At 39.7% G+C, this 121,896-nt stretch overlaps 1 protein-coding gene and 1 long non-coding RNA gene across 2 annotated transcripts; one reads left to right on the plus strand and one right to left on the minus strand.

The window, feature by feature from the left end:
- Nucleotides 1-21,039: 21,039 nt before the first annotated feature.
- On the minus strand, nucleotides 21,040-61,469 carry RAP2A (RAP2A, member of RAS oncogene family). Its single transcript, XM_051850525.3, has 2 exons — nucleotides 61,014-61,469; nucleotides 21,040-24,798 (listed from the first exon to the last, which is right to left on the minus strand). The coding sequence occupies exons 1-2, from the start codon at nucleotides 61,325-61,327 to the stop codon at nucleotides 24,561-24,563; spliced, it is 552 nt and encodes a 183-aa protein (XP_051706485.1). The 5' UTR covers nucleotides 61,328-61,469; the 3' UTR covers nucleotides 21,040-24,560.
- Nucleotides 61,470-61,760: 291 nt separating this feature from the next.
- On the plus strand, nucleotides 61,761-118,197 carry LOC149124516 (uncharacterized). The gene is made up of 2 exons (XR_016212745.1): nucleotides 61,761-62,435; nucleotides 117,064-118,197. It is a non-coding gene; the product is annotated as an uncharacterized LOC149124516 (long non-coding RNA).
- Nucleotides 118,198-121,896: the final 3,699 nt, after the last annotated feature.

Genomic DNA, 121,896 nt, shown 5'->3' on the forward strand with positions numbered 1-121,896 from the left:
CTAAGAATAACACTTCAGGGGGCTGGCGCTGTGGCACAGAGATAAAGCCACTGCCTTCAGTGCCGGCATCCCACGTGAGCACTGGTTCAAGTCCTGGCTGCTCCACTTCTGATCCAGCTCTCTGTTTATGGCCTGGGAAAGCCGTGGCACATGGCCCAAGTGCTTGGGCCCCTGCATCCACGTGGGAGACCCCAAAGAAGCTCCTGGCTCCTGGCTTCAGATGGGCCCAGCTCTGGCTATGGTGGTCATTTGAAGAGTGAACCAGTGGATGAAATCTCTCTCTCTCACTCTGCCTTTACCTCACTGTAACTTTGCCTTTGAAATAAATAAATAAATCTTTCTTAAAAAAAAAACCACTTCAGAATAAAGAAGAGTAGAATTTATCAAGAGTTAACATTGGCTTCAGGATGTGAGAATGCTCTGAAGTCAGAAAAAAGGCAAATGGGTGTTCAGTTTTTAAAATATTTGGTTTTCTGATATCTTCTTCTACTCTTTAAAGTCCTCTATACTGTTATGTTTAAATGAGAGTACCTTTGAACTGATTTCTCTCTGGCAGATAATTCTGGGGATATTTGACCAGCATGCTGCCAAACCCAGGCTTCGAGGTACTCTTTTGATCCTTGGGTCTGGATTCTAAGAGAGTTTAGGAATGGCTTCTGACAAGTCCTATCACTCAGACAGGCCACCCGGGTGGGTTGAGTGAGTGGAATCTGCCTACCAACAAGGATAACTAAGATGGTCTCCCAAATCTCCATCCTTGCATTCTCTGGCTTTAGTATCCACCTTCTCCCATGAGCCAATATTTTTATTTTCCAGATCCCCTATTTTGCAAACTCTGTAACTCTCTCTGCCAAATCTGAATACTTTGTCTCCTCCTGCCCCACCCTGCTTTGAGGATTAACTCACAGCCTGGGACCAAAATACACATCCACATGCCAGCAGTCAATGTTTTATCTACCCATCTATGAAGATTGTCCCACTGCCCAGGGTTAAAAAGTCACAAAGATCAGTGCCAAACTGTGCTATGCTTTTCGTATTGATTCTCCTTCTTAAAATTAATCTCTTTATAAACTTCTGAATATTTTATTTGTATCAAGCATTTATATTTCTTTCTCCTAAGTTTTCACTTAAGCTGCTTTTTAATTTTAATACTATAATAACAATGGGTATAGAAATAAAGTACATTCTTCTATGTGCTACATATTTGCCCAGGCCCTGGAGATTTCTTATTTTCAAAAGATGGATGGGTTTTGGGGAAATGCAAATAAAAACCACAATGAGGTTTCAACTCATCCCGGTTAGAATGGCTATCATCCAAAAATCAAAAAACAACAAATTCTGGCAAGGATGTGTGGAAAAATGTATCCTAATACACTGTTGGTGAGAATGTAAACTAGTATAACTGTTATGGAAGACAGACAGTATGGAAGTTCCTCAGAAATTTGAAAATAGATCTACCCTATGACCCAGCCATCCCACTCCTTGGAATTTACCAAAATGAAATGAAAGCAGCATATGAAAGAGTTATTTGTACCCCCATGTTTATTGCAATGCAACTCACAATAGCTAAGATATGGAATCAACCCAGATGTCCATCAGCTGATGACTGGGTAAAGAAAATGTAGTAAACATACAGAATGGAGCACTACTCAGCTCTAAAAAAGAATGAAATCCTGTCTTTTGCAATAAGATGGATCAACTGGAAACCATTATACTTAGTGAAATAAGCTGGTTCCAAAAATACAAATATCATATGTTTTCTCTGATGTGTAGTAAATATATAATACAAAAAATGTATAAGAATGATAGACATTTTGTGATTTGATTATTTTTAGCCCTTGTTTATACTCCTGTGGAACTGTGGTCTTTCTGCTTTTTACTAGTTAAATATTATGATTAGTGGTACATTAAGCCTGTGATTAGAGAGTGGACTGAAATTATGTTTTTATTAAGATTAAAGAGAGGCCGGCGCCGTGGCTCACTAGGCTAATCCTCCGCCTAGCGGCGCCGGCACACCGGGTTCTAGTCCCGGTTGGGGCGCCGGATTCTGTCCCGGTTGCCCCTCTTCCAGGCCAGCCCTCTGCTGTGGCCAGGGAGTGCAGTGGAGGATGGCCCAGGTGCTTGGGCCCTGCACCCCATGGGAGACCAGGAAAAGCACCTGGCTCCTGGCTCCTGCCATCGGATCAACGCGGTGCGCCGGCCGCAGCGCGCCGGCCGCGGCGGCCATTGGAGGGTGAACCAACGGCAAAGGAAGACCTTTCTCTCTGTTTCTCTCTCTCACTGTCCACTCTGCCTGTCAAAAAAAAAAAAAAAAAAAAAAGATTAAAGAGAAAAAGAGGGAAGGAGGGAAATTGAAGGAGGGATGCCAAGAAGGCATTATGGTTATCTTCTTAGAATTGTACCCATGAAATACATTAAATCTGTTCTCTTTTATATAAATAAAAATTTTTTTAAAAAATAGATGGGTAAATTTACAAGAAAGACGTCCACAAATAAAAAATATCATACTATTAATTTTTATTTACTTTTCAAGGCAACTATTAAAACTGAGTATTTTAATATTTAAGGCCTCTATGTATATCCATGCAACACTAGGCTTGGCAAAAGCTGACCCAGTTTGCTTCTGATCCAATACAAGAGATTTATAGTGTATTTGTAATTCAGCTATTTTTCAAAAGCTACAATTTTTTCTACAAACTTTTATTTTAAAAAAGCACAAAAAAGCCATAAGTTAAAAAAGGCTTTTATTTACTATGTTATACAAGTGAAAAAATAGGCTTTTATTTACTATGTTATACAAGTGACATTTAAATGGACAACCCTGTAAAATCTTGAATTAATGTTACGATTTACAGAAATTCAGATGCAATCTATGATTTGCAATGTCTGTGTTCAGAGTAATTTCATGTGAAATGTGGCTTATTAAGCTTTAGTTAATTGGGAATATGTAAGCTGTTGGTGCTTATGGTAATATCAATGAATTGATATATGCAATTTATCAGAAAAGTCAATTTCCAATTCTCCTGGATCTATAGGAAGACAGTGGCAGAGCAGGGAGGTGTGGAGTGGGGAATCAGTTAGGCCAGCAGAGGCTAAGCTGATAAATCTAACTCTAAACACACTCTCTGGCCTGTTGTTCTAGTTTTAATAATTCGTTTTTGGTAATTATGTTCTAACACAGTTCTCTTCTGTGTCACTAAAGGGTATGCTGAATTGCTCTCATCTTCTAAATATGACACACTTTATAGTACATATTGTTTTATATTTTCTGCTTAAATTTTATCTCCCAAATTCATCTCTCTAGGGTAAATCCTGCTTTTCCAATTCTGTCCACAACTATGTCAGGAAATAACCTCAAACAATTCTTAGGATTGTCTCTGTTATTCATTTGAGGTACTGAGATTGGTAAAGGTGCAATAATTTTGACAAAGTCATGTGGTTAGTGAGAAAATTAGAATTCTCATCATATATAAGGCCTCTGTCATTTTCATTTAGTAGAAAAATCTCCATCAACAAGAATCTAAATAACTGTGATCTTCGATTAGTTTTTAACTTGAAAAAAATTTCCTTTTCAGGATAAAGTTATAAGTACAGCAGTGTTGTTTGTTAAACAGGAATTAAACATAAAAATTTACATATACAATTCCAGAGATCATTTTATTACTCCCATAGGAATACAATGGGTCTAATAGTCTATCCTTCATACTGCAAATACTCTAGAATGATGGCTATTTTGAGAGAAAATCCTCTTAATAATCCAAATCAATGGCAAAATAAGAATTATGCTAATTAAAGCATGCCAGGAAGCATATATTTTATTTCATTTAAAATGCATCTTATTGACGTGATCCCAAATATAGGGGACCTAAAGACTCCACTAACAGACTACTGGAACTCCTAAAAGCAGGTTATAAAATTGACACACAAAAATCAATAGCATGTGTACACACAAGCAGTGCCATGGCTGAGAAAGAATTCATAAGATCGGTACCATTCACAGTAGCCACAAAATAATTTAAATAACTGGATAAATTTAACTGAGGATGTTAAAGATCTCTACAATGCAAATTACAAAGCATTAAGAAAAAAACAGAAGAAGGCACACACAAAAAAATGGAAAAAACTTCCAAGTTCATAGATTGGAAGAATTGTCTTTAAAGATTTATTTATTTATTTGAAAGAGTTACACAGAGAGAGGAGAGGCAGAGAGAAAGAGAGAGAGAGAGAGAGAAAGAGAGGTCTTCCATCTGCTGGTTCACTCCCCAATTGGCCGCGATGACCAGTGCTGCGCTGATCTGAAGCCAGGAGCCAGGAACTTCTTCCGGGTCTCCCATGTTGGTGTAGGGGCCCAAGGCCTTCGGCCATTTTCTACTGCTATCCCAGGCCACAAGAGAGAGCTGGATCAGAAGAGGAGCAGCTGGGACTAGAACCGGCACCCATATGGGGTGCCGGCACTTCAGGCCAGGGTGTTAACCTGCTGCGCCACAGCGCCAGCCCCATGGAAGAATTTAACATCATCAAAATGCCCATGATACTCAAAGCAATTTACAGATTCAATGTGACCTCAATCAAAACACCAAGAACATTCTTTTTAGATCTAGAAAAACCAGTGCTTAAGTTCATATGGAAACACAACAGACACTGAAGAGCTAAAGCATTCTTAACAAAAACAGAGCTGGAGGCATCACAATACCAGAAGTCAAGACATACTACAGGGAAGTTACAATCAAAACAACCTAGTACTGGCACAAAAATACACATGTAGACCAAAATAACAATATAGAAACCCCAGAAATTTATCCATACATCAGCAACCAACTAATATTTGGCAAACAAGCTAAAATTAATCCTTGGAGAAAGGACAGTGTCTTCAAGAAATGGTATTGGGAAAATTGGATCTACACATGCAGAAGTATAATGCAAGACCCCCTACCTCACACATTATACAAAAATCAATGAAATGTGGATCAGGGATCCAAATCTATCTATGATCTGATACCATCAAAATTCAAGGGTAAACCATAAGGGAAAGCATGCAAGACATTGGCATAAATGAAAACTTCTTGGCTAAGACTCCAGAAGCACAGACATCAAGCTAAGAAACTTATGCACAGCAAAAGAAACACTTTTCCAAGTGAAGAGGCAACCAACAGAATGGGAGAAAATAATTTCAAACTATATATTTGATAAAGGCTTCATATCCAGGATATATAAGGAACTCAAGAAACTCAACAACAATAAAACAAACAATCAAGTTAAGAAATGGGCAGAGGACATGAACAGGCATATATCAAAGAAGAAATATAAATGGCCAACAGACACATGAAATAATGTTGAAGATCATTTGTCATCAGGGAAATGCAAATAAAAACCACAATGAGGTTTCACTTATCTCAGTTACAATGGCTATCATCAAAAAAAATCAAGAAATAATAAATGCTAGAAAGGATGTGGAGAAAAGGTACCCTGATAGACTTCTGGTGGGGAAGTTAACTAGCACAGCCATTACAGATGAGACAATGGTGATTCCTCAGAAATCTGAAAATAGATCCACCATATGACCCAGCCATGCTACTCCTGGGAATTTACCCTAACAGAATGAGTTATTTGTATCCCTGTGTTTATTGTAGCTCAATTCACAATAGCTAATATATGGAATCAACCTAGATGTCCATCAACTGATGATACACACACACACACACACACACACACACAATGGAATACTACTCAGCCAAAAAAAAAAAAAAAAAAAAAGAATGAACTCCTGTCTTTCACAACAAAATGAATGCAATTGGAAAATATTATGCTTAGTGAAATAAGCCAGTCCCCAAAGGACAAACATCATTTGTTTTTTCTGATCTGTTGTAGCTAGTATAGAATACAAAAATACCCCACAATGAATAAGAATGACACTGACATTTTATTATTTGATTATTGTTTTTAGCCCTTGTATATATTCCTATCGAATAGTGATCTTTCTACCTTTTACTTGCTGAACAGTATGGTTGATGGTGCATTAAGCCTGTGATTATAAAGAAAACTCAAATTTTTTATTTTTTATTGTTTTATTTTTTGACAGGCAGAGTGGACAGTGAGAGAGAGAGACAGAGAGAAAGGTTTTCCTTTTCTGTTGATTCACCCCACAATGGCGGCTGCGCATTCTGCGGCCGGTGAACCGTGCCAATCTGAAGCCAGGAGCCAGGTGCCTCCTCCTGGTCTCCCATGCGAGTGTAGGGCCCACGGACCTGGGCAGAAAACTCAAATTATTTTATTGCAAAAAATAAAGAGGGGATTGAGGAGGAAGGGAAGTACAGCTATCTTAGAGTTGTATCCATGGAATATATGAAATATGTTCTTTTTATTCATAAAAAATTTTGAAAAGGAAAGAAAAATAGATTGCTTTCTTGATTTAGAGCAGTGTGTTCTATTATTTTTACATGATGCATTTTCAATTATAAAACAAGTAATTGCTTAAATAATATTCATAAAATATAGAAAAGCATGAAGTTATCCGATGGTCAGAGACAAGATACATTGTATTTTCTTTAGCCTAACAGTTGAGTTGCTGATTGAGGTGCCCAAGTTCATTATCAGGCTGTGTGGATTTAATCTCTGACTCCGGCTCCTGACTCTAGCGTTTTGCTGATGTATGTCCTGAGAGGCAGTGGTGTTGGCTCAAGTGACTGAGTTCCGTTCACTTCCATGGAGACCCACATTCAGTTCCTGACTCCTGGCGTTGGCCTGGCCTAGTCCCAACCATTGTAGGCATTTGAGGAGTGAACCAGCAGATAGGAGTGCTCTTCTGTTTCTTTCTCTCTCTCACTTTTTCTTACTCTTAAGTATTTCTCAACATTTGGATTATTTAATACATACATTCTTTTTTCTGCTCTGAGCAGTTACTATGTCATTTATAATTCTTTATTTACATAAATATGTATAGTTTAAAATATTCTCATGTGGATATATGAGAGCATATCATATCATGTTTTACTTAATGGTTTCCCTGCTGAATTTTTAAGTTGTTATATATAATGCAACAGTTAATATATTCATTCTTATCCAGTTTCTTAGGTGAGAGTCCTAGAAAGAGAATTACTTCATGAAAGGATAGAAACATGCTTGAAGCTCTGGGTAGTTATTGGTAAATTCTTCTCTAGTTGTTTTGCAGGGCCACCTCATGATATCATGACCCAGCAATGGGTACTATTGCAGAATGCATAGATTCATAATTTGACTTTGTTGCAAACTGCTTGCTTTATCAGGTTTAAAAAATAAACCTGAAACACATTTATCTAAAGTTCTATTGTCAAATAAAACAGCAGATGAATGTGTGGTATCCATCGTGCTAAGGGATGAAATGATCTTTTCTATTTTTTTTTTAAGATTTTTTTTGTGTTTGAAAGGCAGAGTTACAGAGTTTGAGAGGCAGAGGCAGAGAGAGAGAGAGGTCTTCCATTCACTGGTTCACTCCCCAGATGGCTTCAACAACTGGAGCTGTGCTGATCCTAGCCAAGAACCAGGAGCTGCTTCCGGGTCTACCATGCAGGTGCAGGGGTCCAAGGACTCGGGCCATCTTCTACTGTTTTCCCAGGCCATAGCAGAGAGCTGGATCCGAAGTGGAGCAGCTGGGTCTCAAACTGGCATCTATATGGGATGCTGGCACTGCAGGTGGAGGCTTTACCCACTACTACACAGCGCCAGCCCTTTGTCCTAGTTTCAACTGCAACCTCATGATATATGTGTGACTATACTTATCTTCTAGATGAAGAAATATATAACATTCTATTATTTATTTTTCATTTGGGTTATCATTATTTTTATCAAACCTTTTAATATCAGGCACCCAAGACATTTACCACATAGCTCTAACATTATGAAAATGATCTGATCTCTTCCTTTGAATTTATTTTCCATATGAATTTTATAACCATTTTATCAATTCTCGCAAAATTGGCATTTCATCAAATTCAAGAAAAGTTAAATCTTCCCTGCCACATGATGTCAGGGAGTCTCTTAGGAACCATACTTCATTTTGTGGTTTCCTTCAACATAGTGTTTTTGCCTCACTGTTAAGGTGTTTTTAAAAGCATTTTACTTCAGAATAGTTTTAAATTCACAATACAAAAAGTGTGCGGTAGTAATGCAAAGAGTTCCCATATACCCCTCACCCCATTTCTGCTACTGATATATTAATTTCTTTGTCACAACTGATGAACCATACCCAGCTTCCCCTATTTTGTTTTTTAATCCAGAATGCTTTTATCCCTCTTTCCCCTTCCATTCTCCAGTAATCAACATGCTGTGTTCAGATTGAGTTTTTGTATTTTTATTTTAGTTCCACATGTAAAATAAAACATGTGGTATTTTTGTCTGGTTTATTTCACTCAGTTCCATTCATTTTTCTGCAAATGGATTTCATTGTTTTTTATAGATAAATAATATTCCATTGCATATGTTTACCACATTTTCTTTATTTATCTGATGATGGACACCTTGATTAATTCCAGATTCTGATTATTGTGAACAGTGCTGTTATAAATATGTTGGAGCAAGTATCTCTTTTAGACAGTGAAGTCATGCCCTTTGTCTATATATCCAGTAGTTGGACTGACAGATCATAAGGCAATTCCATTTCTAGATTTTAAAGAAATCTCACTACTGTTTTCATCAGTGGTTGCACTCATTTGCATTCCCACAAATAGTATGTAAGAGTTCCCCTTTATCCACAGTCTCATCAGCATTTCTTACTCTGTCTTGTTGATCATAGTCATTCTGACAAGGGTGAGGTGATACTTCATGGTGGTTTTGATTTACATTTTTGCTTGATTCCCTGTTTTTCAATAATGAATGGCATTTTGTTTCTGATCTTATGAATGACTATTATTAGCACTGATTGTGTGTTTTCTTTTTTTACTTATGATAGTTTTCTCAGCGATCTTTTGTTTTCCAGGTAGACAGCAGAATCTGCAATCTTTTTTCCTTAAATTTCTACTATTTGTTATCTCTGAGACTAATTTACTGTCTCATTGAATCAAATAAAACTTTAAGAACAGTATTACATATGGTTATAGTCATAGGACATCCCATTTTGTCCCTTACCATAATGGTATTATTCCTTGTATTTGGCATTGAAATTAGTGTCTCTCTCTCTCTCTTTCTGTGTGTGTGTGTGTGTGTGTATTCTATAGTAACATACGATGAGAATGCCATCAGTGGAAATTTCACCTTCACTTGGCACTTTGTCGTTTTTAATTTTCAGTATTGTCATGGACAGTTCAATGGGAGAATTACAACAGGTATGCGGTTCCCCAAACTTGCTGCTGTTGTAACAAATCAAATACAGAAATTTTAGAAAGATTTTCTACAAATGGTGCAATATATTCTTGCCTAATTAACTTTAAGATCAACCCATTTCCCTAAGCATCTCAGTCTTCTGAGGTAAGGTTATAATTGACTTTTCCTAATTAGATTTATCTGATATGCCATTATTTTCCATTATACATGCTATTTCCACCTCCCACTAGAATTCAGCTTTCTATCCCAAGACTACCGAAAGTCAAACTTGGAGTTAATAACGAACAAACTCCTTAGCTGAAAATCTACCACCTCTTCTACTAGAACCCATTGATAGCTACTGTGGAGCAAGGCCTTGGTTCTGGCTGGTTTGATATCCTGAACTCTTGTTCCTCAGGCTTAAATAATATAATGTTTAATTCTACCCACTGGACTTTGAAGAACTGTAGTTTTCTAAGGTTAAAAGTGTGGATTTGTCATTATACAGTTGTCAAAATCTATAGAGTGTACAACACTAAGAACAAATTGCTGGTTCATTTCCCATAATACCCAGGAGCTTAGAATTCAATCCAGGTTTTCCTTATGGGTGGCAGGAACTCAAACATGTGAGCCATCACTGCTGCCTCCCAGGGTCTGCATTAGCAAGAAAGTGGAATCTGTAGTTGGATCTGGGGGCCAAACCAAGGTGCTGTGCATTCTTAACCAGCAGGCTAAAAGCCCACCTCGATGCAGGTTTATTAATGATAACAAATGCACTGGTTTTGGTGCAGGATGTCGATGGTGGGGGAGACTGTGGGTTTGCAGGCCGAGGAGTGTGGGAACTCTCTGGCTTTTTTCTGTGAACCACAAACTTCTCTGAAAAGTAAAGTCTGTTTAATAATGTACATGGCTAAGTAGCCCCCAAACACTGTCCTCATGTCAGATGTCTGGCATCTTCCCAGAGGAAATCCTTGTCTTATTTGTCAGAATAAGGGCAAGGGGGCTAATTTTTCTTTTATTTTTTCTTTTTTTAAGATTTATTAATTTACTTGTGAGGCAGAGTCATAGACAGAAAGAGGGAGAGACAACGAGAGTCTTCCATCCACTGGTTCACTCCCCAAACAGCCCAAATTGGGCTGATCCAAAGCTAGGAGCCTCTTCTGGGCCTCCCACATGGGTGCAGAGGCCCAAGCACTTTGGCCATCTTCCAGTGCTTTCCCAGGCCCTAAATGGGAGCTGGATCAGAGGAGGAGCCGCCGCGACACAAACTGGCACCCATATGGGATGCCGGTGCTACAGGTGGAGGGTTAACCTACTGTGCTATAGTGCTGGCCCCAAGAGGGCTAATTTTTCAGGACTGCTCTCTTCTCCCTAGTCTTTCGCCCCCCCCCCCCCACTTTATTTCCTCTTTTATTCTCATAGTTTCATTCTATGCCATCCTCTGTACATGAGAGATGTGATAAGCATGTGCTGTCAAATAATGGTGACATTAAATTTGGTACACCTCCTGCAAGTCCCTTCTTCATTCTCCACATTTTCTTAAAATTTATTTTTATTTATTTGAAAGGCAGAATTACAGAGAGAGAGGGAAAGAGAGAGAGAATCTTCCATCTGCTTGTTTACTCCCCAAATGGCTGCAAAAGCCGGGATTAGGCCGGCAACTGAAGCCAGGAGCCAGGAGCTTCATCTGGATCTCATCGTGGGTGTAGGGTCCCAAGCACTTGGGCCATCTTCCGTGCTTTCCCAGGCACATTACAGGGAGCTGGATTGAAAGTGGAAAAGTCAGGACTGGAACCGGTGCCCATATGGGATGCCAGTGTTGCTGGTGGTGGCTTGACCTGTTATGTCGCAATGCTGGTCCCCATTCTCCACATTTCAAAAAGGTCTCTGAACAACAGTTCACGTTGTCACTGTGCCTGGGGTATGAAACAAAAACCGTCGTCTTTCTGGAACACTCTAAATTGAATAGTTCAAAACCTTCCCTTTGTGGGAAAGGCAGAGAATTTTTCTGTGAAAACTAAGATTGGCAAGAATGAGCATTAATGTATAAATGAGCAACAGGGACCACAAGACTAACAGCAGAACGGTCCCCACTTGGTAGTGTGGGGAGCAACTGAGACTAGACTAAGTTACTGGAATTAAGACTTATTCTGTGCATCTGCTCTCCCACAATATGGCGCTGAGAGGGAGCAAACAACCTCTACGCAGCTGCCTCATCAGTTTGACTGATAAGCTGCAGGAGCTGATCCTGCTTCTGATTGGAGGAGAGCAGCGTGCTCGGCGTGTGGGCAGCAGAGCATGGATTGGTGGAAGAGGACTATAAAGGAGGAGAGAGACAACATGCACCGGGAACACCTGTGGAACATCTGAACAGCCCCCCAAGAGAGCCGGCCCACTCCTCCGCTGAAGTGGGGAAAGCGGCGGGGGGTGCCGTCCCTCCACGGAGGTGGAGGGGTTGGCAGCTAACCCAGGATGGCGTCGTTCCTCCGCGAGTGAGGGAGTGGCAGCTAACCCGGGAAGAGCCGGGCAGAAAGAACAGCGCAGGGTCTGGTGTCGTTCCTCCGCGAATGGGGGAGAGACAGGTAGTTGATGGCATCATTTGCTACATCACAGTGTGTCCTGTGGAGATCCATGGGACATCTGGAGAAATCTCCAAAGTTGTCTGTTTGGTCTCAAGGACACTAAATAGTTTTGTTTTCCTCTTGGCTTTGGCTGCCAGGGAACTCAGAATCAAGTATGACCAGGTCAGCTTTCAAACATAAAGGATCGTTAGCTTGCATTGCGAGTAGCTTTTGCCTCCCTGGGGGTTTATGTCCTACTGTGTTCTCCTACAGTGTGCCCTTTGCCCTTATTTCCTAGTCTATTTATGTGGTATGCATTTTTTGTAAGTATTCCCCGCCACAGATATTGAAGAGAGAGAATATCTTGATATGACATTTCAGTTAGCCTGAGTGTCTCTGGCATTGTTGATGTTTGTTGGCCAGTTAAACCACATGCTCTCTTCCCTCTACCATTTGGCACACGCCTGGATCATACAAGCTCAGGAATCGCAGCACCAACGCAAATTTCAGTTTAACTGAGACATAATTGGGAATCAAATTAGTCAGAAAAGCACATGAATACCCAAGATAATGGAAAATGTCTTTTGTATTAAAAGTATTATTTTGGGGGCTGGCACTGTGGCATCGCAGGTAAAGCCGCCGCCTGCAGTGCCAGTATCCCATATGGGCACTGGTTTGAGTCCCAACTGCTCCACTTCCAATCTGGTTCTCTGTTGTGGCCTGGGAAAGCAGTAGAAGATGGCCTGAGTCCTCGGGCCCCTGCACCTGCGTGGGGATCCAGAGGAAGCTCCTGGCTCCTGGCTTCGGATCGGCACAGCTCCGGCCGTTGCAGCCAATTGGGGAGTGAACCAGCAGATGGAAGACCTCTCTCTCTTTGCCTCTCCTTCCCTCTCTGTGTAACTCTTTCAAATAAACAAATAAATCTTTAAAAAAAAGTATTTTTACTAATACTCTTATTATTTATGCTATTTTTACTTTTTCTGGTTAGTATACATTTTTTAAGAAAGATTAACTTATTTGGGGCCAGCTCTGTGGTGCAGTGGCTTAACGCCCTGGCCTGAAGCGCCAGCACCCCATATGGGCGCTGGTTTGAGACCCAGCTGCTCCACTTCAGATCCAGCTCTCTGGTATGGCCTGGGGAAGCAGTAGAAGATGGCCCAAGTCTGCACCCTCGTGGGGGGACCTGGAAGAAGCTCCTGGCTCCTGGCTTTGGATCTGCGCAGCTCCGGCCGTTGCGGCCAATTGGGGGGTGAATCGTGGGATGGAAGACCTCTCTCTCTCTCTTTCTCTCTCTCTCTCTCTCTCTCTCTCTGCCTCTCTTCTCTCTGTGGAACGCTGACTTTCAAATAATAAATAAATAAATCTTAAAAAAAGAGAAAGATTAATTTATTTATTTGAAAGTCAGCGTTACACAGAGAGAGAGATCTTCCATCCAGTGGTTCAATCCCCAGATGGCTGCAATAGCCAGGGCTGGGCCAGGCTGAAGCCAGGAGCCAGGAGTTTCAATCTGGTCTCCCACGTGGGTGGCAGGGATCCAGTTGGGCCATCTCTTTTTGCTGCTTTTCCCAGGCCTTCAGCAGGGAGCTGGATCAGAAGTGCAACAGCCAGGACACGAACTGGCACCATATGGGATGCTAGCATTGCAGGCAGCTGCTTTAGCCACTGTACAACTCTGGCCCCTGGCACACATTTTTGAAGGAAAAATAACCAAAATTTGGTTTGGAAGAAAACTTTCTCTTTTGTGAAGGAGTGTGTGAGTCAGTCGGAATTGTACACTTATCCTGTTTTTGTTTTCATGTGACCATGGAAACATGGAGAGCAGCTAATAAATCTTTGATGATGCTCAGGCTGCCTTTGATTTTACTGTCCTCCTGAATCTGTTGTTAGTGTCGGGTTAATTGCAGCCCATAATTTGCCAGATGGCAACAGTAGGTGTGTGCCACATGATTTTTTATTCAGATCTACAACAGTATCTAGATGCTTCGTATTTGTTGAGTTTATGATTGCAAGAATAGAAGAATGAACAGATAAAGAATAAAAGGAATCAGTTAAATCTTAAAAATGAACTCTAAAAGGGCTATTTAAGGGAAAGGAATTCCATTGTGGGAAACTCAGAACCCATGTTGGAAAACATCAGTTAATAAGAGAATCTGAATTTTTCTTTAATATTGGTATTTCCAGGACACTATTTTAGGATTTTATAATTTCTGAGAACAGATGTTCTCTAAAGTGAATTACTGGTGAAGTTCTCATGTCTAAGGATTCCAGGTACCTGATTTTTAGCCCATGTTCCAACTATGTTCCCCTTCTCTCTAAAGACAGGGGGCTGAAAATGAAGCAGTTGCAAGGGAATAGAAACAAAGAATTCAATAGAAAAGCTGCCTCTCGTATGTATAGTACTGTCTACCTAATTTTAGGAGCCCAGGGGAAAAAATCAAGGTCCCTAATTCAAAATTACTAAGAATTTCAAGATCGTGATAACAAGGAAGTAAGTTGAGCATTAGTTTCCCCTAAGAGTGGGGTCATTCATGATTGCCCAAGTTGCACTCTGCTGTAGCTGTGCTTTCAGTTCCTGATTGTCTCTGAATAAACAAAATCGAGTGGGTCTGATATGAGCCAATTTCTATTCAGATATAGTGCTGCTTAATAGGATTTTCATGATGCTGGATATGGTTGATACTTGGTAGCCCCTGACTACCTATGGCTCTTGAGCACTCAAAGTGTAGCTAGTGTGATTTGAAATTTGGCTAGTGCTACTGAATAGCTATATTTAATTTTTTTTTGAACCTGAGTACTTTTTTTTTTAAATTTTGTTTATTTGGAAGACAGAGTTAGAGAGAGAGGCAAAGACAGAGAGAGAGGTCTTCCATCTGCTGGTTCACCCCCCAGATAGCCACAATGGCTGGAGCTGCACCTGTCTGAAGCCAGAAGCCAGGAGCTTCTTCCCAGTCTCCCATGTGGGTGCAAGGGCCCAAGGACTTGGGCCATCTTTTACTGCTTTCCCAGGCCATAGCAGAGAGCTGGATGGGAAGAGGAGCAGCCGGGACTAGAACCGGCGCCCATATGGGATGCCGGCACTTCAGTATATGTACTGCTGAAGTGAGCATTGGCACTTCAGGCCAGGGATTTAACCCGCTGCACCACAGTGCCGGCCCCAATTTTATTTTGATTAATATAAATTTAAATAGCTACATGGCGGTACAGTCCATGGCTGCCATATTGGACAAAGCTGCTTACCGAATCAACCAAACTACAATGAATGGTTCCATATAGATGTAATCTGTAACCACGTCTGTGATATTAACCGCTTTGAACAACTTATAATAGTTAAATTTGCATGTTGCTCCACTGGGAAGTTGCAGCATGGCTTTTGAACTTATAAACAGAACAAGAAAGTTTTTAAGACAAAGAACTGTGAAACTTGGAGATTCCCAACTCCCAAATGTCCTAAGAGTCTCCATGGTAACAGGGGAATTCATCTAAATGTAATTAAAAGGAAATGACTGAGAAATAGCTGTTTTCTCAGTTCTCGTACATTCTACCTTTTAATTATGTTTTTCTAAGCTTACTGATGTGCTGATATGTCAGATGGTATTTGCTCAGGACTGAGGCTGACAAGTCATTGTAAGAAAGCAAAATGAATAGTCATCTTAACCACATGTTAGGAACTCTACAGAGAGAATGCCTTTAAGTACTAAGCCGACAAGCCATTGTTTATTTCATGGTTTTCCACTTCGAATCACATTTCTCTAATGAGGACTCCTGCCAAGACTTACCCTTGAAGGACTCTCCATTGGTCCCTCCCAAGAAGTGTCTGCCCTGGTACACCAGATGGGTTCTACTATTGTAGCCATTCCCCCCCCCCCCCCCGCCTTCATTGCTCCAGCCCCTAAGTCCAAGGCCCATGGCCATGTGCAGCTTTGAGAGTATCCAAAAAAGGACTGCTGGCAGACACGGCTGCAAACAGTAACAATCATCATCCTGGTTTAAAGTTAGTGATGAACAATTAGTCTTGTGTATGTTCATGAAGAAGTTGATCATTAAAAAATTTATGCAATGAATACTACTGGTATGTGAAACTGAAAAGTTTTTTGAATTTTTATTTTGCCTTGTTTTAGTTACAAATCACATGTTGAGGATGTTGAGGGAAAACCCATGGGGATTTGCTGATGCCAGCTGTTCTACTGAACTAATTTGCTTCCCAAAAAGATTTTTATTGCCAGAAAAACAAACAGAGCAACCACCAGACTAAAACTACTTCCCAAAGGATATAATGCTCCTGACTTGAATAGCAGTTGTCTATATTTAGGATGTGGAGAAAATCTAGCAACACTGGGCGACGAAGATTCCAGTAATCAATGAGCAACTGGAAGGAAAGATAAAAGGAGAAGAAACAAAGAAGAGTGAAATGGAATTGATTTAAGGGGACCTCCGTTGTCTATCCTATCTTCCATTTAAGTGTCATGAGGTAAACCGTACAATAACTTAACTGCTCTTGCTTTCACTCAGGACAGTACTGGCCAGTCAGAAAGGCAGCAAAACATCCGGTCTGGCTCTTTCAACAGTATCACTTCCATTCCAGGAAAGCCCTAACTGATTAACTCAGGGGTTTTCAGTGGGTAGGAAAGAATGGTAGCAGTGGAAGCTTTCAGGCAGGGGAGAGTAGCTTTTCCTATCGAGCTCCACACAGACTCTGATGTATTACCTAGTTAGGGGCAGGGCTCCAGTTTCCTTCTCTCAAAAGTCTACGTGCAGTAAAAGTTTGCTAGTGGAAGCCACACTGCACATGTGGGAGAAGAGGCGGCAGTGCACTCAACGACCATTAATTATGATTACTGGCTGTAGAGGAACACAAAGCAAAGTCTACAGGTCACCAGAATGACAAGATGAACAGGACTGAGAGTCCTAAGTGTGTGTGGGGGGGTGTGGTGTCAGTAAGCACCGTGTGGCATTACCTGGATCTCTGTTCAGTCAAGTGACTGTTGTGCCAGCTGCTCAGAGTGCTGAGGGCCTACACTCTTCTGTTCTTTGAAGACTGCCTTGGCTGCATCATGGTGACTGATGGATGGAGAGTACAGAGGTCTAGCCGTCTTGGTCTAGTGCACAATTGTGAGGGCAATTCTAATTCTCCCCACCCTCACCACCAGGTTGTCATTGGTTCTGCATTTGTCAACTTTGCCTACCATCCAATTTTACTTCCTACTGCTCCCCTTCTCAGAGTCGATCCTACCGACACTGCACACAAAGTTCTGTATCACAGCCTGCTTCCTTAGTAATCCATCTAGTGTCATGGTGGGACTGGAGTTCTCACACATTGCTTGTTGCTGTAAATTGCTAACTACTACTCGAGAAGACTGTTTATCATCCTGTAGCAAAGACCAATAAGCATGCCTTGTGATCCAGCAATTCTGCTCCTAGATGTTGACCTAGAGGTGAGCATTGTGCCTGTCCACTGAGTCATGTACATTAGCGTTCATAGACCCAAACTGAAATCCACCCAAATGTCTGTCAGCTACAGTTTAACAGTAGCTGATCCTTCACTTCTCTGTTTCTCTCCTCCCCTACCTTCTCTTTTGAGACTGCAAAGGCAGGAGTTCTCAGGTTCACAACTGATCCAGGTACCTCATCTGGACAGAGCTGCCACAGCAGGGTTTAGAAGCCTCATGTCTAACTGCACCATTTCCTCAATTTTGCTTCACAGTGTGCTACTATGTATTATTTAGGAAAATATCCTGGGGTCCTGTTTGTTTTGGATCATCATTGTAATTTTCTAGGTATTTTCCAATATATGATGTATGTTATGTAGGGCTTCCCAAAGTTACCAATTCTAGAATAATCTGCCAAATGTCTCATGGCATAAGACTTCTTCAGAACATACCTGGGGTAACACTCAACCAAAGAAATAAGCAATGGCCAGTTGCTAAAACATCTTGTTGGCACATTTCCCCTTGGAAGCTAGATTCAGATGAAAAGTCATGGCCATCTCATGTTCTTATAATATAGCCACAATCAAAGAACTAAATAAATCAAGACCACCGCCTCCCTCAGTTCACAGTTCTATATTTCATGTCTAACCCTTACTCAGATTTTCTGACTCTTGACCAAATTATACTGTCTTGCATTACTACTATTTAATTTCATGTTATTCTCCACTAAACAATGATGTAATTTCTCCAAATACTCATCTCTCATTCTGTAGGCAGGTCTTACAAAACACTTTCTGATACTGACATTTTAAACTAAAAATCTCACTGAAACCTTGAAATATCAAGTATTTAACCATAGTCATGGGTCAACCATTTATTCTTCAGGGACTGGTGTCTGACAAATAAATCCTTTGCCACTGTTTTTCTGCTCTCCCCAAACTGGCTCCAAGGTCCTTGTGAAATCCGGTTGGCCTGAATTCTTCCTTAGGAAGTACACGCCAGTGGCAGGGCTCCGGTGTTCTGCTGTACTGCCCTCTATCCCCACCCCATCACACGTGTGTGTGTGTGTGTGTGTGTGTGTGTGTGTGTGGTGGGGTGAGAATAGAGGGCAGTGCAGCAGGACACACCCCTCAAGGTCCCAGATTGAAGTAGGTTGGGCTGATGCTGGGGAACTGAGCACCAGGCTTGGGGGTTGTGCTGTAAGGACTCTGGTTCAACCTGGTTATGGGGGGTCCTACCATAACAAAGTAGGAGCAGTACAAATTAGTTCTCGTGAGTATGTTAATTTGTGTCTTCCTTGAGAGAAAAGGGAAAGATGGGGAGTTAAGACCAGGATGTGTCTCACATCAGGGATTATGTGTGTGTGACTAGTTTGGTACTGCTGCACTGTGCCAGACGCAGGAGTAACCCTCAACAAATATAGCTGAATGAACCTGGAAAATCAATAGATAAGATTTAACAAAGTTTAACAGCAAGAAAAAGGAGATTTAGTTAGAAGGTTGGTGCTGCGCTACAACTATGCCACTGTATGAGTTGTGAGCTTTGGTAAATTCATTTTTAGTATTTAGCCCCACAGTTTCTATACGTAACATCAAGTTATTACCATTTTACCCATGTGTGTATATACCTGTATATGTACAAATGTGCAGGAAGATGTTTGCAATGATTTACATCAAAGGTTAATTAACAGGGTCATTTGAAGGATCTAGAAGTTAGGCTAACTTCTTCCTTCTTGTGTTTTTCACAAATATGATTTTTTAAGGTAAAAAAGTGAATCAGGGGTGGGTGCTGGGGTGCAACAGGTTAAGCTGCCTTTTGGGTTGCCCGCATACCATATCAGAGTGCTGGTTTGAGTCCCAGGGACTCTGCTTCTGATCTAACTTCCTACTAATGCAGTCATGGAAGGCAGCAGATGGCACAAGTGCTTGGGACCCTGCCACCCATGTGGGAGACCCAGAAGGAGTTCCAGGCTCCTTGCTTCATCCTGGTCCAGCCCTGGCCTTTATGACCATTTGAGTAGTGAACCAGTGGATGGAAGATCTCTCTTTCTCTGTTGCTCTGCCTTTTATGTAGATGAAAATAACAATAAAAAAGAAGAACTGTACCCCAAATACTAACGTAAAATTGTAAATGTATAACACAATAAAACATTGATACTTCTGAGTCTTTGAAATAGGACTGTGTAAAAACTTCCCCTAAACTAAAGCAAGTATCATTGCTTTAGTATACGCCTTCCTAATTCAAGCATTTTAAATGTTCTATTTCATCTTTCAAGCATATATTCCTCTACCTTTTCCTCTACCAATAAGTCTTGGAGGAATCCCTGGAAGGCAACACAAAGAATATTTTTTCTTAGAAAACACAGGAAAAGAATACATTACCTTGCTTTGAAGAACAGCAAATCATTTAAAATGCAATACTTCAAAGAGGGGGAGGGATAAAAAATAAATACTGCAAGTGTAAAACCAGTGTTCTTGATCCATTTCACAAATGAAAAGCCACTACATTTTCCTAGTATTTACGTGGCAACCCAGACAGAGGTCAACAGTTTTTAAGGGAGTTTGTGACAATATTCTTTTCTTCACAAGTCCTAATGTTCCCCTGGGCTCTACACCAGGTAGAACCGTATTCCTTCGGATACGTATATTTTCACTCATGGACCACTAACACAAGACAAACAGTACAACTTGAGAGAATTTGAAAATACTGCTTTTCAGCCTCCAGGAAATTCTCCCAACTGAAATTAGAATTGGACAGGTTTTATATACTTTACAAACACTTCACATGAGATGATCAAGCTAACTGGTAGATATTTATTACTGAAATATAGGTGCATTTTCCTTTAAGTATTTTGAGAGTCTGTCTACAGTGCCTCTGTTATATTCATTCAACTTATTCTTATATTCTCAAACAATGAAGCTTCTCAACTGGTGAGATGTTGCCAGGGATTTCAACAGAATTTGAAGGCAACATAACCAAAAGGCATAGTTTAAATTGGCTTAGGGAATGAATGGGCTCCTATGTGAGCAGCTGAAGGCTGTATACAATGACCAGCATCTGTCCACATTCACAGGGTCCCCTGTAGAACACGCAGGCCCTACAGCCCCACAGAGCTGCACCCTTCAGCTTCCGGCACCTTCCAATCCACATGACCTGAAGACAGAAAGACGGCCTCGAGCCGCATCACTAAAGGGACAATGAAACATTTCAGTGATATTGGCAAGACCATAAAGCAACTGATAATTAATGTTAATTATCTAGAACAATTCTATTAACCTTGGGATTGGGGCTTCAAATTAACTGGCTATCATAAAAAATAAAAATGTTACCTATAAATTTATAGTGACAGATTTAAAATCTCTCTCATGTTTTTATTTTTAAAGGGTATGAAAATTATCTACTACTAACTTTCCTGTTTTAAAAAACCAAAGTATTTATTTAATTTAAAGACAGACACACATACACACAGACACACACACGGAGATCTCGCATCAGCGGGTTCATTCTCCAAATGCTCACAATAGAAAGGACTACGCCAGGCCCAAGTAGGAGACATGAACTCAATTCAAGTCTCCCACGTGAGTGTCAGGAGCCCAAGTGCTTGAGCCATCAGCTGCTGTCCGCAGGGTGCACGTTAGCAGGAAGCTAGACTCAGAAGTGAAGCTGGAGCTTGAACTCAGGCACTCTGAGTTGGGATGTGGGCATCTCAGGTGGTAATAATGTGATAAATAGACATAGCTCATGAGTATATATAAAACAAAACAAGCCAAACAAAAATCCAGAGTTTCATTAAATAAATTTATTTGTTAAAATAATTTAACTCCAAATACAACTGTTGAATTTGCATTGAGTTATAACTACAATTCATGTTTTAATTGAAATGTCAAGATTTAACAACTGACACTGTTACAAAACAATAAGCTGCTGTTCAATTTTAAATGGTCAGTTGTATTAGAGCTCAACAATTAACTGTGAACTATATCTCTGGGAAACCCCAAATCAATAATGTTAAGTTTGTTTCCAAAACCCACTGCAGTCATTCTTGAAACCCTGATCAAGATTTAACAGATGCACAATGACATGTTAAAAAAAAAAAAAAAAAAAAGACCCCCATAGTCTTTAACATTTCATTGGCTAAGGAGACAATTAAGCTTAACCAGTGCTAACACAAAACTACTGAGAACAAAAAACTGAAAAACAAGACAAACAAAAACTCAACAGCAACACACAAAACAATTATCTTCATACAGACACGGAGAACACTCAAACTGGAAAACCCTGAAAGCAAATGCCAGACATCCTTAGGTAACATTTCCTCATATAGGAAAGCAAATATCAGTAGTTTTAAACACAGAAAAGTGATGGCATCTATAGTGATCAGAGGTGAAACTTCAGTCCTAACTACAAACTAAAGGAGAAAAATCACCGAAGCAACCTCCAATAGTTTAAGAAAAGATTTTACGTAACACTTTTGATCAGATGCTGGCTGGTTTTCTTTTAAAAGTTCAACAAAATGAAAGGCAGAGTTACCATCAGTATCACAGCTGAAAAAACCAAAAGTTGCAACATTGAAAGAAAACAACTTAAAAAAATGCTGCTTTTGTATAAAAATAAAAAACAAAAGAAAACCTTATCATGGTAGCTAAAGAAAAAGTGGGTCTTTGGATCAAACCATCATATTTTTAAGGCATGTTAGAAATTCAAACTCACCTATCTAGCTGCTAGTCTGATCAGGGCATAGAAGAGTGACCCAAGGTCACCAGCTTTATTCTATAGCCACTAGTATTTCTTGTAACAACAAATGCAATCTTCCCATTGTTAAGCTTTTTATTACCATCTCAACAGACACATTCATTCAAACTGAGTTATGTTCATACCAAATGAATACCAATACTAAGAGCACAGGTGGACCGATGTCCAGGTTTCGGAAATCTTTGATGTCTTGTCACAAAATGTGTAGGGCTATATGGGAACACTGATCAGGCAGCCAAATCAGTTATTACTAACATCTGTACAGTAAAAGCCCACCTTAGTATCTGATAGAAACATTTTTAACTAAACTCCAAAATTTATAATCTTTTCCAGCTTACATTTTGCTGAGTCTTTCACATTTTTAACCTATTTTTAACTTCTGCATAGCAATCCAAAATGTAAAACTGCAGAATTTTCATAGGTGCTTCTAATATGCAATCTTAGTTGGCATAAATTGCTATTAATTATAGAATTCTCAAAAACCAGAATCAGTCTGGGAAGTTAGAAGCTTCAAAACCCCACCAATTCACTAATGAATATTTCCTATTTCAGTAAACTATATTTCTTGAATCTTTGATTTCCCTGCATTTCAGTCAAATCAACTTTAAATAGTCAAATATATTTTCAATAAAGTTGGTTAAAACTTTCTTTTACACAAGGAGCTCCATAAATGAGGATTATAAAAAATTATACCAAAGCATGGAAATATTCACAGTGGAAACATTCTTGATAGCCATGGCCTGGCTTTAATTTCTTTAGTTTCCTTATCTACGAAAAATACTATCCAGCTTTTTTCCTATCCTCTAACCTTAATGCCAGCTATTAAGCACTTTGGGGGGTGGGCTACCAATGATTTCAATAATGTATAAAAGACACTCAAATAATTTAAAAGAAAAGTCTTTGATACACTATATTCTGCAGTATAGATTCTCAGTATAGGCAATTATTTCCAACTTGTGCCAAATTCTTAGGAACTGTAAACACACATGCACACACAACATACACTCTTCTCTCAGTTACACACGTAAGACATAAGGTTACTTGCACAAGACTGTGAAACCAAGAAAATCTGGGGTGGTACGTAGATCTCAGGCTCAGTGATATAGCAGTTCTGAAGGCCAAATTTATCTCCAGCGGCCCAGCTCAAGATAATCTCGTCAGCATTTAAAAACTCCAAAGTTAGTTGAAAACCCTTCTACACTTGATTGTGAAACTTATGAATAGGTTTTCCCTGTGCTATCAGTCATGCAAATGATAAATACTTCACAGCTATGAAAACCAAAAATATCAGAGCTTGAGCACCTTTTCAGAACAAAATATTCACTCTAGTTTTACTTGCCACTTCAGTAATCAGGGCAAAAGTGTTATATGAAAACCTTTATGTAATTCTTCAGGAAAATTAAAGATAAAAGGCTTTTTTGTCCCTTACCTTCTACTCTGTAATTTATGTTCTATTTTTAAGCCGGAATTATTTCACATGGTTATTCCATTTTTTTTTTTAATGCCTGTTAGAAAGCTCTGCTACAGCAAACTGGATTTTCACAGCCTGTTAGCCAAGGGTCACGCCATAACCATAGCCCTTAAAGGCAAGGAGGAATTTGCTGCTTTAATGGACGTAAAAGTGCCAGGAATTTGTACTGTCCTGTGAAGTTTCTGCAGACGGGAACACGTGGATGCAACATGGCTTCATTTTCCTTACATGATGGTACTAGCTAATTGACTAGAATGCTTGTTAGTAAGGCGAGGCAATCTCTTCCCATTACAGTTGCTTCCTTCTTGTTGAGTAAAGTAATGCAGACCATCCCTGCTTGGTTAACAGAGGGTGGGTTTGGGGTTTTAATTCTGATCCAACCCTTGTAAGAGCCTCCATTTCCTGTGGCAAAGCAGGTGATTTAACAAATTCAAAAGCCAGATTGTGTTTTTATAGAACCTGTACTTTTGTTTGATCGAAGACTGATGTGTGAGTTAGTTCCGTGTCACAAATTAGGATATCATCTACAATTAAGCATCAATTTTGCAAAACAGAACCTTGTCAGCTGAGCAGACTCCCTCCCTGCAATGCTACTGACAGGTCAGCTGTTGTTATCTTACTTGACAGAATACATTGGTTAGAAGCTCTATACCAAGTCCTGAAACTCAGTACTCTCTTAGCAAAATATTCTCCTTTACTTAATTTTTTTTTAAGAAGACAAAATATTTTAATTGTAAGTGATCATGGGAATTCTTCCGGTTTCTCCCTCATGATTATTTTAAGTTATGTATTTGCTGCTTCTGTCAACTCAGCGACAGCATCATCATCGCTTTCAAGTGAGGTCACCCTGTAGACTGTTGGGCTAGGCCTTCAAGTTGCAGATGCATAAGGAGACTGAGGACAGTGGTGAAAACTACAGCTTTTGGACCCAAATGGTACTCAGAGGTATCAACTGACAACCACTGTCACTTCTGAATACGGGCTGCTGTGCGCTGTAGATTCACACCACCCATACTGCAAATTCTGCAGTAGAGTCGACGAGGTTTCTATCGCCTAGGATACAGCTGGACTTGGATGCTATTGTATGTTACAGGCAGAACAGCATGGATCATCTTTGTCAGGCTGAGCAGCATAGTTCATCTGTCTCACAATTTCTGCAAAGAGTTCATCCACCATTGTTTTACTCTTAGCGGAAGTCTCCATAAAGGGGCAGCCCCACTCTTCGGCAAGGGCTCTGCCTTCATTGGACGATACTTCTCGCTCACTCTCCAGGTCTACTTTGTTCCCAACCAAGATGACTGGCACTTTCTCATATCTGTGAGAAAAGAAACAGAAACACAAATATTGTAGTAGTTAGCACATAACAAAACAGAAAAAATGTTGTTCAGTTTTCACTATATTCTGCTGTAAATGGGCTCTTTAGTTGCATGAACAACTATTTGCACCCTTGATCTGACACCCACCTGAGAGCATTTTTAGGCTATTCATTTATACATTTTTTAAAAAGATTTATTTGAAAGTGAGAGTTAACACAGAGAGAAGGAGAGTCAGAGAGAGAGAGAGAGAGAGAGCTTCCATCTGCTGGTTCACTCCCCAATTGGCCACAACGGCCAGAGCTGTGCTGATCTGAAGCCAAGAGCCAGGAGCTTCATCTGGGGCTCCCACATGGGTGCAGGGGCCCAAGGACTTGGGCCATCTTCTGCTTTCCCAGGCCATAGCAGAGAGCTGGATCAGAACTGGAGCAGACACGACAGAAACTGGAAACTGGTGCCCATATGGGATGCCACACTGCAGGCAGCGGCTTTACCCGCTACGCCACAGTGCCATCCCTATATATCCTTAAAAAGCAATTTGCCTTTTCAGATACCTTTGGAAAAATATTCTCAGAATTTCAGGCTAAATCTGTAGGATCATTTAAAGTTTTTTTCATTCTAAGAGCTGTTTACTTGAAGTTCCCAGTTGATCATGTAATAAATAGTTCTAAGTAAACAAACACAATTGTCAGAATATTAGTACCTTCTTTAAGTATCTAAAACTAATCATGTTCTAGTAAGTTCCTGAACAAGTAGTAGAAATCATAAAGGATGGAAACCACGAAATATAACTACACTTGATTCCTTTATAAAACTATTAGAAATTAGCTAGATGAGAGACACTGATGTTTCTTTTAAGACTGACAAGGATGACACACACTTTAATCATTAGCTTTATTTGATGTTATTTCTTTTTCTTCCTAACCAAAATTGATCTCTGAGTTAACATATTTAGAAGAAACTCCACTGATAAAGCTAATATGTAAGAAGAAAACAAAACAAGTTCCTAAATCACTGAGGTACATTAAGATGGGGGCTCCACAATGGTTACTCCACATGGGCACAACAGACATCATGGAGTAAAAACAACTAGTTTGTTTATTCACTATTCTTGTTTGCACTTGTTCTAACAAATGTAATTAACATATTTGCCCAAGATTATCATTTTTACATTAAAGATAGTTTTAGGAGTTTGGTCGGGTGAGACAGGATTTGGATGGCATTGTTAGCATTTAGGATGCTGATCAGATAGGTAGTTAACAATCCCCTCATCCTGTCAAGATGGTTTCACTTACCTAACTTGCACAACAAATCCTATTCCCCTTAGAACCTCACTTTTCCCTTTGACACTACATCAAACCAAGAATGGTGGTCCCAGTGAGTGAGGGCATGCTCTAGGCAGTGTGTCATTTAGATGTAAACCATAATGCCAACTTAAAGACGAGTGGGAGTGACATCACCCAGGGTAAATCTAGACTTTGGGTATTATCACTTTGCAAAAACAAATGAACCTGGACAGATCTAATTTCTATCAAACAGCTTCAACATGAATTTATTGAATACCAACTGTACCTTTTGATTTCAGCCTTAGATCATGCTGGTAGCTCTGAACATTGGACCCAAATGTTCTTCACATCTTCTAGGACTCTTACCTACCAATATGTGTACCCCTGGCCTCAGGCAGGGCGAATGGCAGTGAAAATGAAGCTGTGTCATAAAACACCATGTAGCAGCTACTTCGCATGCAGGCTCCCTTGACGTGCTGTACAGAGGAGCTTGGCAGCCAGCTTACACTGCCGGCTGTGTCAGAACAATGTCAGTTTTTAACTTGTTTTACTTGCAAAGATATAACTGCACTGCAGTTTTCTTATGAGTATATACATAAGAGTATGCTTTGCTTGGCAGTGAAGTAACTTTTTTATATAATTTTTTATTTATATAAAGTGAACAAATTTCATGTATTTCATATATACAGATATTGGAGGATAGTAGTACTTCCTACCCTACCCTCTCTCCTGCTCCTCTCCTCCTTTTCTTATTCTTTTAATTTTTATAATGACATACTTTCAGCTTATTTTATAATCATAAGCTTAACCCGCCACTAAGAATTCAAAAATAGTAAGAAGAAAAAAACACTGTTCCTCAATGGTGAAGACAAGGGCTGTAAACAACGATCAAATCTGAAAACGTAAATATTACTCATATAAACATGAATACAAAGGGGAAATTGTACTAGTTGAATTTAATTTCAATCTCTGTTTACCATACAAAGACCAAAAGAGGTAAGAGGTAGGAAATCAATTAAAAGGAAAGTGATATGCTATCACTTGCTATTATTAAGGAGTAATATTTCAAGGAAAAATTTTTTAGTTTAAATATAGTATTAAGCAAGGGGTCTTCAAAAAGTTCATGCAAGATATATTATGAAAAAAGGGTGGATTTCAAGATTTTTTTGCACAAAGATAAACTTTTTAATGTTTGGTACCATAGTTTTCAAATATATATATTTAAAGATTTTTATTTATTTCAAAAGCAGAGATACAGAAAGAGAAGGAGAGACAGAGATCTTCTGCTCACTGGTTCACTCCTGAAATGGCTACAATGCTGGGACTGGGCCATGCCAAAGCCAAGAGCCAGGAGCCAGGGTCTTACATGTGGGTGGCAAGGGCCCAAGTACTTGGGCCACCTTCCACTGCTTTCCCAGGCACATTAGCAGGGAACCAGAGCATGCGGGACTTCCATGGGTACCCCTGTGGGATGCCAGCACTGCAGGCAGAGACTTAACCTTCTATGCCACAGGACCAGTTCCTTTATGAATTTTTTTTTTAAAAAAGAATTATTCATTTTGAAAGAGTTGGAGAGAGAGAGAGAAGTATCTTCCATCCACTGGTTCACTCCCCAGATGGCTGCAACAGCCAGCACTGGGCCAGGTCAAAGCCAAGAGCCAGGAGCTCCATCTGGGTCTGCTATGTGTGAGGTGGAAGGCCATCTGCTGCTTTCCCAGGCCATTAGCAGGGGGCTGGATTGGAAGTGAAGCAGCCAGGACCCAAACCGGCGCCTCTATGGGACACCGCCATCACAGGTGGTAGCTTAATCTGCTATGCTACAACCTTGGCCTTCTATGAACTTTCAAAGTATCTTAGTAAGGAGGAAATATTTCTTACACTTCTATTTTCAAAGGATCTATCACATATGTGGATGCTCAAACCTTACAAATTTATTAACAGCTCTAAATACACTGTTTAAATCAAGAACTTGAATCTTGGCAGCAATGTGAGTCTCAAAAGGGCAATTAGACCAGTATAAGCACAGGGCTGTATGTTCTGGAATTCAATAACTGATAAATACAGGAGGAAATCTAGTCAGTATCAGAAACCTGTAGGTTGTATCACAACTGGATTGTCAGTGGTCTTTCCTAAAATCAGGATGCTAGAAAATCAAGATCAACATCCTCACAAGATTTAATGAGAACTGAGCGGAGTTCTTCAGGAAGGAAATGTTAGGTACATTTAAAAACACCAGGCAGGTGGATCAACATTAACATTTGAAGACAAGATTGCACTCTAGGGGAGGCTCTGCTTCCGGCCCTGCCCATGGGAGGCTGCAACACCTAGCGGATGTGTCTAAAAAGAGTAAGAATACCTGTTCCCATGTAACACACAAGGTTGCCATCTTCATCTCTCGATATTTCACAGAATGAGCTGCAGTAAATCATTTCTAAACTGCTCTTAAAATCTGAAGTTAAACCATCAGAGAGGCCACGCGCACAATCACCACCACATTAAAGAGGTTGAGCTTTACCAGAGATAGCGCAAGCAGGAGTAAAGCCAGAACAGAGGGGAGCTGGGAGGCTGCAGGGCTGAGCAGCAGAGATGGAATTCGCTTCTCTGAAAGCACTCGGGACATGGGCAGCTCCATGTCAATGACAGCGTAGTTCAAACACAAACTTTTTTTAAGACATATTTTACTTTATTTATTTGAAAGACAAGTTAGAGAGAGAGACAGAGACAGAAAGAGGGTCTTCCATCTGCTGGTTCACTCCCCAGTTGGCTGCAAGGGCCTAGAGCTGAGGTGATCCCAAGCCAGAAAGCAGGAGCCTCTTCCGGGTCTCTCTCCCATGTGGATGCAGGAGCCCCAGCACTTGGGCCATTTTATGTTGCTTTCCCAGACTGGAAGTGGAGCAGCTGGACTGGAACCAGTGCCCATATGGGATGCCGGCGCCGCAGGCCTGGAATTTAACCTGCTATGGGATGGTTTTAACTAAGGCTATGCTCAAAGATGCCTGACATGGCACAAAAACTAGTAATATATCAAATATTTTTCCATCTGTTCAGCACATAGGAGGGTATTTCAAAAAGTGAAACATGCAAATAAAAGTTTATTTTGGCACAAAAACTGAAATCTGTGCACTTTCCCATTATATTTTCCATGAATTTTGTGAAGATCCCTTGTAGGCATGAATTCTACTTTTTTTTGCATCATACAAACTTACCTTCTAATTCCATTTTCCACAAATATTTGTGTCCTTATATTTATTTGCTAAGACCCTCCCATGCGCTAGACACTGTTCGAGGTTCTAACGATAACTCCAGGGAATGAACGGAGATCTCTGCCCTCACAGTAACTTGTCTAGCAGAGGACACTGTCATCAACAACCATGAAGTAAATTACAGGTGTGCTACAAGGTGTTAAGGGAGTGCAAAAGAGAAAATGAGATCAGGGCGTGGGCTGGGGTCTCACTGGGGAGGCAGCCTGTGAGCAAAAGGCATGAATCGGCACGAGCAGGTATCTGGGGAAGAGCACTCCAGGCAGGACACGGCCTCAAAGGTGCTGGAGCCTGTGGCTCTGGAGTAGAACGTGGGCCTGTGGGCGGCATCTGCAGAACTTCCAGCAGCATTCCTGCAGTGTAGGGCATGTGTTCATTTCGGGCCAAGCAGAACTGAAGGGCTGGGCACTGAAGGTGGCCTCGGAAGACAGTGTGACGTTCAGGAGCCTTAGTCTGTGGTAAGAACACCCTGGCAGTAGCTGCTCCACATGGGGGCAGGGGCGAGGAGGGTAGGGGCAGTTTTTGCTCCTCAGTCCCATGTGACCTCAGCAAGTTCTCCCCTATATTTGGGCTTCACTCCTGGCTTGCACTTTCCTATCTCTGTTAACAGATCAGCCCCTTGGATGCTGTTCTTAGAACAGAGCTGAGGCTCTCTTATCTAGGAGACTAAGCACTTTGTTAGTGACTGATGGCAGTTGCTCTATTTTCATTAACGGTTTTGTGGGCTGTCTTCATTTCCTCCCTTTTCTAAACACATCATTTGGGGGAGGTGGCTGAGAAGGCAAAATTCCAAAGCCATTCAACTTATGTATTACTGTTAGTTTGTAGGAGAATCTCTTGGACATCTCCCCAACTTCAGCACACTGTCCTTCCTACTTCCTGGAAGAGCACAGCCAGAGGCACACGGCCACTGATGCAGCTAAGTAATTTCATTTTTATAGCTGGTAGACATTTGTTTTACTCACATAAATTTCCTATTGTCTAGTGTATTCATTAGCATGATTACATATGTTAAAAATAAGTAAAACTGGTTCTTTCAAGCAGCTCTGCTTAATGCATTTAACAACATCAGTATTTCCGGCTCTGGCATTGCTTGGCTGTAGAATGTTGATGGGCTTCTCAGTGAGGTAGCTTTGTAAACATCAATGGCTCCAAAGCATCTGACGTGTTTACCAATGGATTGTGTTGCTTTCTCTTGCCTTGTAACTGTCTCAATAAACATATACATGTATGCACATGTGCCTGTATATTTTATTCTGGTGTTATCTAAACTTGGCTGATCATCTTAATCTGAAAATTAAAACAAAACAAAACAAAACAAAAACAAAAACAAAAAAACACAAAAAAACAAAACTGATTCCTGGGCTCTATTCCAGAGCTATAAATCTGAATCTGTGGTAGCAGAATGCCAGAGTCTATGAAAATCATATAATAGATCTGTATCTGTAAGCCCCGAGAACTGATTCTAAGGCACACCAGGGTTTAGGGATCGGGGCTTCATCTACTCCTTTGTGGCCCCAAACAACATCAAAAATGCATAGCTTATGGTTTTATGGTATGGAGGATCCAGAGTCAATTCCTTCTTCCCTTCCACTAGTGACCAGTGAGACTGTAGACAGACACCACTCCTGTCAGTTTAACTGACCTTCAAGGGACTGCTCTGGAACATGTTAAAAGTTTTTTAAAAAAAAAGGCAACACTTCATGTGAATTTTATCATGCTCTTACTTCCTTAGTCATGAGCATCCTGAAATAATTCTCTTTGAATTCAGAAACAACAACCAGAATGGCTTTTCCACCTGGTGTTAAAATCGCATCTACTTAAAGAGTCTCAAGGCAAAATGTCCAAACACTCGTGACTTCAATCACTTCCATGACACCCTTACCACATGGCTTTGGAGCATAACTCTGAATATCTTCAGTGACATGGAACTCATACCTAAAGTCAACCTCTTGTTTTTTGTCAGTTCTGTTACCTGCTGTGTTATAAAGTCAAAGTTTAAAGGTTTATTCCAATTCAAGGAGCTGTGATCTGTCCCATCTTCTCATAGGTTCTAATTCTTTTACACTTGCAACACAGAACTCTTTTCTCAAAAATGAAAGTGGACTTTCCTTCTTCTTGCTTTGTTCAAATTAAACATGGAAAACATTTTCATGAAAAAAAAATCCCTAGGGTTAGTTATTGTGGCACAGCAGATTAAGCCACCACCTGTAATGCCAATATCCCACATGAGCACCGGTTCAAGTCCTGGTTGCTGCATCCCAGCTCCCTGCTAATGCTCTGGGAAAGCAGCATAGGATGGCCTGGTGCTTGGGTCCCTGCCACACAAATGGAAGACCTGCATGGAGTTCCTGGCTCCTTTTTTGGCAGCTATTTTGGGAGTCAAATGAGGGATGGAAGCTCTCTCTCTCCGCCTCTCCCTTTCTGTAACTCTGCCTTTCAATTAAATAAATATCATTTTAAAAAAATCCTTAATAATTCTTCAATAGGAAAATGGAAGATATCCTTAATGTCACATTCATGAGAATGCACACTATAATGCTCTGATGTACAAATATCCTTCCAGATGACTTTTTATATAAATTATTTTTATAAACATAGGTTTATATTTTTATAAAAGGAGATTGTATCAATTAAATGAGGGGGTTTCAAAAAGTTTATGGAAATGGAATTAAAAGTTTATGTGGGTATAGAAAATTTTCAAATCCATGCACAGTTTTTTTATAACATGCATTTTTCATGAAGTTTTTTGTTTTTGGTTTTGTTTTGTTTTTTGTTTTTGTTTTTTTTTTGTTTTTTTTTTTTTTTGACAGGCAGAGTGGACAGTGAATGAGAGAGACAGAGAGAAAGGTCTTCCTTTGCATTGGTTCACCCTCCAATGGCTGCCGCGGCCGGCGCACCGCGCTGATCCGATGGCAGGAGCCAGTACTTCTCCTGGTCTCCCATGGGGTGCAGGGCCCAAGCACTTGGGCCATCCTCCACTGCACTCCCTGGCCACAGCAGAGGGCTGGCCTGGAAGAGGGGCAACCGGGACAGAATCTGGAGCCCTGACTGGGACTAGAACCCGGTGTGCCGGCGCCACAAGGCGGAGGATTAGCCTAGTGAGCCGCGGCGCCGGCCCTCATGAAGTTTTTACTCTTGCATTTAGTCATTTCACTTAATATTATGGAGACTTCCATTTCAATAAATGATATGCACTATCCTAATGGCTAAGTAGTATTCCAGCTTACAATCTGTACTGTTGGGTGTACTGTCAGTTAATTATTCCTTCCCTGTTGTGCCTGAGTGACCCTCACACTAATTGTGGGCTAAAATAGCAAACTGATGAACCACACCTAGAAGTGAGATTTCCGTTTCAAAGGAGTATATAAAATAAGGGTCTTTCTCTCTCTCTCTCTCTTGCATATCCTTTAAGCCAGAAAAAAATCACATTTCTGCTTTACTTCATCCAACTGTATACATGCACATGCGCGCACACACACACACACACATACAGTTTCAGTGGATATCTGGAAATTTAGATTAAAACCAACAGTGTTGAATTTAACAGAGTTTGTTTCCCCACTCTTGGGATTGGTATTTTCTAATTTTCTAATAAAATATTATGGAAGTTCTGAAGAAAAACTACTATTCGTAGCTAGGACTTGAAGGCTCCTACCATAGCCTGCTAGCACGAAACATCAGTACTTCTTGTCAAGATGGAAAACATAAGCTACATAAGCTTGCCCTCTCCCTTTGCACTGACATGTTTTGAAATGACTCAATATTTCATATTAAAAGGGCATTTGGTTATTTACCTTGAATAATCAAAGGGACCCACATACCTCTGCTCTGACTTGCTCTCAGTTTCAGAACGCACAGTGGAGATGAACAGAGAAAGTTGTGAACAGAATGTAAAAATTGAGTTATCTAAGCTTTCAGGGATGCTCATATGAATTTTATCATGTTGTTGTTTTCCTAGTCAAAAGCAGGTTGCAAGACAATTTAATCTGAATTCAGAAGGAATCAGAAAGGCTATTCTAAGTCCTCTCCTACAACTTTCTACCCAATGTTAAAATCTCATCCCCTATGCCAGTATAAATAAAAATAATTTGCTCTCACAGAAATTATTAGTTGATATTTTATAAGAAAAACAGATTCCTAATAGTTTATTTGTGATAGACAAAGTAATGATGGAAATTCAATCCCCCCAGGCATTTTAAATGTTGTATTCAAAACCCACTTTTGGACTGTGGTATGGCCAGGAAGGTGAAAACCTACTAAATCCTGCTGATTACAAAAAAAAAAAAAAAAAAAAAAAAAAAAAAAAAAAGAACTCTGAGAATGAAGACACATAAACAGCCCAGGGCAGCCATCAACACCTGCAGAGCACTCAGTGGTATGCACCTGGGAGAAAGTTGGTGTTTCTAACCTCAAGACCCAGGTAAAGGGCCTGTCACGTGGGGTCGTGGGCAGTGCCAGCTGCTAAACCATCATTATAAATGTATTTTTCTGGCTAACAGCACTGAGAAAAGGATTCCCCATAAGGTCCAAAGAGTGTGAGAGAATGAAAGAAATTCCTTTTTTGTTTTTTCTTTTAACTACCCATTTAAGATGACCCCAACTGTGAAAACTGTGTGGCAATGTATACAGCTAAAATGATGAGGGAACACCATATTTCTGGCCAGAGGACACAAAGGTGAGTTTATGTGTCCTAAGGAGTGTGGGAGGAACCCCAGAGGGAGGAGAGCTGGAGAATGGGATTCCTTCATTATCTGTGCACATCAACATCAATTCTTACGGACTCTGCATGAGTGGGAAAGACCCCAAGCAGAATAACAACAGTTTCAGAACTAAAGCACAATTTAAACCACTGCCTAAGTCTCAGACTAGCTTGTACAAGACAGCAAAAGCTCTGAAAACTGAACTGACACTGGTACCATCTTCTGAACAAGGACAGGTAAAGTTTGCAGTTGGAACCTAAGTGAGTTGGTCATTTGTTGGGAAAAAAAAAATCTCCAGAGAAATAACCTAATACTAAAATGTACAATACAATCCAGAATTACCAAGCATACAAAGAATCAGGAACACATGACTCATTCTAAAGGCAAAGACAATCAACACATGTGGTATGACCCAGATACTGAGACTTTAAAGAAGCTTATAACCATGCCCCATGAGGTAAAAATAAACACTTTTGAGATAAACATAAAAATAAGATGCTCTTAGAGAGAAAATATAAAAAATAGCCAAATGGAAATGTTAGAACTGAAAATTAGAATATTTGAAATAAAATGCTCACTGGATAGGAAGAATAGTGATGACAGAACAAAGAATCAGTGAACTTAAAAATAGATCAACAACATTTATCTGGGGTGGGCATCTGGTACAACGTTAAAGATGTTGCTTGAGACGTCCACATCCCATTTTGGAGTGCCTAGGTTCAAGTCCCAGCATTCGCAGGCATTTGGGGATTGAACCAGTGGATGGGAGCTATTTGTCTGTCTGTTCCTCTCCCTTTCTCTGTCTCTCAGCTTCCTGAATAAGTAAATGAAAAATATATTCTCAGATAAAGGAAAATACTAAGCAAAAATGGACAGAAATGGGAAATACACAGATCCAAATCCCTAAGCATACATGAAAACATCAAACACATCTCTCAGTAATGGAAAGAACAAACAGAAAATTAGAGTATATGGAAGGCCTAACAGCACAATACTAACAAATTTTATCTAATTAACATTTATAACACACTTTACTGCACACCAGCAAACATATTTTTCTCAAGTACCTCTGAAATATGCACTGTAAAGGACCTTAATTTTGGCTATAAATAAAAATTATAACAAACACAGAAGAGATGAAATGACATAAATATGTTATCAGTTCATAATGGAATTAAACTAGAAATCAGTAACAGAAAGATTCCTGGAAAGTCTCCAAATATTTGGAAACTGACTACTCTAAATAATCCTTGGATCAAAGAAGGTATGAGGAAATGAGAAAACAAATAATTGAATGAAAAGGAGAACAGAATATATTAAAATTTGTGAGATGCAACTAAAGCATTATACAGAGGGAAATTTATAATATTAAGTGTTTAGATCTGAAAATTAACAAAGGCCTCAATAAATGACCTGTGCTTCTATTTTAAGAAACTGGAAAAGAACACAATAAATTCAAATTAATTAGGCTGAAATAATAAGGAACAAAATCAAAGAAACCTAAAACAGGAAAACAATGCAGAAAACAAATGAAACTAAAAAGCTAGTTCTCTGGAAAGATTAACAAAATTGATAAGCCTCTAGACAAACTGACCAAAAAAGGATGGAACAGATGAACAAAATCAGAATGAAAAAGGAAATCATTACGGAACCTACAGATATTAAATATGACTCCTGAAATAGAAAATTAGATAACATGCACCAGTTTACTTACATCTGCACTCCCCTCTTCAGGGCTGACAAAAGCTCTTCACGTTTACCACAGCATATCGAAAGTCCTCTGTTCAGCTTCTTTATCTAAATCCTAGGCCCTCATATCTAATCTAAACTTATCTCCCACAGCTTTCAAAGAGAAACTTCTGTTTCAAATTCTGTTGCCTTGCTCACGGGAGTCTTTCAGGCTACAATGGTCCCAGTGAATCAAATTCTTTTTTCCACCAACTTAATATTTTATTATTATTTTTTGAGAAAATACATTTTTAATTTATATTATAGTGAAAGGCTTAGAGGCTCTACTAAAGAAAGAGCTCAACAGATATAGTCTAGTCCAGCAGGGACACAGTCAAGGGCTGTACACAAAATCCTGGTGTTTGGGAGGATGGGGGAAGGGAAGATGGGGTGCTAGCTAAAAGCTATCACTGCTTTGGCTTGATCTAGGGAAAAGGTAACCAGTACCCAGTACTCAGTGGCACAAATGGTACCCAGTAATCTGGAGGCAATCAAAGGGGAGTCAGCCAATTCTTTGGAAACTACAAATCATCAAAACTCATCTGCTATGAAACAGATTGTTTGAATGGTCCCATAATTATTAATGCATTTGGATTTATAAGTTTAAAATTCCCAAAGAGAAAAATCTCCAGGCTCAGATAATTTCACTGGAGAATTCTACCAAATGTTTAAAGAATTAACACCAATTCTAGTTAATTTTCCAGAAAACAGAATTAGACAAATCACTCTAAACAAACAGTATTACTCTGATACCAAAACCAAAGACAGTACCAAAACCATGAAACTTTAAATCAATATTCTTCATAAATATAAATGCAAAAGTCCTTATTATAATTTTAATGCAGTTTATTAACATTAAAAAAGAATGCACAGCTGACTCAATATTAAAAAATCAAGTGCTAGAGCTGTGGCATAGTGGGTTGAACTGCCGCCTGCAACACCAACATCCCATACAAGACCCAGTTTGTGTAATGGCTGCTCCACTGTCTGATCCAGCTCCCTGCTACTGGCCTGGGAAGAGCAGCAGAAGATGGCTCAAGTGCTTGGGCTGCTGCCACCAACAAGGGAGACGAGACAGAGCTCCAAGCTCCTAGCAGCTATCTGGGGAGTGACCCAGCAGGTGGAAGTTCTCTCTGTCTCTACCTCTCTCTCTGTAACTCTGACTTTTCAAACACATAAATACATCTCAAAAAAAAAAAATCAAATGATATAATATACCACTTTAATCAGCTAAAGAAAAAAGCTTATGTGATCTTATCAACTGATACAGAAAAGGCATAACATTCAATACCTGTTCATAATAGTAATAAAACTCCCTCAATTTGAAACAGTGTATCTATACAACTTTACAATTATCATCATACTTAAAGGTGAAAAATATCATTTTTATTCAACATAGTACTAGAAGTTCTTGCCATTGTGATAAGCAGTAACACACACACAAACATACACACAAACATACACAAGAAATAAAAGACATATAGATTTGAAAAGAAGATATAAAACTGTCTATACTGGTGAAAAGATTATTTAGTTACCTAATCTCAAGAAATCTAACAAAACAAAAACCAACCTAGAACTAATAAATGAATTCAGCAAAGTCACAGAATACAAGATAAACATACAAAAATTAGTTACATTTATATTTACTAGTGATGAACATGAGCATGATGAAATGTAAAAGATGATTATTATTAGCAGTTGCTCTAAAACCACATAGGTATAAATCTAACAATATATGTGCAGAATTTATAGCTGAAAATTATTCTATGCATGGATAGTAATCAAGACTGTGTAGTATTAGCTGAAGGACAGAGATCAATAAAGCAAATAAGAAACTCAGACCCATGGGGCCTGGCGCTGTGGCATAGTGGGTAAAGCCGCCACCTGCAGTGCCAGCATCCCATATGGGAACTGGTTCAAGTCCCAATTGCTGCACTTCTGATCCAACTCCCTGCTAATAGCCTGGGAAAGCAGCGGAGGATGGCCCAAGTACTTTTGGAGATTCAGAAGACCCTCCTGGCTTCGGATCTGCCCAGCTCTGGCTTTTGTGGCCATTTGGGGAGTGAACCAATGAATGGGAGATCTCTCTCTGTCTCTCGCCTCTCTGTCTGTAACTGTCTCTCAAATAAATAAATAATTAAATCTTTAAAAAAGAGAAAAGAAATAGAACCATGCAAAGATGCCCAACTGACATTTGACAATGCAATAAAAATAATTCAATGGAGAAAGGATAGCCCTTTCTCTTTTTTTGGACAGGTAGAGTTAGACAGAGAGAGAGAGACAGAGAGAAAGGTCTTCCTTTGCCGTTGGTTCACCCCCCAAATGACTACCATGGTCAGCACGCTGTGCCGATCCAAAGCCAGGAGCCAGGTGCTTCCTCCTGGTCTCCCATGCGGGTGCAGGGCCCAAGCACTTGGGCCATCCTCCATTGCCTTCCTGGGCCACAGCAGAGGGCTGGACTGGAAGAGGAGCAACTGGGACAGAATCTGGCACCCCTACCGGGACTAGAACCTGGTGTGCGGGTGCCACAGGCGGAGGATTAGCCAAGTGAGCCGTGGCGCCGGCTAGGATAGCCCTTTCAATAAAAGGTTTGAGCAATTAGGCATACTTAAACTAAACCTCACATTTTATACAAAAAATTAACTCCAAATGAATTATCTTTTAAATATAAAATGCTAACCTGTAAAACTTTTAGAGAAAAACATATAGGAGAAAATCTTCATGACTTAGTGCTAGGTACTTGAAACTAAAACAAGAATCCATAGAACAAAAAACTGAGAAATCAGATCTCACCAAAATTAAAACTTTTTCTCTGAAAACCTTGCTAAGAGGATGGAAAGACAGCCACACACTGAGAGAAACTATTTTTCAAATCACATAACCTGACAAAGGGCTAATAATACCACAAAGAGCTAATAGGTAGAATATAGAAAGAATTCTCAAAACTGCAGTAAAAACAAACAACCCAATTAAACCATGGCCCAAAGCCATGAGCAGACGTTTGAAGAGTATATAGATGACAAGCACATGAAAAGATGTCCAACACCACTAGTTATTGGGAAAATGTAAATTAAAAACATGATGAATTATCTATCTATTCTCAGAACCTCTAAAATAAAGACCAGTAAGAACATTAAAACGCTGGCAAGGATGTAAAGAAACTGGATCCCTTACACATTGCCAGTGAATGTAAAATGGACACCCACTTTAAAAACCAGTTGGGCAGTATGAAATGAAACCTGCAACTAACAAATGAATGAGAAATGCACCCCTGAGCATTTATCCTTGAAAAACGAAGACTTACTTTCACATAAACACCTGTACACAAACATACATGGCCATTCAGAAACAATCTAGAAGTCCTTCAACAAATGAATGGTTAAACAAACTGTGGTAAATCCACACCAGGAGTACCACTTGGCAATAAAAATGAATGAACTCTGGGTATCCATAAAGCCTTGGATGAATCTCTAGGGAGTTTAGCTGAGGAAAAAAAGCCAACTCCAAGAGGTTACATCCTGCATGATTTTACTTAAATAATCTTGAAATGGTAAAATTATGGAAAAAGACAACATAATTAATGGTTGACCAGGGCTAAGGATGGGGGTATGGAAGGGTGTGTGGCTACACAGGGGCAACGGGAGGGTTCCTGGGTGACAAGCATGTTCTGCAATAATGCCAATATTCTGCTTGCGATACTGTACTACGGCTTTACAAGATGTGATCACTGCAGATAGTAAAGGGCACAGAGAATTCACAGAAATGATAAGAAAAATCTTTTAAGTACAAAAAGGGAAATTTTCAAGTACAACTGAAATCCTAGCCAGTCCAAAAAAGGCAAAAAAAAAGCAATATAAAAATATAAACATTATCTACAAACTTTTAGAAAGCAAAATTGTAGATACCAACTCAATCTATATATAGGATTGAAGCATATTCAAATTAGAAAGCCCATTTAAAATAAATCACTTATAATAGTACCAAGTACCATAAATAAATTATAAAACAATTGCTTAGAGAACTTTGGAAAGACCTAAATAAACAGAAAGATGAAATATATTCACTGACTGGTAGATGAACTATTATTAGTATGACAATTCTCCACAAATTGACTTACAGATTCCAAACGATACTAAATAAAATGCCAGCGAGTCCCCCCACCCCAATAGAAATGGACAGTCTGATCCTTGGAAATGCAGAAGATTCCATAGAAAAGCAAAATACCTAAAAATCCAAAACAAGTCCGAAAAACAATGCAGGAGGATTAGATAGCAGATAATAAGATTTATAATACAGCTATGAGAATTAAGAAGGCAACTTCAACATAAGAAGGCAGACTTGCAAAATGAGAATGGGGTAGAGAACCCAGAAGCAGACTCACACATACAGATTTGCCTCATTTACAAGGGTACACCTATAGTTCATTGGGGAAAATGTGCTTCTATATAAAAGATGCTAGGCCAAACAGATAGTATATTAACAAAGGAAATCCCTGGGTCCCCATCTCACATCACCCATACATGTTAGAGATGGAACATAAAAATGAAGTTAGATTATATATCATCTAGAAGAAAATACAAAGGAGAGATCTTTATAATGTTAGAGTTGAGAAAGATAAATTATATTGTACACAAAGAACTAAACATAAAAGAGTAATAGACTGGACTTCATTAAAATTAGAATTGATACTTATTTATTAAAAGGAACTATTAAGCCAGCAAAAACGTAAGCCAAAGATTGGGAAAAGCTATTTGTAATACACACACACACACACACACATATATATAAAGACTAATATCAAAAAAATAAAGAATTTCTACAAATCATAAGAAGAAAAATCAAGTTTTTAAAATGGACAGAAGACTTGAGTAGATATTTCCAAAAGACTCCAAATGGCCAGAAAGCATATGAAAAGGTACTCACACACTAGGGAAACAAAAATGAAAAATCCGAAATCACACTGAAATATTTAGAATCGTGCTGGATTAGCTAAAATTACAGACTGGTGATATCACATGTTGCTGAGCGTGTGAAGTAACTGGAACTCTTGCTGGTGGGACAGTCAACTAGTTACTACTTTGGAAAATCATTCAGCAGGATTTACTAATCTGAACATATCCACTTATGGAATGATATTTCCACTGCAAGGTACACACCATAGTAAGTCAACAACAGATAATGTAGTAAAATGTATATGTACCACTATGCTCATAAGGGCATTAATAGTAGCACAGCCCCTATCTAGACATTATCCAAATGCCTATCAACAGAACAGGACACCCTGGTATGTTCATTCACACAGGAGTACAGTCAATCTCTAAGAGAATTAACTGTTGCTACACAACAACATGGATAAATTTCACAAACAGGAATGACAAAAGCCAGAAGTTCAAGAGTAGACAAAACTACTCTACAGTGATTTTTGAGTACAGAAGTGACAGGAATAGAGCACAAAGGAGCTTGCTATATTGTCTGACATATTTGACCCACATCTTCATCTGTGAGTTGGTTTTGTGACATACCCATCTAGTTACATGCCTAACATTTGTGCACTTTATTGCATTAAAAATTATATCACAGTTTAAAAAAACTCAGTAAGTAAAAGAAATAAAGAAGTTCTTCATTAAAGCAGGAATAGTAAAATAATCTTTAAGACCAACTGAGTACACTTACATGTTTGTTATCACATTTAAGTCATGTAAAGTGTCTGTTAGGTCAATTTATAATTTGTGTCCATGTTCTATGCTGTTTCGTTTATATTCAAAATTGGCCAAAGATTGAAAACATAAGCAATACTGACACAAAGTACAATGTGCTATTGGAAATAATTCTGAACATCTTGTTCAGTATCAGATCTATAAATTACATCCATCCGACCATAATTATTTTCAGACAAACCAAGGTGCCATGGTTCTTCAAAAATCCATGTTAAAAATAGAAAATATAATGATGACTACATTTAATGTTACTTTTCATTTACTAGAAATGGAGGTGATTTATGCCGGTAATACATTAGTTGTGAGGAAGTGTTCACACCTAGAAAATCAAAGACTTGTCATTTAGAAACTAAAAGCAAACAGCACAATACCCAAGATCTTCAAGATAAGGTAAGGAAAGCAGTTGTCAATCTATATATGACATACATATTAAATACACAGATAAATTCCCATCTACATTTTCATGTACATTCATGCAAATAAAAATACATCATTATTTTGTATGAGGAGATGGATGTGTTTAACGTGATTGTACAATTCATAATGTACACATATATGGAGACATGACTTAGTACCTAGTAGCTATGTACAAGTCTTATGTGTCAGCCAAGAAAACCATTTTAAAAAATTCTATCATTTTAAAATCAGCCCACAAAGATGGCTCTTCCATAATTTAATCAGCAGGAACATTCAAAATTGGCCACAAAGAGGAAGAACACACAGCTTTCCTCTCTAACAGGGACAAAGATGTTCAGAAACTGGTATGTTAAAAAAAAAAATAGGCCTAACTATTATACTTACAAAGATTAAACTGAGTCAAGAGCTCATTAGCATGCAAGTTATTTGAACTGCTACCTAAAGTTGTAGCTTGATTACACAATACATATGAGGGTATCTCAAAAAGTTCATGGGAAAATGGAACTAAAAGATAAGTTTATTTTGGTGAAATCTAGGCATTTTAAAAATAATATGTATTTTCCATGAACTTTTTTTTTTATAAGTTCTCAAACATTTTTAGCACCATTTCAGAAGTCTTGGCTAAAATTTTTTTATGAACAAAAATTTTTATGTATCTAGAACACAAAGTTCAGTTACAACTACTTTCTACAAGCTACATCTGAATGAAGATTTAAAGATCTTCAAATATACAAGGAGCTAAGACTCTTGGAAACTTTTAAATGAGAGAATTTATTCTGAGAGATCTTCTTTATTGTTGAAATAAAATTTAAAAACTGTCTCACTTACAAACCACTAAATACAAATAGTAAGAAACAAAATAAAATTAAGAAACTCCAAAACACTGAAGCTCTATAATCCAGCTTTCTAGAAAACTCATGCTACACGACTAACAATACAAAAGAGGAAGAGGAATACATAGGACATGTTGTAACTGGCTGGTTCAGTTGCCGTGAGATAGTCTGGTGATGCCTATTTACAAATCTTTAGATTTGAACCAGGAGAAGTAACAGGTAATAGATGGAGAAAGCAAAATCAAACAAATGCACAGTGAAGAAAGGAGTTGCATACTCATTATTGTCAGATTGTGGCCCCCAACAGAGGCCAACGCAGAATGATGAGTTCAGATGTTCTGCCAGGGTTCAAGCCCAAACTGAAGTAAACAAAGTGAGAAACAGTTAAAAGAAATCCTTGTGGGGCATGGAAGAGTGGGAGGTAAGCAAAAAGCCTTCAGTGGTCTGTAACTGTAATCAGGTGTAAGAAAGGCTGTAACAATAAGTCTAGCAGAGCAGTGATTACAGATGGGCAGAGCAGGAATATTACTGAATGAGAAAATCAGTTCCTTTATTTTCATTCTCACTTTAAAAATCCTTTTATTTCCAAAATAGCTCACACCTGAGTTACTGCAACAGTTTCCTAACTGGTCTTACCTCCAGTTTCTCACCCTACCACCCTACCCAATGCCATTACCACAACAGTTATCTGCTTTTACAGTCCTCTCCCAACCCCACCACCTTCATAAAATATGTGGTGGCTCTACCATGACTAAAGTCCTATCCCTAGACTAACAGCAAAGCCAACCACAATTGGTCAGTTGGCTAAAATCAGGATGGAGTGCTGTAAGTCAGAGAGTGAGAGATAGAGAGCAAGACTGCTAGATCTGGATTTCGAGGACTCAGAATATCTGCTTCCTTGTACATGTTTTCTTACCTTTCTGAGCCTCAGCTTCCTTATATGTGAAAGACCAATATTAATCCTAGTTAAGTGTAAAGGTAAGGAGAACCTGATGATGAGCCCACCAATAACAGCTAGTAGAAGCCTTAGTGTGTGTCACTGTGCTAAAGTACTTTACATGAATTATCTTTGTATTGTGAATACTGTTAAGATACTACATAAAATGCTAATTATTCTTTTCTAACTTCTCTCAAACCATCTGTTAGTAAGTCAGCTCTAGAATCTTAATTGAGAGTGATAGAGCTATAAAAATGTACAAATCTCCTACGTCTGACTTCCTCTCTCTTACCCGAGGATAGTCACTTCTCACCATCTAGTCTAAAGATCATGAATCCTTGTGGAAAAGATCTGAGAGAGACAGGAGACATCCTACTCTAATGCCAAATGCTGACAATTCACCATCTCCAAACAGAAGTAGATTATCATCCTGCTGCAAATATTGCTAAGTTGCTAGAAAGGAAACATGGCTAGGAAGCTCTAGTAAGACAATGGTGAAGTTAGGTAAACATAAAAAATAGGAAAAATACTCAATAGAATTAGGAGTTCTGTGTTGAAGTCTTGTTTCTGCCTTAACTCCAGCTGTGCTACTTTTGAAGTTACATCTGGGAGCTGAAGAAAGCAAGGGCCATGAATGTTTGAAATGCAGCTGTACCCTAGTGCTGGAATCAGTTCTTTACACTTACAGGCATCAAAGAAGAACCAAGTCAACAACGTGATGGTCTTCAAACTTGACAGTTTTCTCATGTAGCCTACACTGCACTATTGCAGTAACAAAACCCACTGAAACAAGGCAACCATAAAACATGGCCATGAGGCTGAAGTAACATTTTGGAGGGTACACTATTTACAAATCTTTATTTTATTTTATCATGCCTTGCATTTGATGCTGAAATGCTTAAACTGATATGAGGTAAAAGAGGTCTCCAGAGATTTGAGGGAGAAAATGGTCAAAATACAGAATGTAATGCCCTGAAGGGACCTTTATTCATAAATTCAGCAAACATTTACTGGGTGCTTCCTATGTGCCAGATACTAGATCTCAACACTGAAGCAAAGCAGCAGGAAATACATGGAAGAACCTTTTTTGTTTAAATTAGATCGTCCAAGTCAACTACTTTTATAAGCAATATATACTGCAGGGAGAGTGATGGGGGAGGAGGCAGTACAACTTATTTTAAGTAGCTGCAAAGGGTACATAACCTATACTGGTATTTTTCTGATGACTACAGTGAATCAATTTCCTTCCCCCAAACTGCCCCTGGCACCATAAATGTATAGGCATTACTTTCAATAAAACCAGATGACAGGGACTGGTGTTGTGGTATAGATGGTAATCTGCCACTCAGATGCCCTGCTTGCAGTCCAGCTAATGTGCCTAGGAAAGCAGTGAAGATGGCCCAGGTACTTGGGCTCCTGCCACTACCAGATGGAGTTTGGGGCTTCTCCCCAGCTTGGCCCAGCCCTAGCCATTGTGGCCAGAGAGGGAAACAGCAGCAGATGAGATCTCTCTTTCTCTCTGTCACTCTTTCAAATAAATGAAGCTTTAAACACACACACACACACACACACACACACACACACACACACGGGGCGGCGGGGGATGATGTGCTTGAGTGGCTTTAGGAATAAACATTTGCTGTCCTCAAGAGGAGACTTTTAGGAATGCACATTTAGCCAAGCAGTTAAGGTGCCTGCATTCCCGGACTGGAGTGCCTGGGTTCAATTCCTGGCTTCAGCTCCTGACTCCAGCTTCTCACCAAAGCAAATCCTGAGAGGCAAAGGTGATGATCAAGTGTTTGGGTTCCTGCCACCCACATTTGAGCCTTATTCACTATGGTAATTTGAGGAGTGAATCAATGGATGGGAGCTCTGTCCATCTCTCTCTGCCTCCCAAATTAATCTTAAAAAATGTACATAGCTCTGGGAGGCATCCCATCCTTATGAAGGAACTGATTTCTTAGGCAGGGATGGTAAACACATAGCATCCTGGCTTCCTCCTCAGGGCACATGCTGCCAGTGGGTCACAGTCTTCTCCCTGCTGAGTCCACACCCAGCTGGAGGAGCTTCCCCGTACAACATTCCATGCAGCAGCGCATCTACTGACATGACCAGCCACTGACACGACACTCTGTTTCGAACCTCCCTCAACCAAGGTGACAGCACTCCAAAACTGGCTGATGGCCACGTGAGGAGAACATGTATTAGTGCTCCTGAATGCCACACCATGGAAAAGTATTTTGTATCATTAATATTAAGCAGACTCAATTAAACATTAAGAAAGTCTTTTCTTATCTTCTCTAAAAACAAACTAGAAAGAAAAGTCTAGCTAATCTTTTGGTCAGCTTTCAGGGTGTTTTACTACTTGTCTTAACAGTAGGTATCCGGTCCTTCACATTATCAACCAGTATCATTAATGGCCACCTATTGGACTGCTGGTTCACTTCGCAGAAGAACACTGTGAGTGTAAGTTTGCTATTTAAGGGGGGGTGGGGATTATACATTGGATAGGGAGGAATAGGATGCACTGAATATACTGCTGTTTGACCCCGAATTTCAAATGAAATTTAATCCCCAGTGTGACAGTATTTTTAAGACATGGGGTTTCTAGGAAATGATGAGCTTATGAGGGCTCCCCATATTGTGGAAGAGATTAGTGCCCTTTCAGAAGGGGCTGGAGGGAACCACTTGTCCCTTCCACCATAAGGACAGAGCAAGAGGAGCCATTTACGAAACATGCCTTCAACAGACGCTGACTGCTGGTGACTCGATTTTGGACCTCCCCACCTCCAGAACAGTGAGCAACACATTTCCCTGCTTTGGAAATTACCAAGTCTAAGGTCCTCTGTTCTGGCAATCTGAACAGATTAAGACAGACTCAAGTTAATATAAAATTGCCATTAGTCCTACGAATTTTTGACTTCCTGTAATGTTAGAATGAGTGAAAAATTCTTTGGAAAGAGTGGTCTCCTGAAAGCAATACTTTTGGTAGAAAAAATCTTGAAACTAGCAATCAAATTGCTTAAAAAAACAATTTCTGTATAACTCAAAAAAATCAAATACATTTTCATTGATAGTACATTTTGACTATTAGAAGGACAAAGATAGTATATTTATGCTGCATATGCCTAAGGCAGTGCTATGCAAATGAAGTCGTTTAAATCATATTGTCTGATGTTGACAGTGATGATTTTTATAAATAGAGAAACTTTTTCTGGAGTTGATTTACTTAAAAGCTCTGTCAACACAATTAGTATATATAACTAGTGCTAAAGGCTTAAAATCATTTTCACCTCATGCCTGCTTTTTGGTACTCATTAAAAAGTCTACCACCAACTTTTAAAGGAAAAGTAAAATGCTATTAAACAAATACTAATGTTATTATCAATAACTTCTTACACAACATTTTTCTACTTAAGATATATGTGCTGGGGCTGGCACCGTGGCTCACATGGTTAATCCTCTGCCTGCGGTACCGGCATCCCATATGGGTGCTGGGTTCTAGTCCCGGCTGCCCCTCTTCCTGTCCAGCTCTCTGATGTGGCCCAGGAGGGTAATGGAGGATGGCCCGAATGCTTGGGCCCCTGCACCTGCATGGGAGACCAGGAAGAAGCTCCTGGCTCCTGGCTTCAGATCGGCGCAACACTGGCTATAGTGGCCATTTAGGGGGTGAACCAATGGAAGGTCTCTGTCTCTCTGTCTATAACTCTACCTGTCAAATAAAAAAAAATTTATAAAAAAAGATATATGTGCCAAACATTACTATTACTCCTTGTGATTCTTAAAAACCTACTGTCATCACTTATAGTCAACATGTTTAGGTGTATAGGGAAGGCAAAGGCAGAATTTCTGCATTCAAGGCTTATGCTCTAAGTTCTGTAACATACTGTGCAAGTGCTTAAAACACTGAGGAGAAAGCAATGGAAAAAGAATGGAAGTGTGCTACCAGATTAGGTATTTAATTCATCTAGATACAGTCAGGTAACTGAGCCCAAGTCCTAAAATTTCACAGCAGCGTATACTTTACGACAGACAAGCCCTTGGGTTTCATTCCTTTTCTGTGGTTTGTGGTAAAACTTTACTGTTGATATTTTAGATTTGCTATATTAAGAAACACTTTATGTTCACTGGCTCGTTAGTTATTATAGCATGCCTATATTATTGAGGAAATTGAAATACAGCAACTATTAACTTGCTCCTAATTACTAAAATAGTAAGTGCCAGAACTCAGCTTTAACCTGATCAATACTTACAGTCTTCATAGATGAAAAAATAAGGTCAGTATGGACAATAAAATACCATATTGGAGAAATATATATATATATATATATATTGTATTTGCCATGTTCATTGGAAACCTAAAGACAGATATAGTTAGAACAAAATTCTCCATCCAATTATGAAGAAAAGCACACTAACATTTCATTAAGAGAGCTGTAAAGACACATAGCAAGGAGAAAATACTAATATGGATTGAATTATTAACATGATATAGGATTTCTACATTTGAATTATTAATTTGTAAGCAGATGGAGAAAAAGCATGAAAAACAACACATTTAAATGTTTTAAGTAAAGGTTTGTAATGTTTCTCTTGGGTAACTTAACAAAGTGATTTTTAAGGAATCTATAATTAAAAGTGGTCACCATCTATTTCACCGCCACAAAGGGAAAGCCGAGTCAGTAGCATCCTGGACAGACGTGGCAGACCTCAGAGATGAGTTTCCCAGATCTCTTCAGCAACCTGTTGCAGTGAGGGAGAATTCTAACAGGCATTCAAGTCTGAACCCTACCACAAGCCAATACCCCATCTGAAATGCTGGGACCAAAAGTGCTTCACACGTCACACTTCTTAAAAAAAAAAAAAGAATATTTGCATAAACAGGTAAAGGGTTGATAACCAGAATCTAGAAAGAAATCAAGAAATTCCACAACATCAAAACCAACAACCCACTTAAGAGATGGGCCAAGGACCTCATTAGACATTTTTCAAAAGAGGAAATCCAAATGGCCAACAGACACATGAAAAAATGTTCAAGATCACTAGCAATCAGGGAAATGCAAATCAAATCCAAATGAGGTTTCACCTCACCCTGGTTAGAATGGCTCACATTCAGAAATGTACCAACAACAGATGCTGGCGAGGATGTGGGGAAAAAGGGACACTAACCCACTGTTGGTGGGAATGCAAACTGGTGAGGCCACTATGGAAGTCAGTCTGGAGATTCCTCAGAAACCTGAATATAGCCTACTACATAACCCAGCCATCCCACTCCTTGGAATTTACCCAAAGGAAATTAGATTGGCAAATAAAAGAGCTGTCTGAACCTCAATGTCTATTGCAGCTCAATTCACAATAGCTAAGACCTGGAATCAACCTAAATGCCCATCAACAGAAGACTAGATAAAGAAATTATGGGACATGTACTCTATAGAATACTATACAGCAGTCAAAATCAATGAAACACAATCATTTGCAACATGATGGAGGAATCTGGAAAACATCATGCTGAGTGAATTAAGCCAGTCCCAAAGGGACAAATATCATATGTTCTCCCTGATCAGCAACAACTAACTGAGCACCAAAGGGGAAACCTGTTGAAGTAAAATGGACACTATGAGAAACAGTGACTTGATCAGCTCTTGTCCTGACTGTTGATGTACAATGTAATACTTTATCCACTTTAGTATTTTTGTTTTGTTTTGTTCTAGTACTACTGGTTTAAGTCTGTAATTAACACACAATTATTCTTAGGTGTTTAAATTTTAACTGAAAAGTGATCCCTGTTAGGAATTTGGAAAACATTATGCTGAGTGAAATAAGCCAGTCCCAAAGGGACAAATATCATATGTTCTCCATAATTGGCGACAACTAACCGAGCACCAAAAAGGAAACCTGTGAAAGTGAAATGAACACTATGAGAAACGGTGACTTGATCAGCCCTTGCCCTGACTGTTGATAAACAACTTAATACGTTATCCCTCTTAGTATTTTTTTTGTTTGTTCTACTTAATACTTTTGGTTGAATACTGTAATCAATACACAGTTATTCTCAAATGTTGAAACTTAACTGAAAAGTGATCGCTGTTAAATATAAGAGCGGGCATAAGAGAGGGAAGAGATGTGCAATTTGGGACATGCTCAAGCTGACTTGCCCCAAACAGTAGAGTTAGAAACATACCAGGGGATTCCAATTCAATCCCATCAAGGTGGCATGTACCAATGATATCTCACTAGTCCAAGTGATCAATTTCTGTTCACAATTGATCATAATGATAGGACTAAGAGCCAAAGGGATCACATAAACAAGACTAGTGTCTGCAAATACTGATAGAATAAAAAAGGGAGAGAATGATCCAACATGGGAAGCAGGATACACAGCAGACTCACAGAATGGCAGATGTCCTAAACAGCACTCTGGCCTCAGAATCAGCCCTTAAGGCATTCATTTCTGGCTGAAAAGCCCATGAGAGTATTTCAGGCATGGAAAGCCAAGACACTCTGGCAAAAAGAAAAAAAAAAAACCTAAATGAAAGATCTCTGCAAGTGAGATGAGTGAGATCTCAGTGGAAAGAACAGGTCATCAAAGGAGGTACCTTTCTGTGAAGGGAAAACTTCCACTCTGACTACGACCTTGTCTAAATATGATCAGAGTCAGTGAACTCAAAAGGCTTCCATAGCCTTGACAACTCATGACAAGAGCCTAGGGTGATTACTGACGCCATAAACAAGAGTGTCAATTTTTAAGTCAACAACAGGAGTCACTGTGCACTTACTCCTCATGTAGGATCTCTGTCCTTAATGTGCTGTACATTGTGATTTAATGCTATAACTAGTACTCAAACAGTATTTTTCACTTTGTGTTTCTATGTGGGTGCAAACTGTTGAAATCTTTACTTAATATATGCTAAACTGATCTGTATATAAAGAGAATTAAAAATGAATCTTGATGTGAATGGAAGGGGAGAGGGAGCGGGAAAGGGGAGCGTTGCAGATGGGAGGGAAGTTATGGGGGGGAGCCACTATAATCCATATTCTGTACTTTGGAAATTTATATTCATTAAATGAAAGTTAAAAAAAAGAATATTTGCATAAGCATAATGAGATCTTGAGGGGATGCAACCTAAGTCCAAACATGAAATTTGCTTATGTTTCATATATGTCTTAGACAACTAGCTTCAAGATAACATTATACAATATTTTTGGTGTGCTAGTATTTTGCTTGTGACCTGTCACCTGAAGTCAGTGTGAAATTTTCCATTTCTGGCATCACGTCAGTACTCAAAAAGTTTCAGATTTTGAATTTTCTGTTTAGGGATGTTCATTTAAGACAACCTCCCTTGCTCTGTTCTAGATTTTCACAAGGCCAGTGCTATCATAACACTGCTAGAATGAGCAAGATTATGTAAGAAATACACCTTTATATTTCTATCATGTACAACAGTAATAAAAACCTCTTCAAAAGAAGTACCTTAGTTTTTTTTTAAGCACTAAATGCTAACTTTCTCTATAACAGAGGTAGCTTTTACTAACTTGTGTAGTGAAGTATTTCATTTTGTAATCTTATATAGAATTATTAGAAATTGGAAAAGCAGGAGAGAGATGATAAAAAAGTTATCTCAAAATATTAAACACACAATTCCATTTAGTTTTCTTAGTAAAATGTTCTAGGAGAGCAGCTGATATCTATTTGGTGGTCATGAAGAACGTGAAAACAATGAAACAGAAACAAAAAGGACAAACAGAAAATGTAATACAAGCAACATAATGAACTTATTGTTTTATGAAACACTGGTTTCAGCTCTACACATTTACCCCCCTATGTACATTGTGTCATAGTATAAAGTGTATTTCTTACTAAGGGCTCTGCTTAAGAAATTCTGAAAGTCACTGCTGAGTGGACTGGTAAAAAGAAAAGAGATTTGTTATTTGTTTCCCAATATTTTTAATTGGCAGATGGAATGATTAAAAAAACAAAAATCATCAATCCCCCTACTTCTCCCTAAGATATCAATTTTTGTATGTTTTAAAATCTTATCATGAGGGACTATCATTGAGGCACAGTGGGTTAAGCCATCACTTGCAACTCCAGTATCTCACACAGGTGCTGGTTTGAGTCTTGGCTTTGCTGCTCCACTTCTTATCCAGCTTCCTGCTAGTGTGCCTGGGAAAGCAGTGGAAGATGGTCCAAGCGCCTGGGCCTCTGCCACCCATTAGGGAGACCCAGATGGAGTTTCAGGCATCTGGCTTTTACATGGCTCAAACCCGGTATTGTGGCCATTTGGGGAGTGAATCAATGGATGGAAGATCTCTTTCTCTCTGTCCTTTAAGTCAATAAATGAAAAAAATAAAATTTTAAACATGAGAGGAAAACGAAAACACACACACATACCTATTTACCTAAATCTGCCAGTATGTTTCAGCACTATGAATGTCTAATTTATTTATTTTTAAAGATTTTACTTGTTTATTTGAGAGGCAGAGTTACAAGGAGAGGGAGAGCCAGAAAGAAAGGTCTTCTATCTGCTCATTCACTTCCCAAATGGCCTCAATGGCCGGGCTGATCAGAAGCCAGGAGCCTGGGGCTTCTTCCAGGTCTCACATGTGGTTGCAGGGCCCAAGCACTTGGGCCATCTTCCACTGGTTTCCCAGGCCATAGCAGAGAGCTGGATCAGAAGAGGAGCAGCCAGGACTTGAACTGGCACTCACATGGGATGCCAGCTACTGTGCCACAGTGCCAGCTCCTGAATGTCTAATCTAAAAGTGAACTTACTTTATCTGTTTCAATCTATTTTAAATAGTTTATTCAATAGTTTTCAGCAATGTGTGATTAGAAGTACATTTCCAACATTATAATTAAAGGCATCAAATTTCGAAAGACTTCCAAAGTTGATTTGTTCCAAACCATGATTTCATTCTATTGATATCTGACTCATAAATAACCTTAGTCTGACTCATATGTTTAAGAAATCTTACTTCATAGCAATAATCCCCAATTTAAATAGAAATTTATTAAAAATCAACCTGATGTAGAATTTGCTTTTTATTAAGAGTTTTCTTGCAAGGATAAAAGGTGAAAGAGTTGAAATATTAGGTCCATTATTTCCAAAGAGTTTTAAATATTTGATGAGTACAAAACTCAATCTATTTAGTATTCAGAATATACTCTGATAGAATCTTAGCAACTTAAAATATTCTACAAAAGGACTTTGAAGAGTTCTTGGAAAAATGGAATTGAAAGATAAGTTTTGTTATAATATGCATTTTTCATGAACTTTTTGAAGACCCCTTATATCTACATACAATGTTTGCAACCAAAATAAACTTACTCTTAATTGTACTTACCAGGAACTTTTTGAAGTATTCTTGAATTTTCAGATATTTCCATTTCTTTAACTTTATCAATATATTTATACTTTACTTACACACTTTACTGAAACGTCTAAGATTGCAGAATTACCACCACTGATCCCACTCTACTAAAAGGCTCAGTTTGAGCTGATAAAGCATAAAGGCATGTTTAAGAAACTAAAACCTCTGTCAGCTTATGAGTAATTTTTAATGAAAAGAACCACAACTGTCAAAGCAATAAATAAATTATAGGCAAAAGTATATAGTAAATGGCACATTTCTGTACACCATTAAAATTTCATGTTTAATTTCCTACAAAATTCTATGTCTATATATTTACTTTGCAACTATTTACTCTCCCTAAGTTTCACCTGGTTTGAACATCTACTCTTATTCAAACTCAAATATTTTTACCCAAAATTTTTATATACAGCTTTTTACATGGTATGCCTAAAAATGTAACCACGTTAAGAAAACAGTAGGTAAAGACAGATGGAGCAAAACAGGTGACGGCAAAAAGTCAAAACAGAAGCAAAGAAAACCCTAGAGCGAGACACACAGCCTTCCCTAAGGAATTAGGTTCTGAAGACAATGACTAAGAAAAACAGTATAAAAGAAAAAAATTTCCTAAAATGTAGCTGATTTTATGTAAAAATTCTTGCTTAGAAATATGTCTAAGTGTGTAACATACGATTTAATATGCCATAGAAAATTTCCCAGAAGCTTGCCAAGAGAAATTGAATCACAAGTTTATTAATACTGGAAACTTTTACTGAATAAAAAGATTCCAACTTTGTTGGCCCCTCCCATTGGTTGCAGCATCTACATTTTTATCAGTTCCTCTTCCTTCTCTTTAATGTAAGCCTTTTAATTAATTATTTGACTTTTCCTAGAGGGTGGCTGGAAAGTCAACATCTACTTGCCTGTGGTCTGAGATTTCTCATTCCTGTTCAGTCACCTTCAGATCAGCCATTCATTTGTCTTTGCCAGAGGGTTTATCGATATGCAGGGAGACTTGATAGCTTTTGTCTGTGTGTGGTAGAATCCTTGGTTGGCTCCTGATTTTTAGCCCCTCCCACTTTAAAAAAACAAACATTATCATAATGATTCTCCTGATTATAGATTTCATTGGTGCAATTATCATTAAACCTTAACGAGGCAAGACTTGCAGGTCACAAGCTGCTGATTCTTGATGGTTCTTATTAACCTTTACCTTCCCTCTTACCAGCCCAACTAGGCTGAAGTGATTTCACAGAACGATAGAGCCCAAGGGAGCTCATCTCCTTCATCTGCAAAGTGAACTTTAAAATTCCAATCCTGGGATGGAAAAAACAAAACCATTTTTTAATGTTCTAACCTTACAATACAATAAAAAAATTTCCTTTTGGGAAAAAATATTTGGACCACACAAAGGGACTTATTGAACAAAGCTTAATTTATGCAAGATGTGTACGTCCTAGAGATCTACAGTACAGCAATGTCTCTATTTCACAATACTGTACTGTATTCTTTCAAACATGCTAAGAAGATAGATCTTATGTTAAGTGTTCTTATCACAAAAATGGAATGAATTGATGGATAAATAAACAGGGTGGGAGGAAATCTCTGGGCATGAGGCATAGGCTTTTGGCATAGACTGTAGTGATGGTTCCACATGTGTATGCTTGTCTTCAGACTCCATAAGTTGTATGCATTAAACAGGCATAGCCTTTTGTATGCCAATCATACCTCAATAAAGGAGTTTTCAAGAAAGACAAAAAAAGTTATGAAAAACACTGACTCTTGAAGTCAATTTTTAAAACAAATTTCAATTTTTGACCATCTGATTTCCTCTCATGAAAGGACTTGAACATTGATTTACTTCCCACATTCCCTACTCCAAATCTGACTTATTAGTGACACTGTTTTGTCCATTAATATTCCATATTGAAACACTAATAGTTAAACACTAATATTGCATATTGAAGCCATACTTCTCACAGGTTTTTAATCCTGATTTTTTACTTAAACAGATAGCTCTCTCACCATTAGTTCTTTCCTCCATACTTGAATTTTTTGTTTGTCAGGATTGAGTTATTAATTTTCATGGTATATATTTATGAATTTAACTGTTGATAGTTCTTCCTACTGATTCACCATAACCAGAAAAAAAATGATGAGTGACTTGTACTGGGGAAGCCCAGCTTTAGATTTTGGTTCATGGGGTGGAGGTGTTGTGGAGGAAGGAATGGCAGTGGAGCTGTGGAAGTTTAACTTGGATGAAACACACATCATTTGATATTATTGTGTTCTCTGGTTTTAGCTCCACAGCACTAATCGAGCACGAGCCAAAGACCTATGTATGGCAACCGGCAATATGTTTCAACCTTAGAACAAACGCTTTTGCTACTTACTGGGAAAAGCACAATCAAATCTGTGGGCCACTTCAAAGTGATCCCTTAAATGATAGGGCAATATTACAAATAATTTTTAAAAATCAGTAACTTAAATCACTTAGGGTAGTGCAAATCAATACCCTTTTCTCATCATTTTCTCCAGTCTTAAAACCTCTCATGTGTTCTAACCCACTGCAAGGTATGAAGTCTCTATATTGCACAACTATCATTTCTATCCTTGGTTATAATAATTCACTTCTAGTATCGATTCCTAACCATATCCATTCATTTCTCTCTTTTTAAAAAGATTTATTTATTTATTTGCGAGGTAGAGTTACAGAGAGAGAGACAGAGAAAGGTCTTCCTTCCATTGGTTCACTCCCCAAATGGCTGCAATGGCTGGAGCTGCGCCGGTCCGAAGCCAGGAGCCAGGTGCTTCTTCCTGGTCTCCCTTGCGGGTGCGGGGGCCCAAGGACTTGGGCCATCCTCCACTGCTTTCGCAGGCCACAGCAGAGAGCTGGACTGGAAGAGGAGCAACTGGGACCAGAACCGGCGCTCATATGGGATACGGGCACCGCAGGTGGAGGATTAACCTAGTGCGCCATGGCCCCAGCCCCCATCTGTAACAATTTTGACTATGGTTCCCGACTACAGGATCATGTCTGAATTCTTTGAACCGTCTGTAATGTTTTTAACCTTATTTCCCCTCATATTTCTATACAGAATTGTAGTTTAGCCCATGTGGTCGATTTAACATCCAAAAATCATATTCTAGGGGCTGGCACGGTGGCTTAGTAGTCAAAGCCTGCACCTGTGGAGCCAGCGTCCCATACGGATTTTTAGTTGTGTCCTGGCTGCTCCTCTTCTGACCCAGCTCTCTGCTGATGGCCTGGGAAAGCAGTAAAAGATGGCCCAGGTGCTTGGGCCTCGGCAAAAGAAGCTCCTGGCTCCTGACCGGCTCAGCTCTGGCTGCTGCAGCCATTTGGGGTGTGAACCAGCAGATGGAAGACCTTTCTCTCTATCTCTCCCGCTCTCTGTCTTTAATTCTACCTCTCAAACAAATAAATAAATCTTTAAAAAACCCATATTCTATGTATTTCCCATGCCATTTCCTCCATCTGGAAGACATCGAGCTGGATCTTAAAGGTTCATATTAAACTCTACCTCTTCCCTTGTTACCCCAATTATAAATGCTCTCACAGAGTGTTAGGGATGAAGGAAGATCTTCTCCATCTATAATATTAAAATGTTTGTGGGAACTAAGGCCAAAGGACATTAGAAATATGTCTGTCTTTGTGAATATTCCTTTTTTCAGTGTATTTCTTGATTTTTTCCTCTGTGTCAGGCACTACGCTAGCCACCTGAACTTACAGTTTGGTGAGAAGACTGACTGCACATAAACTATCACACAAATAGTAAATTTTGCTGAGTGCTACAAGCAAAGGGAAAGGACGGGGTCCACTGAGGTCTAAAGTGTGCATGGCTGAGGGACGGGATGAGGCATGTAATCTTCAGTGTGAAGACAAGAAAGACGTTCATTCAGTGTGGGAAGACATGGAAGACTTCTTTGTGTGGGGGAAAATATTTTAAGTAGGGGCAAAGAATGACTAGGAATTAACAGCAAAAAAGGTAGAAGACTTCCACAAGGTAGAGGAAGAGCCTGAGTACGTCCAAAGAACGAAAATAAGGCCTAGATGCAGTAGTGATGAGGAGAGCTGTAAGGGATGAAGCTGCAGGGATCGTGAGAGGCAAGAGCATGCCACGTTTTGGAAGGTCACGTTGAAGGAAGATTTCTGGGCTTTACCCTAAGAACAAAGAGACCATGTAAATCACATTGAAGATATTTCAAGAAGGGATCACTGCTGACCCTGCACTGGGGAAGAAGAGGTGTAATTACCACGTCAGACAGGATTTTATTTTTGTTTCATGGAAACATCTGTATCTCCATCACTCTTCTTATCTGTGATCTCAACCATCTGAAGTTCAAAAAAAATATCAAGCTGTTTTCACTTGGTCTACTTAGCTTTGACAGGAGGTTATAGGTGTATAAGGGGATTTTCAAAATGTTCACTGAAATACATTCTCATAAAAAACTATGCATAGATATTAAATTTTTTGCAACAAAATGAACATCTTTTAGTTTCCTTTTTCATAAACTTTCTTAAATCTCCCAATAAATGTATATGTGTGCACCTACATAAGTACTCAAGGGACTATGAACCACTTTTATGTGTTTTAAAGTGAAACACTCCAAATATAAACAATCCAATGACAAGTCCATTTCACTGGCTATGTGCTGGTTCTATAGTTGAAGTTAAATATCCATTCTCTATGCCTTTTTCCATAAGATCCTTAATAAGAAAAAACATTTTAAAGGTAACAACGTAAAATTTCCAAACCTAATTTTTATCCTGTCAATACTAGTTATTGGATTTCACAATGCAAATACAAGTTTAAATTATTTCCTCCTAAGTTTCACTTATATCAAGGGCAAAATTTAAGGAAGAAAGGGGGACAAACTATAAATAAAAGAATAGCTAGAATTTTCTTAACACCTTCTGTAGTATCATGTTTGGCATCTGAAAATATATTATCTCATTTAATTCTAATAATAACTCTGAGAGGTTCTCTATTTCACAGATTAGAAAAAAAGAAAATGAGGCTTAGAGCAATGAGCAAGCATTTTTCCAGGTCATAAACACCTGAGACCTGTGTTGTCCAACATGGTAGCCTGTGGCCACAGGTAGCTATTGAACACTCGAAGGATAGCCAGTTTGAATGGAGATGTGCTGTGAGTACACCATATGGAACAGAAAGTGCAGTATCTCAATAATTTTTGAATACTGGTTACACTTTCAAATGACAATTTCCAATTTTGGAAACAGTGGATTACATAATTAATTACATTAATTTTACCTGTTTATGTTATACTTTTAAAATGAGCTACTAGAAAACTGAACATCGCATGTGTGACTTGCATCATACTTCTATGGGGCAGTGACGATCTAGACCAAAGGCTGCTATCAGAAGATACCAAGATGAAAGAATGAATGGGTACAAAAGAGGAAGCTCTGTGGATTCACACAGATCCTGGTTTAAATCCGTACTCCATCCGTGACTGGTTTTGGTCTCCTGCAAGATGCCAAATTTCTACATTTCAGTTGTCATCTGTATCAGGAGGAAATCTCAGAACAGCTGCTGTAGATAAGGTACAAAGTAGCTAGCTGCCAGACAGTGGGCCAAGGGGTGGGAACAATGACTCCTATTGCAACTGCTTCATTTAAAATCTGGTCTTCAAAAGAGTAGAAAATTCACTTATTTGAAAATCATGTTCTATTCTTTCTAAGTGGGAAGGGTTAAATAACACCTGCTTTAATATATATTCATTGTAATCCATATAGCAAACACAGGTCCTTTCTTCTGTTTGTAAATAATATGCTACAGACGGGGAAGCCAGATAAGAGGACACAGAAGAAAGGCCCAAGTGGCTCTCATGGATATGATAGCTGAATTCCAGGGAGAACTTTACGAAAAGCTCCTGCTGATCAATGGTCTTTTTACATCAAGAACTGACACTAGTGAGAAAAATGCTAACCAACTATGCAGATAGATGTCTCCCTTTCCCCCTTGAGTCACAGTGTAACAGGTTAAGTTCTTCCTGTAGACCAAGCCTAGGTTAACCCATTATTAAAACTGAGAAAAGCCGGCACCACGGCTCAATAGGCTAATGCTCCGCCTTGCGGCGCCGGCACACGGGGTTCTTGTCCCGATCGGGGTGCCAGATTCTGTCCTAGTTGCCCCTCTTCCAGGCCAGCTCTCTGCTGTGGCCCGGGAGTGCAGTGGAGGATGGCCCAAGTGCTTGGGCCCTGCACCCCATGGGAGACCAGGATAAGCACCTGGCTCCTGGCTCCTGCCTTTGGATCAGCGCGGGGCGCCGGCCACAGTGCGCCAGCTGTGGCGGCCATTGGAGGGTGAACCAACGGCAAAGGAAGACCTTTCTCTCTGTCTCTCTCTCTCACTGTCCACTCTGCCTGTCAAAAAAAAAAACAAAAACAAAAACAAAAAAAACAAACAAACAAAAAAAAAAACAACTGAGAAAAGTAACCTGCACTAAATAAACTCCAAAATGATGTGCAGCCTACCATCCAATGACAGTTTGCCATGTTCCTTCCCCCAAGGTTGTGTCAAGAAGATAGTCTGGGTATGTGACTTTAGCAGTGTATGGATGCATACTCAGTGTAGATATTCAAATGTGAAGGGTGGGGCTGGTGAAGCACTTACTTAATTATTATTTCATCTAAGTATTTGGCCTAAAATTGACCTGTGACAATGTATGAGACTACTTTACTATAGTTTTCTGTTTAATTGAGTAGTACTGGGGAGAAGTCATGTTAAAGGATTTGAACCACTTAAAAAGTAGCTCCTTAAATATCGGATACACACTTAGTTTGAAACCAAAATAGTTTCTCTCTTAATCCCAGATATATAACTTTGAAACAATGAGACTGGAGAAGCAAAAAGCTGTCAGATTTACAGACCTGGGAACAGCAGTAAAGACTAAAAAAATACACACTTTATTCTACTTTGGAACTTAATGCAAGAAAGAACATAAAATTAGTTATTAAAGTTAATTATGTAAAGAGACAAGGGGAAGTGAGTCTTCCCTGTGATCTCCTAAGTTGTGTTAAAAATCCACCACTTGTAATGAATTTTTGAACATCCTCTGAGTACACAGGACTTCTTTAGTAGACTCAAACTGACTTACAACTCATCGCGTCTGCATCACTCTTAGAACCATCTTTCAGCAAATGTCTTTCAATGTTGGTTCACAGGGAGAATAAGGCAGCAACAAAAGAAAATGACACGAAAATGGCCAGCAAGCCTTAACTAATAAGGAACAGACAAAGGGGTAATGTGTAATTAAATAGCAATTAGAAAACTTTGCCAAAACTTTGAACTAAGATATTACGTTCCTGACACTGAAATTACAGGGAAAATATAGTCAGTCAATTCTAGGAGAAAAAAAAAAAATTTTGAACCATTTAAGCTGTCTTTCCTGTTTCAAAAATGCATGCTTCAGGACCAAGCTGCTCTGGGGCAGTTTATTTGCATTACCTTTAAATTAGCTAATACCTGGCTGTCTGCAGACCTGGCCGCCTCCGCCGCCCCGTTTCTGAGCGGGTACAGCAGGCCGATTCTTAAACACTTAGCCCGCGTTCCCAAACCTGAGTGGCGCCGGGGTCCCGCTCCGGGCCAGGGCTCCCGCAACCCCACCGGGCCGTCGCGCGCGCCCCGTCCTCCAAGTTTCCCACCGACCCCGAGTAGAGCGCGGCGGACAGGGGCCTCCCGCCTCCGACCTGACAGCCCCGCAGCCCGCGCGGGAGCGTGCCCCGCTGTCAGGCGCCGCCGTCCCCCCGCACGACTTCCAACTTTGTTGACTGCGGGGTTCCCACCCGCGCCGTGGGAGACAAAGCGCGGCGCCGGGGGCGGCCGGACGCCGGGTCTCCGGGGTGGAACAAAGCCCTCGCGCGCGGGGTCAGGAGGAGGAGGAGGAGGAGGAGGAGGAGGGCGCGGAGCGGGGCGCGCGCCCCCCGCGGGCCCGCTCACCGCTTCACTCGGATGATCTGGTCGCGCATGGGCTTGATGTCCTGGAAGCTCTGCTGGTTGACCAGGCTGTAGACCAGGATGAAGCCCTGGCCGTTCTTGATGTACAGGTCCCGCATGGACGCGAACTGCTCGGTGCCCGCCGTGTCCAGGATCTCCAGCACCGACGGCGACGAGTCCACCTCGATCTCCTTGCGGTAGAAGTCCTCGATGGTGGGGTCGTATTTCTCGATGAAGGTGCCCGTCACGAACTGCACGGTCAGGGCGGACTTGCCCACCCCGCCCGAGCCCAGCACCACCACTTTGTACTCGCGCATCGTCCCCCCGCCGCCGCCGCCGCCCGCGACATAGACCTACGCCCGCCGCGCTGCGCCCCCGGACCCGGCCGCCGCCTCCCGCGGCCGCCCGCACCTCACGGCCGCGGCGGCGGCTGAGGCGGCAGCGGCCCTGGGCATGGGCCGAGCCGGGCGACGGCAGGCGCTGAGGCGAGCAGGGAGCCGGAGCCGGAGCCGGAGCCGCCCGAGCCGCGGGCCCGCAGTGCCGCCCGCCCCGCCCCTCGCGCCTCCACGCCCAGCTCCCCGCCCGCCGCCGTCGCCGCCGCCGCCGCTTCCCCGCGCGGGAGCGCGCCCGAGTCCCCGCCGCGGCCCTGCCGGGGGCGGAGCCTGGAGGCTCGGGGCGGGGCCCGCGGCGCAGCCCCGCCCCTGCAGCCGTCGCCTAGGCGACCGGCCGCGCGCGCTCCCGAGAGGCTCTGCGCCACGCCGGAACGTCGGCCCGTGCTGAGATTAACCAGCCCCGGGGGCTCTCGCCGCCGGGCTCCGCCCCGCCGCTGGGCTGGGGGCTGCGACCGTGTCGCTCCCGCTTGATGCGGACGCCGAGTCGCCTCGAGGCGCCCACGGTCAGGCTTCGTGGAGCGAGAGTTGGAGACGCACGGGGTTCAACAGGCGCGAGGGCCTTTGCCTGACACTGCGCTGTCTGTGCGCTTTGTGGAAGGGGACGAGCGCCTCCAGGCCTCTGCCTGAGGTGGTGTGAACACGATGACACGAGGCCTGTCGGGAAGCAGGCTCGCGGCCACGCCCCGTGATGTCGCCGGAGCCCCGCCCTCCCGGTGCCCGACTGTGGTCCAGCTCTTCCCACGCCCTGTCACCCACGGGCACAGGGAAAACGTGGAGAGCGGAGTCTCCGCCAGCCTGCGGAAGGGCAGGGGACACCTCATAGCAACAGCCCGCAGGGGACGTCTAGTAGGAAGCCGGGATTCATGGCAGCCAATCAGATCGCGTCTCTGGACCGCATGGTAGCCTTGACGGCCAATAGGGAGCAGCCTCATGCCACGTGATGCCCTCCGCTTCAGCCAATCAGGAAGACGTGTATTCGCAGGCTCCGCCTCCCCACCACCCAGGGCTTATGTGCACGACCTGCTGGCCAATGGTAGGTGAGCTGGGCAATGACGGAGGCATGGGTAAGCCAATCGGAGCTCGCGATTCGCGGGCCTCGGAGGGCCGGGGTGTGGAGACCGGGCCGGGGCTGGTGGGGTTCGGGAGGGGCAGGGATGGCGGGGCTGGTGGCTGTGCCCTGCTCCGGCAGGGGATCGAGTGCATTGTAGGCGGGAGCGACGAGTCCCGGGGTCGGCGTGGAGCCGTGCTGTGGGACGCGGGCTGCAGAGGGAAAGCCGGGACTTCGGCGGTCAGGGCGGGAGACGTGGCCGGCCCTGAGGAGGCGACTGCGGTGCCGCAGTAGCGCCGTCGTCCCCGCGCGCCCCCTTTTACTGCTGTTCTAAAACGCGGCCGTAGGTCTTAGTCACACACACGCCCTCCCACGCGTGCCGTCAAGTTCAGGACAGAGCTTGCCTCCCCGACATTGCTGGGTTTTTGTATTTTATTTTATTATTATTATTATTTTTGCAATGATTGGTTGTCGAGTTTACCTTGTTGGTCCCTCTCGGACCGGCGCACACCTGCCCATCACCATTTCCCGTTGACGGATGGTGCGTTCTGTGGTGCTGATGCTAGATCGCGGCACGCCCTCCACCTTTCCTCTTTCCCACAGGTCTTTACGCGAAGACGGTTTTGGTCTGAGTTCCTCGAAACTGCAGGTGTTCTTTGACCATCCAGTCCATGATCCAGCTCTGCAGAATCATGCTTTTTCTTTTCTTTTAAAGCAATGACCCACCGCCCTGTCACTCCCTCTATATTACACTGGATAATTTGTATTTGCACATACGTGTGGTATAAGTAAGCAAGTTTTCATTTGAAATAATTCTGGGCAAGTGTCCTGTCAAACTTAGAATGGGTAAGAGACACAGTCTCCTCTCAGTATCCTTGGGGGATTGGTTCCTGGCTTCCTCCCCACAGATCAAAAGCTCAATGCTCCAGCCCCTTATTTAAAATGATGTACTGTTTTCATGTGAATAAAACCTACACAATCCTTCCATATACTTTAAATTATCCTTAGATTGCATAAATGCCCACTGTCACGCAAATGTCATATACATGGTTGTTATTCTGTGTTGTCTAAGGAGTGCTGATAAGGAAAGTCTGTATGCCTTCAGAACATTTGTAGTTTTTATCAAATAGTTCCCTTCTGCAATGAAGGCAGAAACCACGAATATGGAGGGCTGACTGCGTAACTCAGTTGTTGTGTCTTGGTTATATGTTATCAGAAATACAAGCAATTATACCTGACCAGCAGATTCAGCAGTGAAGACAGATTGTAAAAAGAACAAAGATTCAGCAGTATTTTGAGGGAATTGAAACCCCAGAGCGTCTAATATCTCATCCTAGAAGAGTATTGTGAAAAACTGAAGTAAAATTGAGAGAGCTCACGTGGGTGCTTCATATAGAGATTTGTTGGGGATTTAAATATTTCTATCTTGTGAAGATCTAACAGTGCATCTAGTACCTTACATTACAGTGGAACTGAAAATCCACTCAGTTTGCAAGGAATATGGGTTCAGGGTTTTGTTTTGTTTTGTTTGTTTGTTTGTTTAATTTGCTTTGGGTTTGTGGGTCCTGAAGGTAGCCTTAAGCAATTGTGTTCATTACTCTTAGGTCCTCAAAACTTGGGAAACTCTGGAATGGAGTGCATCTGATAGAAAATGTCACAAAAATAGCAGTGAGTTCCCTAGTCCCTCTACTCAGCGTAATACAGAGGGGGATTTTTTGATATTTCTTAGGCTATGTTCCCTGACCTTTCACTAATGCTGACTTTTGATAAAAACTGTAGGGATTCCATCCCATAGGGTAGTTGCAGCTCATTTATGTTTCTCATACAAATAAGCTTCAATTTATATTTCCAATCCCATGAAGTAGATTTTTAACTACCAACAGGCAAAAGAAACAACAGGTAGGAACATATTTCTCACCTATTCTGCTTTGGATAATGGGACTTCAGTGATCTGTGGCAGTATGTAAAAAGCTGATTGAAATATTAGCTGCTTTAAAAAGGATGTCAGGACGTGTAGAGAATTTTCAAAATTTGGGTGGGAGATAGGTGTCTTATTTCCTGATCCCTTAATCATATTCATTTCTATGCCCACATAGGTGCTATTCCAAGAGTGGTTTTAGCTATAAAAACTTAAGTCTTCATTCATTTGTTTGTAGGAAAGGCAAAATAAACGTGAAATAAGATGAAATTGAATTTTTCCCAAGAGCTTTAAATCTGTATGATAGTGAAAACTTAACACTGTACCTGACACTGCAGGGCCCCCTTAGTTTCAGAAATACATTGCAGGGAGAAAAAAGAAAGAAAGAAAAAACTTCATTTCTCCTCTCCCACTGCAACTGAAAGGGAGTTATCTCACCTATATCCAGATACCCTCAATTGTCACAATTGTGTTACCATGGAAACCCAGCTTCTTTCTTTCCTTCTGCAAAAGATGTTGGAAAAGGTGGAATGCAGTGGGAAATACACTGTGTTCTGGGACTTCCTGATGCCAGTAAGAAGCAAATATGCAAAGAATCGAACGTAAACAAGTTGCTAGAGGGCATTTGCAATATGACCTGTAATTCTTGGCAATAAAACCCTGATTCCTGTTGCTTTCTCTTCAAGCCTGCCTGACTCTGGTTGGTCTTAAAAGGCAAGGACACCTCAGGTACCTTTTGCACCTGTGAAATGCTGGTGGCAATTATAGAGACAGCAAATGACATATTCTTGGCCTCTGAGGCTCTGAATACAGTCAAGAAATGGGAATATAAATGAGCAGTGGAGAGGAAGGGGCAAAATAAACTTGTCCTTCTTTGAAAGTATACATCTGAATTATTTTGAAATGAAAAGAATTATAATGGAGAAACTGAGTATGAAAATGAGTTAATAAAAGAAATCTATTAGTTGAAACCTGAATGGTTCAAAGGCAACTTTTAAGCAGGACAAGATTTTGAAAGCAAAGACTTAATGATGAAAATGTAGGGAGAAAAAGGGAAAACCTAAACAGTTTTAAGAACTTCAGAGTTCTGAGGCAAACAGAGTTCATTTAACTAAGCAGCAGAAGAGCAGGCACAATGCTGTTTGCATACCTAGCAGTTTCTCTTTATTTGTGCCGAGACAGTTCAGATGAATCAGGGTTAGCAATAAATAGCAGTGCCTTCCCTTGTATGCATGGTTAGTCCAGAAGTAGACAGTAGACATGTGATATTTATTTTTTATTTATTTTCTTACTTATTTGCCAGGCAGGGACACAGAGACAGGCAGAGAGAGAACGAGTGAGTTCCTGTCCACTGGTTTACTCCCAAGATACATGCAACAGCTGTGACCTGGCCAGGCAAAAGCTAGGAGTTTGGAATCCTGTATAGGTAGGCAGGGACCCACGAACTTGAGCTGTCATCTACTGCCTCCCACAGTGCACGCTTGCAAGAAGCTGGAATCAGGAGTGGTGCTGGGACACAGATCCTGGCACTGCAATATGGGGTTGAAGGTATCCCAGGTAGCTTTAACCTCTAGGGCAAATGCCTGTGCTGTGACTCAGTTTTTGTCATTGGAATGGGAGAAAGGCCCCTGGGCCTGAAGGGATTCAGGGGATTGTAACAAGAGCGAGATGTCCCCATGTCTTGACATCACCTGCTTCCCCTTGCTTCTTGTTTTGGACTCTGATGCCTCATGGCTGAGATAATAAACCAGTCAGCTTCAGTTGCTGAGGAAAAGGATGAGAAGTATCCAGGTTCTGGGTTGCCAACCCAATACTGAACATGCTCACCTTTGGAATTACAGCTAAGTAAACAGCTGGTGTCCTTTAAATCTTAGTTAGGTTTTCTGCATCTTGCAACCAAATCCATTCCAACTGTTAGAAAACTTGTGAGGGATTCCAGACAAAATGGTATTTTAAAAAATCAGAGAGCATTTGCAAGTACTTTTATTCTACTCACATCCAGAATGATATTTCATTATTGAGCACATACTATGTATATTTCTCTAGGGTTTGGGGATACAATGATAAACAATTAGCCAAAAGAATGTGTCTTATGAGTGACAGATGTCAAGCAACCAAAATTATATACAAACATCAATGTAATAATACCCATAATTAATGCTAATTAAAAGGAAAAATAAGAGATTAAACTGATTAATAAAATGTAAAATCATAAAGAATAATATAACATGGAACTAAAATGAGTAAGCTTATAAAATCAAACACTTTCCAAGTGTATGACAAAACATAGTTTAGACACGAATTCCTAAAGTTCACAGAGTAAACTAAGGTGGGGTAGACAAGAAATGCTGTCTGAAGGAAATTAATGCAGAACCAGGTTCTGGAGGAAGTGGACACAGGATAGGCTAGGCGAGACAGGAGTACTCCAGATGGAAGGAAGCAAAAGAACAGCAGAAGAAAGCCTGGCTGAAGTAAGAGTGAAAGAGGGAAATACAGAAGCACTTGATTCATGAACTCCTTGTAGCAATGGCATCCTATGGTGGCCTCTCAGGGTCAGAAGCAAGAAGTAAAGTTTTAAAAGGCATAAAAAATATGGGAAATAATGAAGAAGAAGTAGGAGCACAGAGTGCACTGGAAATTAAGGCATTATTCAAAAATAGTGAATAATTTATAAGGTGAGCATCCTGAAAGGATTGTCATAAGAAGCAATTATGGGCCTGGGGCATTATAAAGGAGAGATTCAAACTTTCACAAATAGAATTAGAAAGAAAAATGAGGACTAGCAAAAAAATGAGCACAAGTAGGAAAACATCTTTCACTTGTAGTTATTTTTTTTCATGGTAGCTGTTATCCACATGCATTATGAAAAGTGAATGGAATTTGATTGAATTAATTTTAATACACCAGTAATATATAAAAATAGTCTTCTGGTAAATAATTTAATTTAAAGTGTTTTCCCTAGAATGTCTTTTTATACCTTGTTGTAAAAAGATCTTTTCAATAAAAAATGAAATAATAAGGTACAGATTATTGAAGCTTTATGACAACCCCCCAACAGATGTGCCAAATATAATAGTATAGTAGCAATAATAAGTACTGGTGATAAAAAAATCATATGTTTATTAGGCATTATGCATTTCTGATCTGATATGGGTATAGAATTTTTAATGCTATTTTCTATACAAATATAAGAACATTTTTAAAGATAACATATAGACATACAGATACATCTTATTTCTACCACACATTCTTTGTGACCCCAAGTATAATCCTAAACAGACTTGTCTTACCACCAGTTGTGTATTATTGTGGTCTTCTCCAGTGGCTGAGGGAGGGGACTGTGGTTTCTTCATTTTTGTTTTACTAGCACTTAGCACATCCCCCAAAACATTTTAGAAATTTCTATAATGCTTGTAAATATATGAACAATTGAAAAGAATATGACTTTGTAGAACTCCTATTTTTTATTGATACACAGAAGTTAAAAAAAAGAGTGGAGGGAATGGAGATCTTTCTCAAAATCCAAATGAGGGAGATGTAAATGTTCTCCATGACTTTACCTTCAAAGAAGATTCCAACTCAAAAAGATGAGTCTGCAGTAAATAAGTAAAGAAGATGGTACTTTATGGCCCTAGGCTTTAGGAAGGATCTCAAAAATCACCTCTTCTCTCCACTAACTGCTTCTTGTAATTGTACCCTGAGACATTATTTTTATATTTCATGGGTATAGTTCTAAGAAGATAACCATATCTCCCACCCTCCACTATATACTTCCCTCCACACTAATCACAGGCTTAATTCACAACTAACCATAATATTCACAAATAAAAAGTAGGAAGACCACAGGAGTGGTGGTTTACATGCCACAGTTCCACAGGAGTATAAACAAGGGTCAAAAATGGCAATCATATCACAAGATGTCCATGTCATTCATATACATTTTTGTATTGTATATTAATTATTATGTATGAAAAAACATATATTTGTCTTTCTGAAACTGGCTTATTTCTCTAGGCATAATGGTTTCCAGTCACATCCATTTTGTTGCAAAAGACAGGATTTCATTCCTTTTTATGGCTGAGTAGTATTTCATGTATGTATACCACATTTTCTTTGTCCAGTCATCAGTTGATGGACATCTGGGTTGATTCCATATCTTAGCTAATGTGAATTGAGCTTCAATAAACATGGGATGTACACATAACTCTTTCATATACTGATTTTGTTTCACTGGGTAAATTCCCAGGAGTGTGATGGCTGGGTCATATGGTAGATCTATATTCATATTTCTGAGGAATCTCCATACTCTCTTCATAATAGTTACAGTAGTTTACATTCCCACCAAGTATATTAGGGTACCTTTTCCCCCACATCCTCTCCAGTATTTATTGTGTTTTGATTTTTGGATGATAGCCATCCCAATTGGGGCAGTTGAAAACTCATTGTAGTTTGTATTTGTATTTTCCTGGTGGCTAGTGATCCTGAGCACTTTTTCATGTGTCTGTTGGCCATTTCAATTTCATTTTTTGAAAGAGCCCTGTTTGTGTCGTTTGCCCATTTCTTTACTGGATTGTTTGTTTTCTTGTTGAGTTTCTTGAGCTCTTTAAAGGTCCTGGATATTAACCCTTTATCAGCTGCATTGTTTACAGATACCTTCTCCCATTCTGTAAGTTATCTTTTCACTTTTCACTTTGTTGACTGTTTCCTTCGTGGTGCAGAAGCTTATTAGTTTGATGTAATCCCATTTGTCTAATTTTGCTTTGATTGCCTGTACTTCTGGGGTCTTTTCTAAGAAGTTTTTGCCTATGCCAGTATCTTGCAGCGTTTCCCTGGTGTTGTCCTCTAGTAATTGGATGGTGTCAGGTTGTAGATTTAATCTTTGATCTATTTTGAATTGATTTTTGTATAATGTGTGAAGTAGGAGTCTGTTTTGTACTTCTGCATGCATAAATCTAATTTTCCCATCACCATTTGTTGAAGATACTGTCATTTTTCCAGGAATTTATTTTAGCTCATTTGTCAAAGATTAGTTTGTTGTAGATGCATGGATTAATGTCTGGGGTTTCCATTATCTTCCATTGGTCTATAGTCTATTTTTGTACCATTACCAGGCTGTTTGATTATAACTGCCCAGTAGGATATTGTGATATTTCTGGCTTTCTTTTTGTTGTTTAAGATTACTTTAGGTATTTGGCATCTCATGTTTCCATATGAATTTTAGCATCATTTTTTCTAAATCGTAGAAGAATGTCATTGGTATTTTTATTGGTAATACACTGCATTTGTAAATTGCTTTGGGTAGCATGGACATTTTGATAATATTAATTCTTCCAATCCATTCTCATCTCCATGGAAGTTTTTCATTTTTTAGTGTCTTCTATTTCTTTATTCAATTTTTGTAATTTGTATTATAGAGATCTTTCACATTCCTAGTCAAATTTACACTGAGAATTTTATTCTTTTGATGTAAAAAGTCAATTTTTTTTTCTTTTTCTGAATCAAAATGTAAGAGATAGGCAGGTAACTTGAAATATCATTAATCAACTTTGGGGCATACCGGTATGTTTACTTGGCTAGGAAAGGAAATAAAGAGAAGAAAATAGTGTATTTCAGGGCATTAGTCATGGCACAAGTTGAGTAAGCACAGTAAGTGTGAGCAAGTTATGGAAATCCATTATATTTTGTGTCATATGCTTATTTTCTTTTTCAGTAATAAGGTTAATCTTTTCAACTGTTACAATGTGGAAAATAACAGCCTTCACACCAAGTACTAGATTCTTGAATTGGATACAAATACTCTCTTATTTTGACAAGATGGCAATAATTTTCCAAAATTTGGATGTATACTTCTCACCTGATTCCCTCAAATTCTCTTCTGCTTCTTACATTTTGTGTTCAACCATGGTTTAGTGGTGCCTCTGAAAGACAGGGTGGGTCGCCATGGAAGACCCATCCAATTATTCTCAGCATCCATTCAGATACCTAGTCAAGGAGAGTATTTATCCTACTTTCCAGTGTTATCTCCTCAAAAATCAATTTCCTGCTTTAACAGAACAGTGTATCATTTTATTATTATCCTAGTTAAGGCTTTTCGTACAGTCTTACAAAATATTAACTACTTAATGAATAATTAATCACATTCAAATGGCTGCACTGGTTGGAAAAATGTCTTTATTTATTTAGTCAAACTGCTATCTCTGTGCAATGGCCTGATGGTGAAGTTAATTACAGTCCTTATTTGAATGAGAGAAGCTGGGAGAGACATTTCAAGGGACAGTAAGGGTTTTTCTTTTTCTTGGTGTACCTAGTTACTGAACAAAGTTAAACTATTCCCTAATGCATGCTGCCTTGACTATATTTTGCTGTATACTGGTCTCTGGTATCTATTACATGTTTGCTTTTTTTATTTATTTTTAATTTTTATTTTCTTTTTTTTTTATTTTTGACAGGCAGAGTGGACAGTGAGAGAGAGAGAGACAGAGAGAAAGGTCTTCCTTTGCCATTGGTTCACCTTCCAATAGTCGCCGTGGCCAGCACGCTGCGGCCGGCGCACCGCGCTGATCCAAAGGCAGGAGCCAGGTGCTTATCCTGGTCTCCCATGGGGTGCAGGGCCCAAGCACTTGGGCCATCCTCCACTGCCCTCTCGGGCCACAGCAGAGAGCTGGCCTGGAAGAGGGGCAACTGGGACAGAATCCAGTGCCCTGACCGGGACTAGAACCTGGTGTGCTTAGCCTATTGAGCTGCGGCACCAGCCTACATGTTTGTTTTAAATAGATACTTTGGCCATTTTCCATACTAACTAATGTTTCCAATGAAAAGATTCTATGACATGCAAATTGTCTAAGAAATAGTAATCTGTCAGTAATATAATTATATTTATATGTACATGTATTATATGAACAACACTCAGCTTCAAGACTGAAACTGCATAAGCCATATCTATACTATGCACTGACGGAGAAGGGAGCTAAAATGGACAGCTTATGGTACTGTAAGGTTACGATTATGATTGAGATTTTTATACCAAAGTTGCAGAATTTTGAAACGTCCAGTGTTTTCTGTCCATTAGGACCATAGATTATTTTAAGCCTGGTGTTTCTTCTATCTGGATTTGTGACTCTGGGATAATGGTGGGGCTGAGGCTTAATAAGACATTTAACCCTGGCTTGGTGAACCAGCTGTGAGTAGGGATTGCTTTTAATGTCATACTTCTCAAACTCTGGCTCCTCCAAAAAGCAGCATAAAGAATTCAAGTAAATCAGATCACTAGCTGTCCATCTAGTTATCTACTGTTTGTTTCTCCTCTCAGTTCCAGAGAGGACTAAAGTATACTTTATAAATACATATACCTTAAATAAAAATGAGAAGACTTTAAGAATGATGTATATTGACAAATTTGTAATTTTTAATAGTCAAATAAGATCTCTAAAAGAAACCTTAATATCATCTTCACAAATGTTTGAGTGCACTCATGTGAACAGCTTTCACCATAGCCTTTGCATTTTATTGTGCTGTGTGTGAGTGTGTGTGTGTGTGTGTGTGTGTGTTGACAGGAATAATGCACACATACCCTCTCACACACACACCAGCCTCATCAGTTGAGAATTTGAGAAAGGAAGGTTGGACATGAGTATAGTAAATAAAAACCTCTTGATGATTCTGACTTGCCCCTGGATTGAAAAAATCAATATAACAGTTCTATATTTTCTGAAGTAAAAATCGTGCTTAATGTAGGAGGTGATCCTGAAAATTTCTACTGAGTATACTGAAAGCAATTACCTATCCTATATCCAGGATTTAGCTTAAATTCTTCATTCCCATGTGTCTCTCAAACTAGAATTAATCTCTTGTCATATTCCCTAAATAATTTATGCCTTTTTTCTCATATGCCCCATAATTTGTCTTGTATGTTTATTTTATTTTCATCTATCATTTCAGATATATGCATATAGTATATTTATAATCTTTTGGATGTTTGAGGGGGTGATGGTGAAGCTATAATATTTTTATCTTTCTAATCCCTCTAATGCTTTAGCTAGTCAAAGTTATGTATTGAATAAATATTGACCGGAATGCATTAAATATGAAATATTAAATTGTATTAAAATGTGATCAATTTCTGTTATTGAATTATTATGCTGTATTAAGATATATCTACTTTTATATACTTAAAGTCAATGATGTCTTAAAATTTTGAATTTAAACTCTAAGCCAAATAAAATTGTAACAATGTGAAGTTTTAAACAGTATAGTTCCTTAAGGAGCAGTAACATAGACTTAGAGTACAGAACTGCAACTAAGTAACATCTTTTATGCAATCATTTGTTTTTCTAAACAAATTGTTATACTAAAACACAAACACTGAATCTGACAGAATAGTGGGGAATATAGAAAACTCCTATGCTGTATCACATTGTGTATGAAATCATGTTTAAAATAATTGCATCAATTTGTTTTAATTAAAAATAGCTAGTAAGACAATTTCAATCAGGTGAAGAACAAAACCAATAATAATAATTCACCAAGGCAAATGAATTTTTAAAGATAGGACTCATCCAGATTAAAAATATTAGGCTAGTTTATAAAGACTTAAACTTGACCTTGATATTGTCTTGTCTTACATTCTCTTAAAATTTTAGGAACTTTTTCTGTTGTTTAGAAATGAAGGACATCTGAATGGCATGATTTGGAAAACTACCTAAGGAAATGTTTATGTCATTAATCCCTTTATTATAGAGCCCCTCTTTCATTCCAGCCTGAGGGCTGCTGTAGGCAGAATAGAGAAGCTTAGAGAGTGGGTGGCACAGACACTTCACGGGGGCTCAGGCAGACATACCCAGGTGACAGCAGACAGAGTAGATAAAACAGGATGCAGGCCTCCTCATTGTGAGTCCACAGTGGCTACTTGGCTGCCTTGGTCAGGGGCCCTTGGCGTGACTCTAATGAATTATACAATCTGATCTACTTCCATACGGAAGTTTTAGAAGCATGGTTGATTGTGCTAAAATGGCATTTCTATCTACTCAGAACAGGATGCCTCTGGGAACCCATATGCCCAGCATATTTCCAAATGTGTTTGGGAAAAATAGAAAACATGTGTTCTTGGTACAGAGACCTAGAGTAGAAAGGCACACAACTCTTGATAGCTGTGTGTAGGTTCCTTTGCAGGTTGTTGTTAGGCTCCAGAAGACACGTTTGTTTGTAGCACATGCATTCTCTGGTCAGCTTGTTGGTCTAAGCATTGGCACATCATGTCTTGCTCATGGTCAGATTTATTTCCTCCTAGTGTATGCGTAAAATGACCATGAAGAAAGATGACCTTGGTTCTTGTCTCATGTAGGAGAATTTCCACATGGACAAGGGGAGAGGAAGGCAAGATTTATTTAAGCCAGAAACTTCCTCCCACAGCTGTCAGGAGGGAGGCTCCAAGAGAAGACCCAGAAACTGATTCAAGTGGAGTCTTTTAAGCAGTTCAACTGGGGGAATAGCCAATCAGTGGGACAAAACCCTTTAGGAGGCCAGAATTGTAGAAAAGGTATTACAAGGGCTGGATAGGTAACTTCTTTCTATTCTCATGATAAACTAAAAACTCAGAGGGGTGGAATCACTACTTCCTTGATATTTTCCTGATAAAACTAGAAACTCAGAGGAGCAGGATTGGCAAAAGTCAGTGGCTGGGGAGAAGCCTGCGTTTTGTAGCTTCTTAAAAGGACTCCCCCTTTTCTTATTCCAACAAGGACCTGAGCTAACTGCCTATTAATTATCTAAATTACACTAGGGATCCAGAGTCATGGACATTTGAACTAGGAAGTAAGGAAAAGCTACACTGAGAAAGCCTTTTTCGGGTTCTCTCTATGTAAGTAAATCAGCAGCGAATGCAAACCTACAGTAAAATCTGAAAGGATGCAGTCGATTCCTAGAGAGGTGGAGCAAAGCAGTGATGGCTCACTTAGTTTCAGAGGTGGTAGTTCAGTTCATTACTGACACCTTTCCTCTTTGTGAGGGGATCCAGTGGCATTTTCTGATGTTAACACATAAGATCCCTCCTCCACCTAAAGCTTGCACCAAATTTTCCTTCCAATTAATATCAGTGGATTTTTATTACTTAAAATCAGAAGATTTCTGACGAAGACAAGTTATTCTGTTAGAATATGCTCCCTTACATTTCTATTAGGTTTACATTGGAATGGAACTGCACTCTGTCAGTGTTTCAGCATTGATTATAAATTATGTCTCAAGTATTTTCAGAACCTAATTGTATATAGCTGATGACAGTGGCTTCTGGAGATGCATTACAGTGTGTGTTAGAGGGTCCTGCCAGACTCCCTGGAGGAGATGGTTTGTACTTTTTGTAAAAATGGAAATTTTGTTCCTCGTGCAGATTTAATAACAAAATGCAGCACAAAAGCCCGAGGCAAGAGCCGGGTCATGCAAAGCGAGGCCTGGGGTGCAGCTTATCTCTCAGACCCAGGCCTGAACCCGGGTGCCAGCTCTGTGAAGGTAGGACAGTCCAGGAGGACTTGAGCACTTTCTGCAGGTAGTCAACAAATTCAGAAGGAGGTGTTTTCCGTCAGTGTACCACATGTGCTCTTTTTTGTTTATCATTATTATTATTATTATTATTATTTTTGACAGGAAGAGTGGACAGTGACAGAGAGAGAGAGACAGAGAGAAAGGTCTTCCTTTGCCGTTGGTTCACCCTCCAATGTCCGCTGTGGCCGGCGCGCTGCAGCCGGCCCACCGCGCTGATCCGATGGCAGGAGCCAGGTGCTTCTCCTGGTCTCCCATGAGGGTGCAGGGCCCAAGCACCTGAGCCATCCTCCACTGCACTCCCTGGCCACAGCAGAGAGCTGGCCTGGAAGAGGGGCAACCGGGACAGAATCTGGCGCCCCGACCGGGACTAGAACCCGGTGTGCTGGCATCGCAAGGTGGAGGATTAGCCTAGTGAGCCGCGGCGCCGGCCTACATGTGCTCTTATGGAACAACAGTTCTCCCACTGTCTTCTGGAGAGGTCATCTAGTTTTCCTTTAAGGGAGTAACTGGCTTGTCCAGAAAACAGGTATAGTTTTCTCCTGTGAATACAGGAGATTCCGTGTTGTCCTATCTGCTATGAGGAGAAATCAGGACTTCTGGATCATGGCCTAGGTCAAAATTTGTAAACTTGCTTTCATCTCTAGTTTTATATTTAAATTTTAAATCATTTTGGAAACAAACCTGTTAGACCATTTAATTTATCATCTAAGTTTAGACGTTTTGGGGAGTAAAAAGAGATGCTATTAATAAAGCTAGGACAATAGACCTTGGAGTTGACTCAGGCAAACTGGATGTTATTGTCACTCTACTCCACTCTTCAGTTTTTCATTCAGTGCTTCTCAGTAGCTTTATTTTGAGAAGCTCAAAGATCCTTGGCACTTTTTTTTTTTTAACCAAATCAAATTTGAGTTGCCATTTTGGAGAGTTGCCTGTGATCACTAGCTGTGCAAACCTGGAACAATAGTTCTCTTCCTATTGTTACAGGTGAAATGGTGGCAGAGAAAATATTACCCCGGTTCTTTGTCTCATGTGGAAGAAGAATTTCCAGGAGGACAAAGCAAAGATTTAAAAGCAAGACATAGTTAAGTCAGAGACCTCCACCCAGAGTGGCATGGCGGGGGTAGGGGGGCTCCAAGAGAGGGAGAACCTGAAGGGGCTGGTGGTACTGGGGTTTTTAAGCACAATTTGGGGGACAGAAAAACTTATTAATTTGGCATTCAGTTATAAGGCAAGGACAAACCCATCAAAAGACCTTATATGAAATCTTATTTGCCAAGGGGTGAGATAGGTGACTTGTTTTTACAGTAAATGATGGAACTTCTTTTTTTTTTTTTTTTTGACAGGCAGAGTGGACAGTGAGAGAGAGAGATAGAGAGAAAGGTCTTACTTTGCTGTTGGTTCACCCTCCAATGGCCGCCGCGGCCAGGCGTGCTGCGGCCGGCGCACCGCGCTGATCCGATGGCAGGAGCCAGGAGCCAGGTGCTTTTCCTGGTCTCCCATGGGGTGCAGGGCCCAAGCACCTGGGCCATCCTCCACTGCACTCCCTGGCCACAGCAGAGAGCTGGCCTGGAAGAGGGGCAACCGGGACAGAATCTGGCGCCCCAACGGGGACTAGAACCCGGTGTGCCGGCGCCGTTAGGCGGAGGATTAGCCTAGTGAGCCGCGGCGCCGGCCGTAAATGATGGAACTTCTATGGGGCCAGTCTGTGGCACAGTGGGTTAACGCCCTGGCCTGAAGCGCCAGCATTGCATATGGGTGCTGGTTCAAGACCTGGCTGCTTCATTTCTAATCCAGCTCTCTGCTATTGCCTGGGAAAGCAGTAGAGGATGGCCCAAGTCCTTGGGCCCCTGCACCCACCTGCGAGACGCTGAGGAAGCTTCTGGCTCCTGGCTTCGGATCGGTGCAGCTCCGGCTGTTGCGGCCAATTGGGGAGTGAACTATTGGATGGAAGACTTCTCTCTCTCTCTCTCTCTCTCTCTCTCTCTGCCTCTTCTTTCTCTGTAACTCTTTCAAATAAGTAAATAAATCTTTAAAAAAAAAAAAAAGATGGAACTCCCACAATGCTTGCTCTTCTTTTTTTTTTAAATTTTTTTTATTTATTTATTTTTTTTTTTGACAGGCAGAGTGGACAGTGAGAGAGAGAGACAGAGAGAAAGGTCTTCCTTTGCCATTGGTTCACCCTCCAATGGCCGCCACGGTCGGCATGCTGCGGCCAGCGCACCGCGCTGATCCTATGGCAGGAGCCAGGTGCTTATCCTGGTCTCCCATGGGGTGCAGGGCCCAAGCACTTGGGCCATCCTCCACTGCACTCCCTGGCCACAGCAGAGAGCTGGCCTGGAAGAGGGGCAACCGGGACAGAATCCGCCGCCCCGACCGGGACTAGAACCTGGTGTGTCGGCGCCGCAAGGCAGAGGATTAGCCTAGTGAGCCGCGGCGCCAGCCAATGCTTGCTATTCTTACAGTAAAACTGGAAGCTTTCAAGGAGTGGGCTGGCAGGCACTTTTGACCTTGCTAAAGACCTTGGGGAAAGCAAGCATTTTGCACCCTAAATTTCCACCAGGACCACCCTGACTGCCTGTGAACCCATCTGGCTCCTATTAGAATGTCAATGTCATGTGGAATATATCATAAAAGTACAGCTGCACCTTCTTACTGTTAAAGTAAGAATATTATCAGGGGCCGGCGTCGCGGCTCACTAGGCTAATCCTCCTCCTGCAGCGCCGGCACCCCGGGTTCTAGTCCTGGTTGGGGTGCCGGTTCTATCCTGGTTGCTCCTCTTGCAGTCCAGCTTTCTGCTGTGGCCCGGGAGTGCAGTGGAGGATGGCCCAAGTGCTTGGGCCCTGCACCCGCATGGGAGACCAGGAGGAAGCACCTGGCTCCTGGCTTCAGATCGGTGTAGCTCCAGCCATAACTGCCATTGGGGGGTGAGCTAATGGAAAAAGGAAGATCTTTCTCTCTGTCTCTCTCTCTCTCTCTCTCACTGTCTAACTCTGCTTGCCAAAAAAAAAAAAAAAAGTAAGAATATTATCAATGAGCTTCTCTATTTCCAATATGGGCTTTTACTGTTAGAAAAATTACATTGGTTAAAATTATACATATAATAATATTCAGAGTCAGACATGCCTGGGTTCAATTGCCCACTTGCACCTTTTGAATGTATGACCTTGGGAAGTGTTCACAGGCTCAAAGTGTCTCTGTTCCTTCATCTCAAGTAATAAATAAATTCATGTATATAAATCACATTGCACAAGTCCTACTGTATGTTCAATAATAATACACTTATTATAACTATTGGTAAGATGATGTGGAAAGTTTCCATTTAAAGGGTTGGAGTGTAGAGAACAGAGCTGTTTCTTTAAGAAGAGTTTTCTGTAGTGCATGGAGATTACAGAAGTGTCCACATGTGAAGAATGATAGTTAACATAACAAACTCACGAGCACTTCATCAGCATTGTGCTGTGCCCACCTAGCATTATCTCATTCATGGTCATTGTCAGGCTGTCTGTCAGGGCTGCAATGATGCTATGACTCCTGCACTTGGTCTTAGCCAAAAGGCTGAGAAGCGATTGCTATGACTCCTAACAATTCTAGCTTCAGTGCGGTTACCCATTCAGGGCTCTTGGCAGTGAACTCGGCTAACAACGTTAAGTTGCTTTAATCATTTATTGATGCAGCAGAGCAGTTTGAGCCCTACTTGCTTCCTTTTGTAAACATTATTTTGGAAAGAGTTACTCCTATAATTTGTTCATAAGACATTTAGCATGAAGTATCAATGGTCCCATTTAGAAGTTATAACTGATACTAACAAGGACCAGCAATGTGAATATGATGATTTATCTCATGTGCATCAGAAATAATTCAGAACTCATTTTTACCTATACTTTCTTAACCCTTGTTATTACAGAAATATTTATTTATTTATTTATTTGAAAGGCAAAGAGTTAGAGAGGAGGGGGAGAGACATTCTGTCCGCTGGTTCATTCCCCAAATAGCCATAATGGCTGGTCCAAAGCCAGGAGTCAGGAGATTATTCTGGGTCTCCCATGTAGGTGCAGGGACCCAAGCACTTGAGCCATCTTCCACTGCTTTCCCAGGTGCGTTAGTAGGGAGCTGGATCAGAAGTGGAGCAGCTGGGACTTGAGCTGGTGTCGCTATAGGATAATAGCACTGCAAGTGATGGCTTAACCAAAGTGCCAACCCCTCAATTCTAAGTTTTAAATAATCCACGACTCCAACAAGGCTTAAAACACCATTGCTTAATAAAGATTCTGAGCTTTCAGGTACCCAGAGATCCTTTCCTTAGGCCTTTTTCAACTGAATAAAAAATTGACCATTCAGTTATTTTTGAGGAGAAGGATCTGGATTGAATAGATTTTGGTTAACTTCTAGTCCCTACTATGTGAATTTGGCAGCTCCTTAAAGTCTCTGGCTATAGTCCAGCTCTCTGCCTCCCTGACTATGGTTGGACCTGGCTGTTAAAATCCCAACGTTCCTTCACTGACCAGGCCCTGGGTTTATATTGGGGTCCTGTCGACAGCCTCAACTGCAATTCCTAATTTCCACTGTAGGTTTGAATTTCTTGTTTCTATGTCCAGTGATCTCTGTCCTATCTTCCAATCTTGGCTCTGGTAGTGATACTTGATGTGTTTTATCCAACATTGTGCTTAGAATGAGACAAAGGCCCTCCTACCTTAGTTTAACCTTCAGGTTTGGTGTAAATGAGGCTTTGACTCTCCTGATCCTCTTGTCTTCCAAATCACATGTCTAGTGGTTGTCAGAAATAGAATTGACACGGAGAAAATGAGAGTCGGAGTCTAAAAATTTCAAATCCATCAAAATATAACAGGTTGTTTGGTAAAACAAAAGGCTCCTACCCTAAAATATTTAATATCTTGAGATAAAGCCTTAAATCTTAGACACAGATGGCAGTGAGACTGTAAAATTTAAACCCCGGGGAGGAGATTGAATTATTTATTCTACTAGGAATAATGTCAAAAAGTCAGATAGTATTTGTAGAGTTTCATTTTGAGTAACACTTCTTCTGAAAGAAGTTTGTGAACATCAGCTCATCCCTGCAGAAACAGAGCACACATCAGGGTGCAGATAGACATATGCTTACCCTTGTGTTATCAGGAGTCCTACTATTCAGTCACATTGCTCTCAATTCTGGTGCTACAGTGTTTAAACAAGTTTTTTATTTGGTATACTTAATTATAGGACTTGGTACATTAACTGTATCTCTTGACAAAATTTAAATGGGTGTAAAAGCGTTCACAAGCATTCACAAGTGTGTAGTTTTCCCATTTCTGCTTTTTCCACACAGGTTTGGTTGACTGGTTCTCTGAGGCTTGGTGACAGTGCTGGGGCAGTCCGAGTAGGGCTGTGCTCTGACAGGGACTGATGAAGCCTGGAGGAGCAGGGATGTGCACAGACTCACAGTGTTATTTTCTTTCTTTGCTTTTTTTAAATTTCATTTTGGCATTTAAAAAGTGTCAGATTTCATTGTGAATAAATCCGTATTGGAAGGTTATTACAGTAAGTAAGCACTAGTCTGCCAACTATGTAAGTTATAAAATAGCTTCTCTTGGACTTCCTAAAGAAAGGAAAGCTGGCTAAATTTGTTTCAGGATACAGAGACTTACATCCTAAGAGCCAAGCTCTCTCTATTCCACTGTGTTTAATAGTACCAAAAGAAGAGACAGAGGTAGACACACACTTTCACACTCTCTGCTACTGTAGCTTTCAGTACTACCTTGTCAAAAGGCGAATGAAGAAAGTCAAATGTCTATCAAAAGATTATGAATAAGGAGGATGTAGTACTGTATATCCATAGTACAATGTTCAGCCATGAAAAGGACAAGGATTCTGACCATGCTACTGACCCATGAAAGAGCTCTGAAAACATGCTAAAGAAAATAAACCAATCACAAATGACTAATGGTGTCTGATTCCACTGATATGAAGTATTTAGAATAGGTAGAATCATAGATATATAACATAGATCATAAGTTGCTAAGTGTTGGGGGTGGCAGGTAGAGTGAGCTATTGTTAATGTGTAGGGTGATTCTGTTTGGAATGATGAAAAGTCCTAGAGATGGATGGATGGTGGTGATTTTTGTACAATATTGTTAACGTACTTAATGCCTTTGAACTTTATGTTTGAAATGCTTATCACAACAAATTTTATGTTGTGTATCTGTTACCACAATTAGACAAAAAAGTCAAGCTTCTGTAAACATCAAATACATATACTCTTTCCTATTTCTTTCGCTAAGCACAGCTAAAACCCCTGCACGTAATACACACAATAAACAAGACTCTAAGAGGTGCGTAGAAGGACCCTTAAGGGACCTTGAGGCTCAAAGAATAATACAGTTGCTGCCTGAGTTTACTGTTTGTCTTACGTGTCCCAGTCTGAGTACTGGAGAAGTTGGCAGCCTATAAACACCAACAGTTACAGGCAAAAGAAAGAAAAAAAGAAAACTTAAGTAAAGGGCTTGGCATTGAAGGCACTGGTTTCAAATCTAGTGGGGGAGAAAGAGGGCTGGTACTGCACTAGAGCGACTCAGTCTCTAGGCTTAGGGAGAGGCCCCTGCATTGTTGTGGCTGCACCTTCTGGAAGGTTCTCAGCCACCTCAGAGCTCCCCTAAACTGCTCTCTTACTCAGGCAACATAAAGCCTTTCCTGTCATTTAAAAATACTTAAATGGTTACCTCTTTTTTTTTTTCACTTGAAATATGTTCTGATAATTGTTATTAGGACTTAGCAATTTGGTAGAAGCCATAATATAGTGACTAGTAGATTCAGAGAAATTTGTTGGAAAATAATGCATTGCAATTTCATTTTTAAAAGAAGATAAAATGTTGTGGGAATAAATAAATAAAATAAAACAAGAATTCCGATTTAAACTTAAGAGAAAACTTCAACCAATTTGATAATCGTACGTAGTGAGGGATTCCTTGGTTATGTAGCTCAAAACAGTATCTGTAGAAACTTTGCAATCTCTTTGAAACTTTGAAATCTCTTATTTCCAAAATGAATATGGTTACTCAGAAGAATTTATACCTAGGACCTGTCATTATTCCAACACTTTTAAACAAGAATTTTTTAAAACTCAAGCCATCATCCCTGGCAAAGATTAGTTAACTTTTAATCTGTGAAAACAACAAAATGTAGAAACAGTCCGGGTTGCAGATCTCCTTGCTTCTCCATAAACATTAAGCTAGAGAGTGAGGTTGAGTTTCATTTACATCCTTCACTGTCTCTGTGGCCCTGAAAAAACTACTGAAGTCTCTTCTCTGTGCCTTTGTTTTGTCATCTGTAAAATGGTAATAAAGATTCTAATAGCTTCTGACAGTTATCATAAAAAAATGACTTGTGAATCCTGGAAAGTAGGGACTCTCTCCATCTTTGGAATATTCCAGAAAATCCTGGTCTGCTGCTTTGTTTATGTTCAGGAAGGACTTCACTGGCCAAAACACTGTTTCCAGGGCTGAGCACTCGCACTCGTACTCTCTGTGCTGCTGAAGACCTGGAAGGGTTCTTCTTTGTATCTTCTTGCTTTAGTCACTAATCCTGTTCTTCATGGTGCTAGACACCTAGACACCCTATTCCTGGTCTGAATTTTCCCAATGGGAGAACCAGTGCCTACAGTTGTTTATTAAAAGCTCTAAAAAGCAATCATATTGTCTCTTATTTATATATCTTCCTTGTTAGCTTTCAGGATTATTTTGCCTTCCTTAAAGCTAACTGAACCATAAAGTTTTCCTATAAAGGAACAGATTTTTTTATCCCTGGCTTACAAATGGAAAAATCTGAGAGGCTAATTTACTATATTGAGCATACAGATATAAGGATTCAAGGGTACTTCAAAAAGTTTATGGAAAATAAAATTAAAAGAGAGTTTTGTTGCAAAAAAATTGAAATCTATCTTCAAGAAGGTAATAGAAAATATTTACTATTAAAAAACTATGAATGGATTTCATTAATTTTGCACCAAAATTAATTTCTCTTTTAATTCAATTTTCCATAAACATTTTGAAGTGCACTTCATAAGAAGTATAAACAAAATCAAACATTTACTCTGTACTATATTCATTAGGTTCTATTTGGCAGGTACTAAGGAAAAAGAAGTTAGCATTCCTCTCTTTGTGCCTGTGTCTTCTCTCTCTGAATATCTGAGGGACTTTAATACCCTAAATCACAAGGTGGTAGTTTGAATATGCAGAGAGTACTTTTTGAGAGATCTAGATATTTAATTAAGCAAGGCTCTAATTAAGGACAGGTAACAGGATTTCTTTAATCTATGCACCAGTCTCATTCAGGCAATGGTTAGTTAAAAGTCATTCGGAGGACATCTTACATCAAGAGTTAATGAAATTTGTCATTTATTTCATCTGCTGTAAAAGGATAACCACAAACTTTACTCTTTTTTTTATAATTTTTTTAACTTTTACTTAATAAATATAAATTTCCAAAGTATACCTTTTGGATTACAGTGGCTCCCCCCCCCCCATAACTTCCCTCCCATCTGCAACCCTCCCATCTCCTGCTCCCTCTCTCATCCCATTCACATCAAGATACATTTTCAATTCTCTTTATATACAGAAGATCAATTTAGTATATATTAAGTAAAGATTTCAACAGTTTTCACCCACACAGAAACACAAAGTGTAAAGTACTATTTGAGTACTTGTTATGCCATTAATTCACATAGCACAACACATGAAGGACAGAGATCCTACATGGGGAGTAAGTGCACAGTGAATCCTGTTGTTGATTTAACAACTGACACTCTTATTTATGATGTCAGTAATCACCCGAGGTTCTTATCGTGAGCTGCCAAGGATATGGAAGCCTCTTCAGTTCGCCAACTCTGATCTTATTTCGACAAGGCCATAGTCAAAGTGGAAGTTCTCTCCTCCCTTCAGAGAAAGGTACCTCCCTCTTTGATGGCCCATTCTTTCCACTGGGATCTCATTCATAGAGATCTTTCATTTAGGGTTTTTTTTTATTTTTTATTTTATTTATTTATTTATTTATTTTTGCCAGTGTTCTTGGCTTTCCATGCCTGAAATACTTTCATGGGCTCTTCAGCCAGATCCAAATGCCTTAAGGGCTGATTCTGAGGCCAGAGTGCTGTTTAGGACATCTGCCATTCTATGAGTCTGCTGTGTATCCCGCTTCCCATGTTGGATCATTCTCTCCTTTTTAATTCTTTCAGTTAGTATTAGCAGACACTAGTCTTGTTTAGGTGATCCCTTTGACACTTAATCCTATCATTATCAACAATTATGAACTGAAACTGATCACTTTGACTAGTGAGATGGCCTTGGTACATGCCACCTTGATTGGATTGTATTGGAATCCCCTGGCACTCTACCATTTGGGGGAAGTCTGATTGAGCATGTGCCAAACTATACATCTCCTCCCTCTCTTATATTTAACAGGGATCACTTTTCCGTTAAATTTAAACACCTAAGAATAATTGTGTGCTAATTAAAGAGTTCAACCAACAGTATTAAGTAGAACAAAAAAAAATATTAAAAGGGATAAAGTATTAAGTTGTTCCTCGACAGTCAGCACAAGGGCTGATCAAATCATTGTTTCTCATAGTGTCCATTTCACTTCCAACAGGTTTCCTTTTTGGTGCTCTGTTAGTTGTCACTGATCAGGGAGAACATGTATTTGTCTTTTTGGGACTGGCTTATTTCACTCAGCATGATGTTTTCCAAATTCCTCCATTTTTTACAAATGACCAGATTTCATTTTTTTAACTGCTGTATAGTATTCTATAGAGTACATATACCATAATTTTTTGTCGAGTCTACTGTAGATGTGTGCCAAATCATTCTAGCACATGCATGTAGGATATACTCTAATTTACATACTGGTTGGTGACTACCAATAAATGATCACTCACTACTTGAATAGACATCAGTTATCTGTATTTTTTATGCTACCCTTGCTCTAAAAATTGGTAGTTTATTTACATTTTTTAGCTGTTTGCTATTTTATTGTAACTTAATTTGCTTTCCTATTATTACAGCATTTGTCATAGTTTTTAAAACATGTTTAAATTTTTATTAACAATAATTGTACATATTGTATTGATATTTCAATACATATATACAAGGTGTGCTGATAAAATCAGGGTAATTAATGTTTCCCTCTCTGTGCCATTACTTTATATAGTTACAGTTTAAGAGCTCCTCTCTTCTACTTGCTCAGAAAATACATCAGAAAATACATAATTGTTTCTCATGAATTACAATCACTCTACTGTGCTATTTAACCATGAGAATTTATTCCTTCTACTTGTGAGTTCGTATACATTATCCAACCCCTCTATATCCCTCCTTCAGTATTCCCAGATTCTATTATTCTATGTTCAGACTGACTAGGAAAAAAAACTCTAAAATGCATGTGGAACCACAAAGGACCCAGAATAGCCTTAGCACTCCTTGGTGGGGGTTGGTGATAGTGGCATCATGATACCTTACTTCAAAGCACATTGCAATGATATAATAATTAACACAACATGATGCTGGCGTAAAAACCAATACATAACATATAGCCAGCTGATTTTTGACAAACATGCCAATAACATATTTTGGAGAAAAACCATCTCTTCAATAAATATTGCTGGCAAAAATGGATATACATACATAGAAGAATGACATTAGATCTGTACCTCTTACCACATATAGAAATCAACTCAAGATGGTTCAAAGATTTAAATGTAAGACCTGAACTATGAAGGTTTTAGTAGAAAACAAAGGGAAAGTGCAGGCCAAGATTTTTTTAGCTGAGACTTAAAAAAAAAGTAAAATCATACAAATGGGATTATATCAAACTAAGAAAAGGAAACAGTCAACAGAGTAAAGAGAAAACACACAGAACAAGAGAAAATATTTGCAAGTACTTTTCTGACAAAGCATTAATTTCCAGAACATATATGGAATTCAAAAAGCTCAACAACAAAAAATCCAGTTAAGAAATGGGCAAAAGATCTGAACAGACATTTCTCAAAAGAAGAAATACAAATTGCCAGCAAATATGTGAAAAACCATTCAACATCACTAGCCATTAGGGAAATGCAAACCAAAACCACAATGAGATATTACCTCACCCCGTTAGAAAGGAAGTGGTAAATGCTGGCAAGAATGTGGAGAAAGGGGAACTCTCATCAACTGTTGGTGGGAATGTAAATTAGTACAACTACTGTGGAAAATCATATGGAGATCCTTTTAAAACTAGAAATCCAGCTTCCATATGATCCAGCAAACCTACTACTACATATATATCCAAAAGATAACCTCCTTCTTATAAGTTTCTGGCCATTTGTTCTACATACCAATCTCTTTGGGGAGGATTTTTTGTTTTTTACTTTTATTATTCTCAAACTTATTAAGCATTTCTCTTTATGGTTTAATAAATTACTCTAAGGCAAAGGTGGAGAACCTTTATTTCTACCAAGGGCCATTTGAATATGTTTAATGTCGTTCAAAAGCCATACAAAATTATCATCTTAAAAATTAGCCTTCTATCAATGTATCCAATTTCAAATCCTGCCTGTGGTTGCTTTGGCAGGGCCAGACCAAATTATTTCACGGCCTTATATGGCTTGCAGTCTGGATATTATTCACACCTGCAAGGTCATAAAGATTCCTTCCTAAATTTTCTTATATAGAATTTTGCCTTTCAAAGTATTCTGCTTGTATTCTTGTGTATACAGTAATACAGTGATACAATTTCTTTTTGTTTTCCCCTTGAAGATAGTAAAATGACTCAGCACCATTTTTCAAATGGTGTAACTTTCACCCATTGGTCTGCAAAATCCTAAAATATAAATCAATTCTCTACATATGTAAGGGCCTCCTGCTCCTTCCTTCTGAAAGGAAAGCTTCAATTTCTTTGTATTTGAAATGGATCCCTTAGAAGTTTTGGCTAGAAGAGTCCGTGACCTTTCTTACAAATGTATAAACATTTTACCTTTTCTTCAATGAAAAAGGTACACTTAAAGGTGTATTTTAGAAAATATTGCTTAGGAAACAAATGGATAGACTAAGGGAACAGAATAGAAACACCAGAAATCAATCCAAACATCTACAGCCAACTTATATTTGATCAAGGATCCAAAACCAGTCCCTGGAGTAAGGGCAATCTATTCAATAAAGGGTGCTGGGAAAATTGGATTTCCACATGCAGAAGCATGAAGCAAGACCCCTAACTATCACCGTACACAAAAATCCACTCAACATGGATTAAAGACCTAAATCTACGACCCGACACCATCAAATTATTAGAGAACATCGGAGAAACCCTGCAAGATATAGGCACAAGCAAAGACTTCTTGGAAAAGACCCCAGAAGCACAGGCAGTCAAAGCCAAAATTAACATTTGAGATTGCATCAAATTGAGAAGTTTCTGTACTTCAAAAGAAACAGTCAGAAAAGTGAGGAGGCAACCGACAGAACGGGAAAAAATATTTGCAAACTATGCAACAGATAAAGGATTAATAACCAGAATCTACAAAGAGATCAAGAAACTTCACAACATCAAAACCAACAACCCACTTAAGAGATGGGCCAAGGACCTCATTAGACATTTTTCTAAAGAGGAAATCCAAATGGCCAACAGGCACATGAAAAAATGTTCAGGATCACTAACCATCAGGGAAATGCAAATCAAAACCACAATGAGATTTCACCTCACCCGGGTTAGAATGACTCACATACAGAAATCTACCCACAACAGATGCTGGCGAGGATGTGGGGAAAAAGGGACACTAACCCACTGTTGGTAGGAATGCAAACTGGTTAAGCCACTATGGAAGTCAGTCTGGAGATTCCTCAGAAGTCTGAATATAACCCTGTTATGCAACCCAGCCATCCCACTCCTTAGAATTTACCCAAAGGAAATTAAATTGGCAAACAAAAAAAGCTGTCTGCACCTTAATGTTTATTGCAGCTCAATTTACAATAGCTAAGACCTGGAACCAACCCAAATGCCCATCAATAGTAGACTGGATAAAGAAATTATGGGACATGTACTCTATAGAATACTATACAGCAGTCAAAAACAATGAAATGCAGTCATTTGCAACAAAATGGACGAACCTGGAAAACATCATGCTTAGTGAACTAAGCCAGTCCCAGAGGGACAAATATCATATGTTCTCCCTGATTGGTGACAACTAACCGAGAATCAAAAAGGAAACCTGTTTTTAGTGAAATGGACACTATGAGAAACAATGACTTGTTCAGCCCTTATCATCACTGTTGATGTACAATTTAATACTATATCCCTTTTAATATTTTTGTTTGTTCTACTTAATTCCATTGGTTTAGCTATGTAATTAACACACAAGTATTCTTAGGTGTTTAAAGTTAACTGAAAAGTGATCTCTGTTAAATATAAGAGTGGGAATAAGAGATGGAGGAGATGTACCATTTGGGACATGCTCAATCGGACTTGCCCCAAGTGGTGGAGTTAGAAATGTGCCATATGTACTCTATAGAATACTATACAGCAGTAAAAACAATGAAATCTGGTCATTCACAACAAAATGGAGGAATCTGGAAAACATCATGCTGAGTGAAATAAGCCAGTCCCAAAGGGACAAATATCATATGTTCTCCCTGATCAGTGACAACTAACTGAGCACCTAAAAGGAAACCTGTTGAGAAACAATGACTTGATCAGCCCTTATCATCACTGTTGATGCACAATGTAATACTTTATCCATTTTAGTATTTTTTTGTTCTAGTACCATTGGTTGAACTCTGTAATTAACACACAATTATTCTTAGGTGTTTAAATTTTAACTGAAAAATGATCCCTGTTAGGGATTTGGAAAACATGATGCTGAGTGAAATAAGCCAATCCCAAAGGGACAAATACCACTTGTTCTCCCTGATAGGTGACAACTAACTGAGCACCAAAAAGGAAACCTGTTAAAGTGAAATGAACACTATGAGAAACGGTGACTTGATCAGCCCTCACCCTGACTGTTGATGAGCAGCTTAATATGTTATCCCTCTTAGTATTTTTTTTGTTTGTTCTACTTAATACTTTTGGTTGAATACTGTAATCAATACACAATTCTTCTTAAGTGCTGAAACTTAACTGAAAAGTGATCGCTGTCAAATATAAGAGTGGGAATAAGAGAGGGAAGAGATGTGCAATTTGGGACATGCTCAACCTGACTTACCTCAAACAGTAGAGTTAGAAACATACCAGGGGATTCCAATTCAATCCCATCGAGGTGGTATGTACCAATGCCATCTCACTAGTCCCAGTGATCAATTTCTGTTCACAATTGATCATAATGATAAGACTAAGAACCAAAGGGATCATATAAACAAGAATGATGTCTGCAAATACTAGCTGATAGAATAAAAAAGGGAGAGAACGATCCAACATGGGAAGTGAGATACACAACAGACTCATAGAATGGCAAATGTCCTAAACAGCACTCTGGCCTCAGAATCAGCCCTTAAGGCATGCGGATCCAGCTGAAAAGCCCATGAGAGTATTTCAGGCATGGAAAGCCAAGACACTCTGGGGGGGGGGGGGACAACTAAATGAAAGATCTCCGCGAGTGAGATCCCAGTGGAAAGAATGGGTCATCAAAGAAGGAGGTACCTTTCTCTGAAGGGAGGAGAGAACTTCCACTTTGACCATGGCCTTGTCTAAATATGATCACAGTCAGTGAACTCAGGGAGCTTCCATAGCCTTGGCAGCTCATGACAAGAGCCTAGGTTGATTACTGATGCCATAAACAAGAGTGTCAATTTGTTAAATCAACAACAGGAGTCACTGTGCACTTACTCCTCATGTAGGATCTTTGTCCTTAGTGTGCTGTACATTGTGATTTAATGCTATAACTAGTATTCAAACAGTATTTTTGACTTTATGTTTCTGTGTGGGAGCAAACTGTTGAAATCTTTACTTACTGTATGCTAAACTGATCTTCTGTATATAAAGAGAATTGAAAATGAATCTTGATGTGAATGGAAGGGGAGAGGGAGTGGGAAAGGGGAGGGTTGCGAGTGGGAGGGACGTTATGGGGGGAAAGCCATTGTAATCCATAAGCTGTACTTTGGAAATTTATATTCATTAAATAAAAGTTTTAAAAAAAGACATTTAGGTATCAAAAAAAAAAAAAAGAAATGTGCCAAGGGATTCCAGTACAATCCCATCAGTGTGGCATGTACCAATGCCACCTCACTAGTCCAAGTGATCAATTTCAGGTGACAATAGACCATAATAATAGGTCTAAGAGTCAAAGGGATCACATTAACAAGACTAGTGTCTGCTAATACTAACTGATAAAATCAAAAAGGGAGAGAACGATCCAACATGGGAAGCGGGATACACAGTAGACTCATAGAATGGCAGACGTCCTAAACAGCACTCTGGCCTCAGAATCAGCCCTTAAGGCATTTCGATCTGGCTGAAGAGCCCATGGGAGTATTTTAGGCATGGAAAGCCAAGACACTCTGGCAAAAACAAACAAACAAACAAACAAAACCTAAGTGAAAGTTCTAATACTAAATGATAGACTCAGAAAGGGAGAGAATGATCCAACATGGGAAGTGAGATACACAGCAGACCCATAGAATGGCAAATGTCCTAAACAGCACTCTGGCCTCAGAATCAGCCCTTAAGGCATGCGGATCCGGCTGAAATGCCCATGAGAGTATTTCAGGCATGGAAAGCCAAGACACTCTGGGGGAATAAAAAAACCTAAACGAAAGATCTCCACGAGTGAGATCCCAGTGGAAAGAATGGGTCATCAAAGAAGGAGGTACCTTTCTCTGAAGGGAGGAGAGAACTTCCACTTTGACCATGGCCTTGTCTAAATATGATCAGAATCATGAACTCTGATATAGCCTTGGCAGCTCATGACAAGAGCCTAGGTTGATTACTGATGCCATAAACGAGAGTGTCAATTTGTTAAGTCAACAACAGGAGTCACTGTGCACTTACTGCTCATGTAGGATCTTTGTCCTTAGTGTGCTGTACATTGAGATTTAATGCTATAACTAGTACTCAAACAGTATTTTTCACTTTATGTTTCTGTGTGGGAGCAAACTGTTGAAATCTTTACTTACTGTATGCTAAACTGATCTTCTGTATATAAAGAGAACTGAAAATGAATCTTGATGTGAATGGAAGGGAGAGGGAGTAGAAGAGGGGAGGGTTGCGAGTGGGAGGGACGTTATGGGGGGGAAGCCATTGTCATCCATATTCTGTACTTTGGAAATTTATATTCATTAAATAAAAGTTAAAAAAAATAAAAAAAATAAGGAATACTAGTCTGGAAGTAGCATTGAAGTAGCAAAGTAGAACACATAGGGAATGTATAAATGTATCACACCTACAAAAAATTAATTTGTACTGAGAGAAATGAGAGCAGTGGTTATGAAGAAATGGGAATGGGAATCATTTAGGTTGCAAAGGGAAATTAGGGGAATTTGTGGGTTGACAGAAATGTGTATATTGATTGGGACAACAGTAACACAGCAGAAACATTTGTATAACTCACCAAATATTAATGTCAATCATAATTCAATAAAGTTAAAAAATAAAAAAAAGAAAGATCTCTGCTAGTAAGATCCCAGTGGATAGAACGGAAGAACGGGCCATCAAAGAAGGAGGTACCTTTCTCTGAAGGGAGGAGAGAACTTCCACTTTGACTATGGTCTTGTCAAAATAAGATCAAAGTTGGCAAGCTCAGGGGGCTTCCATGGCCTTGGCAACTCATGACTAGAGCATGGGGAGATTGCCGACGCCTTAAACAAGAGTGTCAATTTTTTAAATCAACAATGAGTCACTGTGCACTTACTCCCCATGTAGGATCTCTGTCCTTAATGTGTAGTTCAGTGTGAATTAATGATATGACTAGTGCTCAAACAGTATTTGGCAATTTGTGTTCTGTGTGGGGGCAAACTGATGAAATCTTTATTTAATATATGCTAAACTGATCTTCTGTATATAAAGATAATCAAAAATGTATCTTGATGTGAATGGAATGGGAGAGAGAATGGGAGATGGGAGGGTTGTGGGTGGGAGGGAAGTTATGGGGGGGGGGAGCCATTGTAATCCATAAGCTGTACTTTGGAGATTTATATCTACTAAATAAAAATTAAAAAAAATAAAAGTATTTATCCCCCAACAACAACAAAAAAAACCAGAAAATATTGCTCTGTCTTCTCATATCTGTGATCACAAAGGTGGTACATAAGATGTTGATATGACTTGGTTCTTTACACATAAATCTGTCTTTCCTCCTGTAGCTTTATATATTTTTTAAAAAATTTGTTTATTTATTTGAAAGAGTTATACAGAGAGAGGAGAGGCAGAGAGAGAGAGAGAGAGAGTCTTCCATCCGATGGTTCACTCCCCAGATGGCCACAATGGCCGGAGCTGCACCGATCCGAAGCCAGGAACCAAGAGGTTCTTCCTGGTCTCCCACGCGGGTGCAAGGACCCAAGGACTTGGGCCGTCTTCTATTGCTTCCCCAGGCATAGCAGAGAGCTGGATCGAAAGAAGAGCAGCCAGAACTAGAACTGGCGTCCATATGGGATGCTGGTGCGTCAGGCCAGGCGTTAACCCACTGTGCCACAGCACCGGCCCATAATTTTCTATTTTTTTCCCTCTTTATCATTGATGTTCTGCAATTTTAATATAATGTTGCCAGATGCAGATTTTTAAAATTTATCTTGTCTGGGTTCCATATGCCTGTTCAAACAGAGTTCTTTTTTCCTTCAGTTCTAAAATATTTTCCCTAAGCCATTTAAAATTGCTTCTCTACTAGACTCTACTTTCTACTTCTGTGTCATTTATCCATGTCTCTTCATTTCTTTTCTCATATTCCCATCTGTTTATCTCTCTGTGAGATACACATTTTATAATGGCTTCATCAGATATACTTTAAGTTTCATTAATTTCCTCTTCACCGGTATTCATTTCATTGTTTATCATATTAAATCCCAAGTCATAAATTTTGTGAATATTTGAATGACATTTCTTTCAAAGTTACCATAAGTGGTATACTTACTGCTCAATTCATTTTTATAGGTGTCCTGTATATAGGATGATGAGGCACATGGGTTAATCTACCTACTAATCTCTTTTAATGACTATCTTTCTCTCATTGTTTAAATTTTTTTCCCAAAAAAGTGTCTAGCTATCAAAATAGAAACCCCAGTCCTTCTTTTATATCTTTTAACGTTTTAAATATTTATGTTAAAGTCTACGAGACACTGGACTATTTAGAGTCTTTTCGATACAGGTGGGTTTTCTCAGTGCCTTGATATTTTCCTCTAAGCTTATCCTCAGGACCATTGTCTGCTGTGGCATCTCTGTGTTCTGCATTCAGGAGATTCTTTTCTCATCCAGAATCCAGAGCTCCTAGAACAATGCGAAATTCATTATGATGTCCATGGGTGACAAAATAGAACATTTACTGGTACACCCAAGAGTATAGAATTTAGGCAAGAGGGGAGCACAGGAATATGGAAAAGAATCTAAAACAATGTATTGACATGAGTTTGAGTTCCCAAATATGTTTCAGGAAGGCTTCTTTGCAAATTTGTATTAGGAGGGGGCCAGACCATCAAACACAGCCAACAGTTAAATGCTGCAAGAAAGGAGACTGAAGCACATTGCAAGGTGTACATTGCAAGTGCATTGCAAGTACACTCATTTTTCTGCAAATAAATCTCGTATGGTGTTATTTGGTAACATCCCAAGCAAACGATCCCTATGTTTTGCTAACACTAGGATCTGGCTCCCACCAGCCAGAGAACTTACAGACTTAACTCTGGCACTGAGTGAGTTTGATAACCATAATTACCCTAGGCAATTTGATAATCCTAGGACAAGCATGTTTCCTGTCCTAGAAGCTGAATGACTGGATTGAGGCATGCTTGACTCTCTTATATTCATATTCAACATGTTCACATTTTAGCAATGCATTTATCTCTTTGAGATAACCAGTAATATACAAATGTCTTCTTTTCATCTCTTTATCTGAGTTTCCTCCTCAACTTGGGCAAACACTACATGTTTGATAAAATATATAATTTAGCAACCATCTCCATGCATCTAAATGCAAAGTGGTTATTTCTCAATCCAGCTCAAGCAACTGTTCCATAATGGGAACGCTCCTTCCTTTCTTTACCAATCTCTACCTTTTCCCTCTACCATATCCTCCTGGCCTTTCCTTCACATTTTTGGATGCTATCTTCTTCCTCTGTTCATACCACAAGTGATCTTTAGCTCAAAGCTTCAGATGCTGGCCTGCTAATCTTCGTGTTCCACATGCTCACCCTTGAGAAATTCATTCAGTCCCTCAGCACAGTAGTATTTATTACTGAACTAACAATTCTAGGCCAGATATAGTTCCTAAGCTGTAATCCCATGTGATTACTGCTCAATTCATTTTTATAGGTGTCCTGTATATAGGATGATGAGGCACATGGGTTAATCTACCTACTAATCTCTTTTAATGACTATCTTTCTCTCATTGCTTATATAGGTACCTATATCCTTCACAAGCATTTCAGTCTCACACATACAAAGGAAATTCATTATTGGTCTTGTAAAAATATTTACTTACTCTTACATTATCATCCCTTTCAGTAGCATTTTCTATTATCTGTTCATCACTGAAGGCACAAACCTGAGTAATAATCTAAATTTACCCTTTATCTCAGTGAATTCAATCAACAATAAACTTCTGCATATTCTACCCATTTGAGCACTCTCATGTGCATCCTCTCATCTATATTTCCACTATGATAGTCTGAGTTATGGCCCTGAGTCCCTCTCACCTGGACTGCTATAATAGTGGCTTAGGTGACCTTCCAAACTCCCCTTCATCTTGCCTGACGTTAGTAAATAATCACAGACAAGAAACATATCATGATGCGAAGAGTCAGATGGGCTAATAGGCAGTTAGATCAGGTCCTTGTCAGAATGAGAAAAGGGGCAGAGTCCTTTTAAGAGTGGATAAAGTGCTTGCTTCTTCCCAAAGGCTGCCTTTAGCAACACTTAGTTTTATCAGAACAGGCTAGACAGGATTACCAATTCCAGTCTTCTGATGGCTTTTTCATTTTTTTAAAAAAATTTATTTATTTATTTGGATGTCAGAGTTCCACGGAGAGAGAAGGAGAAACTAGCACACTCCCCAGATGACTGCAACAACCAGAGCTCCACTGATCTGAAGTTAGGAGCCAGGAGCTTTCTCTGGGTCTTTCATGTGGGTGCAGGAGCCTGAGAACTTGGGCCATCTTCTACTGCCCTTCCAGGCCAGAGCAGAGAGCCAGATCATTAGTGGAGCAGCTGGGACTAGACCCTGCACCCGTATGGGATGTCAGTGCTGCAGGTGACGGCTTCACTGCCTACAACACAGTGTTGGCCCCAAGAAGTATTGTTTCACCTCCAAATCCTTCTGTTGGATTTAAGGATCCAGGATCATTATCATCAGTCAGACCAGTGGGGAACCAGCCTCTTCCATAGATAATAGATTTTCAGGCAGCATGCATTTAGGTTCCTTCCAGCCAACAAAGTTCATGTCACAACTTTCAGTGGATTCATGTCAAAATCCCTAGAGACTCAGAAGACAAGACATAAGAAGGCATTAGAGACTGGGCTATCCCTCACTACCTCATGTGCACAGAATTCCAGCTACCTTACTAAACCATACTAAACAAAATTTATTGAAATTCTCTTGAGAGTAACTTTAAACAGATCCTTTCTGTTTAAAAAAGTCCAAACTGTCTTGCATAGCATTTGAGGTTTATTCTACAAGATCAACCTACCTTTATAATTTATTTCTTATAATATCTTGTAACAACTGGTAACTCCAGCCACACAGTGTTACTCAGTATTACTCAGTGTTACTCTAAAGCATTGTCTATGTCCTCTGATCTTCTTGTCTGTTTCCCTGTTCCTTCTGCCTAGAAGATTCTCTTCAGTCTCTAAGCTCACTGCAATCTTCCCTATTATTGAAGTTCATCTTTCAAGATCCAATCTTTCCCAAATTCTTAGAAAATCCATAAAGTGGATTCAATCTCCCTCTCCCCCATGCTCACAGAGCATGGTGTCTAAACTTCTCTTCTAATACTTACCATTATTTATTTTATATTAATAGCTACAACTTTGCTTCTCCCACTGGACTGTGAATGTCCTTTATTAGCCGACACATACCATATCAAATAGAAGCAACAAACATGCTAATTGAAAGTGAGATAAAAAGCAAACTACAGAGAGCTTTTTATTCATTTCTTAGTTTTTACTACTCCACTGAGCTACATCTTGAATTTCCTTTACAATTGTGAAGAGGAAACCTATAGGTGACACCTTCCTTGACAAAAGAAAGAGGAACTAAAGGCCACAAAGGGTGGAGGAGGGAAGGGAGGCTTGAGGTCATAGAATAAAAGGAAATCCCACTTTATAATCTCCATGGGATGTTCAACTGCAGATCTCTCCTGCTGCACTGGAGCAATAAAACATGTCATGGAAGGTCAGCAGATTTTCCAACAGCAGAAAAAACGGAAGTGATACAATTATAAATAGTCAAGAAGCTCAGTGGGTCCATCTCAAAAATTTTCTCCTGTTTCCTTCTTCCAAACAAATAATAGAAAATTGGTGGCAATTTTGAAGCAGTTATGTACTTGTATTTGTTGTGCAATAGTGTAGCATCCATTCAAACATCTTTCATACTTATTTCCAGTTAGCTGACACTCGAGGTTGCTGTTCAATCATTCAGTGTGTAAGATAATAGAGAGAAGCCTTCCCTTCTTATTGGACTCAGTACAGATGCTATGATGGTATTGAAAGGTACAAAAGCTGTTTTGCATTCCTTTTCTCACCAAATTCAAAAGACAAATTGCTCTTGCTTTTCAGTCATTGACTCAACAAATAGAAGTATGAATCGAGTTCTTGATATCCTCCAAAAACTGTGCTAAGCAGTAGAGGCAGAATGATGGAAAACATTAGGCATGGGCCTGGCCTCATGGAGCATACCTTCCCTTGACAGAGACAGGCATCAATAAAAAAATTTCATGGATAAAAGTAAGTCTTGTGGAAAGGAAGTAAGACTATCACAGAGGAAAATAAGTTCATCTAGAGACTTAGAAAGCATCCCTAGGAAACGTTTGTGCAGTGATATTTGAATGCTGAGTCTGAGATAAAAAGAGGGATGGGGAAAAAGGATGTTCTAGGAGAGGAAATAGTGCACACAAAGGCTTTGCTGCCTGAGAAAAGATGTTTAGCAACACTGAGGAAAAAATAGCTTTAGCAGTCATTCATTGTGACCACAGCATACCACCTTGTATCTGCAAAATTATCTGAAAGGTCAAGTTCTTGAGATTTTACAAAGTATTCTGTTCAATAAAAGATAATTATTTAGCTGCTTGGAAGACTGGAAAACAAAGACTGTTTTAAGAAGTTGGGTGATAAACATAATTCTTAATGAGGCAGAGTCAAGAAAAGAAATGATTAGCTGAGTGTGGCCTCAAATTTTTAAGTTTACTTTCTTGTTTTGTAAGACTATATGTATTCTTATCTCCCTTCCTGCTCTTCTACCCCTAGCCCAGAGGAGTCACAGCAGCTAAATCTTCCTATACTCCACACTCTCAAATGGAAAGCAGCTACATAAAAAAAACAATTCAGAAAGGATTTCACTTTGTTTATCTAATCTGGCCCTACTGTCACTGGATCTACTGACTAAGCCAAGAACACATTCTGATAAATTTTGCTTGGGGGATCTTAAGATATAGAAACCAATATTATAGGAAAAAGTTACCAGATAAGAAGAGGTGATGAGTTTTACACATCTGAGAATTCATTCCTTAACATTTCTGAAGTTTGTTTTACCAACTTTTCCTGCCCCTCTTCAGAATGACTTTTTTTTTTTTGACACCATGCACCCACTTTATTCTCATTTCCTGGTTTTACTGTCACTCTTCTGTGCTTGTGTGAGGTTTTTTTGTTTGTTTGTTTGTTTGTTTGTTTTTCTCCAATCAAACTTTATTTAATGAGTGTAAATTTCATAAGTACAACTTGAGGAATATAGTAATTCTTCCCATATACCCGCCCTCCCACCCCAACCCTTCCTCCCTCTCCCATTCCCAGTCCCATTTTCCATTAAGAAAAAGACAAACCAAAAAAAATGTTCCTCAACAGTCAAGACAAGGGCTGTTCAAGTCTTCCATTTAAAGTGTCAATTTGACTTATTCAGGTATCCTTTTAGGTACTCTATTAGTTATCACAGATCAGGGAGAACATACAGTATTTGTCCCTTTAGGACTGGCTTGTTTCACTAAATATGATGTTTTCTAGATTCTTGCATTTTATTGTAAATGACTGGAATTCATTTTTTACTACTCTGTAGTATTCCATAGAGTACATATCCCATGATTTCTTTATCCAGTCTTCAGTTAGCGGGCATCTAGGTTGATTCCATGTCTTAGCTATTGTGAATTGAGCTGCAATAAACATGGGGGTGCAGATAACTCTTTTATATGCTGATTTCATTTCCTTTGGGTAAATTCCCAGGAGTGGGATGGCTGGGTCATATCTATATTCAGATTTCTGAGCACTCTCCAAACTGATTTCCATAGTGGTTTTACCAGTTTATATTTCCACCAACAGTGTGTTAGGGTACCCTTTTCCCCACATGCTTGCCAGCATTTGTTGTTTGTTGATTACTGTATGAAAGCCATTCTAACCAGGGTGAGGTGAAACCTCATTGTGGTTTTGATTGCATTTCTCTGCTGGCTTAGTGATCCTGAGCATTTTTGCATGTGTCTTTTGGCTATGTGGATCTCCTCTTTTGAAAAATGTGTGTTTAAGTCCTTGGACCATTTCTTAATTTGGTTGTTTGGTTTGTTGTTGTGGAGTTTCTTGATCTGTTTATATATTCTGGTGAATAAGCCTTTGTCAGCTGCATTGTTTGCAAATAATTTCTCCCATTCTGTCATGTGCTTCTTCATTTCCCTGAGTGTTTCTTTTGCAGTGCAGAAGCTTCTCAACTTGCTGTAATCCCATTTTTGTATTTTGGCTTTGATTGCCTGCACCTCTGAGGTCTTTTCCAATAACTCTTTGCCTATGCCATTGTCTTGTTGGGTTTCCCCAATGTTTGCTAGTAATTTGATGATATCAGGTGATACCTTTGGGTCTTTAATCCATTTTGAATGTATTTTCATGTAAGGTATAAAGTAGGGATCTTGCTTCATACTCCTGCATGTGGAAATCCAGATTGCTTTAGCTATTTGAGGTCTCCTGTGCTTCCATATGAATTTCAGCATCATTTTTCTAGATCTGAGAAGAATTTCTTTGGTTACTTTGATTGGTATAGCATTGAATCTCTAAATTGCTTTTGGAAGAATGGACATTTTGATTATATTGATTCTTCCAATCCATGAACCTGGAAGATTTTTCCTTTTTTTATTTTGTATCTTCTTCTATTTCTTTCTTTAATGTGTTGTAATGCTCAGCAAAAAGATCTTTGACATCCTTGATTAAATTTATTCCAAGGTGTTTGATTTTTTTTGTAGCTATTGTGATTGGGATCGATCTTAGAAGTTCTTTTTCATATGATCAGAGTCGGTGAACTCAAAAGGCTTCCATATCCTTGGCAACTCATGACAAGAGCCTAGGGTGATTACTGATGCCGTAAACAAGAGTATCAATTTGTTAAGTCAACAACAGGAGTCACTGTGCACTTACTCCTCATGTGGGATCTCTGTCCTTAATGTGCTGTACATTGTGATTTAATGCTATAACTAGTACTCAAACAGTATTTTTCACTTTTTGTTTCTGTGTGGGTACAAACTGTTGAAAGCTTTACTTAATATATGCTAAACTGATCTTCTGTATATAAAGAGAACTGAAAATGAATCTTGATGTGAATGGAAGGGGAGAGGGAGTAGAAGAGGGGAGGGTTGCGGGTGGGAGGGAAGTTATGCGGGGTAAAAGCCATTGTAATCCATAAGCTGTACTTTGGAAATTTGTATTCATTAAATAAAAGTTAAAAAAAAAAGAAGTTCTTTTTCAATCATGACACTGTGTATACAAAGGCTGTTGATTTTTGTGTATTGATTTTATATCCTGCTACTTTGCCAAACTCTTCTATGAGTTCCAATAGTCTCTTGGTGGAGTCTTTTGGATCCCCTATTTATAGAATAATGTCGTCTGCAAATAGGAATAGTTTGACTTCTTTACTCCCAATTTGAATCCCTTTTATTTCTTTTTCTTGTCTAATGGCTCTGGCTAAAACTTCCAGGACTAAATTCAATAGCAATGGTGAGAGTGGGCATCCTTGTCTGGTTCCGGATCTCAGTGGGAATGCTTCCAACTTTTCCTTATTCAGTAGGACACTGGCTGTGGGTTTGTCATAAATTGCCTTGCTTGTTTTGAGAAATGTTCCTTCTAATCCCAGTTTGTTTACAGTTTTCATCATGAAAGGCTGTTGTATTTTATGAAATGCTTTCTCTGCATCTATTGAGATAAGCATATGGTTTCTGTTCTTCAGTTTGTTAATGTGATGTATCACATTGATTGATTTGTGAGTGCTGAGACATCCCTGCATACCATGGATAAGTCCCACTTGGTCCGGGTGAATGATCTTTCTGATGTGTTGTTGGATTTGATTGGCCAGAATTTTGTTGATGATTTTTGCGTCTATGTTCATCAGGAAAATTGATCTGTAGTTCTCTTTTTCTGTTGTATCTTTTTCAAGATTAGGAATAAAGGTGATGCTGGCTTCATAGAAACAATTTGGGAGGATATCTCCCTTTCAATTGTTTTGAATAACTTGAGAATTGGAGTTAGTTCTTTATCTGGTAGAATTCGACAGTGAAGCCATCTGGTCCTGGGCTTTTCTTTTTTAGGAGGGTCTTTATTACTGATTTAATTTCTGTCATGGAAGGTTTTTATTTCACCTTTGTTCTTAAATGAGAGCTATGCAGGGTATAGTACCCTGGTTTGACAGGTTTTTTCTCTTATGACTACAACTATATCTGCCATTCCTCCTAACCTATAGGATTTCTGATGAGAAGTCCACTGTGTGTCTAATTGGAGGTGCTCGAAAGTTATCTGGCATTTCTCTTGTGCACATTTTAGAATCTTTTCTTTATGTTTTACTGTAGAGAATTTGATTACAATGTGTCAAGGTGAGGATCTTTTCTGATCATGTCTACTAGGAGTTCTATATGCTTCCTGTACTTGGATGTCACTTTCCTTCTCCAAATGGGGGGAATTTTCTGTTATTATTTCATTGAAAAGGCCTTCTAATCCTTTCTCTCTTTCCACACCTTCAGGAACTCCTAGAACACATATATTGGGCCGTTTAATAGTATCCTGTAGATTCCCAACAGTGTTCTTTAGTTTTCTAATTTCTTATTCTTGTGTTTGATCTGACTGTATAATTTCCTGTGTTTTGTCTTCTAAATCAGATATTCTTTCTTCTGCTTCACTGATACAGGCTCTCCACTGTATTTTTTCTTTGTTCTATTGAATTCTTCATTTCCAGGATTTCATTTTGATTTAAGATCTTAATTTCATGGGAGAAATTTTCTTTCATGTCATGCATGGATTTCATTACTTTGTGCATTTGCTTCTGAGTACTTCTAAGTAATCCTATGATCAGTTTTTTTGAATTCCATTTCTGGCCTTTTTTCAGTCTCATCATCTTCACAATCTAGTATTGAGGTGTTGTATTCTTTTGAGGGTATCATATTGTCTTCCTTGTTTCTCGGATGGGTGCATTTGTTATTCTGCATTTGTGGGGATACTCAATTGTTTATTCTTTGATTTTTTTGCTGTGATGGATTTTGTTTTTTTTACTATGTCTAATAGGATTAGTGGAGTATCTTCCTTCAGGGAATACCTAGAGGTGTGTAGTTGGAGTGGCCAGGGAGCTCTGTTTAGTTCTTCAGGGTGAAGGGCATATCTTTAATCCATTTTGTTCTTGTCTCTCGGTGTAGACTCAGCTGAGCTCCTTTCCTTGAAGGAGAGCAGTACCTGGGCGCTAGCCCCAGTAAATATATTATCTGTCCGCTCTGCCACAAGGACTACACAAAGGATCTGTGCAGTCTTCAGTATGAGCTCAGATTCCCCAGGAATCGCTCTTACCAGGTAACCAGGGAGCCCTGATCATGTAGAGCCTCCGACAGTGACTGTCCAGTGTCTCAGCCACACTCTGAGTCCTCCCACACAACCTCAGTGTTTTCAGTCCCTCAGTCTGTTCCCACAAGCATTCAGCACCCTGTCTGTTCCCACCAGACTCAGGAGTCTCCTCTTGGCTGGTTGCTGGGCTTGGACATGGGCTGGCACAGCTGTTATGTATGTCCAAAATGGCTTTCTGTCAGCTTGTTACAAGATGCCTTTGCAAGATGATTGGGGAGAGACAAAACATGCCCCACTTTGTTTTTTTTTCTCCTCTAGTTTGGCAGGTACACTATCCCCCACAGGGCTCCAAACCTGATTCCCTCTAGGCTCTTCCTGCAGCTTTTTCACCAGTGGCTTGAACTGCGGTAGTCTGGTCTCACCTTGCTCTCCAGCACTGGTGCAGTGCTCTTGGCTGGTGAGGTCCTAAGTTGTGCATGGCTTTGCCCTCCATGTAGACCCACCGTGTTACTCCGATTTAAGTAGAGGTTCACTGATGTTTTCTCCCTAACTCTTCCTTGAGACTTCACTCTTACCTATTTTTTTTAAAACTATCTTCTCCTAGATTCCCAGAATGACTTTTGAGAACATTATTTAATACAGTATTATACCTGCTGGCAGCATGTTCTGGTTTCTGCCTTGGCAGAGGCAACACGTTAATCTCTTCTCATAATCCTGGCTTGCAGGATTGGCACAGATTTATTTATTTATTTTAACTTTTATTTAATGAATATAAATTTCCAAAGTACAGCTTATGGATTACAATGGCTTTTTCCCCCCCATAACTTCCCTCCCACCTGCAACCCTCCCCTTTTCTATTCCCTCTCCCCTTCCATTCACATCAAGATTCATTTTCAATTCTCTTTATACATACAGAAGATCAGTTTAGCATATATTAAGTAAAGCTTTCAACAGTTTGCACCCACACAGAAACACAAAGTGAAAAATACTGTTCGAGTACTAGTTATAGCATTAAATCATGATGTACAGCACATAAGGACAGAGATCCTACTTGAGGAGTAAGTGCACAGTGACTCCTGTTGTTGACTTAACAAATTGACACTCTTGTTTATGGCATCAGTAATCACCCTAGGCTCTTGTCATGAGTTGCCAAGGCTATGGAGGCCTTTTGAGTTCGCCGACTCTGATCATATTTAGACAAGGTCACAGTCAAAGTGGAAGTTCTCTCCTCCCTTCAGAGAAAGGTACCTCCTTCTTTGATGACCTGTTCTTTCCACTGGGATCTCATTCATAGAGATCTTTCATTTAGGTCATTTTTTTTTTCCAGAGTGTCTTGGCTTTCCATGCCTGAAATACTCTCATGGGCTTTTCAGAGCCAAATGCCTTAAGGGCTGATTCTGAGGCCAGAGTGCTGTTTAGGACATCTGCCATTCTATGAGTCTGCAGTGTATCCCGCTTCCCATGTTAGATCGTTCTCTCCTTTTTAATTCTTTCAGTTAGTATTAGCAGGCACTAGTCTTGTTTATGTGATCCCTTTGACTCTTAATCCTATCATTATGATCAATTGTGAACAGAAATTGATCTCTTTGACAAGTGAGATGCCCTTGGTACATACTACCTTGATGGGATTGAATTGGAATCCCCTGGCACGTTTCTAATTCTGCCATTTGGGGCAAGTCCGATTGAGCATGTCCCAAATTGTACATCTCTTCCCTCTCTTATTCCCACTCTTATATTTAACAGGGATCACTTTTCAGTTAAGTTTCAACACTTAAGAAAATTGTGTATTAATTACAGAGTTCAACCAACAGTATTAAGTAGAACAAAAAATATTAAAAGGAATAAAATAGTAAGTTGTTCATCAATAGTCAGGGCAAGGGCTGATCAAGTCATTGTTTCTCATAGTGTCCATTTCACTTCAACAGGTTTCCTTTTATGTGCTCAGTTAGTTGTCACCAATCAGGGAGAACATATGATATTTGTCCCTTTGGGATTGGCTTATTTCACTCAGTATGATGTTTTCCAGATTCCTCCATTTTGTTGTGAATGACCAGATTTCATTGTTTTTACTGTTGTATAGTATTCTTTAGAGTACATATCCCATAATTTCTTTATCCAGTCCACTGTTGACGGGCATTTAGGTTGATTCCAGGTCTTAGATATTGTGAATTGAGCTGCAATAAACATTAAGGTGCAGACAGCTTTTTGTTTGCCAATTTAATTGCCTTTGGGTAAATTCCAAGGAGTGGGATGGCTGGGTTGTATGGTAGGGTTATATTCAGATTTCTGAGGAATCTCCAGTTGACTTCCATAGTGGCTTAACCAGTTTGCATTCCCACCAACAGTGGGTTAGTGTCCCTTTTTCCCCACATCCTCGCCAGCATCTGTTATTGGTAGATTTTTCTATGAAAGCCATTCTAACTGGGGTGAGGTGAAACCTCACTGTGGTTTTGATTTGCATTTCCCTGATGGTTAGTGATCCTGAACGTTTTTTCATGTGTCTGTTGGCCATTTGGATTTCCTCTTTTGGAAAATGTCTAATGAGGTCCTTGGCCCATCTCTTAAGTGGGTTGTTTGTTTTGTTGTTGTGGAGTTTCTTGTTCTCTTTGTAGATTCTGGTTATTAATCCTTTATCAGCTGCATAATTTACAAATAATTTCTCCCATTCTGTCGGTTGCCTCTTCACTTTCCTGTTTCTTTTGCAGTACAGAAACTTCTCAATTTGATGCAATCCCAAATGTTAATTTTGGCTTAGACTGGCACAGTATTTATTAATTCATCTTTCACTGAAATTGGTTTTCTTTTTTGCTATACTTCATCTGATATCTTGGACTACCATATTTAGATTTTTAACATAATGGTAGATGGGGTGAAATCTCTACCTCTGACCAGGGTTTAATAAATAAAACTAATAGTTTAGATTGATCACCTATCTAGATAGAAAACTACAAAACCAAAGATGGATTGTATAATTTGCAATTCTGACATGTATTAAATTCTAGACATAAGATAAATATTTCATGTTAATAAGAAATAGAAGACACCTTAAGAATAAATTTGTCTGACCTGGGGATTCCAATTGAATCCCATAAGGTGGCATGTACCAAGGCCATCTCACTAGTCAAAGTGATCAGTTTCAGTTCACAGTTGATCATAATGATAGGATTAAGTGTCAAAGGGATCATATAAACAAGACTAGTGTCTGCTAATACTAACTGATAGAATAAAAAAGGGAGAGAACGATCCAACATGGGAATTGGGATACACAGCAGACTCATAGAATGGCAGATGTCCTAAACAGCACTCTGGCCTCAGAATAAGCCCTTAAGGCATGCAGATCTGGCTGAAAAGCTCATGAGAGTATTTCAGGCATGGAAAGCCAAGACACTCTGGAAAAAAAAAAAAAGAAATGACCTAAATGAAAGATCTCTATGAGTGAGATCCCAGTGGAAAGAACAGGTCATCACAGAAGGAGGTACCTTTCTCTGAAGGGAGGAGAGAACTTCCACTTTGACTGTGACCTTGTCTAAATATGATCAGAGTTGGTGAACTCAAAAGGCTTCCATAGCCTTGACAACTCATGACAAGAGCCTAGGGTGATTACTGATGCCATAAACAAGAGTGTCAATTGTTAAATCAACAACAGGAGTCACTGTGCACTTACTCCTCAAGTAGGATCTCTGTCCTTAATGTGTTGTAAAATGTAAGTTAACTGTATAACTAGTACTCGAACAGTATTTTTCACTTTGTGTTTCTGTGTGGGTGCAAACTGTTGAAAGCTTTACTTAATATATGCTAAACTGATCTGTATATAAAGAGAATTGAAAATGAATCTTGATGTGAATGGAAGGGAGAGGGAGTAGAAGAGGGGAGGGTTGCAGGTGGGAGGGAAGTTATGGGCGGGGGAGCCATTGTAATCCAAAAGCTGTACTTTGGCAATTTATATTTATTAAATAAAAATTTTTAAAAAGAATGATTTGGCACACATAATGTTGTTGAGTAAGGCAAATTTCAGAAGAATACTTATCCTAGGACACTGTGTATGAAGTTCAATAATGCCAAACAAGGGGCCAGCACTGTTGCACAGCAGGTTAATGCCCTGGCCTGAAGTGCTGGGATCCCATATGGGCACTGGTTTTAGTTCCGGCTGCTCCACTTCTGATCCAGCTCTCTGCTATGGCCTGGGAAAGCAGTAGAAGATGGCCTAGGTCCTTGGCTCCCTGCATCCCCTTGGGAGACCCAGAGGAAGCTCCTGGCCCCTGGCTTCAGATTGGCACAGTTCCGGCTGTTGTAGGGAGTCAACCAGCATATGGTAGACCTCTCTCTATGTTACTCTGACTCTCAAGTAAAAAATAAATAAAACAGGGCCAGTGTCATGGCTCAATTGGTTAATCCTCTGCCTGCAGCACCGGCATCCCATATAGGTGCCAGGTTCTAATCCCGGTTGCTCCTCTTCCAGTCCAGCTCTCTGCTGTGGCCTGGGAGGGCAGTGGAGGATGCTCAGGTGCTTGGTCTGCTGTACCCACGTGGGAGACCAGGAAGAAGCACCTGGCTCCTGGCTTTGGATGGTGCAGTGCAGGCCGTAGCGGCCATTTGGGGAGTGAACCAATGGAAGGAAGACCTTTCTCTCTCTCTCTCTCTCTCTGTCTATAACTCTATCTGTCAAATAAAAAAAAAAAAAGTCAACAGCAGCAACAACAAAAATAAATAAATAAATCTTTTTTAAAAAATGCCAAGCAAGTTCCATGTGGTTTGAGGATATACACATAATAAAATTATGAGGAAGAGATGCGTGACAATGGTATAGTGCAAATCCAAGAAGGAGAGTGATAATCAGAAAGCATTCATAGGGTTTTTACTTGTGGTACAAATACATTGCGTGTTACCCTGGGAGCCCTGGGAGGTAGGTACACGGACTGTTTGATTCTGTATACCTTTTCATATCTTAAACTTTGCATAATCCTTTTTTAAAAGGAAGAGAAAATTAGAGATGAGGAAATGGAGATTGTAGTGAAGACTGCTTTTTCTACCTTTTTTTTTTTTTTTTTTTACTGGGAAGGGAAGAAGAAAAGAGAATGTGTTCTATTTCTTGACCTCAAGTGATTTGAAGTAATTCAAAGGATTGTGCAATTTTATAAGTAAACTGACATCAATACAGCAGAATTATATTTATCGAACTCAGTATAGTCAGCTCATTGATGTAATTTTTGTTATTCTGTTCCAGTTACAGAGCCTGAAGCTTGACACACATAAATTGGAATAAGATTCAATTCAATCAGTAGGAAATAAAAAGTTCTAAATCCTCTTTTCTTCATATTCCTTTTTATTCCTTAGCTTTTTGAGAAGAATCAATAGTCTTCATACAACAAAAGTATCAGTTAAAATGTGGAGCCATTAAAATATTTATAAGGAACATTCTAGCAAAGAAGCTGAAATTGGATATGAGGCTTTCTTGTAGCCCATGTGTGGGTTGTCAAACATGTCAAAGTGCCAAACACTTCTCATTAATTATTTTATTGTCTGACAGTGAACTATTTATATATTTTATTTCATTTGTTCATCATACAACTATCAATATTTAAAGAACTCATTGACCTTTATGTTTCTTTAGTGACATGGCATATTTTTGAATGTGTCTAAACAGTTATGTGCTTTAATTGTCTCCTTTTTAACATTAAATCCGTCATTTTCTGAGTAGGTACAGTGTGTTCTGTACTAAAGGAAAAGTCTGCTTGCAACCAAGGTGTTGCTGAGTAGGTTTGCCAGGGACCTTTATTTCAAAGGCAGAATTTTTTATTTCACAGGAAATGTGAATCTGAAAGTATTTTACTGGCAATTAGCTTTTAAAATAGCAGTGACTTCATATTTTTTTTTCATTTATGCTTGGAAACTGGACATGGAATTTATGTGCTTCTTTTTATGACTTCTGTGGAATTCTTAGGAATGTGCTGTATTCTACCTAAGACATGAAGATATCCTGAGCTTGTCCTTCATCTGGGGTGGAACTGATGCCTTCAGGACAGTCCTGAGGAGACAGCACACCTGGATGGGACGTGGGCTCCGACTGTTCTCAGTGGGCCCTGTTCCAGGCTGGGCCATGTCCACCCCCTTCTTTCATCTTCATCTTCAGCCTTACTTTCATAGAATTAGTAATCACAGGAGCACTTACTAAATATTCAATCTTACTGGCTCCATTTATAGATGGGGGGAAAACTGATATAATAGAGTGGTTAAGGATCTCGCCAAAGGTTCACGATTAATAAAAGACGAGAGACAAGGCTGCAACCCAGGCAATCTTTCTTCAAAGCCACGCACTTAACTGCCCTTCCCTTATTAAACTATGGCACTGATATGAGCTTCTGACATAGGCAGAAACTATCACACCGCTGTTATTTCCAGTTGCTATTATCATTATTATCACTGCTGGTATCTAAGTTGGGGCTTAAAGCTCTACCCCAGCCATTTTGCAATGAACATGCTCAGTTTTACTAGTTAATGCCCAATGTCTCTCAAGTATTGATACCAATTTAAACTTCCAGCACTGTATGAGAGTACTTGCTGTTTAACGTTTAAATGTTTTACTGAACTGAGTGGTGTGAAATGGTATAGCACTATGGCTTTAAATTGCATTTCCCTTTTTATTAATGAAGTGGAAAAAATTTCACGTTTTTGAGTCATTTGTATTTCCTTGTCTACAAAATGTCTGTTCGTGTCATTTACCCATTTTTATATTGAAGATTATATCTTTTTTTCATATTCATCCATGGGAATCCCTTACATGCTCAAATTCTAATCTCTTTTTACAAGTATCTGTATCACATATCTTCTGTTAGTTTGTACCTTTTCATCTTTTTTTAGGACCACTTAATAAATAGAATTTCTTATTTTAAAGGAGTTAAATTTATCAATCTCTTCCCTTAAGATTCTAAGCTTTACAAAAAGTAATGTGTTTTGCCCTATGCCAAGATGATAGCAATACTCTAATATACAGTACTAACTTCTCAAAAATCTATATTTTAAGTGTTTACATTGGAATGGATGCCATTCATTTATGTTAAAGTAGGGATCTGCTTTTTTTTTTTTTAACCCACTGGGTTACAAATGCTCAAGGACCATTTGTTGTGCAGTTCCCTTGTAATTTTTGTTGTTCCCCTCATTTTCAGTGCTCATCTGTCCTGAGTCAAGTTTTCTTGTAAGTATGGACTATATGTAGCTTTGCTATTTTGTTCCATGGATCTACCTTAGCTAACACTATATCACTTCCTCACTTAGTTACTAGTTCTGTTAATTCTTCCTGGTAGGTGCTGGGCAATCTCCTTCAGGGATGTTATTTTAGAATCACTTTGTCAGATACCATAAACAAACTTGTTGGTATATTTTGATTGGACTGCATTAAAGCTACAGATTAATAAATGACATCTTAATGATATTGCTTTATTTCCTGCTTGTACAAAAGGGATATTTTCTCTGCTTACTAAGGTCTTCCCAAAAAGTTAAAAATTTTCTCAAAAAGTATTTGCACATATTTTGTCATATTGTTTCCTGGATATGTTGTACTTTTATTGTTATTGTCTCTGTTATTTTGCTTAAAAACTGATTTTTAAATTGCTGTTTGGAGAATAGAAACACCAGAAGTCAATCTAAACATCTACAGCCAGCTTATATTTGATCAAGGATCCAAAACCAGTCCCTGGAGTAAGGAAAGTCTATTCAACAAATGGTGCTGGGAAAACTGGATTTCCACATGCGGAAGCATGAAGCAAGACCCCTACCTTATACCTTACACAAAAATCCACTGAACATGGATTAAAGATCTAAATCTACTACCTGACACCATCAAATTATTAGAGAACATCGGAGAAACCCTGCAAGATATAGGCACAGGCAAAGACTTCTTGGAAAAGACCCTGGAGGCACAGGCAGTCAAAGCCAAAGTTAACATTTGAGATTGCATCAAATTGAGAAGTTTCTGTACTGCAAAAGAAACAGGAAAGTGAAGAGGCAACCGACAGAATGGGAGAAATTATTTGTAAATTATGCAGCTGATAAAGGATTAATAACCAGAATCTACAAAGAGATCAAGAAACGCCACAACAACAAAACAAACAACCCACTTAAGAGATGGGCCAAGGACCTCATTAGACATTTTTCAAAAGAGGAAATCCAAATGGCCAACAGACACATGAAAAAACGTTCAGGATCACTAACCATCAGGGAAATGCAAATCAAAACCACAGTGAGGTTTCACCTCACCCCAGTTAGAATGGCTTTCATAGAAAAATCTACCAACAACAGATGCTGGAGAGGATGTGGGGAAAAAGGGACACTAACCCATTGTTGGTGGGAATGCAAACTGGTTAAACCACTATGGAAGTCAGTCTGGAGATTCCTCAGAAACCTGAATATAACCCTACCATACAACTCAGCCATCCCACTCCTTGGAATTTACCCAAAGGCAATTAAATTGGCAAACAAAAAGCTGTCTGCACCTTAATGTTTATTGCAGCTCAATTCACAATAGCTAAGACCTAGAATCAAGCTAAATGTCTATCAACATAGGACTGGATAAAGAAATTATGGGACATGTACTCTATAGAATACTATACAGCAGTCAAAAACAATGAAATGCAGTCATTTGCAACAAAATGGAAGAGCCTGGAAAACATCATGCTGAGTGAATTAAGCCAGTCCCAAAGGGACAAATATCATATGTTCTCCCTGATTGGTGACAACTAACCGAGAATCAAAAAGGAAACCTGTTTTTAGTGAAATGGACACTATGAGAAACAATGACTTGTTCAGCCCTTATCATCACTGTTGATGAACAACTTACTATTTTATTCCTTTCAGTATTTTTTGGTCTACTTAATACCATTGGTTGAACTCTTTAATTAACACACAAGTATTCTTAGGTATTTAAATTTAACTGAAAAGTGATCCCTGTTAAATATAAGAGTGGGAATAAGAGAGGGAGGAGATGTACAGTTCAGCACATGTTGAATTGGACTTTCCCTGAACGGTAGAGTTACAAACCTGCTGGAGTATTCCCATTCAATCCCATCAAGGTGGCATGTACCAAGGCCATCTTACTAATCAAAGTGATCAGTTTACGCTCATAATTGATCAAAAAGATAGGATTAAGAGTCAAAGGAATCACCTAAACAAGACTAGTGTCTGCTAATACTAACTGATACAATTAAAAGTAGAGAACGATCCAACATGGGAAACAGGATACACAGCAGAGCGTCCTAAACAGCACTCTGGCCTCAGAATCAGCCCTTAAGGCATTTGGATCTGGCTGAAGAGCCCATGAGAGTTTTTAGGCATGGAAAGCCAAGACACTCTGGGAAAAAAAAAAAAAACACACCTAAATGAAAGATCTCTGCAAGTGAGATTCCAGCAAAAAGAACGGGCCATCAAAGAAGGAGGTACCTTTCTCTGAAGGGAGGAGAGAACTTCCACTTTGACTATGGCCTTGTCTAAATAAGATCGGAGTTGGCGAACTGAAGAGGCTTCCATACCCTTGGCAGCTCATGATAACAACCTCAGGTGATTACTGACGTCATAAATAAGAGTGTCAATTGTTAAATCAACAACAGGAGTCACTGTGCACCTACTCCCCATGTAGGATCTCTGTCCTTAATCTGTTGTACTATGCACATTAATGGTAAAACTGCTACTCAAACAGTTCTCTATACACTGTATGTCTGTGTGGGTGCAGTCTGTTGAAATCTTTACTTAGTATATACTAAGTTGATCTGCTGTATATAAAGATAATGAAAATGAATCTTGATGAAAAATGGGATGAGAGAGATGGGATGGTTGCAGGTAGGAGGGAGGCTATGGGGGAGAAAGGCGCTATAATCCAAAAGTTGTTCTTTGGAAATTTATATTTATTAAACAAAAATTAAGAAAGAAAAAGGAAAAAGAATAAATTGCTGTTCAGGATAGTTATGCAATTTTTGCTTATTATGTGGCAGAGACAGCCTTGCATTTTCTTTGAAACTATTTGCCTTTGTTCCTGCATATCCATATTTCTTCTCATCGTTTCTTCCAGTTAGAAGTGGCCCTGTGACTGCCTTCTAACAGATCGAAGGTAGGCATATATTATGTGTACTGCCTTGAGGTCTTGCTCATAAAAACCTCCTCTACAACTCCTAATTTTCTCTTTCCCTGTGTATTTCTCAATGTTCATGTCTGGAAGATTTTGGAGGTCTCATGTTGAATAGTGTGGTGTCTTTATCATTGATTTTGTGGAATATAGCCATGCTCACCATTAAATTAGCCTTATTTACCAAAAGACAGTATTTTCTTCTGTTAAGCCAATGAGCTATATCTGTCATTACAAATAAGATCAAATCTCGGAAAGTTGTTCATTCTTTGGTGTTTTCTGTGTAAAGCATTATATCATCTGGAAATAATGAGTTTGCTATCTTCTTTTCTTCTTTTTATACATTTTACTTTTCTTTCTTATTAGCTGAGGTTTCCTGTACCATGTTGCCATGGTCTTGATATTAAAAACAATTTTTGAAGCCAGCTTTATGGAGCAGTGGGTAAAGCTACCGCCTGTGATGCTGCCATCCCATATGAGCGCTGGTTTGAGTCCCAGCTGCTCCATTTGCAATTCAGCCCCTTGCTAATGTGCCTGGGAAAGCAATGGAAGATGGAGTCTCTTCCACCCATTTGGGAGAGCTGGATGGAGTTCCTGGCTCCTGGCTTGTTGCAGCCATTTGGGGAGTGAACCAGCAGATGGAAGATCTCTCTCTCTCTCCACCTACTCTCTCTCTCCCACTCTGTAATTCTGCCTTTCAAATAAATAATAAATAAATCCTCAAAAACAGGAAATTCTTTGAACATTTTGCCATTAATTATTACGTTTGGAACAGTTATTTTGTATATATTCTTTATCAGGATATGAAAGTTCCCTTCTTATTACTAGTTTGTCAAGAGATTTTCTTATAGAGGAGTGCAACCTTTTTTTGAATGATATACATCTTTGGGAAGAGAAGTTTTTTCTCCATTAAATGGATATTGTAGTGAAATATCTATTTTCATGAGTGAAATTAACCCAAAATTTTACTGTCTTTGCTGTGGTTGCAAATCAAATAAAAAGCTATAGCCTATCTTTGTTTACAGTTTTGTTATTTTGTTCATCATGAACTCTTCTGCATTTTGATTTTTAAGGCATTTTTTATCCTGAATTCTTTTATGTCGTTATTGGTGTTGCTTCCTTTTATTTTGAGTCAGGCAAGGAGGCCCATTGGGAGTAAGGCTGTAAAACCAGTTTTCTGTTGGTCCCTATGCCTGGGCCAGGCTGAGTCATCCTTTCGGCTCCTGTGTCATGTGGAGACTCCAGTTCCTGCCTCTAAGTTCGAGGGTGGCTTTGGTGCAAGCTCCTGGTACAGCAGCACATTTTTTCAGCTCCTGAGCATTTCTTCCTTTGCTCCTAGCTCTACAGTACATTTAATGCAGGAGCTCTAATATTTTATCCAGCTGTCTTTGTTATTCTCCTCCAGAGACTCATTCAATGTATTTATTCCTTTGTACCCCCATAAATGGAAGTCTGGAATGTTCATTACTGTTAAGATTTGAAGAGCTGAGTTGTCTGCTGAGCAAGCTATTGCCTGATGACTGGCTCGGCTCACCTAATTCCCATGTGAGGTGACCAGACTGTCCTAGTTAACGTTATTAGGAGTCATCCTGGGAGTCTGCCTTGTCTGGGAAGTGACACACAGAGGGAAACTGATTTTGGATGATAAACTTTAATGTTGGGTTTGTTTGGGACTGGCGCTGTGGCACAGCAGGTTCAGATGCTGCCTGTGACACCAGCATTCCATATGGGTACTAATTTGTGTCCTGGCTAGTGTGCTTGGGAAAGCAGTGGAAGATGGCCCAAGTCCATGGGCCCCTGCATCCATGTGGGAGACCTGGATGAAGCTCCAGGCTTGGGATTGGCCCAGCCTCAGTTGTTCCTGCCATTTGGGTAATGAACCAGTGGACAAGACATCTCTCTTTGTCTCTCCCTCTCTTTCTGTAACTGCCTTTCAAATAAATAAATAAATAAATAAATATTTTTAAAAGTTGGATTTTTTTCAAGGATAACTAATGCTTTTAATATACCAGATATAGTTCTGAGAGTTATATCTATAGAAACTTGTTTAATTCTCACAACCATGTGATGTGATAGATTCCATTATCAGTTCCATTGTATAGAGAAGGAAGACAAGAAAGAAAGGACTGGAGGTTCACTGGCCTGTGTTCACATAGGCAGACAGTAGAGAGTCAGAATTTGTACTTTAAATCATTTATTCATTCATTCATTCATTTGAGGATCGGGGGAAGAGATAGAGGGAGAGAGAGAACACTCCTATGTGCTTGTTCACTTCCCAAGTTCTCTCAATAGTCAGGGCTGGGCCAGGTAGAAACAGGGAACTTGGAACTCAATCCAGGTCTCCCACGTGGGTGATAGGGATCCAAGTACTTGAGCGGTCAACTGTTGCCTGCCACAGTGCCCAGCAGCCCAGCAGCAGGAAACTGGAATCAGGCACAAGGCTGGGACTCACTGTGTCACCCTTTATTTTTTTTTTTTTTGAGAATTTTGAAACTTATTTATTTATTTTTATTTTATTTTTTAATTTATTTTTCCCCAACAATTTTTTCCATTTTTTAATTTAATAAATGCGAATTTACAAAGTGCAACTTTTGCATTGTTGTGGCTTCCCCCCCAACCTCCCTCCCCTCTCCCACTCCCTCTCCCATCCCACCCTTCATCAAATTTCATTTTCAATTATCTTTATATACAGAAGATCAACTTAGTATATACTAAGCAAAGATTTCAACAGACCGCACTCACACAGCCGCACAAGATATATTGTTCAACTAGTAGTGTTATCTTTAACTCTCATAGTGAAACACATTAAGGACAGAGATCCTATGTGGGGAGCATGTGCCCAGTGACTCCCGTTGTTGATTTAACAATTGGCACTCTTATTTATGACGTCAGTAATCACTCAAGGCTCTTGCTATGAGCTGTTGAGGCTGTGGAAGCCCCTTGAGTTCACCAACTCTGAACTTGTTTAATCAAGGCCATATCACAATGGAGGTTCCTTCCTCCCTTCAGAGAAAGGTGCCTCCTTCTTTGATGGCTCGTTCTTTCTGCTGGGGTCTTGTTCACCAAGATCTTTCATTTAGGTTGTTTTTGCCACAGTGTCTTGGCTTTCCATGCCTGTGAGACTCTCATGGGCCTTTTAGCCAGATCCGAATGCCCCAAGTCACTCTTTATTTGAGTTTCGGCCATCTTGTAAAGGTTGATGCTCCTGTTTTATGGGTGCCTCTTATTCCTTTGAGTATAAAAACCCATCTATTCTACTCAGCCATCTCTGCATTTGTATTTGTTATTCCTCATGTATCTTGCTTTGCCAAAATCGGTACTTACTCCTCCTCTGGATCCATCTCAAGAGACTCGACCTCCAGAGAGACTTTTGTAACATCTCCAGTTTTTACCATTCCTAGCACTCACTGTCTAATAATTTGGAACTCACATGAAGCGCCTCAATATATATCTTACATTTGTTTTCATTTGTATGTTTTTTTTCTTTTTCTCACAAGATTGTAACTGGATTGCCATGACCTCAGATTATTTTCAGTCTAATAAGGAACTCTGTGTTCTACATGTTTTCTAGCATTTTGTAATAATCATACACACTATAGAGGCTCAAAAAACTTTGTAAATGAGTAGGTATCTTTTTTAGCTCCATGGCCAGTGATGTAGATTGGGTGTAGGCAACAGTAATGAGAAACTTGAACTTCACAGTTTTATTTTCCTCTTTGGCTATCCTTTTGATACCAGGGGTTTACTAGTCATTGTTTCAACAAATATTGATTAGACCCTCCACATACTGTTTGAGCAGAGAGGGAATAGAGGGTACGAGACTTAAATTCCAGTGAGAGAGACAGATAATGTACTGAAACATGAATGAACAAGTAATTACACAATGTGATAGGTGTAATAAAGGCAGTAAACATAGGGGCTGGCGCTGTGGTGTGGCGGGTTAAAGCCCCAGCCTGCAGCACTGGCATCCCATATGGGTGCTGGTTCTAGTCCTGGCTGCTCCACTTCCAATCCAGCTCTCTGCTATGGCCTGGAAAAGCAGCAGCAGATGGCCCAAGTCCTTGGGCCCCTGCACCCACGTGGGAGACCCAGAAGAAGCTCCTGGCTCCTGGCCTTGGATCGGCGCAGCTCCGGCCGTTGTGGCCATCTGGGGAATGAACCAGCAGATGGAAGACCTCTCTTTCTGTCTCTACCTCTCTCTGTAACTCTGTCTTTGGGAAAAAAATGGCAATAAACATAGTGGGGAGACAGAGTATGCCATTTGAGATCTAGGGTGGGGTAATACTGGCTTCAGATGAAATGATTCTGCCATAACTGGAGAGAAAAAATAAGCATTTCAGGCAAAAGGAAGAAGAAATCAGGAGGCAGAAAGGTCTCCATGTATTTGAGAAATAGAAATATTCAGAGGGGTTAGTTGGCAGTAGATGAGATTGAAGATGGTGTCAGCTAGGGTAAAGGGTTTGAATTTTATCAGATTAGGTATTGCAAAAGCATTATTACATTAAGATCTAATAAATTTAAAGGGTATGCAGTCAAAAATTTAAGTAAAACATTATAGATGTGTGTGAAATGGGCAATTAATAAAAATGACATGTTGTTTTGCTATATATTTCCTTCTGTATTTAATTTTATATTAATTTTGGGGTTCTTTTTCTTTAATATCCCTAATTTTTTAAGTTCAGGGTCCACAAAACCTGTATCTACCTCTGATTAGGATGGTGTTGTGATCTGATTTCAAGTTTATGAAGGTATTGTCTTTTCTTTGGAGAATGACTCAAAGGGCAGAAGTGTGCATCAGACAGACCATAGTTTTCATCCAACCACAATTCTTTTAAATTTAATTATTGAAGAGGAACCTTAAAGTGGCCTACTGTTATTGTTCTTTCTTCATTGCTTTCTAGTCAGCCAAGCCTCTACAGGGTATTTTGGTCTGGGTACCATACCACCACTTCTCAGCCTTCAGTGATGCCAGTCACCTGGTGTGGGGAATCCCACAGGAGTCCCAAAGACGAGTCATGGATCACCGCTTACCCAACAACCAATAGGAGATGGACCATGGAGAAATCATGGTAGTCCCAAATGAGTTACAGAGCACAGCTAACCACAAGCAAACTAAAATAAGAATGGAGTTTCTTACGCTTAGTTTAGCATCTGCCAAGAAAAACATCTCCTCAGACTGAACAGATGCCTCTGGACAGTCTGATAATGTGTGTGCTAAGGATGACAGCCTCAAGTCCCCTCAACAATACCATGGTGATTGGCAGCACCTGAGGGACACAGCTGCTATGTCCTGTCCTAGACAGCGGATTGGTGGTGCCCCAGGACAGATTGACACCCAGAGCCCCACCAGGGGCCGTTTCCCCTGGAGTGACAAGGATAAAAGGAAAGCTCTTTTCACTGCTCTCCATCCTCTCGGGGATCATGGCCCAGTACCTGTGAATCTCTGGATCTCCTCGTACTTGGAACTGGAAAACCAGCTCACTACTCTGTAGCGGGCACAACGCGACTACGGGACCAAACTCCAGCAGAGCCGCTGCCGCCTTGCTGCCTCTCTTGGACCTCTTATCAGCCTGCTGTCAGACCCGACCACAGAGCCGGACCAGACCTCTCAGCAAGGACCTCTCCAACTCCTCCCTTGCCGTCCGCCTGGGAACTCCGAGCTACTGCCCAGAGTGACAGTCATCCCAGGACTCCTTCCTATAAGGGACTGTTCTGAGATCTGTCTCTCTGAGTGGTAATGGAGACTTTGGACTCTGACTTTCGTGACCATGATATGAACCTCGAGAACGCAGCATTTATAATGGTATTAGCCATGTGTAATATGAAGGAATGTGCCTCGATCCTATGACTAAGAATAATGCCATTTGCTTTGCTGTACTTATGCTATTATAATTAGATTGCCTTTGAGACTGCTTTGATGCTAGATGTGTTATGATTTGTAGATTAATGAATATAACTATACAGATTGGTATGCAGAGTGGTGAAGCCCTAGTGTGAATTGGTGTGAACAATAAAATCCTTTCATTGGAAAGACAGTTGTGTCCATGTGTTCCTTCTTCCCCTTACTCTGACACATTGCCCTTAAGCCCTGTCAAGCTGCACGACAGTAGGTGCTCATGACACTTGGGATCTGGTGAAAATGTAGGTTCTGCTTCAGTAGGTCTCACATGGAACCCAGGATTGTGCATTTCTGGCAAATCCCCAGTTAGTTCCATGACTGACTCGAGATCTACGTAGAGTAATAAGGTATCAAAGCACTGTGGATCCAAAGTCAGACTGCTGGGTTGGAATGCCCACTTTACTGCAAACTTTGTGACTTTGGTGCAGTGATCCAACCTGTCCAGTCCTGTGACTGAAAATGTTCATGACACAATCAACCATAGAAACTTACAGCAAAGATTAAAGGAGATACTTCATTTTAGTAGGCTATCACAATATAAGGGCACAAAAACTGTTAGATACATTTGTTCTTGTTGTAAATCAGGAAGACCACTTGGCTGTGTGATACTGGGTGGTATCTCTACTGACAAAGCAACTGACACTCTTTTATTAATACATTGTTATTTATAGAAAGAAATACTTATTTAGGCTCTATTATTATTTGTTGTGGTTGAATTTTGTCCTCCAAAAATATAAGTTAGAGTCCTAACCTCCAAGACTTGTGAATGTAGTGCTATTCAGAAACAAGGTCCTTAGAGATGTAATCAAGTTAAGATGAAGTCATTATGGTGGACCCTAATCAAATGACAGGTGTCCTTATGAAATGATGTGAAGACAGACTCGAATGGAGAAGGCCATGTGATGATAGAGGCAGAAATTGGAATGATGCAGCTGCAAGCCAAGGAACACCAAAGGGTCAGCAGCCATAACCAGAAACTGGCAGAGTCAAGGAGGGGCTCTCCCCAGAGTTTCAGAAGGGGCATGACCTGTGGATACCCTGAACTTTTAGCCTCTAGAGTTGCAACAAACAAATTCCTGTTGTTTGAAGCTGCTGTTTCTGTGGCACCTTGTTATGGCAACCACAGGAAATTCTTTGTCCTGTGTTTTCCTCTTTTTCACACAGCAAACGCTTTGAAGGCAGGGGATTGGGCTTGCTCATGTTCTCCTGTCTCTTGAATAGCTTAACAAGGCTTAGGCAGGGCTCAGTGAACATTTGGTGAATTGAGGTAATTGTAGGATTCCACAGAAATAATGTGGCTCATCATTTGTTATTATAAATTTCATATAATTTACCCATAAAGTTTTGGCATGAATTGTTGTTGAGGAAATAGACAAGGTGGCTCTTAGTTGCCATGATGTTTGAATAGAACAAGGAAATAAATACTTATGGGGGAATACAAGGGCTCATTTTAATTTTATATTAAGAACAGTAACTGATACTCACTGAAAGTTTGCTAAGTGTCCAGCTTTGTTCCTTGTGCTCATTTAATACTTATTATGTCTCAAAGAAATGCATTGCTTGAAAACCCAGCTTACTGATGTCAAAAATCAGTGCTTGTCGGCTGTTTAGAGTTGAGAGTTAAATTTGCACAGTATGACCAGAAACTTAGCTCTTAGCAACTAAACTGTTGTGAACACAGATCTTTCCTTTCTGTGGATACAAAAATTCCTCAACTCTGGGTTTATGAATGATAATGTGTTCAGATTGTTCTCCATATAAATGTGTGAAAGTGGAGAATATATATTTATTTTGTAGTATGTTACTTCCATATATACATCTGATCAATTTTTTCAGACAAATTTAGAATATGAGAACCTCATTTTCCCAAGCTGTCATGCTGCTTTGAATACACTTTTCTCCCTTTGTAAAGCCTCAAATTTTACATTTAAATGAACAGGATCCATGTCTGCATGTGGCGCATACTAGAGGCTTTCAGGAATGGGAAAGTCCATGCAGCCAGATCACATCGCTGTGCACTTTTGGAGGGGTGAGCTTTTGTTTAAGCAGGATTGGGGAATGTCTGGCTTGCAGGCCATATGAAGCCTGAAAAATGATTTGATTTGGCCCTGCTAAGACAACCATACTTAGGACTCACAATTCAATATGTAAAGCAGGCTAATTTTTAAGTTGGTAATTTTGTATGGCCAGCAAATGATGTCATAAATATCCCAATGGCCCTTGACAGAAAAAAAGGGTTCCAACCCCCTGGAAAGCAAAGGTTCTCTAGCAAAGGAAAAGTTGGACAGTCCTGACTCAGATTTTAATTTATACACAGAACTGACACTAATCTCTTTCTTTGTTTATATAAGCCAAAGTCTTGGAAGGACCCCCAGTAAAGTTAGAGAAAGGTAACAACAGCAGTGACATCTAACTTCTTACCTTTCTGGAGGTCTAGGTTTTAGAGATTCGTATTCCATGTATGAGCTTTATCCAGTAATTCACTCTCTGTGGCCATTTCCCCTAGAACGTCACATTACATCTTCTCAGGGGTTGCTTCTATGTGACTGGCTATATCATAACTTAATTCCACATCACTGTTGAAAAAATTCAAAGGTTTTCATTATATTTTATTTCAGGAGAACCATATGGAGATTTAAAAATAAAACTCTTGACAAATAACCGAGCACCAAAAAGGAAACCAGTTGAAGTGAAATGGACACTATGAGAAACAATGATTTGATCAGCCCTTGTCCTACCATAGAGGAACAATTTAATACTTTATCCCTTTTAGTATTTTTTTTGTTCTACTAAATACTGTTGGTTGAACTCTTTAATTAACAAAAAATTATTCTTTGGTGTTTAAATTTAACTGAAAAGTGATCCCTGTTAAATATAAGAGTGGGAATAAGAGAGGGAAGAGATGTACAATTTGGGACATGCTCAATTGGACTTGCCCTGAACAGTAGAGTTAAAACCGTGCTAGGGCATTCCAATTTAGTCCCATCAAGGTGGCATGTACCAATGCCATCTCACTAGTCAAAATGATCAGTTTCAGTTCATAATTGATCATAATGATAGGATTAAGTGTCAAAGGGATCACATAAACAAGACTAGTGTCTGCTAATACTAACTGAAAGAATTAAAAAGGAGAGAACGATCCATCATGGGAAGCAAGATACACAGCAGACTCATAGAATGGCAGATGTCCTAAACAGCACTCTGGCCTCAGAATCAGCCCTAAAGGCATTCAGATCCGGCTGAAAAGCCCCTGAGAGTATTTCAGGCATGGAAAGCCAAGACATTCTGGAAAACAACAACAACAACAAAAAACACCTAAATGAAAGATCTCTGCAAGTGAGATTCCAGCAAAAAGAACAGGCCATCAAAGAAGGAGGTACCTTTCTCTGAAGGGAGGAGAGAACGTCCACTTTTTTTTTTTTTTTTTTGACAGGCAGAGTGGACAGCGAGAGAGAGAGACAGAGAGAAATGCCTTCCTTTGCCATTGGTTCACCCTCCAATGGCTGCCGTGGCCTGCGCACCACACTGATCCGAAGCCAGGAGTCAGGTGCTTCTCCTGGTCTCCCATGCGGGTGCAGGGCCCAAGGACTTGGGTCATCCTCCACTGCAGCTGGCCTGGGAGAGGGGCAACCGGGACAGAATCCGGCGCCCCAACCAGGACCAGAACCCGGTGTGTCAGCGCCGCAAGGTGGAGGATCAGCCTAGTGAGCCGCGGCACCGGCCTGAGAACTTCCACTTTGACTATGGCCTTGTCTAAATAAGATCGGAGTTGGCAAACTCAAAAGGCTTCCATAGCCTTGGCAACTCATGACAAGAGCCTAGGGTGATTACTGAC

The sequence above is a fragment of the Oryctolagus cuniculus genome, chromosome 9, assembly GCF_051225735.1.
Source record: "Oryctolagus cuniculus isolate XC-2025 breed Fujian yellow rabbit chromosome 9, ASM5122573v1, whole genome shotgun sequence".
Lineage (NCBI taxonomy): Eukaryota > Metazoa > Chordata > Mammalia > Lagomorpha > Leporidae > Oryctolagus > Oryctolagus cuniculus.

What these genes read in the sequence shown, in the direction of transcription:
- RAP2A (XM_051850525.3), bottom strand. Translation starts at nt 61,327, where the DNA reads ATGCGCGAGTACAAAGTGGTGGTGCTGGGCTCGGGCGGGGTGGGCAAG. An exon ending in CAGATCATCCGAGTGAAGCG is followed by an intron (nt 24,799 to 61,013) that starts GTGAGCGGGCCC and finishes CTTTTCTCACAG; the next exon opens with ATATGAGAAAGTGCCAGTCA.